The sequence below is a fragment of the Lithobates pipiens genome, unplaced genomic scaffold (assembly GCF_037356315.1).
Source record: "Lithobates pipiens isolate NorthernLeopardFrog02 unplaced genomic scaffold, aLitPip1_a1.2 Scaffold_16, whole genome shotgun sequence".
Taxonomy (NCBI): domain Eukaryota; kingdom Metazoa; phylum Chordata; class Amphibia; order Anura; family Ranidae; genus Lithobates; species Lithobates pipiens.
The window spans coordinates 309,584,261-309,714,961 of NW_027507748.1; the positions used below are offsets into that span (position 1 = coordinate 309,584,261).

At 46.9% G+C, this 130,701-nt stretch overlaps 1 protein-coding gene across 2 annotated transcripts; it reads right to left on the minus strand.

Annotated features, from left to right (window-relative positions):
• Positions 1-16,148: 16,148 nt before the first annotated feature.
• Positions 16,149-92,485, minus strand: LOC143982688 (uncharacterized). Of its 2 annotated transcripts, none has more exons than XM_077481611.1 (4): positions 91,963-92,485; positions 44,874-45,420; positions 24,819-24,986; positions 16,149-23,443 (listed from the first exon to the last, which is right to left on the minus strand). In XM_077481611.1, exons 2-4 carry the CDS (start codon positions 45,409-45,411, stop codon positions 23,235-23,237), a joined length of 915 nt encoding a protein of 304 aa, XP_077337737.1. In that variant the 5' UTR covers positions 45,412-45,420; positions 91,963-92,485; the 3' UTR covers positions 16,149-23,234. The 2 variants fall into 2 exon arrangements, with proteins under 2 accessions (XP_077337737.1, XP_077337736.1); XM_077481610.1 differs by having other exon boundaries at positions 16,149-23,446; positions 91,963-92,475.
• Between the last annotated feature and the right edge of the window lie 38,216 nt (positions 92,486-130,701).

The following is a 130,701-nucleotide window of genomic DNA, read 5'->3' on the forward strand; positions in this document are numbered from 1 at the left end:
CTATGAAACAATAGCAGAACTAAGAGATATAGAGAGGACTATGTAATGGGAGAGACAGGACATTAACCACCTAAGACAACTATATGAGGGCAATATTATGAAAACATTCTTAGACTTAAAACGGGAATTTAATATACCAAACAACTCATTCTATAAATACCTCCAAATTCAGATGCAGTTCAGGTCCTAAACACTAGAATGGACCCAGATACCCACTCTCGCTAAAATAATGAATTTAGATACATCCAAAGGATTAATTTCTGAACTATATGCTAGATTGGAAGCTAGAACAATAAATCGAGCGGCACCTTCCAAGAGTAGAGAAGGATGGGAGAGAGATGTGGGACCACGGAGGAGTGGGATAGGATCTTGAGACGAGGAACTCTGGTCTCAATTTCCCCCTCACAAAAGATATCTCCTCTGTTCCTAATACATAGAGTATATTATACCCCAAAAAAATGTTTAAACTTGGTTGGAGACAAAATGAAAAGTGCCCCCAGATGCAGCTCATCAGGAGACCTTATCCACATGGTATGGAAATGCCCGAAGCTATTTAGATACTGGGTAGAGCTAAATAAAACCTTCAAGACTGCAATAGAACCAGTGGCCAAGACCTGCTTATTGGGGGATATGGAGGGGGGGGGGGGGGTAGAGTCTCAAAAGACACCACTGAAGTAGTGTTAAGATGCCTATTTCAGGCGAGAAAATTAATCGCACAACAATGCAAGCATACACTGTAGAGAACTGGGTTGAGAATATCAACTTAATAGCTGGGAACGAGAGAGTGATATTTACAGTATTAGGCAAGGTAATTATAGGATAAGATGGGGTATCCCCTATAGGGGGAGAATGGTGATTGTATCGAGATTTCTCCTGCCCTCCTCCTGCCCCCTCTTTTGAGCATTCTGGACGCCCTTTGCTCCCATTCCTCCCAACCTCTTGGAGTAGGTTTGTCCATTTATTTACTTTTCTGGATGACTTTACAATCAATAAAATCTATATATAGCTAAGTGTGGTGTGCGGGTAGGGGGGGGTGGTTGCGAGCTGGGAGGGAGGGAGTGGGAAAATAAAGCAGTAATAGCACTATGTATTGTAAGACATCACGCAATATTTTATAATGTTGTATAAAAACAACACTTCCACAGTACCACTCAGGAGGAGGTCTTACTGGCTATAAATCCTCACACTGCATCCAGCAGCTCAGTTTTTTTCTGCCTAGTGTAGGAGAAGGACCTGGCTCCCGGGGAGACCATTGGTCCTGAGAATTCTTTTTTCTGCATTTTTGATTCCTGTGATCTACAATCAACAGCCGGGCTGGGTGACAGGCCGGATAATATAGATCCTGGTAGTCTTCCCAGCCTGGTCATCGAGCATGAGCAGGCCCTAGCTATGCGCTAGGTTGGCCACAACTTGCCACGTTTGCTCTGGGTGTTGGGTGTCCGCTCATCCTCTTCCCTATTTCTGGGCCACGGTGGGGTGTTTGTGCTGTGTTTGACATGTGGGGAGGCCGCCGTGTGCTCCGCAGCCATTTTTCTGTAGCCACAGGCAGTTTTTGCCTTTTAGCCATTTTCTAGAGGTTCGGCGGCCATTTTCTCAGCACCCTCAGACTTTTTTGCTGCGGCGGCCAGCAGCCATTTTCTAGTAGCATCAGGTAGTTTTGCCTCTAGCGCTGGGTGCTTGTTTCCTTCTAGAACAGCGCACTTTTCACACAGACACCTCATGGATGACACAGGGGAGAGCGGACAGCTGCAGCACGGAGCAGTATCTGGGTCAGGGTGGTGAGTCCCGTGGGGGGCCCCTCCAGCTAGGAGTTTGGACATTTTGTGGGACTTGCCTTAGGTCCCTAAGTAGTGACAGGCGAGTGTGGGTCAGCATGGCATCGGAAGCTGGCGCTTTTTCCCCAGACATTTCTGTTATTGCAACTGGTTCCCCTGCATCTGTGGTGCCTATGGACGCTCTGTTGGCAGTCCTGGAGGCCTTTGTTGCTAGGGTGGCAGCGGCATGCGGGCGCAAGGGGGTTAAAAAACACCCCCCCCCCACCATCTTCTGAAAAAAGCTCTGATTTAAACTCTGACTCTGGTGACAGATGGCCCCTGTTCTGATATATCAGAGGATGACTCCATGTCCGGGTCAGCACAGGAAAAGACTCCTCCGATTGTTGACCCCCCGGTATCCAGGTTAAATAAGGTAACCACGATTCCAGTGGAAGGGACTCTGCCAACAGAAAGGCAGAGGCAGTTGCCCGGTCCATGTTTACGGTGGTGAGGTCAGCATTGCGGCCTGTGTTAGCCACAGCTCTGGTGTCACAGATGCTTACTGAATGGGCTAAATTGTTGCACTGTGAGTTGGAGAAGCAACAGGCTTCCCCGCTCTGCGTGGAACTGGCAGACCAGTTGATGCAGGGCCTTAAGTATGTCTGTGATGTGGCCTTAGATACGCCCCCCTTGCTCTCTAGAGCCTCAGTAGCAGCAATAGTGATACGTCACCTGATTTGGCTGAAATGCTGGTCTGCAGACCAGGCATCTAAGAAAGCACTGGCGGACTTGCCCTTCCAGAGAGAGAGGCTATTTGGAGCCTCACTGGACGACATTATTAAGAATGTCACTTTGGTACGTTGCTCTTACAGTCCAGAAAAGGCAAGGAGCCATGCCGTAGGCAAAGGCCCTCCTTTTCCACCCAGAAGCGGATTTTCTGTCCGCCCGGTTCGGCAGGTAAGCGTTCCCAGTCCGACAAGGTGCCTGCTGAGGGACAAAAGTGTCCCCGGTTTCGCAAGCCAAACAAGCCTGCGAGCAAATCTGTTACCACATGAAGGTTTGCCCCGCCCGACTCTCAGATGGGAGTTTGCAGCTCGGTGGACCTCCCTACTTTCCGACCAGTGGGTCTGCGAAAAGGGTTTCATCAGGATAGAATATAGAGTTTCTTTCTTGTCCGCCAAACCAATATTTTCACTCCAACCATCATCTTCTTCCGGCTCGTCAGGAAGCCCTGTTCGGGGCAGTACAGGAACTGCTGTTGCGCGGTGTGATAGTACCCTGTACCAAAGCTGGGAAGGTTTCAGGGATTCTACTCCAATCTGTTTGTAGTCCCAAAGAAGGAAGGGGTCCGTCCGGTCCTGGACCTGAAGGCCCTCATCCTGACACAATAACAACCATGGTGCTGGGATGATTGAAGTGCTAACACCAGGTGTTTGAAATAGCTTTATCTGCTGATTGCTAAACTTCCTAGAATACACATATTTCTATTGTTGTGTAGGATCTGTCCCTCCATCCCTCTCTCTCTCTCCCTCCGTCCCTCGTTCATCTCAGACAGTAACCACACCACCTTAGAGCAACACCCACTATTTCGCTGAAACCACGCCCATTTTTGCCAAGTGGGAGGGGTCAAAAAGGAAGGGAGGGGTCTGGCGCCCCCCATCCTAAAACTTCACCAGCCGCCACTGATTGACACTCTCTCAGAAAGTAGTCTTTCTAGTGGCTATTACATCTGCCAGGAGGGTTTCTGAGTTGGCGGCCTTGTCTTGCAAGTCTCCACAAGGATAAAGCGGTGCTGCGTCTGCAGCCTTCGTTTCTGCCAAAGGTTGTTTCGGCCTTTCATCTAAATGAGGTCATTGTGCTTCCGTCCTTATGTCCTTGGCCGTCACACGCCAAAGAGGTAGCTTTGCATTCCTTGGACGTTGTCCAGGCTCTGTGGGTGTATCTGTCTGCTACGGCTCCTTTTTGGAGGTCGGACTCGCTTTTTGTATCGGTGGCTGGTCCGACTGTTGGTCTCATCGGCCACCATTTCTCGGTGGATCAAACAATCTGTATCCGACAGATTGTGGTTCAGGCTTATACCATAAGGGGGCTGTAGTAGAATTTCATATTAACCAATATATATTTTATGTTATTCATATTATTATTCATATTATTATTATTTTTATTATTATATAGTAGTGGTCTTATCAGTATTATTATTTAACATGTAAAGCAACATTATTATTCTTAATATATAATATAATGTATACTGTGTTTTCCATAGATGTAGAAAGATTTCATTTTAAATGTTGAACTTTAGATGACTATACTTTCTATAAGATAGTTTACTGGGTGAAAGTTCATTAGGATAGATAATTTTTTTAGTTTTTAAGTAAGCGCTAATTAGAAAAGAAAAACACTTGACAGCATACTGTATAAATCAGACAGATAAAGATAAGAAAACAGGTGTTTAACCACTTAACAACTGCCCATAGCCGATTAACGGCTTCAGGGCGGTTGTTTAACTCTGAGAGGCCATTAATTAACGGCCTCCTAGAATTCTGCTCTCGCGCGCCCCCCGGGGCGCGCACACGAGAGCATCCGTGACCGCCGGGTCCAGTGGACCCGGCGCATCACGGATCACGGTAAACGGCAGCTCCTCGCGGCCGTTTACCACGTGATCGCTCTGTCAAATGACAGAGTGATCACGTGTAAACAAACCGGCGTCATGTTATGAAGCCGGTTCCTCCCTCCCCCTCTCTGTACCAATCGGTACAGCGGAGGGGAAAGAGATCGGCAGTGCCCACATCGCTGCTCACCGAATTTAACCCCTCAATACCCTGGCAATACTCTGTAATACCAGCTAATACTCTGCAATACCCCCCAATACTCGGCAATACCCCCCAATACTCTGCAATACCTGCCAATACTCTGCAATACTAGTCAATACTCTGCAATACCCGCCAATACTCTGCAATACTCTTTAGTGGTGGATGTCCACACACTGTTGTTTTTGTTTTGTTTTTTTGTGGGTAAAGTTTCACTAGTTCCCACTTGCCATGGTGGATGAAGTTTTTGTATGCTGTTTTTCCCACCCCTCGTTTGGCACTGCTTGGGGAACGTCCCAATGGCTAAGAGAGGAGCTGTGTCTGTCGGTGAATATAAGAGAAAATAGGATTTTTTGTACTCACCATAAAATCCCTTTCTCTGTAATTCACCGATCAACACAGCACCCACCCCTCCTTTTCTCTTGACGTTATACTGCTTGTTGACGTACTGATGACTGCATGGCAGGCTGGAGGGTTGCTACCTAAGGGACAGCCCCCTGGGCGGAACTGGAAAGTTCTGTGTGTTACATGACATGTAATGCCTAGTATTCTCCTAAATGTGGGCGTAACAACCAAATGGCTAAGAGAGGAGCTGTGTCGGTCTGGGAATTACAGAGAAAAGGGTTTTACAAAGGAGTACAAAAAATCCTATTTTTCTTGCTGTTTTCACCCCTTGTTTTTTTTACACTACTTGGGGACATCCCTAAGGTCAAGATGAAGATGCTGTGTCCCATCAGTGAACGAAGGAGAAAATAGGATTTTTGTATTCACCGTAAAATCCTTTTCCCTGAAGTTCATTGACGGACACAACACCCCTCCTATTTACGTTTGTACTGCTTTTGACAAATTGAGCTGCTACCTGGGGAGTACTGTGCAAGTGTTGCTGTTTTTAACACTTTCTGCCTAGTACTGCTTTAGACGAATTTAGCTGCTGGATGCAGTGCAAAGGGTTATAGCCAGTAGGACCGCCCCCTGGGCGGTACTGTGCAAGTGTTGCTGTTTTTAACGCTTTCTGCCTAGATTTTACAGTGAGTACAAAAATCCTATTTTTAACTCTTTTTTGCTATCTATGTAACAACAACACAACAATCAAAGTATTAAAATAAAAATATAACATTGCTCGCTGTTTTGCTATTTTCCCCAATTTGGTTATAGTTTGGTCCAATATTATACCTCATTTGGTCTGGGCCCATCATATCTCATGTTCATGCTTGGAGAGTTTTAGACAAACAGTGTGTACCCAGGTTTTCAAAATGTGTGTGTAAAATCGGGGATATTGTGATTTGTCACAGGAACTTGGAGAGTGATAATGGTATTTTGTTAAAACCTAACATAGTTCATGTAAATAACATTGTTATCTTTCACCTTGGCCTTCAATCTGGTGTCGAGTAGGTGCTGGCTGTGGTGGGGTGCTCATCAGTGATTCACTGACTTGCATGTGGCAGTTAGATCTTGCCAGCAATTAGCATTGCTTTACAATGGTTGTAAACCCTTACATATACCCAGTGAAGTGTCTGGCCTCACAAGTTGTACCTGTTTATCTACAGCTCTCACTTCTCTACAGCCATTCAAAATGCTGAACTTATAAAGCATGTCTGATCATTCAAGATCACTCAGTGAGGAGAGTGGATTGGAGGGAAGGGACACACTCTCCGTCAGGTGGACCACGGACAGGTGGATCATGAACAGATCCTCGGGTTGCCGACCCTGCTTTTCCCTGACAGCTTCAGAGCGTGCAGGTGCACACTAAACCAGAGCTGCGGGGCGGGGAAAGCCTCTGAAAAAGCTTGGAGGGTTTGAGCTTGTGACCGAACATGCCCGAGCTCGTCTACTGACTGCAGTGTGTGTCTGCATTCTAGCCCTCCCCCTCTGATCCATCCAAGGCACCTGCGGGTGAGATGTGAGAGAAGGGCCGGTGGGGATCAGAATATGCAGCTCTGTCATGACAGCTTCCCTGTGCCACTCTGCGTAAGTAAAGAACATTTGTACCTTTGTGACCCCCCCCCAATAGTATACCCTCCTAACCTCCCTGCACCATGCCCCCCTGACCCGCCCTGTACTCTGCCATCCTGTGCCCCTGCACTGTGCCCTTCTAGCCCCCTAATACCATACCCTCCCAAGTCCTGTGTACTAACCCCCCAGTGATAGGCCCTCCTGAACCCCCTATACTTTGCTTTCATGAGCCTCTAGTACCGTGCCCTCCTGATCCCTCAATACCATGCTGTACCACCTGACCTCCCTGCACCGTGCCTTCCTGACTATCCCCCGTGCCATACACTCCTGACCCAGAATCCTCTGCCCTACTAATACCTATACACTGCTCTTCATGCTGCTGACCTCTACATTTCTCTTCATACTATTGACCTCTGTAAACTGCCCTACCTACTATAGACCCCTGGACACTGCCCTACCAAATACTGACCTCTGTACACTGCCCCATATACTACTGACTTCTGTAAACTGCCCTTCATACTACTGATCTCTGTACACTGCCCTACCTACTACTGACCTGTGTACACTGCCCAACATCCTACTGAACTCTGTACACTACCCTTCATACTACTGACCTCTGTACACTGCCCTACCTATTACTGACTTTTGTACACTGGCCTACCTACTACTAACCTCTATACACTGCTCTAGCTACTACTGACCTTTGTACACTGCTCTTCATACTACTGACCTCTGTACACTGCTCTACTGCCCTCCTGACCCCCTACACCATACCCTCCTGACACTGTATCCTCTGCCCTACTGATCCCTATACACTGCTCATATTGCTGATCTCTGTACACTGCCCTTCATATTACTGACCTCTGTACACCGCCCTACATATTACTGACCTCTGTACACTGCCCTTCATATTACTGACCTCTGTACACTGCCCTTCATATTACTGACCTCTGTACTCTGCCCTACATATTACTGACCTCTACATATTGCCCTACCTACTACTGACCTCTATACACTGACCTCTGTACACTGCCCAACATACTGCTTACAGTGTCCATGAATCAGAGCAGATAGCCAGGCCTGAAACTAGTTGAAGAAATCAGCTTGTAGTACCAGAAGTTCTGCTTTGTGGGGGTAACCATTTATTCTCCAGACATGAAAAAAAATTGTGAATGAAAGTGATTGCCGAATTTCTGACTGGAGCTAAATTTTAACCACTTTAAGACCGGGCCTATGTTTCAGATTTGTTTACAAGTTAAAACTTTTTTTTTTTTTTTTTTTTACTAGAAAATTACTAGGAACTCCCAAACATATATATATATATATATATATATATATATATATATATATATATATATATATATATATATATATAATTTATTTATTTATTTATTTATTTTTTTCTAGAGAATAAAATGGTGGCCATTGCAATACTTTTTGTCACACCGTATTTGCGAAGCGGTTTTACAAATATATATAAAAAATACATATTTTTGAATAAAAAAATAAGACAACAGTAAAGTAATTTAAATATTTTTTTATATTGTGGGAGATGATGTTACGCTGAGTAAATTGATACCCTACATGTAAGGCTTCAAAGTTGTGCCCGCTTGTGGAATGGTGACAAACTTTTACCCTTAAAATTCTCCATATGCAATGTTTATAAAATTCTACAGGTTGCATATTTTGAGTTACAGAGGAGGTCTAGGGCTAAAATTATTGTTCTCGCTCTACCAATCGCAACGATACCTCACATGTGTGGTTTGAACACAGTTTCTATATGTGACCACTACTCACGTATGCTTTCACTTCTGCATACGAGCTTTGCGGGACGGGGTGCGTTTAAAATTATTTTTTTTCTTATTTATTTTACCTTTTATTTTTTATTTTTACACTTGTAATAGAAAAAAGAGCATGACAGGACCTCTTAAATATTCGATCTGGGGTCAAAAAGACCTCAGATCTCATAGCTGCACTAAAATGCAATAAAAAAAAAGTGGTTTGAAAAAAAAAAAATGTCCCTTTAAGAGCTATTGGTGGAAGTGATGTTTTGAAGTCGCTTCCTCCCTGCAATGGTACGGAGACGGGTGGATCGCACTGGAGGACGGCCCTATCCAGCCGCCAATAAAAGTGATCTCGTGGCGAATCCACCGCAGAGACCACTTTTATCTGAAAGCGGACCGCCCACTAAAGAAGAGAATACTGGGGTTATGGCAGCTAGCTTCTGCCATAGCAACGATATCCCTCTTTAGACATCCGGCAGGCGGTCCGTAAGTGGTTAAGGTAGACTAAGTTTATATTTCTACAGTGACATTAGTTTTATCAGATTTTTTTCTGTTCAGTTTTCTTTAGGTCATCTTTACTTTTCATTGGGGGCTTGCTAGTTTATTTCTTAAAAAAAAAAAAAAAAGAGGGGGAGGGGGGGTGCCGCCCATGGTGATATTAAAGAGATATACTTTGTTCATATTTCATGTCTGACATTTACAACTACTGGGTTATGCTTTCAATTCGATATTCGGGTCATTCTAATGCCTGTTTGAGATTGATGGTAGGGACAGGTTTCTTCGTCTATGTCAGGTTACTGTTTACATGTGCTCACAGTATAACTGGGACTGAGACTGGTTATTTGTTATTTCTCTTATATTCACCGACCGACACAGCTCCTCTCTGTAACAAAATGGGTTGTCAGCCCTATCACTGGAGATTACTAGGCAAAGTTGTAATACAACACTTCAGAACTTTTAGTTCCGCCCAGGGGGCGGTCCCCAAGCTACAACCTCCACAGCCTGCCCTAGCAGACTTATGCAGGCCATACACGGTCGAATTTCGAACGAATTTTCTTTTCAAAATCAGAAAATTCGTTTTTTTTGTGATCCGATGATGCCACCATTGATTTTCGAAATTCGACCGACCAAGCCTTCAATTTCACCTCATGTTGCTACAGAAAAGAATTTTCTTGGCTGGGAATCTTCTTTTCTCTCCGTACATTTTCTTTTATCTCCGTACATTTTCTTTTATCTCCGTACATTTTCTTACGTTTCTCGCACGATTCTCCCATCATTGATTAGAAAATCGTTCGTTTTTTCTAAAAATTTCCAACATGTCCGATTCCTCAAATTTTATTTCTGCACGAAAATCGGCTGTTGCTGCAGCCCACTAATGGTGCGAAATTCATACGAAAATTCTTAGATACGATTTTCGAAAGAAAATTCTTTCGAAATTCGAACCGTGTATGGCCGGCATTAGTTTTATTTTGCCTAGTGAAGGAGATGCACCTAGGAAACCTGCGGGCCCATAAGTCCGTGTTTTTTGATGCAAAAGCTTTTCTTTTTGTGCAAGGTGAATGATCCTGTGATCTTCTATCAACAGCTGGCTGGGTGACAAGCTGGTTCACTTATCCTTATAGTCTCCCCAGTCCGGCCATCGCTAGTGTGCAGGTCGCAGCTACGGCTCAACAGGCCACAACATACCTCAGCTCCAGAGGTGGTCGGTAAGCTTTTATGCTCCGGGGCATACATATGACCGAGCTACTGATGTCTGGCTCACAGTATGCTGAGGCCAACAGCCACCCTACACTGATCAGTGAGTGGGTCTGTAATGGAATGTCTCCCAGCTCTTCAGGACTGGTAAGTACAGCTCTCTCTGCTTCGGTGGAGCTGAGCAGCTGGTCATTCCCTGGGAGATCGATTCGGGGGCCACCTCACCTCCCTCTCCTCCCCTGTCCCTATCTTCCCTCTATTCCCCCTCCGGCCGGGTCACTGCATGTGTCTGCTGAGCAGTGTGTAAAACCTATGCAGGGTCTCTCTGTGGACTCTTACCTGTCATGGGGGGCTGAACGGTTAGCGGTGGTCCTGGATCCTGTGTGGGGGTCCCTGGAAGGTGCCTGTGAGGTTTTACTGTGTTGGGCCAGTGCTGTGACTCTGCAGGGGGTGTTTTATTTTCACCTTATGGTGATGTCTGGCGGCCATTTTGGGTATGGGCAGAGCAGGTTGTCTATGTGGGCTACAGCTGCCATTTTCTGTGAGTTTTCCTATTCAGGACACTGGCGGCCATTTCCCCGGAGGCCTGAGCACATTCGTTCAGTGTTCTCTAGCAGCAGCATGACATGTGCTTTCACCGCCTTGCTTCCTGTCTGTGTACAGGACGCCGGGTGGCCATTTTCCTAAAACCTGAGCACGCTGTACAGATTGTTTCAGCGCTCATTTCCATGGCTGTTTTTTGCCCCTCTGCGCTTGGGAACCCTGGGGGCTGCAGGCATCGCTTTGTATTCAGCACAGAACTCCTCAGAGTGGTGAGTCCGGCAGGTAGGAGCAGCAGGAGGGTGGGACTTTCACTGTCCTAAGTCCCCTTCAGATGGCAGACAGGGTAGGGTCAGCATGGCTTCAGAAACTGGTGTTTCTTCCCCGAAATCCAGGCAATTGCAACCGGGTCACCTGCGGACTGCGCAGTGCCCATGGACACCCTGACGGCGGTCCTCAATTCATTGTTGCTAGGATGGAGGCGGTGCGTGGGAGAAAGGTGCATTAAAGAGGCCCCTGCCCCCCACCCCCCCATCCTCTGGGGAGAGCTCTGATGCAGACTCGGGCCCTGCTGCGGCTGGTGACCCCTGCTCTGTCCTATCAGATAATGCTGACCAGAACCATTCGGACAGTGAGGATGAGTCCCCGTCCGGGTCCGTGCGCTTGTTGGAGCACTTATCACAGCTGTGCGAGATACCCTAAAGATTCAGGAGCCAGTGGATCCCTCTGCTGATATACCAGTCCCTTTTGGGTCCCACAAGCCAGCACATTCACCTAAGGTGTTCCCGTATCTGACTTATTTTGACAAGTTCATTTACAGGGAATGGGGTCGACCGCAACGGACCTTTTCGGTCCCCAAAAACATGGCGGTGCGTTACCCCTTTGAGGAAAGCCTTCTCAAAAAGTGGTTGGCTCCTCCGGTCGTGGACCCCCCAGTATCCAGGTTAAATAAGTAACCACGATCCCGGTAGAAGGGACTCCTGCATTTTAGGATCCCACGGACAGGAAGGCCAACAGTGGCTCGTTCCTTGTTTACGGTTGTGGGGTCCGCCATGCGACCAGTACGGGCATCCGCACTAGTGTCGCAAACACTGATTGAGTGGGCAAAACATTTGCATCATGAATTGGGAGAGCAACAGGCTACTCCCGTCTGTGTGGAACTAGCAGACCAACTAGTGCAAGGCCTTAAGTATGTCTGTGACGCATCCCTGGATACTCTCCCGTTGTTATCCAGGGCTTCAGTGTCAGCTGTGATGCTGAGGTGCCTAATCTGGTTAGAATGCTGGTCTCCCGACCAGGCATCCCAAAAATCCCTTCCTTGGCAACCGGCTCTTTGGAGCCACTTTGGATGACATTATTAAAAATGCCACTGGTGGTAAGGGTACACTACTCAGGAAGTCTAAGGAGCCACGGCGTAGGCAAGGGCCCTTTTTTTCCGCTCACAAATTGCTTTTTCGTCCGCCCAGAGCTTCGACAAAGCGTCCCCAGCCCGACAGGATGGCCACGGATGGACAAAAGCGTCCCTGGCACCGCAAGCCTGCGACAAAAAGTGCTACCGCATAAAGATTCGCCCCACCCTTGTTTTCGGGTGGGGGGCCGTCTTCGGGCGTTTGCAGCCCGGTGGTCCTCTCGACTGTCCAACCGATGGATTTGCGACCTGATTTCCTCCAGCTACAAGATAGAATTCCTCTCTTGGCCACAGAAAAGATTCTTCCCCTCCAGCATACCCGTTTCGCCGGGAGGCCCTCTTGGGGGCAGTAAGGGACCTGCTGAGTCGCGGGGTGGTTGTACCGGTTCCGGACTCGGAACGTTTCCAGGGATTCCACTCAAATATGTTTTTAGTTCCCAAAAAGGAAGGGGTACGTCCAATCTTGGACCTAAAAACCCTCAATCACTTTGGAAAAGTGCAGAGGTTCAGAATGCAATCAGTTCACTCTGTAGTCGCTGCACTCCATCAAGGGGACTTTCTGGCATCTTTAGACATCCAGGATGCATACTTGCACATACCCATATGCCTGAGGCATCAGAAGTTTCTGCGATTTGCAGTCGAGGAAGCCCACTATCAGTTTGTGGCTCTCCCTTTTGGCCTGACATCAGCCCCCCGAGTCCTTACCAAGGGTGGCTCCAGTTTTGACGTTGCTGCGGCAACATGCAATCGAGATCGTGAGATACCTAGACAATCTCCTCTGTAGATAAGAAGTCAGTGTTGGTGCTGACCCAGTGTCTGGAGTACCTAGGCTTGCTGCTGGACTCCTTGGAAGCGAGAGTGTTCTCCCTTCAGACAAACTGCAGACTCTCAGATCCGCAGGTACATTGCTGATTAACCGCCAGTGGTCGTCGCTTCGCTTTTGCATGCGAGTCCTAGGGCTCAAGGTGGCCTCCTTCGAGGCGGTACCATTTGCCTGGTTCCATACCAGAGTCCTGCAGTAGGAGATTTTGTCAAAATGGGACAAATCTCAGTTGTCCCTGGATCGCCAGATCCAGTTGAGCCAGTCAGTCAGAGACTCACTGATCTGGTGGTCGAGGTCCCCGGGGATTTAGTCAGGAAAATCTTTCCTACCTCTGAAGTGGTCATTGATCACAACGGACGCCAGCCTATCAGGCTGGGGTGGAGTGATGGAGCTTCAGTCGGCTAAGGGCCTCTGGTCGACGGAAGAATCCAGGTTGCCGATCAATCTGCTCGACTTGAGAGCGATCAGGCTATGCCTATCCACAAGATCAATGAGATTGAAAGGACGTCCTATCAGGATCCAATCAGACAACGCCACTGCGGTGGCATATGTTAATCACCAAGGGGGAACAAGAAGCTCAGCCGCTGCTCGGGAGGTCGCTCACATACTTCGGTGGGCAGAGCGACATGGACCAGCCCTGTCGGCCATTTACACTCCCAGAGTGGAAAACTGGCAGGCGGACTATCTGAGTCGCCAGATGCTGGACCCAGGTGAATGGGCATTGCATCCGGAGGTTTCAGGTCACTGTGCCTGAGATGAGGCACACCGGACGTGGATCTTTTGGCCTCCCATCTCAATCAGAAGGTGCCAAGATTCGTGTCCAGGACAAGAGATCTGTGGTCAGACGCGTCGGACGCGCTGGTGGCTCCGTGGGATCAGTACCAGCTGATCTACGCCTTTCCTCCATTAAAACTGTTGCCACGCCTGCTTCGCAGTGTGGAAGCCAAAGGGGTCCCAGTAATACTGGTTGCCCCTGATTGGCCTCAGCGTCCTTGGTACGCAGATCTGGTGCGTCTGGTGGCAGACGCTCCCTGGCGCCTGCCGTTGTGGGAGGACCTTCTGGTTTAAGATCCGATTCTCCATTCTGCTTTACCATCGCTGGTTTTAACGGCATGGCTATTGAGAGCCAGGTGTTGAGGAACCGGGGTTTGTCAGAATCGGGGATCCCAACCATGTTGAGAGCACAGAAATCTTCCTCAGAACATATACCATCGTACCTGGAAGGCCTATAGCTCCATGTGTGAGGAGAAAGGATGGCATCCGTGCTCCTTTTCCATATCCAGGATCCTGCTGTTTCTTCAGCAAGGAGTAGACCAGAAATTGGCATTGAGCACCATTAAAGGACAAATTTCAGCTTTGGCTGTCTTTTTTTCAGCGACCCCTGGCATCTCACTCGTTAGTGAGTACCTTTGTTGAGGGGGTTTGTCATGTAGTCCCTCTGGTGCGTCCGCCGCTAACTCCTTGGGATTTGAACCTGGTGTTATCGGCGCTTTAAAAATATCAGGGAGATTACCCTGTTGACTCTTTCCCAAAAAGTGGTCTTTCTTGTGGCCATTGCATCTGCCAGGAGGGTTTCGGAACTGGCGGCCTTGTCTTGCAAGTCGCCCTATCTGGTTATCCACGAGGATAAGGTGGTGTTGCGTTTGCGACCGTCCTTTCTACCAGAGGTAGTCTCGGCTTTTCATATCAATGAGGACATTGTATTGCCATCGCTGTGTCCTAAGCCGAAACATCCTAAGGAGGTGGCCCTTCACACTCTGGATGTGGTTCTGGCTCTTGGGGTGTATTTGTCTACCATGGCTCCCTTTCAGAAGTCAGACTCACTGTTTGTTTCCGGTGGCTGGTCCAAAGAAAGACATGGCGGTCTCGTCGGCCACCATTTCCAGGTGGATCAATCAGATTGCAGTACAAGCCTACGCCTTGAAGGGGCAGGTGCCCCCCTTTCCGGCCGCGGCCCACTCCACGAGGGCAATTGGAACGTCTTGGGTTTTCCAACACCAGGTGTCTGTCGTTCAGGTGTGTAAGGTGGCGACTTGGTCGTCTGTCCACACGTTTACCAAATTTTTACAGGGTAGACGTCAGTGCATCAGCTGATGCCTGTTTTGCAGCATGCCGTGTAGTTGCAATTAAAAATGCAAAATATAATTTTTCCTGGTTTTTCAAAAAAACACAGTACTGTTTTTTTGGGGTGATCACTCCTGTTGAGGATGCCTTTAATGCACTGTTGCGTTACTTCTGCAGTTTTGGTGCGGTTTTTGGGTAATCACTCCTGTTGAGGATACCCTGATTTTTGTGGTGGTTTTTCCACGCACTGTTCGGTGGGTAGAGTTTCACTAGTTCCCACTTGCCATGGAGGATGAAGTTTTATGCTGTTTTCCCACCCCTCGTTTGGCACTGCTTGGGGACGTCTCATTTTGTTACAGAGAGGAGCTGTGTCGGTCGGTGAATATAAGAGAAAATAGGATTTTTTGTACTCACTGTAAAATCCTTTTCTCTGTAATTCACTGACCGACACAGCACCCGCCCCTCCTTTTTCTCTTTACGTTATACTGCTTGTTGACGTACTGAGTCTGCTAGGGCAGGCTGTGGGGGTTGTAGCTTGGGGACCACCCCCTGGGCGGAACTAAAAGTTCTGAAGTGTTGTATTACAACTTTGCCTAGTAATCTCCAGTGATAGTGCTGACAACCCATTTTGTTATAGAGAGGAGCTGTGTCGGTCTGTGAATTACAGAGAAAAGGATTTTACGGTGAGTACAAAAAATCCTATTTTTTCTGTGACATTTTTATTCAAGGTATAGTTTTTAATTGGTTGTGACCTAGGCTATGCTTCTCAGCAATTAGGAGACACGAATTCTGATTTATAAAAATAAGGTAATGCATTTTGTCCTGATAAATAAGAGAGGAGCCATGTCCAAAGCACAATGACCCAAACTTACTAGGGGAGTATAGCATGTTTTTTTTTTCTTTTTTTGCAAAGTGAATTTTGACTTCGTGAATGAGGTAAAACAAAGTGTTTTTTGTGCATAATACTCCATGTGAAGAGAACATAAAAATAAATAAAAAACAGGAATTTTGCTTACAAATGACTGGGTGATTGAAGTCAGCAAAACTTTACCTCAATAAGAGAAAAGGGTCACTTTGAAATTGAACATGCCCTACTCGAATCAACCCCATTATGTCATGGCAATCAATGAGAATCAATGTTTCACTGATTTAACCATTGTAATCAGAAATATAATTAGTTGTCGAAGTTTTATTGCTCTATGCACTACCTTATTGAAAAGTCTGACTGCAAGCTGAAAGTGGATGGAAGCTATGCATATCATTAAATAGGATTTTAGAAACAGATCACATTTACAATTAATATGAAGGCTGACACATATGTTACAGGTGATAAGCTGTTTATTATAAGAAAAAAATGATATATACATTATGCATTTTGTTCAAAGAGCTACATGTGCTAAGAGAGAAGTTGTACAATTACTTTATAATACCAGTCCTAGTATTTATTGAAATGCAAGCATGTACAAAACAGTAGTATGAGACAATAGAAAATAATTAGTGGGAATGGTATACAAAAAAGAAACATGCGATATTGTTCATAGAAACATAAAGCCGGCCATGCACGGAGTCAATTTCTTTCCTGCAACCACAGGTTACAGGAAAGAAATTCACTTGATTCCCCCAAAAACATAGACTGTGTTGACAAGGGAATCCCTCTCACCAAGCAATTGTTTTCTCCTGGCGGTGGGGCGCATGTAAAATCCGTCAGGCTGGTTATACCCAAATTGATCGATTTGATCAAATTGGTACATTCAGCCTGTCCAAAGTTGCTTCGAATCATGGCCGGTTCCTTCTGAACCGGTGTTCTGCCGTATAGTGTCCGGCCATCAAATAGTGTCCGGCGCAGTACGGAGCAGACGAAACTTCGCAAAATCTCCAAAGCTGAACCGCACCTGAGCCGTGAGTGGAGGTGGTAGCCCCACCATCCAAGCGGACATAGGGTTGTGAATTTTAGAGGGCCCCTCGCGGGCGAACTTCGCTTGCCACGCTTCGGGCTCGGCCTCGCTGCGCTCGGCTCTTTTTTATTCCTACTCTATGTCCACTTGGATAGTGGGGATAGAACCTGGACTCACGGCGCAGGCGCCGTTCATCCTCGGCAGTTTTCGGAATCTGTGTTGCTGTGTACTGCGCATGCGCAGTACGCAGCGGACACTATCCGATGGAGGACGTTATTTGACAAGACACCGGCCAAAATTTGAACCGTCAATAGCCGGCCTAAGTAAAAGGTTTAAGTTACTTCGTTTACATGAAAGTGCTAATCAAAAATGTGAACCATATTGAGATTTTTGTTCATTAAAGTTATTTCAGCTTCCCATATTGTCCATTTGTAATTATTTTTGTGGCTGGACTCTCTATCTCTTTCAAAGTCTACAAGAGAAACTGGGTGTTTTGTCTCTCTTCTCTTTTGTGCATGTAAGCTCATTAAAGTGCATGGTTCATTAGTAAGATCAATAAAAGAGTAAAACAATCCACCAATCAGCATCATCCCTTCATTAAGAGGAAAAACACAAAGCCTTCTAAACCTAAAAAACAGAACTGCAAAGAACTTTTTTTTTTTTTTTTTAAATTCTGACAGCTAGCTTTTTATGACAAGAGATTTGGAATGTATCATTCGTCAAAAATGTTTCTTCCCTGCCTGTCAGCATTTTTTTTCCTAAGTGCCCACTAAGCCAAGCATGTGCAGCTCAGTGTACAGTCTCAGCACAATTTGTATGTGTGCATGCATGGGCAGTGCCGTAGTGTTTGGGGTGCATCTGGGGTGCTGCCTCGGGCCCAGACATTATTGTGTGGCCCAAAGCAGCTGACTCTTGTCAGAAGGTTCAGTGGCGGCACGGCGCACCTGTGTCCTTGGGGTGCAGACATTTATCAGAGACCGCGATAGATAGACAGAGACCGAGTGGCAGCTAGGCCTGGGAGTCCTGGAGGAAGAAGAGCTTCACAGCCTCCTTAACACCCAAAGAGGCACGCAGCAGCGTGGGCAGTTTCCCCCGGCACCTCCCAAAGCCTTGACTGTCTCTTCCAACTGCCTCTCCGCTCCAGCATAGCAGTGAGGCTCAGAGGACAAAGAGGGTGGGAGGCGCAGGCTGCCAAGGAATGTGCTAAGCACCCCCGGATCAAAAAGGGCACTGGTGTGGAAGGTACCATACACTGATACACAGTGACAGACCTACCTGCAGATAAGGACAGGGCTAGGAGTCTCTACTCAGCCTCTCTCTCAGTGCCCCTCTGACGCAGCCTCGCTATCACTCTCAGCGGTTCTCTCTCTCTCTCAGCTCTCCCCTATCTCAGCCCACCTCTCTCTCTCTCTCTCTTTCAGTCTCCCCATCTCTCTTACCCCTCTCTCTCTCTCTCTCACACACACACCCCCGTTCAATTTCAGCACCCTCTCTCTCACTCCCATCTCTCTTTCAGCCTCCTCTCAACCCCTCTCTTTCAGCCCCCTAATTCTCTCAGCCTCTTCTCTCTCTCAGCCCTCTCTCTCTCACCCCCCTCTCTCTCCCCTCCCCCCCTCAGTTATTTAACCACTTTGTGCTTTATTAGTGTAAGTGTTAATTAACCCCTTTAGGAAGGGGTTAAAAAACACTGTCAGTGGCCATTAATGCAGCACAGAGGGGTTAATTAACTCAGCCAATACCCACCAATTGGCATGGATTAAAGTAGAATTCCCAATTTAAACCTAACTAGCCTTAAAAATTCTCCCATCCCTCTCCTAACACCTATGTTGGCTAACCTGTGTAGAAAATAGGCATACACCTATTTTCAGGCTCCTCAAGTCCGGTCATGTTATCCCCTTTGTGAGCCAGTGAAGTATGCGGGGCAAAGAGAGAGCACCAATAACAGATAGTACATAGGAACCTATGAGTAATGTCACTGCTCCAGGCTTTACCACCCATTGTCAAGCGCTCTCTCTTCTCCCCTGCAGCCATCACTGACTAACACAGGGGATCATGTGGCCAGACCAGAGCGAGCTGAGAATAGGTAAGTCCTTGGGTTAGGGGGTGCAAATTACCTGCCTTGCCCTGGATGCTGACAACCCACACTGCGCCACTGTGCAGCGAGTTTAATCATCCCGGCTTCAGAAATCCAAGATGGCTGAAGACTTCAAATCTGGAAGAAGAGAAGACTGAGTGCAGATAGAAGTTCCAGCAACAGAGTTGGAGATTGTGGATGTCACATAACTGGAGAAGGGCACTTTGCAAGATAAATCTGCTGTAATATGCAAAAGTGCTGAGTATACTGGCACATTATAGCAAAAGCTCCTAAAGGCCAAAAAAGTGTAAGTTGTTAAAAAGGAACTTGTTGAAAAACAAAAGGTACAGGTACCAGCTACCATTTCCTTCTTGTCTTCTTCTAAGCGAGAATGATGCCTACTTAGGCAGCCGCCTCCCTGCCTGCAGCCTTCTGGGATATGTCATACGTCCCAGGAGGCTGCAGGACCAGAACCACAGCCCTGCCGTGCTTCACGCATGAGCAGTGGGGAGCCAGCTGTGAGACATTAAGAGGTCACAGCCAGCTCACAAATCCAAGATGGTGCCAATAAAGAGAGGAAGAAAAAAGTCCAGGAAAAAATTGACTGAGGGGCAGACAGCGATGGAGTGGAGTATCTGTTTCTTAAAAGTCAATAGCTACAATATTCATAACTACTGAATGTATTTTTTTTTTTAAGTGAAGCTCCTTTTTACCTTCATCTTTAAAATATGTGTGAATCCATCTGTATTGCAGCAGGTATACTGCAGCGCATGCATGTTATATACAACCACAGCTACTTTCAATGCTAAGAAATTGGTGTTAAAAATCTCTAAAAATCCATTTATCCAGCAGTCACATAATAAACTACTTTCCTCTGATCTGCAGGGCCACAGTTGTAGATGAGGTTGAAGCGGCAGTGGTTCATCAGTGCTAAAATTCTCAGGTTATTTGGCAGCAATTGCAGTACTAGTTAACATTTCTGCCAAAATTGTTAAAATGTTTTCTTTTTGGGGCAAACCGGGAGGTGTGGTTGCCTGTGATATCATAGGCCGGTGATGGCTAACCTTGGCACGTCAGATGTTTTGGAACTACATTTCCCATGATGCTCATGCATGCTGCAGTGCAATAGAGCATAATGGGAAATGTCGTTCCAAAACATCTGAGGTGCCAAGGTTTGCCATCACTGTCATAGCCTGACAACAGGAACATGTAGGCATGGCATCCTGTTGTCCCAATACAGGAGTACATACAGTGCCTTGAAAAAGTATTCACACCCCTTTAAATTTTCCACATTTTGTCATCCAAAAATGTAAATGTATTTTATTGGGATTTTATGTGATAGACCAAAACAAAGTGGCAAATAATTGTGAAGTGGAAGAAAAATGATAAATGGTCAATACTTTGTAGAACCACCTTTTGCTGCAATTACGGCTTCAGGTCTTTTTGGGGATGTCTACCAGCTTTGCACATCTAGACAGTGACATTTTTCCCCATTCTTCTTTGCAAAATAGCTCAAGCTCTGTCAGATTGGATGGAGAGCATCTGTGAACAGCAATTTTCAAGTCTTGCTACAGATTCTCAATTGGATTTAGGTCTGAACTTTCACTGAGCCATTCTAACACATGAATATGCTTTGATCTAAACCAGGCATGTCCAAAGTCCGGCCCGCGGGCCAATCGGTTTGTCACGGTTTTGAACGGCCCGCCGGGTTATTTGGACATATATATCTTTTGTGGCCTCCAACAGTCTCCCAGCGCCAGGGCCACAGTAGATATATGTCCAGATGCCTTGGAGGGGACAGGGAGGAGGCAGGACAAGGGCCGTGCACACAGGAGAATTTCCTGTTTACACAGCAGCCTCTGTAATAGAAAGTCCAGTCTCCAGCGCTGCCATTGGATGACTGATCTGTCCATGAAAGGAGTCAGGACTTTATATTAAAGAGGCCACAGAGAAAACAGGACTTTCTCCTGTAGCTAATCTTTTGGCGCTCGTCCTCATCCCGCCCCCTCCCTGTCCCCTCCGAGGTTGCAGATGGATGGGAATTAGTCAGGCTGCAGTAATTGCAATGATGGGGGTCTACATTCCTGGCAATGATGAGGGCTGCATTCCTGGCAATGATGGGGGGCTGCAGTCTTGGCAATGATGGTGAGCTGCATTCTTGGCAATGATGGTGAGCTGCATTCTTGGCAATGATGGGGGGCTGCATTCTTGGCAATGATGGGGAGCTGCATTCTTGGCAATGATGGAGGGGCTGCATTCCTGGCAATGATGGGTGGGCTGCATTCTTGGCAATGATGGGGAGCTGCATTCTTGGCAATGATGGGGGGCTGCATTCCTGGTAATGGTGGATGCTGCACTCATGGCAATGGCGGGGCTGCAGATGGGCACTGACCCTTATTTTGCTTCATAGTTTTTTTATGTAAAATGTAAGTTTTTTTCCTGAAACTTCCCTCTTAAAGTGAAGGTGCATGTTATATGCCAGTAAATAGGGTATATCCAAATAACATGCCCGTGCTCATCTCTTTAATCACACACAGCCACAAACGCAAGAGAATTCTTGTTAGGCTCTGTATTAGTGCTCGAACTAACACACAGACCGAATTTTAATGGTTCAAAAAATGTCAGGAAAATGGTCGGCCCTCACGCACATTCACTTCATCAAATCTGGCCCTCTTTGAAAAAAAGTTTGGACACCCCTAATCTAAACCATTCCATTGTAGCTTTGGCTGTATGTTTAGGGTCGTTGTCCTGCTGGAAGGTGAACCTCCGCCCCAGTTTAAAATCTTTTGCAGACTTTTGGTTGTAACATGACAAAATGTCAAGGGTTATAAATACTTTTTCAAGGCACTGTACGTGGGAATGACAAAGTTGCCATAACATTAAAAACTGTGTTGTGTTATCACCCTATTACAGGAAGACCACAGTTGGAGGAGAACCTGGCAGGATCATTGGGTGCTTATCAAAAAATTTCAAACAGCAATTTAAAAAAAAATTATTTAGAGAAGTTAATTGTTTGTGTTTCCATAGACTTTAATGAACATTCCAGCCTAAGCAATTAAAAATCATGCAGCTGGCTGGTTGAACTGCTTTTTTTGTCAGTGAAGGCTCATATCGGTAATACCTCTACAGCCCATATAAACTACTAAGTTATTAGATCTAAACAGCCTGTATTAAATAAATTGTGCAAAGGATGATTTGTTTTATAATATAACTTAAAGACACATTATTTTTGATTAAAAAAAACACTAGATATTGCTTGATTGTGTAATGCATATAATGGAAAGTAAGGCACTTGGTATATTCTGGTAATAAAGAAGGCACTTAATGTTTTCTCTGCAGAATTTATCAGTGTGTTGTTTTATATATGTGCAGTAACCGGTAACATCTCAGAGATCATTTCACTAGTCTGACTTCGCTAAACTGCTGAAAGATGAACTGTGGTTTATTTTTTATTGGGTAATACTCATAACCAATCTTTGTTATGTTATTAATGTTCCTTGTGGCCCCTTTCAGATGGGGCAAACTCTGTCCCATCATCAAAAGATATGCTCGCAGATTTCTTGGATATTGAAGCAGAGCGGGCACATCTGTGTCCACTCAGTTCCTGCAAAGTGTACACAGACAGAGGGGGATATTTACTAAAGGCAAATCCACTTTGCACTATAAGTGCAAAGTGCACTTGAAATTGCACTGACAGTGCACTTGGAAGTGCAGTCACTGTAGATCTGAGGGGGACATGCAATGAAAATAAAAAACAGCATTTTAGCTTGCACATGATTGGATAATGAAATCAGCGGAGCTTCCCCTCATTTCAGATCTACCCCTCAGATTTACAGCGATTGCACTTCCAAGTGCACTTTGCACTTGTAGTGCACAGTGGATTTGCCTTTTGTAAATAACCCTCACAGCCTGCTCTATTCAATGGGCAGCTGGGAGTAAACTGGCTCTGTTGTCTGTTTACACCTGACTATCCTCCGATAGGATCCACCTAGACTTCCGAAGAATGGACCTCGGTCAGATCGGACTCAGAGGTAGTCCATTTACACTCGTCTGTCCTTAGTGGTGAATTGACCATCCAATCAGGTCCACCTGAAAAACTGACAAGTGGACCTGATCAGACCCACCGTGTGAAAGGGGTCTATCTCGACTTATCAGTTTAGCTCCAAAACACTTCTGATGTGTACATCTGTATATGAAAAGATTAGTGATACATTTGTTGTAACTGTATAACTGTTCACAGATCACATATTCTCTGATAAAATACAGATTTACCAATTAAATTACGGTAGGTCTAGACTTTGCTTACCCATTGCTCTCAATGTGCTGGGCAACATTGTTTTATCTATGGTAAATACTTAATGAATCCAAGTAAAACTAAGATTAAAAAATAAACCAATATCTCAGATTGATAACTGAGCTTAATAAGGTATTCCAGCATCAGACATTTCTTCTTTGTGACGTGGGATCTATGTCCTTATCGCCAGGTAAGAACTCAAGTCTGAACTGTCCTGGTCTTGAGTTGATAGATGCAAAATCATTTTGAGATTCCTCTTCTTCTAAAACTGTCATGTTGGGATTATAAATTCGTGGTGCATCATATAACCCGCCAGAGATCACCAACGTGTCATCGGGTGGTGAATATCCATCTGCTGAAGAGAAAAGGAAAGTAAAGTAAAAACAACATGGCATATAATAAAATACTCTGCTTTGATTACATGGTTTTGAGCAACGTAGACAATCCCTTGCTGGATTCTTCATGCGACATCAGAAAATACATGAGTCTGAAGAATGTCCTCAGAAAGATTCATTAGGCTGGCAAAGGAACAATAAACCGGCATCCACCAATACCAGTTGAGTGTGCATATACTTTATAGTTAATACGTTTAAGAACATCAGTTTTAGTACAGAGTATTTAAGCTGTAGACCACACAATCAGCACAACATAAAGTACACCAAAAACAATGATGATGAAATTAACCACCTGAGCTCTGAACGTTTGTACTCTCTTCATGACCGGGCCAAAGTTTGCTTTTCAGCACTTTGCTCCTTTAACTGGCAATTGCATCATTATGCAACACTGTATGCAAATTAAATTTATATAATTTTGTTACACAAAGAAAACTTAAATTTGATGGTATTTGATCACCACTGGGTGTTTTTATTTTTTGCTACATAAATGAAAAAAGAAATCACTTTCTGTTATAAAACATATCCAATAAAATCACATTTCTTTGTAAATGTAGGCCAAAATATATGCTTCTACATGTCTTTGGTAAAACAAATCCCAATAAGTGAATATTAATTTGTTTGTGAAAAAGTTAAAGCATCTACAAACTATGGTATATAAATTTGAAAACTGATCAATACTGATGGCCTATCTCATTTCTCGAGGCTCTTAAAATGACCCCTTTTTAGAAAGTAGACAGTCTGAGGTATTTAGTAAGAGGTGAGTTTTTGAAGTTACAATTCTTTGTCATAATTTGTTGGAAAATTAAGAAAAATTTTTTTTCACATTTTCTTTTGCATACTATCACCAGTGCAGTACAGCATCATCATATAACTGGTGTGGAGGTGATCAGGGATACTGACTGGTGACAGTATGTTAATAAATACATTTGTTATTCAATTTTCAAACATTTTTTTACCTTTTATTTCCTTTTTTTTAATATACTCAGAGTAGTTTAGTGTCACATAGTAACACTGTAATACTCTGAGGTAGTGATTAGGTTGTTTTTTTTTTACACTTTGATCACTGTTACTATGATGATCATTGTAACAGCAAAGTTTTTAACTGTCATGAATGGGTTACATTCATAACAGCTGTGATTACTAGTGATCTGTAATTGGCTACAGCTAATAACATGGTACAGGGTGCTGTGATTGGCCCAGGTACTGTGTGATAGCTGTGGGCCAATCACAGCATCACTCAATGGGAAACACATTGATTCATAACAGCTTTGTTGACCTTGCGATTGCATAGAAAATTAGCTATTCACTGCATAAACACTGTATGAACATTACCTGGTTCATATGAAGTTTCACGGAGAGGATGATGAGAATATTGAGATGTACCCCTCAGGCATCTTTTGAAACCAATTGAAAGTATTACCAAAACAACTACAACTAAGATAACGCTGAAGATAGATGTCAAGATGATCTCAGAATAGTCCATACTGTGTTTTTCTCTACCTGTAAAAGACCAGAACAATATCAGAGGATTCATTCAGCACAACTGTGACTTGTATAAATGAATACCATTTCCAGTATTATGTGGATGCTGGAACTAAACCATTAAAGTGTAACTGAAGGCAAAACTTTTTATTCATTTTGGATAGATTAAGTTAGGGTTATAAACCCCATCAGGGTTTTTTTTTTTCTGCCATTTGTGTCTGATTGGGGAGATAACCCTTCACTTCCTGCCTCATAGCCAAAGCAGGAAGTGAGAGGAAATCCCTCCAAAGTGAGAGAATCCTGGTATGTCATCAGTATTACCAGCACTAGTGTCCCTATCGAAAGATTTCCCCTCTATTAGTGTTCTGGTGTCAAACCAAAAATTGGGATTTTGTTTTACTTTCAGTTTTGATGATAACGGTAAACAGAACAGAGTGAATCTTCCTAATGCCGCCTACACACGATCGGAATTCTCATCGGAAAAAAGCTCTGATGGTTTTCCCAACGGAATTCCGAGGGAATTCGGCTCAAGCTGTCTTGCCTACACACGGTCACATCAAATTCCAATCGTTTATAACACGGTGACGTACAACACGTACGACGGGACTAGAAAAGGGAAGTTCAATAGCCAGTAGTCAATAGCTTCTGTCTCGTAGTTTAATCTGAGCATGCGTGATTTATGGCGTGTCGGAATTGCATACACACGATCGGAATTACCGATAGAAAGTTTTTCCGTCAGGAAAATTGAGAACATGCTATCAATTTTTGCCTGGCGGAAATCGGACAGCTAAATTCCGATGGAGCATACACACGGTCGCATTTTCCGATGAAAAGCTCTCATCTGTCTTTTTCTGGCCAGAATTCCAATTGTGTGTACGCGGCATAACAGGGTCAAAGACAGCAATAAAAACTGACAGGTGTTCTAATTCCTCTCCACTCTGTCTAAAACTAAAAAACAAATAAATTACATTTAGTTACACTTTAAGTCTTCAGGGAAAGTGTAAGTCCAGTCAAAAATATCTTTGTGTTAGTTAGAGAATGGTTGAAAGCCCTTTCATTTCTTTTTTGCTGTCTGAGGCCCAGTTGGAAATAATATTCTTCACATCCTGTACAAGGTGGCACCAGTTCTTGGGACAGGTAAACCTTAAAAAACTTTTTTTTCTAGTGGAACTGACAAAAGCTATAGATCTTCCATCATGATCACATTGCTGTCTATATCCCTGATAGTGATTTCCATTCAAAATGTCACCTTGTTAAGCACTCTCCAAATGTTAAAAAAAAGGTTTTGACTACAAATATTTATCTCTGATAGTAGGGACTTTTATTTTTGTTTTTTGCTTTTCCTATTAAGTTCTTGCTTATTAGTTTGTTTGGAAAGGGATCTTACCTGTGCATGGAAATTATAGGTGGTTTCAAATAATGTACTTACATTGTTTCAGGAAGTTCATTTCAGTTACATTTGTAACTGAAAACTGTAAGCCTCCATATACAGACCCCTGTACCCCCAACTGATCCAGAGGAAGGCAAAAAACCCTATAAAGCATGTTCCAATTTGCTCCAGTGGGGAAAAAAATCCTTCCTGATCCTCCATAGGCAATCATTTACTGTATTTCCTGGATAAATAATCTCTGGTGTTATTACCTATAAATGTTATTATCCTGTTATATTTTGTGCATTTGGAAATGCATCCAGCTCTTTTTTTAACCACTTACGGATCGCCTGTCAACGTTATACGTCGGTACTTTGAAGAGGAGTATAGTTGTTATAGCAGCAGCTAGCTCCCATAACCCCGATATCCTCTTCTTCAGCGTGAGGTCCGCTTTCAGATAAAAGTGGTCTCTGTGGCGGATTCGCCGCAAGATCACTTTTATCGGCAACGGGAGAGGGGCTGCTCACCGGTGCCCTCCACCGCTTACGGTAGCCATTGATCAGGTGATCGGGTCCTGTGAAAAAAAAGAAACAAAAACTTGAATAAATCTGGAAACTTCAAGAGCAGCGATCAGATGGAAAAGATTAAATACTCTTAGCCCTTGTACACACGATCGGAGATTCCGACGGAATGTGTCCGATCTGAGTGTTTTGTCGGATATTCTGACTGTGTGTGGTCTGCATCGGACTGTTTCCGTCGGAATATCCATCGGACCAACTTGCCGGAAATATTTTCCGACAAAATGCTCCGATCGGACATACTCCGATCATGTGTAGAGAATATCGATCGGACAAAGTGCCACGCATGCTCAGATCAAATTCCTACATCAAAGCTATTGGCTACTAGCCTGAATGTAGTCCCATCGTAACGAAATTACGTCATCACGTTCTGAAAGATCGGATTTTCCGACAACTTTGTCCGACCGTGTGCATGCAACAGTTTCGGACAAGATCCGTCCGACAAAACTCGACGGACAAAATCCGACGGATTTGGTTGTCGGAATCTCCGACCGTGTGTACAAGGGCTTACCAGATAAGTTATGTATGGAGACGAGTGAGGAGAAGATGGCCCCCACCCATCTCCATACCATTGCAGGGCGGAAGCGACGTCAAAACGTCACTTCCGTCCATAACTCTTAAAGAGATTTTTTTTTTTCAAATGACATTTAATTATTTTTGTTATTGCATTTTAGTATAAATATGAGATCTGAGGTCTTCTTGACCCCACATCGAATCCTGTCATGCCTTTTTTCTATTACAAGGGATGTTTACATTCCTTGTAATAGGAATAAAAGTGACACAATTTTTTTTTTAAAAGAACGGTGTAAAAAAATTAAATAAATGGTAAAATATACGTTTTTTTTTTTTTTAAACGCACCCTGTCCCACCGAGCTCGCGTGCAGAAGCGAACGCATATTTGAACAATGCCCGCATATGAAAATGGTGTTCAAACCACACCTGTGCGGTATTGCCAGGATTGTTAGAGGGAGATCAATAATTCTAGCCCTAGAACTCCTCTGTAACTCAAAACATGCAAATTGTAGAATTTTTTAAACATTGCATATGGAGATTTTTAAGGGTAAAAGTTTGTCACCATTCCATGAGCGGATGCAATTTTGAAGTATGACATGTTGGGTATCAATTTACTCGGTGTAACATTATCTTTCACAATATAAAAAAAATGGGGCTAACTTTACTGTTTCTTATTTTTTTAAATGAATTACTTGTAAGACAGCTGCGCAAATACAGTGTGACAGAAACTGTTGCAAGGACCACCATTTTATTCTCTAGGGTGTTGGAAAATCAAAAATATATATAATGTTTGGGGGTTCTAAGTAATTTTCTAGAAAAAAAAAATGTGTTTAACTTGTAAACACCAAACCTCAGAAAGAGGCTCGGTCCTTAAGTGGTTAAATAATCTACTGAGCTGAATGGAGCTAGTTCTTCAGGAAGTATATTCCTAATTTTCACAGCTCTTACTGTAAATAAGCCTTTCTGTATGTGGAGGGTAAACCTCTTTCCTGGTGCCTCCATGGAAGCATACCTATGATAGAGCTCTGCCTTGGACTCTTCCCTCAGATCTAGTAAAGATCACAAACGTAAAGCCCAAGACACCCCCCAGCATTCTCCCTATTTCCTTATACCTTATGGTTGATGAATGGAAGATAGATGTCCATACTTCTGCTTTGGGCAACTTCACCTGGGTTCAACCTCTCCTAGGCACAGTTCCAGTCCTTGGGGTGCTAAATACTGATAAGGCTGGGAACCTCTTCTGTAGGTATTTTGGGGTTAGAACAAGTATTCTTACTTTGAGCAGTTGCTTCTTGCAGAGTTGTAATATGGCGTTTGTTTGATCTAGGTGAGGAGAGCAGTTTATAACTATAATTTTCTCTTTCTCTTTCCCTCCTTCGGTGCCTTATACTCGTTTCTTTCCCCTCTATTACTTTCTGTGTCTCCTAAGGCAGTGAGCGCATTCGATTTGCTGTATAGCAGGCTGGTTGCTGATGAGCCGCCGTGCTACGCAGTCTTACTGAAAGTGCAAGAGGTCTTCCAATAGAGGCAGATCCAGAAGATGGCATCATTCCTCTTCCTTCCCCGGTTGCAAAAGAGGTAAAAAATGCTGGTCCTGTGGTGCCACCCTTTTACCAGATAAGTTTTTTTGCAAGAATTGCTTCAAATACTACACACTAGACAGAGAATTAGAGTTAACAAGTTACATCCTTGCAAATTGCTAAGGATTCTTTCTTTGAATTACCAGCTACTCTGCTGTCACAGCCTTCAGTTCAGCCTATTCAGAATGACACTGACCTATTTCTACCAGGTTCATCCACTAGTGGCCTCCCTCTGCCGCTATCAGACCAAATGCCCAAAGAATTATCAGAATAATATGCATCTGCTTTTGGCTTTTGTTTGGTGCAACCTTACATCCCAGCGATAAATACCATTGGTTGGCAGGAGCCTGAGGAATCCCCAAAAAAGGCTAAGGTGCTTTTCTTTTTTGAATGGGGGAAATCAAGGAACCTTTAGAGAACAAATGGAAAAAAACAGAAAAGTGTAGCACCCCAATAGGCTACTAGTGTTAAATTTAGGGGAGAGCAACAATAATTTAATAGTGTCTGTTCTTGGTTCTGCTGGTGCAGGCTTGGTTACTTTCCCCTGCATCCCATCAAATTATGGGATATAGTAGGTGGAAGAAAACACAGACCCTGGCCTGCATATTAATGCCTCTTCAACCAATTCCTGGTCAGTGAAGTGAATGGCCAGCAGGGGGCTAAACAGGGTATAAATAGGCTGGGACTCAGAACAGAAGTCTCTTGTTCCTGGGGGAGTAAGACCCAGCCTGAGGACTGTGACATCCCTGGGAGTTTACTTGCAGCTGAAGGAATCCTTTTTTGGGGTCCCAATTTCTACTTTGGGGGACCTCTGGCCTAGCCTCCTTAATTTTCAGAGAGCTCATCTTAGGATCCAGGACACAGGTAATTCAAGCACAGAAACTGACTGATACTGCAGACAGCAACACAGTATTCGGGATACAATGAGTACCAGCCTTATAGATTTAGAGACCTTCTTTGGTCTTATTTGGGAGAGCTTTTTTCTCTGTACATTCGGGGCTATACTTCTGTTGAAGAGTCCCTGTTTAATACCAGTTTACGTTCACTTCAACCGCCGTATAGACAAATGACGACAGAGCAGGGCAGCTCTTGTTCTGGGACCATGTCATCATATGATGGCGCCCAGTGTAGCTGTGATCATGCACCTGCGGGGGAGCACCATGTCCCAGGGACTGCGGCTCTTTACCAATGTGATGGGCTGTGTCCAATCACAGCCGGTCACATGTAATCAAGGAGATGCAGTTTATGGGCTCTCCTCGCCTCACTGACAGAGTGTGAGGAAAGCCGATCAGTACCATCTCCTCATAGGGGAGTTGTGTATAGGTAGTCAGGGCACTGTTCATCAATGCCCTGATTACAATGCAGCCCGAAAAGTGCCACTCTGTGGCGATTAGTGACACCAGTCTGTGCCCCTCAGTAAGGCCAATCAGTGCTGCATATTGGTGCCTCCCCTTCAGTGCAGCCTCATCAGCATACATCAGTGAAAAAGAAAAATTACTTATTTGCTAAATTTTCAGACAGAACTAAGAAAAACGATTTTTTTTCAAAATCTTTGGTCTTATTTCATTTTTTAAGCAAAAAATAAAAAACCCAGTGGGAAAGCTCTATTTATGGGAACAAAATGAAAAAAGAAAATTTATTTAGGTACAGCGTTGCATGACAGTGAAATTGTCATTGAAAGTGCGACAGCACTAAAAACTGGCCTGGGCAGGAAGGGATTGAAAGTGCTGGTATTGAGGTGGTTAAAGGGGATGCCCTCACCCTGAAGGAATAGATCCGTTACAGCCTCCTCTACCAAATGTAAGGGCTTTTATTCCACCCTATTCTTGGTACAGAAGAAAATGGAGGCTGGAGACCAGTGAAAGTTAAAGTGATTCAATTGTTACATAGTAGGTGAGGTTGAGAAAAGACACAAGTACATCAAGTCCAACCTATGTGTGTGATTATATGTCAGTATTGCATTGTATACCCCTTTATGTTGCGGTCGTTCAGGTGCTTATCTAATAGTTTTTTGAAACCCCACTGAGACCGGCACCTGTGGAAGGGAATTCCACATCCTTGCCGCTCTTACAGTAAAGAACCCTCGATGCAGTTTAAGGTTAAACCTTTTTTCTTCTAATTTTAATGAGTGGCCACATGTCTTGTTAAACTCCCTTCTGCAAAAAAGTTTTATCCCTATTGTGGGGTCACCAGTACAGTATTTATACATTTAAATCATATCCCCTCTCAAGCGTCTCTTCTCCAGAGAGAACAAGTTCAGTGCTCGCAACCTTTCCTCATAACTAATATCCTCCAGGCCCTTTATTAGCTTAGTTGCCCTTGTTTGTACTCGCTCCATTTCCAGTGCATCCTTCCTGAGAACTGGTGCCCAGAATTGGACAGCATACTCTAGGTGCAGACGGATCAGAGTCTTGTAGAGCGGGAGAATTATTGTTTTATCTCTGGAATTGATCCCCTTTTTAATGCATGCCAATATTCTGTTTGCTTTGTTAGCAGCAGCTTGGCATTGCATGCCATTTCTGAGCCTATGATCTACTAAGACCCCCAGGTCCTTTTCCATCCTAGATTCCTTCAGAGGTTCTCCCCTCCAGTGTATAGATTGCATTCATATTTTTGCCACCCAAATGCATTATTTTACATGTTTCTACATTAAACCTCATTTGCCATGTAGTTGCCTACACCATTAATTTGTTCAGATCTTTTTACAAAGTTTCCACATCCTTCAGAGAAGTTATTGCCCTGCTTAGCTTAGTATCATCCACAAATACAGAGATTGAACTGTTTACCCCATTCTCCAGGTCAAAAGTTTCAAGATGGAGTTATTAGAGACCATCATTCAAGCTGTCCAACATGGACATTGGATGTTGTCAAAAGACCTCAAGGTTGCCTATCTGCATTTTCTCATTCTGCTGCCATTCCAGAGATATCTGGGATCCATAGTTAATCAACCTCATCTACAATTTTAATGTCTGCCTGTGCATCTCCCCGAGAGTTTTCACGAAAGTCCTCATCTCATTTTTGGCTCCCCTGACAGAGAGAGGTCAAACTGTATCATTACCTGGACAACATCCTACTAGCAGAGTCCAGAACAGCTTACAATACACAGGGAGATTCATATGACTAAATTAGGGTAGTTTATATAGTTAATCAGCCAAGAAAAAATATATTTGTTGCCAACACAGTGGAATATCTGGGGGTGATATTCAACACCTTGGAGGGATCAGTATCTCTGTGACACCAGAAAGTCTCAAGTATTTTACAGAGAATGTAAAGAGTGATGACTCACTTCCATCTAACAGTGTCACACTGTTTGGCTCTAAAAAACACCATGTCTGCTTGCATCCCCCTGGTGCCATGGACCTGGGCAAATGGAAAATCGTATTATACTTATCTTAATTTTCCTTTCCAGGTGCCTATCCATTGCAGCATACCATCCCACCCTCAGTATTCTATATTTACATAGAATGCTGAGGCTTTTCTTTTATGCTTTTCACTAGACTTGTCGAAGGAGTCTGAGGCAGAGCTCTATCATAGGTATGCTAAGATAGGCAACAGAAAAGAAAAATTCTGGTAAGCAATTTTTACGTTTTTCCTCCAGACATAAAGAGTGTCCCCTTGTACACCGCACAGCAATCAAAGCATATTTTATATTATAGACACAAAGAGGCTCAGGTTTTGTTTAACAATGCCCCTTAAGCCCTCCAACTATTACTAGTTTTGGCCACACCAACAGCTCTCCTTGGGGTGTAGAAAGGTACCCAAGGTTTTTACAATCCTAGCATTGTCCCTGTCTAGTAGCATGTCTAGTATTAAAAAAGGCTTTTTTATTTTTTGTTCATTTCCAACATGGTATTTAGTTGGTTGCTAGGATTCGTCTGTGGCAAAACAAATTTCAGGCCAGAGACATTTGGCAACATGTTAAAGGCCTATGAGAGCCCTTAAGGTCATACAAATATTGCACAATGGGAATGCCCTGAAAGTGTAGCATGGAAAGGACATTGGTCAATACTCAGGGTGCTGAGGACAGGCCAAATGGTAGGGCCACAAACTTAAAGTGCTGGTGGTCCACAAGAAAAAGATAGCACCATGTGCTGGAAAGATGGGGACATGCAAGTATGCATCTTTGATGTCCACAGAGGCTATAAAGTTTCCCTGATGGAGTGAAAACATTTAGGGCCTTCAGACATGTGGCTGATACCCCCTTTTAGCTTGGGAAAAGTGAAAAGGTTAGAGTACCTGAAAGTTCTCTGCCAAAGAAACTATGGCAATGAATTGTTGATCCTAAAGATCTGCAATAGCTACATGTAGATCTTCTATTCTGTGTGGAGACAGGTTGAAAGATCTGAAGCAAGGAGAGGGCAACAAGTGGAACTGTAGCTTGTAACCTTTAGCCAGGCATCTAAAATCTTTTCTGAATAGGTGTCCACAAAGGCTAACAGAATTGCCCCCACTTTGGAAAGTTGAGGTGTCCCTTCATGCTGAAGAGGACTTGTATGTAGGCTTAGTTGATTTAGAGTTTCAAGATTTATGGTTAAACTGGGCCTCTGGCTTGGGTCCGGCTTTAGAGGTTGAAACCTGGGAGTAACAAAAATAACTTTATGGGCTCAGGAAAGAGAGGGGGCAGTGGTATAGCATGCGTTGTCAGCACCTGGGGCAAGACAAGTAATTTGCGCCGCTAACCTGCGGACTTTTAGCACTCCCTGAGTCCCTTCAAATACAATAGTACTGACCTACCTGATTCCTATAATGACCATTACACACTACACTGACCACTATACTATACTGTCCACTACACTGACCACTATACTGTCCACTACACTACACTGACCACTATACTATACTGTCCACTACACTGACTACTAAACTACACTGACCACTACACTATACTGTCCACTACACTACACTGACCACTATACTATACTGTCCACTACACTATACTGTCCACTACACTACACTGACCACTATACTATACTGTCCACTACACTATACTGTCCACTACACTGACCACTATATTATACTGTCCACTACACTGAGAACTAAACTGACCAGTGTACTATACTGTCCACTAAACTACACTAACCACTATACTATACTGTCCACTACACTGACCACTATACTATACTGTCCACTACACTATACTGAAAACTACACTGTCCACTACACTACACTAACAGCTATATTGTCCACTATACAGTCCACTACACAGACCACTATACTGACTACTACACTGAGAAATACCCTGTCCACTACACTACACTGACTACTATACTGTCCACTACACTATACTGACCACTACACTACACTGACCACTATACTGTCCACTACACTGACCACTACACTGAGAAATACTGTCCAATACACTAACCACTACACTACACTGAGAACTACAATACACTGACCACTATAGTGTTCACTACACTGACCACCATACAACACTACACTGACCACTACACTACACTGACCACCATACTACATAACTACACTACCTTCTCTTTCTCTCCTCCCCCCCCTCCCGGCCAGTAACACGACTCTCACTCACCTTCTTGTCTGACTCTGGCTGGCCTGCATGATGCATCAATCTGGAGGATAGGAGAAGACAGTGGCGGCTCACAGCTTCTCTCCTCCGCGCTCTAGCTGGCATGTTCAGTATCAAGCGCAGCGCACTGTGATTGGGCGTATTGGGGGTCATTTGCAGAGGCGGGACTTCAGGAGGGATCACAGACAGACCAGCCCTATGCCTCACATGACCCCCATATGCCCAATCACAGGGCACCGGACACTGAACATGGCGGCTGGAGCGCAGGAACACAGGAATTTAAAATTAGGTGAAGGCAGCCAGTGACACATACTGGCGCCCCCCTAAATCTCTCGCCCGGGGCCAAGGCACCCCCCACGCTATGCCAATGGAGGGGGGTGAGTTATCACAGCTTAAATCTTAGGCCTCTTTAGCTGGAATAGATAAGTACCCTTACCTCCAATGACGTCCAAGTCAGCGCCGAAGAAACATTGTCTCTCAAAAGGCATATGCAGCAGCCACTACATCTCAACTCCACAGCTTAACATTTCAACCAAAGAGATCTCTGCATGTTCATTTCTAAAGCCGCGTACACACGGGCGGACTGTCTGGCCAACTTAGTCCGTCAGACAATCCGACGGACAGTCCGTCATACTTTCGAATGAACGGACTTGACCACACACACCACTTTTTGAGCGGACTAATACGGCGTACTAAGTCCGCCATACTATCCGCCCTACTTTTGAAATGAACGGACTCGCCCACACACGCTGAGGAAAGTCCGCTCATTCCGAGCGGATCTCCAGGTAGGCGGGGCCCGCGAAGGAGACGTCGCTGACCCCGCCGCCTGGTATGGACTTAAAGGGGAACCCCAACGCCGAAAAAAATCGGCGTGGGGGTCCCCCCCAAGTCCACAACAGACCCTTGTCCGAGCACACTACCCGGCCGGCCAGGAAAGGGGGGCGAGCGAGCGCCCCCCTCCTAAACCGTACCAGGCCGCGTGCCCTCAACATGGGGGGGTGCCTTGGGGAAGGGGGGGCCGCGCGCCCCCCCCCACCCCAAAGCACCTTGTCCCCATGTTGATGAGGACAAGGGCCTCTTCCCGACAACCCTGGCCGTTGGTTGTCGGGGTCTGCGGGCGGGGGGCTTATCGGAATCCGGGAGCCCCCTTTAATAAGGGGGCCCCCGGATACCGGCCCCCCACCCTATGTGAATGAGTATGGGGTACAATGTACCCCTACCCATTCACCTGTAAAATAAAAGTACCAAAAAAAAACACAACACACGAGATAAAATACTTTATTGCACAGCTCCGGGGGTCTTCCGTCTTCGGGGGTCTTCCGTCTTCGGGGGTCTTCTCGCCGGACTCCTCCGCTATCTTCTTGTAGCTCTTTTGCTAGCGGAGGAGTCCGGCTTTCTTCTTCGCCGCCGGCCTCTTCTCCCGACTTCGGGGGTCTTGTCCCCCTCTTCGGTTCTTCTGCCGGGCCACCGCGCCTTCTTATAGCTCTTTTACAGGCGGTGGACCGGTCTTCTGTCGCCGTCGCCGTCACCGCCGCCGCCTTCCGTTCTTCTTCTCCAGGAGATGTTGCCTCGACGATCTCTCCGGCCGGAATGCCAGGGATGCACTGCGCGGCCACTTATATAGGGACAAGGGGCGGTGTCACATGGCTTTATGTCACATGGGTTGGTCACATGGGTTGATGTCACATGGGGACTATGACATCGTAAGGGGGCGGGGTCACCATGTGACACCAACCCATGTGACATAAAGCCATGTGACACCGCCCCATTGTCCCTATATAAGTGGCCGCGCAGTGCGTCCCTGGCATTACGGCCGGAGAGATCGTCGAGGCAACATCTCCTGGAGAAGAAGAAGAACGGAAGGCGGTGGCGGCAGAAGAACCGAAGAGGGGGACAAGACCCCCGAAGTCGGGAGAAGAGGCCGGCGGCGAGGAAGAAAGCCGGACTCCTCCGCTAGCAAAAGAGCTACAAGAAGATAGCGGAGGAGTCCGGCGAGAACACCCCCGAAGACGGAAGACCCCCGGAGCTGTGCAATAAAGTATTTTATCTCGTGTGTTGTGTTTTTTTTTGTACTTTTATTTTACAGGTGAATGGGTAGGGGTACATTGTACCCCATACTCATTCACATAGGTTGGGGGGCCGATATCCGGGGGCCCCCTTATTAAAGGGGGCTCCCGGATTCCGATAAGCCCCCCGCCCGCACACCCCGACAACCAACGGCCAGGGTTGTCGGGAAGAGGCCCTTGTCCTCATCAACATGGGGACAAGGTCCTTTGGGGTGGGGGGGCCGCGCGGCCCCCCTTCCCCAAGGCACCCCCCCATGTTGAGGGCACGTGGCCTGGTACGGTTTAGGAGGGGGGGGGGCGCTCGCTCGCCCCCCTTTCCTGGCCGGCCGGGTAGCGTGCTCGGACAAGGGTCTGTTGTGGACTTGGGGGGGACCCCCACACCGATTTTTTTCGGCGTTGGGGTTCCCCTTTAAGTCCATACCAGGCGGCGGGGCCAGCGACGTCTCCTTCGCGGGCCCCGCCTACCTGGATACCCGCTCGAAATGAGCGGACTTTTCTCCGGGCGGGAAAAGTCCGCTCATTTCAAAAATACGGCGGACTGGCATACACACGGGCGGATTGTCCGCCGAAATGCGAGTACGACGGACAGTATTTCGAACATTCTGAAATACTTAGTCCGCCGTACTGCACGCTGAAAAAGTCCGCTGAAGCCCACACACGAGCGGACTGTCCGCTGAAATGTGTTTCGGCGGACTAAGTAGGCCATACAGTCCGCCCGTGTGTACGCGGCATAAGAGACTCATATGGGAAATGAGATAGGAGATATCCACCAACCTTTCCACACAATATTTTGGCACTGTCGGCATGAACTCTAATGCCGCATACACACGACCGGACTTTCTGTCAGAATAAAGTTTGATGGTCTTTCCGACTGAACAGACTTGCCTACACACGGCCACACTAAAGCCCGTTCGTTTCGAACGCGATGACGTACGACGGGACTAGAAAAGGAAATTCAATAGCCAGTAGCCAATAGAGGCCCTCCAGCTGTTGCAGAACTACAAGTCCCATCATGCCTCTGGAAGAAATTGTAACTGCCAGCTTTGCAATGCCTTATGGGAAATGTAGTTCCACAACAGCTGGAGGGCCCCAGGTTTCCTACCCCTGCTCTACAAGGATCATCAGATGGGACACTGACAAATGGGGATGGCCCAATTCTTAATAAAAGACCTCAAAGGGTACTGCACTGTGAAAGCAAGTGCAAACAATTTTCAGGAGTTTTTCAGTCATTATATGGGATGCCTGGGCGTAGCAGTTGCATAAGCTGGATTTTGTATTCCCAGGTCCTCTAAGGGATCCTAAACATGTTACAACACTAGTAGAGGCTACAGGCTGCTCTCCCCAGCTTGAAAGTGGTATGCACTGCATCAATAAGAGCTGAAACAATTTCTCTAATCCTGGGAGTTATGGCATCTACCTGCGACACCTCAGGAATAACATCATTCAGCAAGGTTTTTTGAGACTCTTCTTCGGATAGAGTTACTGCTGCCAAAGTTTTAGAGCCCACTAAGACTGCAGGCAGTTCTCTGCGGGGGAAGATTTTGAGGTATGCTTATAGCCTCTGCAGTCAGACTCACCAAGAAAATTTGCAATTTGGCAAATCAAAACATGCATAACTACCATAATACTCCCTGGGTTACTTTGTTACATAGTCAGGTTGAAAAAAGATACAAGTCTAGCTAGTCAGCAGGGGTAGGCAACCTTTTGAGCACCCATCATCTCCTGCATTTGCTGCATCCATATGCTGGCATAAACTCCAAGGCCACTAGACACATGCGCTCATGCACATCTCACTCCCATCTTGCGTTCCTTACCCTCCTCCTTCTCCTAGTCTCAGGTGACATTTCTCCTAATCCTGGGCCGCCATTCTCAAACTGCAAGCCACATCTCCAATACCCCTCCCCCTCTGGCAACCACCGCAATCCACTTAATTTAGTTTCTATCCCCCTGCTTCCTCAAAGCAGCCCACCTATCTCATGCGCCCTTTGGAATGCCCGCTCCATCTGTAACAAGCTAACATCTGTACATGACCTCTTCATCTCTCATGGCTTTAACATACTCGCCATAACTGAAACCTGGCTTCAAAATTTGGACTCGGCTTCTCCTGCTGCCCTCTCCCATGGTGGTCTCCATTGGACTCACTCCCCCAGACCCAATGGACAGAAAGGAGGTGGAGTTGGATTCCTTCTATCCCCACAATACACCTTCCAAGTCCTTCCCATCCCTCCCTCTCTTTCCCTCTCTTCTTTCGAGATGCACTGTATTAGTCTGTTTTCTCCTATTTCTCTGAGAATTGCAGTAATTTATCGGCCTCCTGGACCGGTGTTGCGCTTTCTTGATGACTTTGCTGCCTGGCTACCCTACTTTCTCTCCTCTGAAATACCCACCATCATTCTTGGTTACTTTAACATTCCAGTCAATGTTAACAACCCAACTACAGCTATTTCTCGACTTAACCTCATCTTTTGACCTAACCCAATGGACACATACTTCCACTCACTCCAATGGTAATACCCTTGACCTTGTATTCTCCCATCTCTGCAACCCTAGCAACCTCACAAACACCCCCTTTCCTCTCTCTGATCACAACCTCATTAGGTTCACTGTATCCTTGGCTCCAACCACCCATCCTTCCAAGCAGCAAACTATCACTTGTAGAAATCTTTGCCACCTTAAGCCTTCTCTTCTCTATTCTGCTACTGACCACCTATATGAAATAATCTCTCCCCTGTCCTGTCCTGACCTATCACGTCTCAAACCTTGCCATCTCTGTCTACAACAGTTCACTCTCTTCATCACTAGATGCACTTGCTCCTCTAACCACACGCAGAATCAGGCCCCGACCATTACAACCCTGGCAAACTGACAACACTAGAAATCTCAAGAGATATTGCTGTGCTCTTGAACGGCTGTGGCGTAAAACCAAATGCCTCCAAGACTTCACCATATATATAAATCTGCCCTTCTAAAATACAATTCCTGCCTCCATGCTGCCAAACAAGCTTACTTTGTATCTCTTATTAATACTTTGTCATCCAATCCAATCCAATACTCTGCTTCGTCCCCCACCCCCTCTACCCACTAACTCACTCACTGCCCAAGAGATTGCCAGTCACTTCAAAGACAAGATTGATGCAATTCGTGATGACACCTCTGCTGTGCGTACATCTTCCCCACCCAACATACCTGGCCTAATAGCACATTCAACACTCTCCTCTTTTGAATTGGCTACTACTGAAGGGGTTGCAAAACTTTTCTCAGATGCTCACCTAACCAATTGTCCCTTGGACCCTGTTCCCTCACAACTATTAAGGTCACCCTCTAATTCTATCCTATGCTCCCTCACTCACATCTTCAATCTCTCCCTCTCAAGTGGCACCTTCCCCTTCCCTCTAAAACATGCGCAGATCACCCCCATACTTAAAAAACCCTCACTGGACCCCACCAACCTGAACAACTTAAGACCTATCTCATTGCTCCCATTCACCTCTAAACTTCTAGAACGCTTAGTCTACAACGGACTTAGCTCCTACCTCAGTGAAAATAACCTTCTTGACCCATTACAGTCTGGCTTTCGCTCGTAGCACTCCACGGAAACTGCCTTACTAAAACTCACTAACGATCTACTAACTGCTAAAACCAACAGCCAGTACTCCATACTCCTACTACTTGACCTCTCTGCTGCCTTTGGTACTGTTGACCACCCGCTCCTCCTCAATAAACTACATTGCCTTGGCCTCCGAGATTCTGCACTTTCCTGGTTCTCTGCCTATCTATCACAGCGCTCCTTCAGTGTCACCTACAACTCTGTATCCTCCTCTCCATTGCCTCTTTCTGTGAAGGTCCCCCAAGGCTCTGTTCTTGGACCCCTTCTCTTCTCTATTTACACCTCCTCCCTTGGTCACTTGATAACTGCCCACGGCTTCCAATACCACTTATACGCCGATGACACCGAAATCTATCTGTCTACTCCTCACCTCATTCCTTCAGTCTCCTCTCGCATTACTAACTTGCTAACTGACATATTAGCATGGATGTCGCACCATTTCCTTAAACTAAACATCTCTAAAACTGAGCTATTAATATTCCCCCCTGCACATGCCCCCCTCCATGACTTTTCCATCAAAATCAACAATGCAACCATCAGGCCCTCCCCTCATGCCAGGGTACTAGGTGTAACCCTAGATTCTGACTTGTCATTTCAGCCCCAAGTCCAATCATTGTCAAAAGTTTGTAGATTTCACCTCCGTAACATCTCTAAAATTCGCCCCTTTTTAACAAATGAAACCACCAAGCTCCTCATTCACTCCCTTGTTATATCTCGCCTTGACTATTGCAACTCCCTTCTCATTGGCCTGCCTCTCCACAGGCTATCTCCTCTTCAGTCTATCATGAATGCTGCTGCCAGACTTATCCACCTTACCAACCGCTCACTGTCTGCCAACCCTCTCCTCCAATCCCTACACTGGCTCCCAATCACCCAACGAATTCAATTCAAAATACTCACCACAACATACAAAGCCATTCACAACTCTGCCCCGAGCTACATCACCAATCTTGTCTCCAAATATCACCCAAATCGTCCCCTCCATTCTTCTCAAGACCTCCTACTCTCAAGCTCTCTAGTCTCCTCCTCCCATACTCGTCTCCAGGATTTCTCCAGAGCCTCTCCAATCCTTTGGAACTCGCTACCTCCACTGGTCCGGCTATCCCCTACTCTCGCTACCTTCAGGCGATCCCTGAAAACTCATCTATTCAGGGAAGCCTATCACTTCTCAAACTAATCTCCTACCACTTCCATCAGCTCATTCCCGACAGGTACAACCTTTTGTACCACCTGCCCCACCCTATTAGATTGTAAACTCTTCTGAGCAGGGCCCTCTTAATCCTCTTGTATTTTATTGTATTGTCTCCTTTTTATATTGTAAAGCGCTGCGTAATTGCTGGCGCTATATAAATCTTGAATAATAATAATAATTTTAAGCACCCTCACACCTCTGATCAGCCCCAATTGCTGCACCTTCACACCTCTCGTCAGCCCCAATTCCTGCACCTTCACACCTCTGATTAGCCCCAATTACTGCACCTTTACACCTCTAATCAGCCCCAATTACTGCACCTTCACACCTCTGATCAGCCGCAATTCCTGCACCTTCACACCTCTGATTAGACCCAATTCCTGCACCTTTACACCTCCAATCAGCCCCAATTGCTGCACCTTCACACCTCTGAATAGCCCCAATACCTGCACCTTCACGCCTCTGATCAGCCCCAATTGCTGCACCTTCACACCTCTGATTAGCCCCAATTCCTGCACCTTTACATCAATGAATAGTCCCAATTCCTGCACCTTCACACCTCTGATCAGCCCCAATTGCTGCACCTTCACACCTTTGATCAGCCACAATTCCTGCACCTTCACACCTCTGATTGGCCCCAATTCCTGCACCTTTACATCTCTGAATAGCCCCAATTCCTGCACCTTCACACCTCTGATCAGCCACAATTCCTACACTTTCACACCTCTGATTAGATCCAATTCCTGCACCTTCACATCTCTGATTAGACCCAATTCCTGTACCTTCAAACCTCTGATAAGCCCCAAATCCTGCACCTTCACACCTCTGATCAGCCCCAATTCCTTCACCTACACACCTATGAATAGACCCAGTTCCTGCACTTTCACACCTCTGATTAGACCCAATTCCTGCACCTTCACATCTCTGATTATACCCAATTCCTGCACCTTCAAACCTCTGATAAGACCCAAATCCTGCACCTTCACACCTCTGATCAGCCCTAATTCCTTCACCTACACACCTATGAATAGACCCAGTTCCTGCACTTTCACACCTCTGATTAGACCCAATTCCTGCACCTTCACATCTCTGATTAGACCCAATTCCTGCACCTTCAAACCTCTGATAAGACCCAAATCCTGCACCTTCACACCTCTGATCAGCCCCAATTCCTTCACCTACACACCTCTGAATAGACCCAATTCCTGCACTTTCACACCTCTGATTAGACCCAATTCCTGCACCTTCACATCTCTGATTAGACCCAATTCCTGCACCTTCCCACCTCTGATTAGACCCAAATCCTGCACCTTCACACCTCTGATCAGCCCCAATTCCTGCACCTACACACCTCTGAATAGACCCAGTTTCTGCACTTTCACACCTCTGATTGGCCCCAATTCCTGTACCTTCACAACTCTGATCAGCCCCAATTCATGCATGTTCACACCTCTAATTTGACCCAATTCCTGCACCTTCGCACCTTTGATCAGCTCCAATTCCTGCACCTTCACACCTCAGATCAGCCCCAATTTATGCACCTTCACACCTTAAATCAGCCCCAACCCCCCTGCTCATCTGTCCCACCCCTGTAACCTCCTGTACATCTGCCCCGCCACTGTACCACCCCGCTCTTCTGTCCCACCACTTTAACCCCCTGCTCATCTGCCCCACCAATGTACCCCCTTTCTCCTCATCTGCCCCACCACTGTAACCCCTTTATCATCTGCCTCACCACTGTAACCCCCTGTACATCTGCCCCACCACTGTAACCCCCTGCACATCTGCCCCACCACTGTAACCCCCAGCGCATCTGTCCCACCACTGTAACCTCCTGTACATCTGCCCCACCACTGTAAACCCCTGCACATCTGCCCCACCATTGTACTACCCTGCACATCTGCCCCACCATTGTACCCCCCTGCGCATCTGCAAGAAAAGTGGGGGAAAAAGTCCCTGACCCTTTAAAATGCAGCACAATGCAGTTTTGCGCACCTGAAAACACAATGCATCCTTTCAGTCTGCTGCAAACAGAGTGTGCCAGCTTGTATTTAAACTGGCTGCTCTGTATTTAGCTTCTCACAGGCTGCGCAAGGAGCCCTGTATCTCCAGAACCATAGATGATAGGAGCCACACCAGTGATGGGGTAGGACTTCAGCTACTTAACCCCCACATTTAGGGTCTCTGTGACCCCTGGTCGCTGAGCTACGGCCCTCGAAGTCGATCTTTTTTTGGGGGGGAGGGGTCATTTTTTTAAGGTTTTTTTTTTTTTGAGGCTCTGCCTCCCCTGACTGCACGTCCCTGAAACAGTGAACATTCAGAATATCTAGTTCTCGCCTGTGTATTTCACATTTTTGGTGTTTTCCAACAGTATAGACGGTTTATCACAAATATCAACTGCCATTTAAAGACTGTTTGATCAATTCTAATATTGGTTTACCTAATCAACACCATATAACACTGCACGTTTAACCACATGCCGACCAGCCGCCATAGTTTTACTGCGGCAGAATGGCACGGCTGGGCGTAACAATGTTATGTAACGTCACTTCGCCATGTGGCCACAAGGGGGCGCATGCGCACACACCCCCCCGGTCACCCCCTGAGCCGGCCGAGTGCCCGACGGTCTCGATCACCGCTGGGCTACCGCGATTGCCAATGAGACATGGAGAACTCGGAACTGTATGTGTAAACACACAGTTTCCGAATCTCTGAGGGGAGAAGTGACAGATCATGAGTTCATACAGAATATGAACAGTGATCTGTTATCTTCCTTGCACAGTCCCCATCCCCCTTCAGTTAGAACACAAACTAGGACACACTTAACCCCTTCACTGCCCCCTAGTGTTAACCCCATTCACTGCCAGTGAAATTTTTACAGTAATCAATGCATTTTTAATAGCACTGATCACTGTATTAATGCCAATGGTCCCAAAAAGGTGTCAAAAATGTTGTCCGACGTGTCTGCCATAATGTCGCAGTCACGATAAAAATCACAGATTGCCTCCATTACTAGTAAAAAATAATAATAATAAAAATGCTAAACATCTATCCCCTATTTTGTAGACGCTATAACTTTTGCGCAAACCAATCAATATATGCTTATTGTGATTTTTTTTTTACCAAAATTATGTAGAAGAATACATATCAGCCTAAATTAAGGAAAAAAAATGTTTTTGTTATATATTTTCGGGGGATATTTATTATAGCAAAAATAAAATAAAAAACTGCAGAGGTGATCAAATACCACCAAAAGAACGCTCTGTTTGTGGGAAAAAAAAGCACGTCAATTTTGTTTGGGTGCTACGTCGCACAACCGCGCAATTGTCAGTTAAAGCAACGCAGTGCCGAATCGCAAAAAGTGCTCTGGTCAGGAAGGGGATAGAATCTTCCGGAGCTGAAACGGTTAATTGTCCCACTCTCTAAATATGATAAAAGTGATGTGATAGAAATAACATGCCTACCTGACAATGCTGTCGTGGCAGTACCATTGGGAGCTGTTTCAGTTACATTGTCCTGAGACGTTGGTTTTGTCTGGGTTGGAAGCGATGTTGATATGACCCGTGTTACACCAGATGTTGTTGTGCTATATGTTTGATTGTTAGTGCTGGAAGAAGGTCCAGGTAGAGGTGCAGTGCTAGAAGAAGATAAAGATGATGTTGCAGTGGTTTTTAAAGTTGAAGGCCCAGATACATTCACTGTACTCTGAGTGGTGGCAGCAGCTGTGGATGTAGAAATCTGTGGCAGCGTTGAAGCATTCAGTGTTGTGGTACTTGTGTTGCTGAAACTTGTATTGGTTACATCCAAGTCAGTAGACAGAGTTCTTTCTGCACTATGAGTAAAAGTGCTAACTAATGAATTCTCTGTATTTAACAAAGTCGCAGAATGGTTCCAAGTTTGTGTCGAGTCAGTTGGTATTGAGTTAGCATTACAAACCAGGAAGAAGCAAACAGTGATACCCACAATTGCACACATTGTTCTTGCGGCCATTATATCCAGCATATTATTACCCTTGAAAACAAAAATAAAAACACATTTTAGTGAAGATTACTTGCTTTGATGGCATAATACAATTATAGAGTAATCTATTGTACAGTTTTCTTTATCTATTCTAGGGTTGCCACCTGTCCGGTTTTGACCCGGACAGTACGGGTTTAGGAGGCTGTGCCCGGGTTTCCCTCTGCCTCACACCCGGACAGCTGACAGGGGTACCATGGGGCCTCCTTTTACGAGCCCCAGCACACAGGGGGACCTGGACAGCAGGGGCATCGGAGCGGCGGGCGGGGGGAGCAATTACAGAGCAATCAAAACATATGGGAGAGAGAGGCGACAGACAGCTGCTGGTGCGGAAGGTTTTAATAAAATAAATGCTTAAAAGCAAACAATCCACTCACACTCCATGTCAGAGCTGTATATGTCAGTCTGTGAAGTTGGACGTCCCATCCCCCCCTCCGATCTGCTCTTATCACTGAATCGCTGGAGGAAGCCGAGGATACAGAGCTGCGGGGAGACTGCAGTGAGCTGCCAGCCTGGGATGCTGTGACCAATCGGAGCATTCCAGAGGCTTAACCACGCCTCCATCATCAGAGGCTGACAGTTCACATGAGTTTCCCGATTCAGTGATAAGAGCAGCGTGGAGCGGAGGGGAGGATGGGACAGCCAACTTCACAGACTGACATATACAGCTCTGACATGCAGAGTGAGTGGATTGCTTTTAAGCATTTATTTTATTAAAAACTTCTGCACCAGCAGCTGCCTGTCGCCTCTCTCTCCCTTATGTTTTGACCCTTCTGTGTTTGCCACCCCCTCTGTAACTGCCCCCCCTCCTCTGTAATTTCCCCTCTCCTCTGTATTTGCACCCCTTTCATCTGTAATTGTCCCTCATTTCTCTGTAATTGCACCCCTCCTCTGTATTTGCACGGGCCCCTCCTGTCACACCGCACCCCCTCCTGTCACTCTGCACCCCCTCCTGTCACACTCTGCACCCCCTCCTGTCACACTCTGCACCCCATCCTGTCACATCGCACCCCCTCCTGTCACACTCTGCACCACCTCCTGTCACACTCTGCACCACCTCCTGTCACACTCTGCACCACCTCCTGTCACACTCTGCACCCCCTCCTGTCACACTCTGCACCCCCTCCTGTCACACTCTGCACCACCTCCTGTCACACTCTGCACCACCTCCTGTCACACTCTGCACCACCTCCTGTCACACCGCATCCCCTCCTGTCACACCGCAGCACCACCTCCTGTCACACCGCAGCACCACCTCCTGTCACACCGCACCCCCTCTTGTCACACCGCACCGCACTGCCCTACTGACACCATTTACTGCTCTACTGACACTGTCAACTGCTCTACTGACACAATTTACTACCCTACTGACACAATTTAGTGCCCTACTGACACTGTCCACTGCCCTACTGACACTGTCCACTGCCCTACTGACACCATTTACTGCTTTACTGACACTGTCCACTGCCCTACTGACACCATTTACTGCTCTACTGACACTGTCCACTGCTCTACTGACACCATTTACTGCCCTACTGACACCATGTACTGCCCTACTGACACTGTCCACTGCCCTACTGATACCATTTACTGCTCTACTGACACTGTCCACTGCCCTACTGACACCATTTACTGCCCTACTGACACCATTTACTGCTCTACTGACACTGTACACTGCCCTACTGACACTGTCCACTGCTCTACTGACACCATTTACTGCTCTACTGACACTGTCCACTGCCCTACTGACACCATTTACTGCCCTACTGACACCATTTACTGCCCTACTGACACCATGTACTGCCCTACTGACACTGTCCACTGCCCTACTGATACCATTTACTGCTCTACTGACACTGTCCACTGCCCTACTGACACCATTTACTGCCCTACTGACACAATTTACTGCTCTACTGACACTGTACACTGCCCTACTGACACTGTCCACTGCTCTACTGACACCATTTACTGCCCTACTGACACCATTTACTGCCATACTGACACCATTTACTGCTCTACTGACACTGTCCACTGATCTACTGACACAATTTACTACCCTACTGACATAATTTACTGCTCTACTGACACTGTCCACTGATCTACTGACACCATTTACTGCCCTAATGACACCATGTACTGCCCTACTGACACTGTCCACTGCCCTACTGACACTGTCCACTGCCCTACTGACACTGTCCACTGCCCTACTGACACTGTACACTGTCCTACTGACACCATTTACTGCTCTACTGACACCATTTACTGCCCTACTGACACTGTCCACTGCCCTGCAGTGTCCAATTTTAAGGTAGGCTATTGTCACTGACATTTCTTTTATTAATCGAATCATATTTTATGGGTACACTAAATGCTTTTGTTTTATTTAATCATGCCCATTTAAGTCCCTCCACTGTTAATGCAATTTGGCTATAGCAACTGTTCTGTGTAGCACACTTCATTACTACTCTTTTTGGGTAACCCAAGGTATTTTACAATCCTATAGCGTGTACTACAAAAAAATTGCCGTGCGCCGTGAAAATGTTCGGGTTTGGCTTGAAGAAAAGGTGGCAACCCTAATTATGGCAGTGGTGGTCGACTTCTTGATATAAGGGGTCTCAAGTTCTATAATTACCAAAGGGCTATACATAATATTCAGTGTAATGCTACAGAAAGGTGTTAGATACTGCAGATTTGCAACAGGAGGTGGTCCAAGGCCTAATGCACAAGGGCATAATAAATTGTTGCTTTTACAGACATCCATCATATTTTGTATGCCTCTAAACAAAGTTCAATGCTAGTCTATATACCCATGCACGTTAGTTTAGATCCACATTTGAAGAGCAGCATTTAGAGGCATATAAAAATACCCCAAAGCTGCATTCAGAGAATGCAGAGCTTATGAGCATAATTTGCACGTGACGCACCTAAACATGCTTAACAGTAACTAAACACAAATTTGTGCATGTAGATTTATCCCAGTGGCTAAAATAAATGAGTATTCTGGCAAATTGAATGGGTTTCCGCTCATATGCTTCTAAACGCTATATGCACATAAAAGTGCATAATTACACACCAAAACAAGCACTTGATTTTTCTGCCATCTCCTGGCAGAAGGAGCCAACATAGATAGAGGGTTTTTTTGCATTACTTCCTTACCGATTGTCAGCAGGCTCTAGAACGTAATCCAAATGCAGATCAGGCTTCCGAGGCAGAAGTTATTTAGAATCTTTTCTAAATCTACCCTTAGGGCTTGTTTACACTTGCTTCAAAACATGGCATCGGACACCCTTTTTTAAAGCACTCTGAATGCCAGTCAAAGCTCCTGTCACTAAATAAAAATATTTATCTTACAGTATGGTTCACACATTGGGGGTTGTTTACGAAAGGCAAATCCACGTTGCACTGCAAGTGCTCTTGGAAGTGCAGTCACGCTAAATCTAAGGGGTAGATCTGAAATGAGTGGAAGCTCTGCTGATTTTATCATCCAATCATGTGCAAGCTAAAATGCTTTTTTTTATTTTCCTTGCATGTCCCCCTCAGATCTGCAGTGACTGCACTTCCAGTGCAAAGTGGATTTTCCTTTAGTAAATAACCCCTATTGTGTTTGCTTTGCTTTGAAAATGATACCCCATGTAGCTTTAGTGGTTCTTCAAAGCGTCTTCAAACCCTCCATGGACATCTATGACAAAGCTCACTTGAAGCCCTGTAGCTTTTGAGAGGCTTTAATTCAGCTTTAGCTTTGATTTGTTTTGAAAGTATTGCAGGTATGAGGTATCAACACACACAGGGCATCTGCTAAGCTTCATTAAAGATTCAAAAAAGCATCATCAAAGCACCAACGAAGCATTGCAGAAGCATCAAAAACACGTAAAAAAGGCATGGTGAAGCCGTAGGCACTTAAATATGTATTGAAGTTGAAGCAAGTGTAAATGAGACCTTAGTCAGGACCATATATTTTAAGCATGCTAGGTCTATGCATAAAATAGTCTCTGGTCTACTGACTACCTATGGTATTCCTCTACTCCAAGATAACACCATTATCCTAGAAAGACATTGCTTCTCCTCCATAGATAACGTATGGTGAGTGATCATTGCCACTCTAGGTCAGGTAATGCATTAGAGGCAGCATCAATTTTTTCTGGTGATCATTGTTCTCTGGACAGAAAGTGAAGTCAGTTTTCAGCTGATTTTTCTTTACTTTTGGGGAAATTTCCACTCACTTTACATATCTCAAACAGGATGTAAGGGTATATCTCCTAAATTGGAGCACACAGCAAAAATGCTGGAATAATCAAAATGTTATATGTCAATATTAATTGGATCCTGCCTAAATTGGCCCTAGTATGTATATGTATGAAAGTGAGTTCTGGACCTTATATTGTAAGGTTCTTGAGGGTAGGGACTGATGTGAATGTGTGTGTATATATATATATATATATATATATATATATATATACGCACACTTCAGGACCGCCTCCTGTATATATACGTCAGCACTTTGAAGAGGGATATCTCGGTAACGACAGCAGCTGCTGCCACAGCCAAGATATCCATCTTTACAGGAGGCGGTTGTGTTTACGATAATGGTGGTCTCCGCGGCGGATTCACCGTGAGATCACCGTTATTGGTGGCGGGAGAGGTGCCACCCCCTGTCGCTCTCCTGCGCCCTCTGCCGCTTACCGGAGCTGTCGGTAGTGACGGAGGCGATCGGGACCTGTCATGCCCTGGGTATGGAGATGAGTGAGGCTAAGATGGCCCCCACCCGTCTCCATATCATAGGAGGGCAGAAGCAATGTCAAAACGTCACTTCTGCTCATACCTCTTAAAGGAACATTTTTCTGTTGTCATTTTTTCAAATGACAATTTTTTTTATTGTATTTTTTTGCATTTTAGTCCAAATATGAGATCTGAGGACTTTTTGACCCCAGATCTCATATTTAAGAGGACCTGCCATGCTTTTTTCAATTACAAGGGATGTTTACATTCATTCAAAAGTGAAAATAAATAAAATAAAGTAAAATAAATAAGAAAAAATATATTTTTTTAAAGTGCCCTGTCCCAACAAGCTCGCGCGCAGAAGCAAACACATATGTGAGTAGCGCCCGCATATGAAAACGGTGGTCAAACCACACATGTGAGGTATTGCCCGATTGCAAGAGCGAGAGCAATAATTCGAGCTCTAGACCTCCTCTGTAACACAAAACATGGAACCTGTAGAATTTTTTAAAAGTCGCCTATGGAGATTTTTGAGGGTAAATGTTTGACACCATTCCACGAGCAGGCGCAATTTTAAAGTATAACATGTTGGGTATCAATTTACTCGGCGTAACATTATCTTTCACAATATAAAAATAAAATAGACTAAATTTGCACAAATATGGTGTGAAAAATGGAAAATTGTATACTCCCCTTTCCGTAATTTTCCTTTCCTGACGCATCTTCATGGCAGCACACACTGGGTTGTGACTCCGCCCCCACAACCTGACAGGATTGGATTAACTATAAATTTGAAGGGGAGACACCCTGCTGGAAAGGGGAGTATACAATTTTCCATTTTCCTGACGCCTTCATGGCAGCACACACTGGGAAATAACTCGCCAGTTGGGTGGGTGCAAGTAAAATAATATTTATTCCTTATAATGCTGAAGAATTGGCTCTAATGACGGATCTGCCGAAGTCGGCCATGGATAAATGAGCAGAATCCACCTTGTAGTGGGAAATAAAGGGATTCCTGGAGGACCACGTTGCTGCCCTGCATATTGTCTCTGGTGAGACCCTGCAATACGCTGCCCAAGAGGTAGCCACTGCCCTAGTTGAATGAGCCCTGATGTCTTCAAGAATCGCCGTATGCTGGGTGGAGTAAGCTTTTTTAATGGTTCTGACTAACCAGGATGCAATAGTGCATGAGGAGGCGGCTTGCCCACGCCTGGTTCCATGGGGAATGATCAAAAGAGAGTTAGTTTTCCTAAAAGAGGTGGTAGCAGTTAAGTAGTTCATGATGGTTGTTTTGACATCTAGTGAATGAGGATTACCCTGATCGTCCGTGAAGGATGGAAGGATGATGGTTGTAATGGAAGGAAGTTGCCACTTTGGGTATGAAGTGTTCGGAAGGTCTGAGGACTACTTTGTCAGGAAAGAGAACTAACTTAATGCTTGGATCTCTGACACTCTCCTAGCTGATGTAATCACAATGAGAAAAGACAGTTCTAAAGTCAAGTCCCATAAAGAGATAGTTTCAAATGGAACAAACGGAGGAGAAGCGAAAGCATGGAGAACTATTGAAAGATCCCATAATGGAAAGACTGGCCTCCTGGGGGCTTTAATGTTTAGATAGGCTCTGTAAATTGGATTACCAATGGGTGGAATGCCCACTTAGTATCTGTTTTAGCTGACAGAGCTGATACCTGAACCTTTAGGGTTCTTAAGCTTAGACCCTTGTTGACCCCTGACTGGAGGAATTCCAGGACCTGAGAGGGTTGCGGAGAAAGGGAATTCCATCCTTTCCGTTGTGCCATGAAGCAGAATCTTCCCCAAACCTTTGAATAGATGGTATTGGTAGTGGCTTTCCTGGCTTGCATCAGGGTTGACTTCATGAGAACAGCCTTGCGCTCTTAGTCTAGCCCTCTCAATCTCCAGGCCATCAGGTGCAATTTCTCTGATGCAGGATGTAAAAATTGACCTTGAGACAGAAGATCCGGAGTTATTGGGAGAGGAACTGGAGGTTGAAGGCTGAGCTGTAAGAGTCGTGAACCACGGCCTCCTCGGCCACAGTGGAATAATCGTAAATACCGTCACCGAGGATCTCCTAAGCCTGGATAGGAACCTCACAATTAACGGAGTTGGAGGGAATATATACCCCAACTTGAAGTTCCATGGGTGAACTAGACAGTCCACTCCCTCCACCCATGGGAATGAACCTCTTGACAGGAATCTGTGGCACTTGGTATTCGTCGGAGTGGCTGCTAAATCTACTTCCGGCGTTCCCCAGATTTCCGTAAGGAGGGAGAAAGTCCGAGGGTTCAACCACCACTCGTTGTTGGATATCGTTTCTTGACTCAGGCAGTCGGGTAGTATGTTCTGTGCCGCTGGTTCATACACTGCTTTTAAACTTGTTAGATGTATCTGAGCCCATTCCAAGATGGGCCGAACTTCTTCCATCAAGGTGGCACTCCTGGTACCCCCTTGCTTCTGAACATAAGACACTGCTACTTGGTTGTCCATTCGAATGAGCACATTCTTGTCCGTCAGAAATGGTGCAAATGCCCTTAAGGCATAAACGGCTTACCTGAGCTCTAAAATGTTCGAGACCAAACCTTGAGCCTGAATATGCCACTGGCCCTGGGCTGCCTGGTCTTGATAGTGGGCCCCCCAACCGCTCTGGCAGGCATCGGAAGTGACTACTTCCGGGTCTGGAGGGACTATCGGTTTGTATTTCCTGAGATTGCTCGGGCGCGTCCACCACCATATCGATTGCTTCACCGATCTGGAGATGAAGATGGGCTGACGCATTGAGACTCCATCCCACTGCCTGAAGAATGAGTTCTGTAAGGTTCTCATGTGTCACTGTGCCCATCGCACCATGGGTATGGTTGCGGACATGGACCCTAGTACACTCAGACAGGCTCTGGCTGGTAAGTGATTCCTTGATAGCAGCTTCTGCATTTTCTGTATCAGAGGCCGGATCTTCTCTTGTGGGAGCTGTATCTTGTTTGTTTTGGTGTTTAGATCTGCCCCTAAAAATATCATATTTTGTGTGGGTTGCAGACAGCTCTTTTCCCAATTGATTATCCACCCACTTCTGGAGGGTTGTAAGGAGGATCTCTCGGTGATGAATCAACGTCTCTTGATCCTTTGCTGTCAGGTGAGGATAAAAAAGAGAATGCAGCAGGGTGTCTCCCCTTCAAATTTATAGTTAATCCAATCCTGTCAGGTTGTGGGGGCGGAGTCACAACCCAGTGTGTGCTGCCATGAAGGCGTCAGGAAATAAGTATTGCAATGACCGCTATTTTATTCTCTAGGGTGTTAGAAAAAAAACAATATATAATGTTTGGGGGTTCTAAGTAATTTTGTAGCAAAAAAAACAGTTTTAAACATGTAAACACCTAAATTACAAACGAGGCTGGTCCTTAAGTGGATATATATATATATATATATATATATGTAAAGCGCTGCGTAAATTGACGGCGCCATACAAGTACCTGAAATAATAATAATATAAGATATGTAGGCTAAAAGACTGAATTAAATGTTTCATGTGTCATAAAAATTATACAGATATGGCAATACCTAACATCTTATTAAGATATAAGTATATAGGCATTGTAAATTATTTTTGATAACATCACATTAAAAAAAATACTGTAGCACCACTGAGTGCCACAAGATGGCCTCAGAGAGTTATCTAAAATGTTTAGGGCAGCACTAATACACTATCGGGCTTATATACAAAAGGCAAATCAACTTTGCACTGCAAGTGCATTTGAACGTAAAGTCGCTGTAGATCTGAGGGCGATATGCAAGGAAAATAAAAAACAGCATTTTAGCTTGCACATGATTGGATGATAAAATCAGCAGAGCTTCCACTCATTTCAGATCTACCCCTTAGAATTAGAGAGACTGCACCTCCAAGTGCACTTTCAAGTGCACTTGCAGTGCAAAGTGGATTTGCCTTTCGTAAATAGCCCCCTATATTACTAAAAGTATTGGGATACCTGCCTTTAACTGCACATGAACTAGTCCGTAGGGTTCAATATTGAGTTGGCCCACCCTTTGCAGCTATAACAGCCTCAATTCTTCTGGGAAGGCTGTCTACAAGGTTTATAAGTGTGTCTGTAGGAATGTTTGACCATTCTTCCAGAACAACATTTGTGAGGTCAGGCACTGATGTTGGACGAGAAGGCCTGGCCTGCAGTCTCCACTCTAATTCATCCCAAAGGTGTTCAAAGGCCATTCAAGTTCCTCCCCGCCAAACTTGCTCATCCATGTCTTTATGGACCTTGCTTTGTGTGTTGGTCCAAATGATTTGGTGCATTCTCCCTTACCCCTCTCCCTATCTCTTGGCCCCCCCCCTCGCTATCCACTGAAGAGGGGGGATAAGGATTTGTGCCAGGATGAGGGGGTTGGATTTGTGCTAGAAGTGGGGAGAGGATATATGCTGAGAGGGGAAGGATTTGTGCTAGAAGGGGTTTTTTGCTTGTAAAGGGAGAAGAGAATTTAGCTGGGAGGAGGTATCTGGGGGGGGGAGGGATTTGTGGTGCTAGTATGGGGGGGATTCTTACTAGGGGGGTTTGGACAGAGGAACAGAGGAATTGGTGGGAGGAGGATTTGTATTGGAATAGGGGTTGTGCTGGAAGGGAGGATTGGGGGGGGGGGGGGTGAAAGGATTTTTTTCCCGGGAAGGGAAGAGGATTTGTGTTTGGAGGGGGCTGGGGATTTGTGCTGGAAGGGGGGATTGTACTGGGAGGGTAGAGAAGGATTTGTGCTGAGGAAGGGGGATTGTCTGGGTTTTTTGGAGGGGCAGGAGTGGGAATTTTTGCTAAAAGGGTAAAATGGGGGAGGATACTGCTTTGCTCTTTCCTGACCCCTACAATGTGTGTTATACAACCCTGACTCCGGCACTCTTTTTGCTTTGTGCTCCTGATTCCAACTATGCATTACACGCTCCTGTCCCATGCATTCTGTGCATTACACAGCCCTGCCCCTTATATTCTGTGCATTACACACTCCTGTCCCCTACATTCTGTGCAGAACACTCCTGACCCCTGCATTCTGTGTATAATATTCCTGTCCCCTGCATTCTGTGCATTATGTACTCCTCGATCCCTGCATTCTGAGCATAACTCTCCCGTCACCTGCATTCTGTGCATTACTGACCCTTGCTATCTGTATGTCATGTGCTTTTAAGCCGACTGTAGCTCTCTGTGTGTTACATACTGCTGATCCTTGAACACACATGCATTACACACCCTGGACTCCTGCACTCTGTGTTAGGTATCCTAAATCTGACAATGACTGCAGTGCTCTGTGTGTTACGCAATCCTGACACTTGCACCCTGTGCATTGCACATCATTGACCCCTGCACTCTGCCTTACAGACTCCAACACTATATACTCTTTATTGTACATTATATACTTCTCACAAAAGTGTTTATTGTCTCAACAGTTACTGTTTGCTAAGCAATCCTTGACTATTTTAATGAAGTTCTTCTTTATGGTAGGCTCAGAGAAAGTGTTATCTCTCTGTATATTTTCAGTTTGTGCAAAATCATATGTAAAAGAAGCCTTTTTTTATGTGCCTGTGGTTGTGGCACAGCAAACAAAGAATATTTTAAGGGTAAAAGGAAGCCCAAATTTTGTTTAACCATGCCCCTTAGAGCCGGTTCACACAGGGGCGACTCAGATCCGACTTCAGGTCGCCCCTAGTCGCCTTAAGTTGCGCTATATTAAAAAAATCAAAGTAAGTGAATGAGAGCCGTCTTAATGCACACTACTGAAGTCGCTCCGACTTCAGAAAAGGTTCCTGTACTACTTCATGCTGGGGCTGTGACATCATAATGGGCAGGGACATCATCCGGTGATGGCCCTATATAAGTCGCCGCGCGCTGCGTGTCCTGTCATAGTGACCGGAGACAGCAACGAGGCAACATCTCCAGAAGAGAAGAACAGTGGCAGCGGCGACAGAAGACCGGGCAACCGCTTGTAAAAGAGCTAGAAGAAGGCGCGGTGGCCGGCAAGAAGAACCGAAGAGGGGGACAAGACCCCCGAAGTCAGAAGAAGAGGGCGGCGGCAAAGAAGAAAGCCGGGCTCCTCCGCTAGCAAAAGAGCTAGCAGAAGATAGCAGAGGAGTCTGGCGAGAAGACCCCCGAAGATGCAAGAAAACCCCCGGAGCTGTGCAATAAACTATTTTAACCCTTGTGTGTTGTGTTTTGTTTTACATTTTTTTCACAGGTGAATGGGTAGGGGTACATTGTACCCCATTCTCATTCACATAGGGTGGGGGGCCGGTATCCGGGGGCCCCCTTATTAAAGGGGGCTCACGGATTCCGATAAGCCCCCCGCCCGCAGACCCCGACAACCAACGGCCAGGGTTGTCGGGAAGAGGCCCTTGTCCTCATCAACTTGGGGACAAGGTGCTTTGGGGTGGGGGGGGCGCGCGGCCTGGTACGGCTCAGGAGGGGGGTGCGCTCGCTCGTCCCCACCCCCTTTCCTGGCCGGCCGGGTAGCGTGCTCGGATAAGGGTCTGGTATGGATCTGGGGGGGGACTCCCACGCCAGTTTTTTTTTTAAATAAATTTGGCGTGGAGTTCCCTCTTGAGAGCTGATAATTCTGTGAGAGTCGCCTCCGCATAGACGGAGATCCGACTTGGAGGCGACCTCCATTGAAATCAATGGGTACCAATCGCCTAGAAGTCAGATTGAAGTAGTACAGGAAACTTTTCTGAAGTCGGAGCGACTTCAGTAGTGTGCATTAAGACGGCTCTCATTCACTTACATTGATTTTTTAATGTAGCGCGACTTAAGACGACTAGGGGCGACCTGAAGTCGGATCTGAGTCGCCCCTGTGTGAACCGGCTCTTACAGTTTGGCCACACTCACTTTTTGCCACGGCACATGTAGCACGCCCTGGGTCACTGCCTCCCTGAAGTGTCCCTCATTCTCAAGTTCTAAAGTTGGGAGGTATGTATTATGCAACAGGTTGCAGGCTCTCCTGTGCATTACTACTTTCCAGGAATGTCAGTATGTTCTATGTTGGAAGATGAGAGGAGGGTGGTTTGTATGTGAGAGTCTGTGGAACGGTATTAAGTGTATTGCTGGAGTTTGAGCTTTGCAGTGTGGAATTGTGTGAGTTTGTGTGTGCCCCATTTTGTCTAATGCTCTATACTTTGCATCCCACTATCTCATAGGTCTTCCACTGCTGGTGATGCAATCAAGACAGGTCTGCTCCCACCAGTGGCTGCATTATCGTATCTAAGATCCCTTTCACACTGGAGGCGTTTTTCAGGCGCTACAGCGCTAAAAATAGCACTTGCACAGCACCTTTCACACTAGGGCATTGCGCTGGCAGGGCGTCACAAAAAGTTCTGCCAGCAGCTTCTTTGCAGCGGTGGAGGAGCGGTGAATACACCACTCCTTCACCGCTCCTGCCCATTTAAAACAATGGGGCAACGCCGCCATACTGTTGGCAAAGTTGGCAGATTTAACCATTGTTCGGCCGTTAGCGGGGGTTAAAACGCCCTGCTAATAGCCGAATAGCGATGCTAAAACGATGGTAAAGCGGCGCTAAAAATAGAGCCGCTTTACCGCCTCAGTGTGTGCGGCTCAGACCCCTTTCACACTACATCGCCCATAGCGTGGGCAGTAAAACGCCGCTATTTTTAGCACCATTTTACCGCCGGATTTGCGAGAAAGGGTTAAAACCTCCGGCAATAGGACGCAATAGCAGCGTTTTTCCGGTGGTATTACAGCGCTGCCCCATTGATTTCAATTTTTAGGGCGGATTGCAGGCGTTATTTCTAACGCTATAGCGCCTGCAAAACGCCCTGGTGTGAAAGGGGTCTCAGTGTGAAAGGGGTCTTTATCTATCACTACAATGACATTGGTCATTGTTCAGAATCTCCCACCAACGGTCATACTGACTGGTATCACTGAATGGACCAGAGAGGATTCCCCTAGGTGGACTTTTTAGGGTATCACTGAATATACCGTGTTACAACTTGCCATACCTAATAATATCTCACAACCATCACTGTATATAATTTATCATCAAGCAGCAGAAGTCTTTCTGTTTGGCCACAGAAGATCCAGCACCATTTATCCAAGGGACATTTATAGGATCTCTGCATGTTCCTTTGAGACGGTTTTTTGTGAAGCCCACCAAAAACATGCAAATTATATAGAGGCGCCCAATAAGAATTATTTTCTATCCATTTATTGCAGGGTTTTTTTTTCATGAACTTCTAAGAACATCATACCAGGTTATTCTGAACTTCTTTAGGCCATCATGGGATGCATTTTGATTATCTCTTGCTTTCAGTGCTGCTTCTTCCTTATCCAGGCCTGTTTACAAGTAAAAATCTGTATGTTTTGCTAGAAAACTACTTAAAACACCCAAACATTATATATATATATATTAGCAGTGGTCCTAGTGAATAAAATGGTGGGTTTTACAATATTTATTTGTATTTGCACAGCAGTTTTTCTATTGCAAATTTTGGGGAAAAAAATAAACTTCAATGAATTTTGCAAATTTTGTTAATGCACACAAACACAATATAATAACCGTTTTTTTTGGTAAAATATAAAAGATGGTGTTATGCCAAGTAAACAGATACCTAACCTGTCATGCTTTAAAATTGCACGTGCTTATGGAATGGCGACAATTTAGAAATAAGCCTCGTACACACGATCGGATTTTCAGCAGACAAAACCTTGGACCTTTTGTCCGACTGGCTCTGGCCAGGAACTTGTCTTGCATACAAATGGCAAGAAATTGTCAGTCAATGAACATAATAACGTACTACAGGGTTTTTCAGCTCTTTAGCGCCACCCTTTGGGCTCCTTCTGCTAATTTCGTGTTAGTAGAAGTTTGGTGAGTGTTGAATCGCGCTTTTCATTTTGCGCTTGTCAGTTAGTTTCTGAACGGCCGTTCATCAACCAGCCATGTTGCAGAATTGGAGGAGAAAATGTTATTTATTATTATTATTTATTATTTATTATTGACCTTGGAGTTTTGACCCAAGTCCAGTCCAGGAACAGAAGGAGGAGGACCAAAAATGTGTTGCTTTATTAATCATGACAAATTATGTCATATGCCTTTGCTGCGGGAGCTTCAGGAAAATAATCCAGATGAATTTCGGCATTATCTCTAGATGATGGACCCTTGCTTTCACCAACTCTTGGCATTGTTGACCCCCTATATTAACCACTTGCCGACCGCCTCACGCCGATGTACGTCGGCAGAATGGCACAGGCAGGCATAATCACATACATGTACGTGATTTGCCTCCCGCGGGTCGGGGGCCCGATCGGGCCCCCGCCCGGTGCCTGCGGCGGTCGGTTTTCGTTCGGGAGCGATCCCGGACGAGGGGACGGCCATTCATTCATGGCCACCCCCTCGCGATCGCTCCCGACGAATGGAAATCCCCGGTGACATCACTTCCTCTCCTGTAATGTAAACACAGGAGAGGAAGTGATGTATTCTCTCCTCCGTGTCGGTATTTTTCGTTCCGACACGGAGGAGAGCGGATCAGTGAGTTGCACCAACACATCCCACACACAGTAGAACATGCCAGGCACACTCACACCCCCCCTTTACCCCCCGATCACCCCCCCAATTACCCCTGCCCCCCAGTCACAGTGACACCAATGTCATTTTTTTTTTTTTTTTTTTTTTTTTGCATTGGTGTCATTTGTGACTGTAATAACTGTTAGGGCAGTTAGGGTTAGCCCCCTTTAGTTCTAATGTACCCCCCTAACCCCCCCAATAAAGGTTTAACCCCGTGATCACCCCCCGTCGCCAGTGTCACTAAGGCTGGGTTCACATTGCAGCGGTTTATGAGAACGAATGTGATTCGCACCGCACTGCAGTGCAAATCACATCCGATCTCTGTGCGATTCGAGTTCAGCCATTCGCCGCACCCGCCGCACCCGCCACACCCGCCGCACCCGCCGCAAATTCGCACGGGACCCTTTTTTTGGCCCGCAGCAGAATCGGATCGCATGGGTGTTCACACCATGCGATCCGAGTTTGCAGATCGCACTGCGATATGCGAACTGATCTGGGGGTGTCAGTAACATTTCACTGACACTCCCAGCAGTTCGCATAGGGCAGTGTGAACTGCCGCCGGGAGGCATGCGATGCGGGAACCCGCCGCGGATTCGCGGCGTTTCCGCATCGCTCCAGTGTGAACCCAGCCTAATAAGCGATCATTTTTCTGATCGCCGTATTAGTGTCACAGGTGACGCTAGTTAGGCAGGTAGGTATTTAGGTTCGCCGCAGCTTTTTATAGCGCTAGGGACCCCCATATACTACCGCATAAAGCCCCCTGATTGCCCCCTAGTTAACCCTTTCACCAGTGATCACCATATAACTGTTACAGGTGACGCTGGTTGGTTAGTTATTTTTTTATAGTTTCAGGGCACCCGCCATTTATTACCTAATAAAGGTTTAACCCCCTGATCACCCGGCAGGTGTCATTTGTGACTAATAACTGTTAGGGCAGTTAGGGTTAGCCCCCTTTAGTTCTAAGGTACCCCCCTAACCCCCCCAATAAAGGTTTAACCCCGTGATCACCCCCCGTCGCCAGTGTCACTAAGGCTGGGTTCACATTGCAGCGGTTTATGAGAACGGATGTGATTCGCACCGCACTGCAGTGCAAATCACATCCGATCTCTGTGCGATTCGAGTTCAGCTATACAGATAGTATGGCTGAATTCGTGTCGCACCCGCCGCACCCGCCGCAAACTCGCACGGGACCCTTTTTTTGGTCCGCAGCAGAATCGGATCGCATGGGTGTTCACACCATGCGATCCAAGTTTGCAGATCGCACTGCGATATGCGAACTGATCTGGGGGTGTCATTAACATTTCACTGACACTCCCAGCAGTTCGCATAGGGCAGTGTGAACTGCCGCCGGGAGGCATGCGATGCGGGAACCCGCCGCGCATTCGTGGCGTTCCCGCATCGCTCCAGTGTGAACCCAGCCTAATAAGCGATCGTTTTTCTGATCGCTGTATTAGTGTCACAGGTGACGCTAGTTAGGCAGGTAGGTATTTAGGTTCGCCGCAGCTTTTTATAGCGCCAGGGACCCCCATATACTACCGCATAAAGCCCCCTGATTGCCCCCTAGTTAACCCTTTCACCAGTGATCACCATATAACTGTTACAGGTGACGCTGGTTGGTTAGTTATTTTTTTATAGTTTCAGGGCACCCGCCATTTATTACCTAGTCTCACTAGTGTACCCCTAAATTTAGGGGTGTCTACTTTCTAAAATGGGGTCATTTGGGGGGGGGGGTTTGTGCCATCTTGGCATTTTATGGCCTTCAAAACTGTAACGCCCTTAGAAAGCCTGAAGGCGGTGCTTGGTTTTTGGGGCCCCGTACGCGGCTAGGCTCCCAAAAAGTCCCACATATGTGGTATCCCCGTACTCAGGAGAAGCAGCAGAATTTATTTTGGGGTGTCATTTCACATATGCCCATGGCATGCGTGAGCAATATATCATTTAGTGACAACTTTGTGAAAAAAAAAAAAAGTTTGTAATTTTCCCGCAACTTGTGGCAAAATATAAAATATTCCATGGACTCAACATGCCTCTCAGCAAATAGCTTGGGGTGTCTACTTTCTAAAATGGGGTCATTTGTGGGGGTTTTGTGCCATCTTGGCATTTTATGGCCTTCAAAACTGTAATAGGTAGTGAGAAGTGAACTCAAAAAATTACGCCCTTAGAAAGCCTGAAGGCGGTGCTTGGTTTTCGGGGCCCCGTACGCGGCTAGGCTCCCAAAAAGTCCCACATATGTGGTATCCCCGTACTCAGGAGAAGCAGCAGAATTTATTTTGGGGTGTCATTTCACATATGCCCATGGCATGCATGAGCAATATATCATTTAGTGACAACTTTGTGAAAAAAAAAAAAAAAAAAAAAAAGTTTGTAATTTTCCCGCAACTTGTGGCAAAATATAAAATATTCCATGGACTCAACATGCCTCTCAGCAAATAGCTTGGGGTGTCTACTTTCTAAAATGGGGTCATTTGTGGGGGTTTTGTGCCATCTTGGCATTTTATGGCCTTCAAAACTGTAATAGGTAGTGAGAAGTGAACTCAAAAAATTACGCCCTTAGAAAGCCTGAAGGCGGTGCTTGGTTTTCGGGGCCCCGTACGCGGCTAGGCTCCCAAAAAGTCCCACATATGTGGTATCCCCGTACTCAGGAGAAGCAGCAGAATTTATTTTGGGGTGTCATTTCACATATGCCCATGGCATGCATGAGCAATATATCATTTAGTGACAACTTTGTGAAAAAAAAAAAAAAAAAAAAAAAGTTTGTAATTTTCCCGCAACTTGTGGCAAAATATAAAATATTCCATGGACTCAACATGCCTCTCAGCAAATAGCTTGGGGTGTCTACTTTCTAAAATGGGGTCATTTGTGGGGGTTTTGTGCCATCTTGGCATTTTATGGCCTTCAAAACTGTAATAGGTAGTGAGGCGTGAAATCAAAAATTTACGCCCTTAGAAAGCCTGAAGGCGGTGCTTGGTTTTCGGGGCCCTGTACGCGGCTAGGCTCCCAAAAAGTCCCACATATGTGGTATCCCCGTACTCAGGAGAAGCAGCAGAATTTATTTTGGGGTGTCATTTCACATACGCCCATAGCATGTGTGAGCAATATATCATTTAGTGACAACTTTGTGTAAAAAAAAAAAAAAAATTTTTTTTTTGTCATTATTCAATCGCTTGAGGCAAAAAAATAAAATATTCAATGGGCTCAACATGCCTCTTATCAATTTCCTTAGGGGGTCTACTTTCCAAAATGGGGTCATTTGGGGGGGTTTTGTACTGCCCTGTCATTTTAGCACCTCAAGAAATGAGATAGGCAGTCGTAAACTAAAAGCTGCGTAAATTCCAGAAAACGTACCTTAGTTTGTAGATGTGACAACTTTTGCGCAAACCAATAAATATACAATTATTGACTTTTTTTTTACCAAAGACATGTGGCTGAATACATTTTGGCCTAAATGTATGACTAAAATTGAGTTTATTGGATTTTTCTAATAACAAAAAGTAGAAAATATCATTTTTTTTCAAAATTTGCGGTCTTTTTACGTTTATATCGCAAAAAATAAAAATCGCAGAGGCAATCAAATACCATCAAAAGAAAGCTCTATTTGTGGGAAGAAAAGGACGCAAATTTTGTTTGGGTACAACATTGCATGACCGCGCAATTACCAGTTAAAGCAGCGCAGTGCCAAATTGTAAAAAGACCTCTGGTCATTTACCAGCAAAATGGTCCGGTCTGAAAGTGGTTAAGAAGCAGGACACATGCATGAGGCTTTTATTTAATTTTTTTGTTGAATAATGATTTGATTTGGTATATTTTCTACATTTTTGGATGTATAAAATGCACTTTTTGGTTAAGTTCTATTGGCAGATAGCATGTCTAATTTTATTTAGTTTCTTTTTTTAATGCACAATAAAAAAATTGTGTAGAATAATACTTGGCTATGTGTTTTACTTCAAATAACAGTTTGGGAGTAGGCAGTTACATTTAAAAAAATACAATGTAAAATTAACAAGGGACACCAACATACCGTATATACTCGAGTATAAGCCGAGATTTTCAGCCTCTTTTTTGAGGCTGAAAGTGCCCCCCTCGGCTTATACTCGAGTCATCGCTGTCTGCCCGCTCGATCAGCGTGTCGAGCAGACAGACAGCGGCCATTCTATGATTCAAAAGCCGCGCCTCCGGCTCCGCCTTCGCCTGTGATAGGCGGAACACTGAATTTCCCAGCAGCCTGTGTTCCGCCTATCACGGGCGTCGTCTCATCCTCGTACTACGGACGAGGATGATACGACGTCCGTGATAGGCGGAACACAGGCTGCTGGGAAATTCAGTGTTCCGCCTATCACAGGCGAAGGAGGAGGCGCGGCTTTTGAATTTTACAATGGCCGCCGACGAAGAGGGCACGGGACGGAGGCAAGGCAAGGCACGGCACGGGACAGGACGGGACGGGACGGGACGGGACGAAGGCAAGGCACGACACGGGACGGAGGCTCGGGACAAAGGCTCGGGACACAGGTAGGCTGGACACACACACACACACACACACACACACACACACACACACACACGGATGGAGACACACACACACGGATGGATGGATGGATGGAGACACACACACACACAGGGATGGATGGATACACACACACACAGGGATGGATGGATGGATGGAGACACACACACACAGGGATGGATGGATGGATGGATGGAGACACACACACACAGGGATGGATGGATGGAGACACACACACACAGGGATGGATGGATGGATGGACACACACACACACAGGGATGGATGGACGGACACACAGGGATGGACGGACACACAGGGATGGACGGACACACAGGGATGGACGGACACACACACAGGGATGGACAGGCATGTCTCACCCTCGGCTTATACACGAGTCAATAAGTTTGCCAGTTTTTTTGGGGGTAAATTGGGGGCCTCGGCTTATATTCGGGTCGGCCTATACTCGAGTATATACGGTAGTTGTATCTTTGATCTTAAAAACTATGGGATAATGGTGTTGTGGTTACTTGCACCAAAAAAAAAATAACAAGCATAATAATATTATTCTTGATATCACTAGAAAAAAAAGGCTTTGAAAATGTGTTTGCAATAACTCCATCATTATTACCAGCAAAGCAGCTTCATTATTATCCCATTAAAGAAGAAGAGAATGTGCGCTGCATTTTGAGATTTCATAATTTGCCACGACACGAATGTTAATTCTCCAATACGAACCCTAGTTTACAAGACCGACCACCTCTGGCTCGTCCTTGCTTCGGGACATGCATGTTTGTACTTTGGAATTTTGTCCGATGGACTTGTGTATACACGCTCAGAAAAACCGACAACACACATTTATCAATGGAAAATTTTAAAGCCTGCAATCCAACATTTGTCTGTGGAAAATCTGACAATTGTTCGATGGAGCGAACAAACGGTCGGATTTTCCGCCAACAGCCTGTCATCACTTAATTCCCATCGGAAAATCCGATCGTGTGTACAAGGCTTTAGAGAGGGGGTCTGGTGCTCCAATTATCGCTCTCTGACATTTGTGGCAATACCTCACGTTTGATGTGATCACTGTTTACGTATGCGTATGAGACCGAAGCAGGAATTTAACTTTGTGCACGAGTATGGGGGACAGGGGTGCTTTAACCACATGCCGACCGGGGCATAGCCGAAAAACGGCTACAGCGCGGTCGGCTTATTCTGGGAGGGCGTCCATGTACATCCTCTCAGAATCTTGCGCCCCCCCCACTCCCTGGGGCACGCACATGGCAATATCCGTGACCTCACGGATCATGGTAAATAGGCCACTAACAGCAGCCGTTGGTCAAATGATGGAGCGATCACTTCTAAACAAACCGGCGTCACGCCCGGTTCATCTCTCCCATCCCCGTACCTATTGGTACAGTGTGAGGGGAGAGATCAAGTGCTGCAGCTCTGTGGGCTGGATGTGTAGTGCCCATAGCACTGCTCTGTGCCCATTCCAGGCATCATTCATTCCATCCATGCTCAGAAGTACTCACCCATCCATCCCATCCATACTCAGAAGTACTCATCCATCCATCCGTCCCATCCATACTCAGAAGTACTCATCCACCCATCCCATCCATACTCATCCATGCTCAGAAGTACTCATCCATCCATCCCTTCCATGCGCAGAAGTACTCATCCATCCATTCCATCCATACTCATCCAAGCTCAGATGTACTCATCCATCCATACTCATCCATGCTCAGAAGTACTCATCCATCCATGCTCAGAAATACTCATCCATCCCATCAATACTTAGAAGTACTTACCTATCCATCCTATCCATACTCAGAAGTACTCATCCATCCATCCATACTCAGAAGTACTCATCCATCCATGCTCAGAAATACTCATCCATCCCATTCATACTCTGAGGTACTTATCCATCCATCCCATCCATACTCATCCATGCTCAGCAATACTCATCCATCCATCCATACTCAGCCATCCATATTCAACGATACTTATCCATCCATCCATACTCAGCAATACTCATGCATCCATCCATACTCGGCAATACTCATCCATGCTCAGCAATACTCATCCATCCATCCATATTCAGCCATCCATCCATACTCAGCAATACTCATCCATCCATACTCAGCAATACTAATCCATGCTCAGCAATACTCATCCATGCATCCAACCATACTCAGAAATATTCATCCATGCTCAGCAATACTTATCCATCCATCCATGCTCAGCCATCTATACTCAGCAATACTCATTAATCCGTCCATACTCAGCCATACCCACCCAGCCATACTCAGTCATACCCAACTCAGCCATACCCAGCCATCCCATCCATACTCAGCCATACCCATTCATCCCCATCCATGGCTTATCAATGCCACATCAGTTCACATCCATGCCACTACAGTGCCTCAAAGTGTAATAGGTAGTCAAATTAGATTTGACATTTATGCCCCTAGAACACCTGATGGTGCTCCCTGCATGTTGGTCCTCTGTACGTGGCCACCCTGTGTAAAAGTCTCATTGCCATACCCAGGAGTAGGGATGAGCCGAACACCCCCCGGTTCGGTTCGCACCAGAACTTGCGAACGACCCCCGCGTTCGGTATGAACGTTAGAACCCCATTGAAGTCTATGGGACTCGAACGTTCGAATTGGAAAGTGCTAATTTTAACGGCTAATATGCAAGATAGTGTCCTAAAAAGGGTTTGGGGACCTGCCTCCTGTCTCAGGGGACATGGGTCACTGCAAAAAAAAGTTTTAAAAACTGCCGTTTTGGCAGGAGCACTGATTTTAATGACGATTAAAGTGAAAAAAAAAAGTGAAATATTCCTTTAAATATGGTGCCTGGGGGGTGTCTGTAGTATGCCTGTGAAGTGCCACGTGTTTCCCGTGTTTAGAACAGTCCCTGCACAAAATGACATTAAACGTAAATAACACCATTTAAAACTGCTTGCGATTTTAATGTTATATCTGGTTCCTGCAATATGGTTGAAAATCATTGAGAAACATGGCATGGGTAGCCCTCCCTGCCCATTACCAGCCTATTTGGGTCTTGTACGCATATTAAGGGGAACCCCGTACCCATATTAAAAAAAGGAAATGCGTGTGGCCCCCAGGCCCTATATACTCAGAACAGCAGTATACAGGCGGTGCAAACAAGACAGGGACTGTGTAGGTTTGTTGTGTTAAGTTGAATCTGTTTGTCATTTTCAACCGGTACATTTTTAAAGTGTAGCTCCAGTCAAAAAAACTATCTTTAAGCTTTTTGGAAAACATAGGGAAGGGTTATCACCCCTGTATAATTTGTTTTGTCGTCCATCTTTTTTCATCTCACTTGCTGCTGTCTCCTTGCGTTTGCAAGTAGGAGATGTTTGTAAGTTGGATGTTTGAAAGTAGGGGCCTGCCCTATATTATAGCGGTATGTACTGGGTACAGAGCACGCAGACAGCACGCACTATCTCCTAACACTACTGACTGCAAGCTCTATTATTAACCACTTGTTAGCCCAATGTTTGCATAAAGTGAAAGATGAAGTTATGCTGAGTAAATAGATATCAAACATGTCACTCTTCAAAATTGCACATGCCCGTGGAATGGCGCCAAACGTCGCTACTAAAATCCCCATAGGCGACACTTTAATTTTTTTTTTTTTACTGGTTACATGTTTTGAGTTGCAGAGGAGGTCTAGGACTAGAATTATTGCTCTCGCTCTAACATTCTCGGCGATACCTCACATGTGTGGCACATGCGAGCACATGGGGACATGGGCGCTTTAATTTTAATTTTATTTTTTTATTGTTCATTTTACTTTATTTATTTTAGTTTGACATTTTTTCCCCCAAAAATATATTTTTGATCACTTTTATTCCTATTACAAGAATTGTAAACATCCCTTGTAATAGGAATATGGGGTGACAGGTCCTCTTTACAGTGAAATCTGGGGGGTCAATATGACCCCACATCTCACCTCTAGGCTGGGAAGCCTAAAATAAAAAAAAGATTCTGGCTTTGATCGTACTGGCGAGTTGGTAGAAGCACCGGAGGGCGGTGAGGGGTGGGGGGCGTCTATGGCTGGGTATTTCAGGGTATCACCGAGTATGGCTGGGTATCTCTGAGTATGGCTGGGTATGGCAATTTATGGCAGGGTATTACAGAGTATTGGCGGGGTATTGGCGGGGTACTACAGAGTAATAGCAGGGTACTGCAGAGTATTGGGGGGTACTACAGAGTAATGGCAGGGTACTGCAGAGTATTGGGGGTACTGCAGAGTAATGGGGGTTACTGCAGAGTAATGGGGGGTACTGCAGAGTAATGGCAGGGTACTGCACTGCAGAGTAATGGCAGGGTACTGCAGAGTATTGGGGGTACTGCAGAGTAATGGCGGGTACTGCAGAGTAATGGCGGGTACTGCAGAGTATTGGGGGGTACTGCAGAGTAATGGGGGTTACTGCAGAGTAATGGGGGGTACTGCAGAGTAATGGCAGGGTACTGCAGAGTATGCACTGGTATTGCAGAGTATTGGCAGGGAATTGAGGGGTTAAATTCGGTGAGCAGCGATGTGGGCACTGCAGATGCAGCCCACATCGCTGCTGACACCGATCTCTTTCCCCTCCGCTGTACCGATCGGTACAGAGAGGGGAGGGAGGAACAGGCGTCATAACATGACGCCGGTTTGTTTCCAAGTGATCACTCCGTCATTTAACGGAGCAATCACGTGGTAAACGGCCGCTATGAGCGGCCGTTTACCGTGATCCGTGATGCGACCCGGCGGTCACGGATGCTCTCGAGTGCGCACACCTCGGGGCACGCGAGAGCAGAATTCTGGGAGGCCGTTAATTAACGGCCTCTGAGAGTTAAACAACCCCCCTGAAGCCGTTAATCGGCAATGGGCAGTTGTTAAGTGGTTAAAGCTAGATCACTAGCTATATAGGTGAGGTGAATATAGTGGTGTATACTGCAGTCAGGGCACAGACAACAACCACTACACAGCAGCAAGATAGGAAATCAGCCAAAAACGATTGGTGTGTACTGTGTTGAAGGTACACAGAACACCCACTGCTTCAGATGCTAAGTAACACACTACACGAGGCCGCCTCAAAGGCGGCCTTATATAGTGTGGGGCGTGCACTACACAGCCTGAGCTATGATTGGCCACAGGCAGGATGCCTGTGGCCAATCATGGCTCTCCTCGCTGCCGGCGCTGCGATTGGCCAAGCATGCGGGGTCACAGTGCATGCTTGGCCAATCATCGGGCAGCAATGCACTGCGCCAACGCAGTGCATTATGGTCCGCGCGCGCGTCACTCGAATTTTGACGCGAACGGCCAAAACGTTCGGAATTCGCCGAACGCACGAACAGCCAATGTTCGAGTCGAACGTACGTTCGACTCGAACACGAAGCTCATCCCTACCCAGGAGGCATAGAAGAATCTATTTTGGGGTGTAATTTTTGATATGTACATGTTATGTGTTAGAAATATTGTATAAATGGACAACTTTGTGTAAAACAAAATGAGTTTTCATTTTCTTTACACATTTTCCAAAACCTTGTAGAAAAAAATTACATGTTCAAAAGACCGATATGCCTCATAGATTATACGTTGGGTTCTTTTCTTTCTAAAATGGGGGCATTTCCATTGTCCTGGTGATCCAGGACCTTCAAAAGTGTAAGAGGTAGTCAAGAAATTAGATCCGTAATTTATGCTCCTAGAACGCCTGAAGGTGCTCCCTCAATGTTGGGCTTCTGTTTGTGGCCACGCTGTGTAAAAGTCTCACACATGTGGTATCGCCATTCTCAGAAGGAGTAGTAAAATGTGTTTTGGAGTGTACTGTATATGGTATGCATATGCTGTGTGTGAGAAATAACCTGATAATATGACATTTTTGTGAAGAAAAAGAAAAAAAATCTTCATATTGCAAAGAATTGTGGGAAAAAATGACAACTTCAAAAAACTCACCATGCCTCTTTCTAAATACCTTGGGGTGTCTACATGCCAAAATTGGGTCATTTAGGGGGTATTTGTACTGTCCTGGCTTGTTAGGGTCTCAAGAAATGAGCTTGGCCGTCAGTACTTCAGGTGTGATCAATATTCAGTGATTGGCACCATAGCTTGTGGACTCTATAAATTTCACACAGACCAAATAATATACACAGATTTGGATTATTTTTACCAAAAATATGTAGCAGTATAAAATTTGGCCCAAATTTATGAAGAAAAATTCTTAGTTTGCTAAATTTTATAACAGAAACAAATAAAAATGTATTTTTTTTTACAGAATTTTGTCTTTTTTCATTTATAGCGCAAAAAATAAAAAAACCAGCAGTTATTAAATGCCACCAAAAGAAAGCTCTATTTGTGTGAAAAAAAGGAAACATTTCATATGGGTACAGTGTTGCACGACTGAGTAATTGTTATTCAAAGTGTGAGAACGCTGAAAGCTGAAAATTGGTCTGGTTAGGAAGGGGGTTTAAGTGCCCAGTTGTCAAGTGGTTAAAAAAATATTACTTTATAAATTGTTTTTTTTTTGCACAGTTTCTTTAACCACTTGCCACCCGCCCACCGCCAAATGACAGCGGAGAGGTGCGGCTCTCGTTCTGGGTGGACATCATATGATGGCGCCCAGAACGGCCATGATCGCACGACCGTGGGGGGCGCGCATTGCAGTGATCTCAGTGGTGCAGTGTTTCAGTCTGACACACCGATACACCAATCTTGGTAAAGAGCCTCTGACGGAGGCTCTTTACAATGTGATCAGCCGCGTCCAATCACAATGTAAACAGGAAGAGCCGGTGATCGGCTTTTCCTCACTCGCATCTGACACGAGTATAGGAGAAATGATCGGCTGCTCTCCTGACAGGGGGGTCTGTGCTGATTGTTTATCAGCGCAGCCCCCCCCTTGGATGCCCACCCAGGATGCCGCCAGGACCACCAGGGACGGCAACTACACTGGACCATCAGGTATGCCACCCTAGACCACCAGAGAAATACCAATCAGTGCCCAGGCAGCTGCCAATGAGTGCCCATCCCCAATGCCTGCCAGTGCCATCAGTGATGCCTATCAGTGCCACCCATCAGTGCTGCCTACCAGTGCCCATTAATGTCACGTATCAGTGCCCAGCAGTGTCCATCAGTGCTGCCTATCAGTGCCCAGCAGTGCAACCCTTAAGTACCCATCAGTGCAGCCTTTCAGTGCCCAGCAGTGTCGCTTATCAGTGCCCACCAGTGCCACCCATGAGTGTCCATCAGTGCCGCCTATCAATGGCTATCAGTGCTGCATATCAATAAGTGGGTGCAGAGTGCAGGGAGGGGGTGAGGGGTGGGTGGGTGCAGAGTGCAGGGAGGGCGTGAGTGCAGTGAGGGGTGGGTGCAGAGTGCAGGGGGATGAGGGGTGGGTGCAGAGTGCAGGGGGGTGAGGGGTGGGTTCAGAGTGCAGGGAGGGGTGGGTGCAGAAGGTGAGGTGGGTGCAGGGGGGTGAGGGGTGGGTGCAGAGTGCAGAGAGGGGGTGAGGGGTGGGTGCAGAGTTTGTGGGGGTGAGGGGTGGGTGGGTGCAGAGTGCAGGGAGGGGGTGAGTGCAGTGAGGGGTGGGTGCAGAGTGCAGGGAGGGGGTGAGAAGTGGGTGCAGAGTGCAGGGAGGGGGTGAGGGGTGGGTGGGTGCAGAGTGCAGGGAGGGGGTGAGTGCAGTGAGGGATGGGTGCCGAGTGCAGGGGGATGAGGGGTGGGTGCAGAGTGCAGGTGGTGAGGTGGGTGCAGAGTGCAGGGGGGTGAGGGGTGGGTTCAGAGTGCAGGAGGTGAGGTGGGTGCAGGTGGGTGAGGGGTGGGTGCAGAGTGCAGGGAGGGGGTGATGGGTGGGGGCAGAGTGCAGGGGGGTGAGGGGGTGGGTGCAGAGTGCAGGTGGTGAGGGGTGGGTGCAGAGTGCAGGGAGGGAGTGAGGGGTGGGTGCAGATGCAGGTGGTGAGGGGTGGGTGCAGAGGGCAGGTGGTGAGGGCTGGGTGCAGAGTGCAGGGGGGTGAGGGATGGGTGCAGAGTGCAGGGAGGGGGTGAGGGGTGGGTGCAGAGTGCAGATGGGTGCAGAGTGCAGGGAGGGGGTGAGGGGTGGGTGCAGAGTACAGGGAGGGGGTGAGGGGTGGGTGTAGAGTGCAGGGAGGGGGTGAGGGGTGGGTGTAGAGTGCAGGGAAGGGGTGAGGGGTGGGTGTAGAGTGCAGGTAGGGGGTGAGGCAGGGCCATCTTTAATACTGATTGGACCCTGGGCAAACAAACATTTTAATGCCCCCCCCCCCCCCCCCCCCGCTAGACTCAAAATGAGTTTTCTGCAGCAGATCACGTAGCGATTGTGATTGGCTGATAGAGGTTACAGCACATCATTTCCGCTTGCTGATATGTTGCTAGAGGTTACAAAACATTACTGATCATTTATTGGTGGTTGTTAGAGGTTACTGCACATCATAACCTCTGCATCAAATTGCGGGTGTGGCTAAACTGCACTAGCATTGGGGGGTGCACTATGTACAGAGTGCATAGTTGAAAGGTGTGCTACATACACACAGGGTTGAAGGGTGCACTATGTACAGAATGCAGCATTCAGGGGTATGCTAAGTACAGAGTGCAATGATGCGCTATTTACAGAGTGCAGGGTTGGGGGGGTGCTAGGTGCAGAGTGCAAGGTTGAGGGGTGCGCTATGTGCAGAGTGCAGGGTTCATAGGTGCTCTAAATACTCAGTGCAGGGACAGGGGTAAGCTATGTACAGAGTGCAGGGTTAAGGAGTGCACTAGGAGCAGGGGGTGAGGTGGGAACAGAGTGCAGGTGCTGAGGAGTGGGTGGAGAGTGCAGGGAGGGGCTGAGGTGGGTGCAGAGTGCAGGTGGTGAGGGGTGGGTGCATAGTGTAGGGGGTGAGGTGGGTGCAGAGTGCAGGTGCTGAGGGGTGGGTGCAGAGTGCAGGGAGGGGGTGAGAAGTGGGTGCAGAGTGCAGGGAGGGGGTGAGGGGTGGGTGGGTGCAGAGTGCAGGGAGGGGGTGAGTGCAGTGAGGGGTGGGTGCCGAGTGCAGGGGGATGAGGGGTGGGTGCAGAGTGCAGGTGGTGAGGTGGGTGCAGAGTGCAGGGGGTGAGGGGTGGGTTCAGAGTGCAGGAGGTGAGGTGGGTGCAGGTGGGTGAGGGGTGGGTGCAGAGTGCAGGGAGGGGGGGATGGGTGGGGGCAGAGTGCAGGGGGGTGAGGGGGTGGGTGCAGAGTGCAGGTGGTGAGGGGTGGGTGCAGAGTGCAGGGAGGGAGTGAGGGGTGGGTGCAGATGCAGGTGGTGAGGGGTGGGTGCAGAGGGCAGGTGGTGAGGGCTGGGTGCAGAGTGCAGGGGGGTGAGGGATGGGTGCAGAGTGCAGGGAGGGGGTGAGGGGTGGGTGCAGAGTGCAGATGGGTGCAGAGTGCAGGGAGGGGGTGAGGGGTGGGTGCAGAGTACAGGGAGGGGGTGAGGGGTGGGTGTAGAGTGCAGGGAGGGGGTGAGGGGTGGGTGTAGAGTGCAGGGAAGGGTGTAGAGTGCAGGTAGGGGGTGAGGCAGGGCCATCTTTAATACTGATTGGACCCTGGGCAAACAAACATTTTAATGCCCCCCCCCCCCCCCCCCGCTAGACTCAAAATGAGTTTTCTGCAGCAGATCACGTAGCGATTGTGATTGGCTGATAGAGGTTACAGCACATCATTTCCGCTTGCTGATATGTTGCTAGAGGTTACAAAACATTACTGATCATTTATTGGTGGTTGTTAGAGGTTACTGCACATCATAACCTCTGCATCAAATTGCGGGTGTGGCTAAACTGCACTAGCATTGGGGGGTGCACTATGTACAGAGTGCATAGTTGAAAGGTGTGCTACATACACACAGGGTTGAAGGGTGCACTATGTACAGAATGCAGCATTCAGGGGTATGCTAAGTACAGAGTGCAATGATGCGCTATTTACAGAGTGCAGGGTTGGGGGGGTGCTAGGTGCAGAGTGCAAGGTTGAGGGGTGCGCTATGTGCAGAGTGCAGGGTTCATAGGTGCTCTAAATACTCAGTGCAGGGACAGGGGTAAGCTATGTACAGAGTGCAGGGTTAAGGAGTGCACTAGGAGCAGGGGGTGAGGTGGGAACAGAGTGCAGGTGCTGAGGAGTGGGTGGAGAGTGCAGGGAGGGGCTGAGGTGGGTGCAGAGTGCAGGTGGTGAGGGGTGGGTGCATAGTGTAGGGGGTGAGGTGGGTGCAGAGTGCAGGTGCTGAGGGGTGGGTGCAGAGTGCAGGGAGGGGTTGAGGTGGGTGCAGAGTGCAGGTGGTGAGGGGTGGGTGCAGCGTGCAGGGGGTGAGGTGGGTGCAGAGTGCAGGGGGGTGAGGGGTGGGTGCAGAGTGCAGGTGGTGAGGTGGGTGCAGAGAGGGGGTGAGGGGTGGGTGCAGAGTGCTGGGAGGGGGTGAGGGGTGGGTGCAGAGTACAGGGAGGGGGTGAGGGTGGGTGTAGAGTGCAGGTGGTGAGGTGGGTGCAGAATGCAGGGAGGGGGTGAGGGGTGGTTGAAGAGTGCAGGGGGGTGATGGGTGGGTGCAGAGTGCAGGGAGGGGGTGAGGGGTGGGTGCAGAGTGCAGGTGGTGATGTGGGTGCAGAGTGCAGGGGGGTGAGGGGTGGGTGCACAGTGCAGGGAGGGAGGTGCAGAGAGGGGGTGAGGGGTGGGTGCAGAGTGCTGGGAGGGGGTGAGGGGTGGGTGCAGAGTACAGGGAGGGGGTGAGGGTGGGTGTAGAGTGCAGGGAGGGGGTGAGGGGTGGGTGCAGGGAGGGGGGGAGGGGTGGGTGCAGAGTGCAGGGAGGGGTGAGGGGTGGGTGCAGAGTGCAGGTGGTGAGGTGGGTGCAGAATGCAGGGAGGGGGTGAGGGGTTGTTGAAGAGTGCAGGTGGTGAGGTGGGTGCAGAGTGCAGGCGGTGAGGAGTGGGTGCAGAGTGCAGGTGGTGAGGTGGGTGCAGAGTGCAGGGGGGTGAGGGGTGGGTGTAGAGTGCAGGGAGGGGGTGAGGGGTGGGTGCAGAGTGCAGGAAGGGGGTGAGGTGGGTGCAGAGTGCAGGGAGGGGGTGAGGGGTGGGTGTAGAGTGCAGGTGGTGATGTGGGTGCAGAGTGCAGGGAGGGGGTGAGGGGTGGGTGCAGAATGCAGGTGGTGAGGTGGGTGTAAAGTGCAGGGAGGGGGTGAGGGGTGGGTACAGAGTGCAGGTGGTGAGGTGAGTGCAGAGTGCAGGGGGTGAGGGGTGGGTGCAGAGTGCAGGGAGGGGGTGAGGTGTGGGTGTAGAGTGCAGGTGGTGAGGTGAGTGCAGGGAGGGGGTGTGGGGTGGGTGCAGAGTGCAGGTGGTGAGGTGGGTGCAAAGTGCAGGAGGGTGAGAGGTGGGTGCAGAGTGCAGGGAGGGGGTGAGGGGTGGGTGTAGAGTGCAGGTGGTGAGGTGGGTGCAGAGTGCAGGGAGGGGGTGAGGGGTGGGTGCAGAGTGCAGGTGGTGAGGTGAGTGTAGAGTGCAGGGGGGTGAGGGGTGGGTGCAGAGTGCAGAGAGGGGGTGAGGGGTGGGTGCAGAGTGCAGGGAGGGGGTGAGGGGTGGGTGTAGAGTGCAGGGAGGGGGTGAGGGGTGGGTGCAGAGTGCAGGTGGGGAGGTGGGTGTAGAGTGCAGGGAGAGGGTGAGGGGTGGGTGCAGTGTGCAGGGAAGGGGTGAGGGTGGGTGCAGTGTGCAGGTGGGGCATAGTTGCCAACATTGTAAAAAAAAAATGTGGGACAGTTTTTTGGCAGCTGGGCGGAGTCGTGGTATAATTAGGGGGTGGGGCATGCGTTTATAGGTGTGGCATAGGAAAAGGTAAAAAAATGTGCGTGGTTTGCGTAAAATAGTGGGCGTGGCTTACATGGGGCGTGGCTCAAAGGGTTGTGGTTAGAGTCTGAGATGAATGCGGGATGGAGAGGGAAAGGAGGGGGGTGGAGAGAGGGAAGGGGGGGAGAGGGAAAGGAGGGACAGCAGCCCCCCGATCCTACACCACAATAGCAATATGTGTATTCCAGAGTTTGACAATCAGCAGATAAAGATACTCCAAATACCTGGTGTTAGCGCTTCAATCATCCCGGCGCCATGATTGTTATGGTGTCAGGATGATTGAAGCGCATTATTTCTATTATTACATTGTAATATAAAATGAAATCATTCAACTCACCATAATGCCGAATCAGTGGGAGCCCTGAGCGCGTCACTAGCCACGTTGCCTGCCACCATATGCCATCAGGTGTCCCAAGCGGAGTCTGTCCTCACATCAGGTGCCCCATCAGTGGTACGTTCCTCACATCTGTGTCCATCAGCGGAGCCCCTCCTTACATCTGGTACCCCTCTGACATCCACAGACCGGCCCCCACATACTCCACAGACCGGCCCCCACGTCCACAGACTGGCCCCCACATTCACAGACTGGCCCCCAACATACCACTGGCCCCCACATTCACAGACTGGCCCCCACGTTCACAGACTGGTCCCCACGTCCACAGACTGGCCCCCACGTCCACAGACTGGCCCCTGACATACGACTGGCCCCCGACATACGACTGGCCCCCACGTTCACAGACTGGCCCCCACGTTCACAGACTGGCCCCCAACATACCACTGGCCCCCACATTCACAGACTGGCCCCAACATACGACTGGCCCCCACATTCACAGACTGGCCCCTGACATACGACTGGCCCCCGCGTTCACAGACTGGCCCCCACGTCCACGCGTCCACAGACTGGCCCCCACGTTCACAGACTGGCCCCCCACACCACATACCATGACTGTCACTGGCCCCCACATTCACATACCATGACAGTCTGTCACTGGCCCCCGACATCCGACATCCCCATTGTAGACTGACTGGCCCTCGACCCGACATCCACATTGTAGACTGACTGGCCCCCAACAATACATGATGCCGCCGTTGCCGCGTGCAGATGACTGTGGCGCCGCCCACCGCCCTTTCCACTCTGACTGACACAAACAGTAACACACTAGCAGCGGGGGTGGGCGGTGCCACAGGTGTAGACCAACTTCTGGTCTTCTTAAAAATGGCAGCCGGCGGAGACAAAAAAACGTGAAATTCAATTTCCGGGGACAAACCGAATTTCGCGGGACATTTCCCGGGACAAAATTAATTCGAGACAAATGTCCTAATGGCGGGAATATCCCGCGAAATTCGGGACAGTTGGCAACTATGATGGGCAAGTGGGTGGAGAGTGCAGGGGGTGAGGGGTGGGTGCAGAGTGCAGGGAGGGGGTGAGGGGTGGGTGTAGAGTGCAGGGAGGGGGTGAGGGTGGGGGCAGAGTGCAGGTGGTGAGGTGGGTGCAGGGAGGGGGTGAGGGTGGATGTAGAGTGCAGGGAAGGGGGTGAGGGGTGGGTGTAGAGTGCAGGGAAGGGGGTGAGAGGTGGGTGCAGAGTGCAGGGAAGGGGGTGAGAGGTGGGTGCAGAGTGCAGGGAGGGGGTGAGGGTGAGTGCAGGTGGTGAGGTGGGTGCAGAGTGCAGGGAAGGGGTGAGGTGGGTGCAGAGTGCCGGGAGGGGGTGAGGGGTGTAGAGTGCAGGTGGTGAGGTGGGTGCAAAGTGCACGGAGGGGGTGAGGGGTGGGTGTAGAGTGCAGGGAGGGGGTGAGGGGTGGGTACAGAGTGCAGGTGGTGAGGTGGGTGCAGAGTGCAGGGAGGGGGTGAGGGGTGGGTGTAGAGTGCAGGTGGTGAGGTGGGTGCAGAGTGCAGGGAGTGGGTGGGTGCAGAGTGCAGGTGGTGAGGTGGGTGTAGAGTGCAGGGAGGGGGTGAGGGGTGGGTGCAGAGTCCAGTTAGTGAGGTGGATGCAGAGTGCAGGGGGGTGAGGGTGGGTGCAGAGTGCAGAGAGGGGGTGAGGGGTGGGTGCAGAGTGCAGGGAGGGGGGGAGGTGTGGGTGTAGAGTGCAGGGAGGGGGTGAGGGGTGGGTGCAGAGTGCAGGTGGTGAGGTGGGTGCAGAGTGCAGGGGGGGGAGGGGTGGCTGCAGAGTGCAGGGAGGGGGTAAGGGGTGGGTGCACAGTGCAGGGAGGGGGTGAGGGGGGGATTTAGAGTGCAGGGAGGGGGTGAGGGGTGGTTGCAGAGTGCAGGTGGTGAGGTGGGTGCAGAGTGCAGGGAGGGGGTGAGGGGTGGGTGTAGAGTGCAGGGAGGGGGTGAAGGGTGGGTGCAGAGTGCAGGGAGGGGGTGAGGGGTGGGTGCAGAGTGCGGGTGGTGAGGTGGGTGCAAAGTGCAGGGGGGTGAGGGGTGGCTGCAGAGTGCAGGGAGGGGGTGAGGGGTGGGTGCAGAGTGCAGGGAGGGGGTGAGGTGGGTGCAGAGTGCAGGGAGGGGGTGAGGGGTGGGTGCAGAGTGCAGGTGGTGAGGTGGGTGCAGAGTGCAGGGGGTGATGAGTGGGTGCAGAGTGCAGGTGGTGAGGTGGGTGCAGAGTGCAGGGGGGTGAGGGGTGGGTGCAGAGTGCAGGGAGGGGGTGAGGGGTGGGTGTAGAGTGCAGGGAGGGGGTGAGGGGTGGGTGCAGAGTGCAGGGAGGGGGTGAGGGGTGGGTGCAGTGTGCAGGTGGGGAGGTGGGTGCAGAGTGCTGGGGGTGAGGGGTGGGTGCAGAGTGCAGGGAGAGGGTGAGGGTGGGTGCAGAGTGCAGGTGGTGAGGAGGGGGCGAGGTGGGTGCAGAGTGCAGGGAGGGGGTGAGGGGTGGGTGCAGAGTGCAGGGAGGGGGTGAGGTGGGTGCAGAGTGCAGGTGGTGAGGTGGGTGCAGAGTGCAGGGAGCGGGTGAGGGGTGGGTGCAGAATGCAGGTGGTGAAGTGGGTGTAGAGTGCAGGGAGGGGGTGAGGGGTGGGTACAGAGTGCAGGTGGTGAGGTGGGTGCAGAGTGCAGGGGGGTGAGGGGTGGGTGCAAAGTGCAGGGAGGGGGTGAGGGGTGGGTGTAGAGTGCAGGTGGTGAGGTGGGTGCAGAGTGCAGGGAGGGGGTGAGGGGTGGGTGCAGAGTGCAGGTGGTGAGGTGGGTGCAGAGTGCAGGGGGGTGAGGGGTGGGTGTAGAGTGCAGGTGGTGAGGTGGGTGCAGAGTGCAGGGAGGGGGTGAGGGGTGGGTGTAGAGTGCAGGGAGGGGGTGAGGGGTGGTTGCAGAGTGCAGGTGGTGAGGTGGGTGTAGAGTGCAGGGAGGGGGTGAGGGGTGGGTGTAGAGTGCAGGGAGGGGGTGGGGGGTGGGTGTAGAGTGCAGTTGGTGAGGTGGGTGCAGAGTGCAGGGAGGGGGTGAGGGGTGGGTGCAGAGTGCGGGTGGTGAGCTGGGTGCAAAGTGCAGGGGGGTGAGGGGTGGCTGCAGAGTGCAGGGAGGGGGTGAGGGGTGGGTGCAGAGTGCAGGGAGGGGGTGAGGGGTGGGTGTAGAGTGCAGGTGGTGAGGTGGGTGTAGAGTGCAGGGAGGGGGTGAGGGGTGGGTGCAGAGTGCAGGTGGTGAGGTGGGTGCAGAGTGCATGGGGGTGAGGGGTGGGTGCAGAGTGCAGGGAGGGGGTGAGGGGTGGGTGTAGAGTGCAGGTGGTAAGGTGGGTCCAGAGTGCAGGGAGGGGGTGAGGGGTGGGTGCAGAGTGCAGGTGGTGAGGTGGGTGTAGAGTGTAGGGAGGGGGTGAGAGGTGGGTGTAGAGTGCAGGGAGGGGGTGAGGGGTGGTTGCAGAGTGCAGGTGGTGAGGTGGGTGCAGAGTGCAGGGAGGGGGTGAGGGGGGAGTGCAGGTGGTGAGGTGGGTGCAGAGTGCAGGGAGGGGGGTGAGGTGGGTGCAGAGTGCAGGGAGGGGGTGAGGGGTGGGTGCAGAGTGCAGGTGGTGAGGTGGGTGCAGAGTGCAGGTGGTGAGGTGGGTGCAGAGTGCAGGGAGGGGGTGAGGGGTGGTTGCAGAGTGCAGGGAGGGGGTGAGGGGTGGTTGCAGAGTGCAGGGAGGGGGTGAGGGGTGGGTGTAGAGTGCAGGGAGGGGGTGAGGGCTGGGTGCAGAGTGCAGGTGGTGAGGTGGGTGTAGAGTGCAGGGAGGTGGTGAGGGGTGGGTGCAGAGTGTAGGGATGCATGGCTCTCCTCCCCTCCAGATTTCAGTACAGAACTCCACACTCCACTCTCCCCCCAAGTACAAGGTAAAACTTTCCTCCCTCAAAGCTCCCCCCTCCCCCTACCTTTCCAGTACAGAGTTTTCCTCTGTCCCAAATGCTACTCACAGCATGTTGTCCAGTCCCCCGATGTCCGTGCAGCATGCCAGTTTGAGGTAGCTTCCCCTGTGCAGATTCCCCGCCCCCTTCCTCCTCTGCTCTCATAGAGCGTGTGTGTATCAGACATTCCTCAGAGCGGCCGCCGGGAGAGGGCACTGTCCCTTGGAAGTACAGAAGCAGCGCTTCTGTTTTTCCAAGTGACATTAGTAAGTAGCCAACATGCAACCAGCACCTGAGGTGGCGGGCAGTGCGGGGCTCAAAAGGTGGGCAGCGCAGGGCCCCCATCAATGACAGGGCCCTGGGCAGCTGCCCCTTTTGCCCCTCGTTAAAGACGGCCCTGGTTAGGTGGTAACTAGCCTGGCTAATTTATAGCTTGATCAAATGGTTTTCCCCTAAGCTTGAGTGGAGCCGTGCTTCTCTCTTTTATCAATAGATGGCACTGTTACCTTTGGCATTAGTATTATAGATTACAGTTTTAGGTTATTGAATAGTGAATGTGCTTTCTCAGCCAATCAGCAGGAGTTTCTTTGGCTGCTGAGGCTGCTGAGATAATCTATTTAGTTGTAGAGAGACAGGTGATTGGGGTTCTTTCCACCCAGGCTGTGGCCTGGGTGTGTGGAGCAGCAGCAGAGGTGTAGGCCTGATGCCTGAGTCCTAGTCACATTTAAAGGAGCTCAGCCCGAGGGGAGCCAGATTGTTGACAGGAGGCATAGGAGAAGAAGTTCCCAGAGGGTCAACCACTCTTGTTACTGGAGGCAGGTGTCAAAGGGATGGAGTTTTAAAGGAGTACCAGAGCAGACTCTTCATCAGCCATGGACTGTGAAGTGCTGGGAAAGCTTCAGGAGAGAACTCATCCAAGACGTACAGCGGGTAGCTGTGAGTAAAGCCTGAAGAGAAGTACAGCGGGTAGCTGTGAGTAAAGCTTGAGGGATTTAGGAGGTAGCTGTGAGTCCGAAGAACCCAGCGGGTAGTGGTGGTGAAGCTTGAAGAATACAGCGGGTAGCTGTGAGTGAAGCTTGAGAAGTCCAGCAGATAGCTGGGAGCTAAGCTTGAGGATCTACAGTGGGATACTGTGAGTGAAGTTTCTGCCATAGGAGACAGCAGTTGCTACAAGATACAGATTTCTGCATTCAGCTCAAAGGCCCTTTTTCTGTATTGCTGTCTGCCTAGTTCTATTTTTTGTCTGCCAAGTTGCTATTTCATTTACCTAAGGGTGTCCCGTGCCCTAACCCTCTCTCCCCTGTTCATGGTAAGAGAAAAAAAACTCTTTGTTCATTTTTAAAAGTGACTGGCACCCATCTTTCTACCTTGCACAAAACCCAGCATAACTAGTAAACTGCACCCTGAGAAGGAATGTCAGCCCTCCCTGACTCTGGGGGTCACCGCGAGGCCTCTGGAGGTCAGGAAGACCGCTACACTTACTGCCCTCAATCCATCCTTTGCTCACTTCCTCCATAACACATACACATACAAATTAGGAATTCCACACGCACAAAATGACCACAATCAATAACCTGCACCGACTCCAAAAATAACCCCATTCACGAATGGGCACATTTGCCAGTTTCTAAATAATACCAACGTTTGGGTATGTAACAGCCCTGGATATAAAACAAAATAGCTTGCGCAAATGGCTGAATATAGTAATGTCTTTTGTTCCTGCTCAGCATTTCAGATTAGTGATAGGAAAGATATCTAAATATTAGGCAGTACTTTAAGAAGTAGGTGGTTTACGTGGCAAAATGCTATACTGTCCTCGTGACAGTTATTTGTTTTTGTTGGCTCCTCATAAAAATCTATGGGAGCTAAGCCAAATATATAAGCTATGACAAGTTCTTTGTTTTTAGTTATGTTACTTCCTAGTCAACTAGTTTCTGTTTATTATTGGTCTATATGCCTAATACTCAGTGTTACTATTTATTCTAGCTGCCCTGTTACTCAATTCCCATCTACTGCTCTAAAAGGATTCGATTTCAGCAAATAGTAGATTTCTAGAGATGTATTTAATTGTATCCTGTGATGAAAATACAAGAAATCTATTTTCATGTTTTCAACTCAAAGCAATTGAATTATACGTACAATCCATTTTAATCGTTAATTGGTACCTTACACATCTCATCTGTAGCAACAGTGGAATAACAATAACGATTTATTGCAGTAGACGGTGTTGCGTCAGAGAATTACACAGCCTGATGCTTATAAAAAACCTTGTAATAGCCTCCCCAGAGTACACTACTTGATATCGAAACATAGCAGTAACAGATATTTCCATTTCAGAACTAATACTTAGAATAATAACTGCTTGTCTAATAAGCAGTATTATACTGTATTACATTGAAATACTTACAGTAAGATAAACTGTTGTAAGCAAGGCATATCGATGTACAGACAACCTTATGGTAAGGTGGCCTTTGACCAAGATTTGCTCTGTTCATTCTACTTGTAACCAGCTTGAATCTATCTTCAAGTAAAGTAACCTTTTACATAGAAAGTTTTAAGGGCAGTAAGGTGATTTTTACAAAGTGAAGAACTGGGGGGATCCCTATGTAGAATTTTAAGGTATCACTAAAAGTATGCCTACTGCTTCTGTTACATGACAGTTTACAAATTTTTTCCAAGTATGGATATTTCTACAAAGTTACATGGTTCAGCTTGGACCAATGTATAACTATAGTATGCATATACCATACCTTTGGAATCCCTCTTTTAGCTGGAAATCATTGTAGTGGACACCACCATTACAGTGATCTCTACCAATTTCCAGGTCCCACACTGAGTGGCTTCCCTGCTGTGTTACAAACACAGGATGTTGACTGCTTGGAATGAACTCCATTCAGAGGTCGCTTTGCATATTCTCAATGAATGCACAGGGTTATCCGATTGGATGAGGTGGAAAGGTGGGGAATTGATGTCATGCTCACTACATTGTCCAATCAGAGAATGCTTTGCATTCATTGAAAAAATGCAAAGCAATCTCTGAATGGCACTCTTGCGAGGCGGCTAACCTCCGGTGTTTACAATGCAGAAAGGAAACCGCTTGGCACGGGTCCTAAAAGCTAGTGGAGACCTACCACAGTGGTTTCCAGCTTTCAGGAGGATCCTACAGGTATGGTATTTTTATAGTACATTGGTCCATACCTGGAATTCTTCGTACCTATGCATTTTTAGTGCATTTTTTCAGTTTGCAGAAATGCCCTCCTATGGTACACGTTCACATTTATGCAATTTGCAGCCGGTGCGTTTTCGGAACAGGTCGGGGACTTCTTTCCCCATGTTTTGCATGTAATAGACTTTAATGGAATCGAAACAAGAAACGCAAGTGTTGTGATGCGATTTTTTATGTGTTTTGCGGGTTTTTATTTTTCAGTTTAAATACTGTATGTAACTGGTTGCTAAGTCGCAGGCCAGGAAGCTGGCCACCACGTCCTGACAGCTGATTGTAAAAAATAAACAATTGATAGGCAAAAAAAAAAAAAAAAAAGATTGTGAAAAAATACGATGTGGGCCCCCTCAGTCTATACCAGTCCCTTCGGGTCTAGTATGGATTCAGAAGGGACCCCCTCCAAACCACAATTTAAAAAAATGGCATGGCCCCCCCCCCAAAATCGATACCAGACCCTTATCCAAGCATGTAGCCTGGCAGTTCAGGAAAGGGAGGGGATGAGCGAGTGCGCCCCCCCCCCCAAACCATAGCAGGCTGCATGCCATCAACATGGGGGGATGGGTGCTTTCAGGCGGGGGGGCTCTGCCCCCACCCCAAAGCACCTTGCCCCTATGTTGATGGGGACAAGGGTCTTATCCCCCCAACCCTGGCCATTGGTTGTGGGCTCTGCAGGCGGGGGGCTTATCAGGATCTGGAAGCCCACTTTAAGAAAAAAAAGCATCCATCCCCCCATTGCTTTAAATTGATGGCGTATCAAACACAGGGTGGTACTGTGGATACAAAACATAGTACAACATGCCACGTCCCAATATTTGAAATTACTAAATAGAATATTTATTATAAATAAATTCTGTTATAAATTATTTTAAAGATCCACCCCCCCCATGTTCAGGGCACGTGGCCAGGTATGGTTCAGGAGGGGGTGGGCCTCGCTTAATTTAATTTATTGCACAGCTCCGGTGGTCTTCCATCTTGGGGGTCTTCTCGCTGGACTCCTCCGCTATATTCTGCTCTTTTGCTAGCTCTTTTACTAGCGGAGGAGCCCAGCTTTCTTCTTCGTCGCTGTCCGGGGGTCTTCTTCCGACTTCCGCGGTCTTGTCCCCCTCTTCGGTTCTTCTTGGCGAGCCTCCGCTATGTTCCTATAGCTCTTTTACTAGCGGTTGCCTGGTCTTCTGTCGCCGCCATCGTCTTCTCTTCTTCTTCCTTGAGATGTTGACTCGACGCTCTCTCTGGCTGCAATGACAGGGACGTGTCGTGCACGTGACTTATATAGGCACAAGGGGAGAGGTCACCGGGTGATGTCACATGGTGACCCCGCCCCCTTATGTTATCACAGTCCCAGCATCCTTCGGGACTGTGACATCATAAGGGGTGGGGACATCAGCCGGTGACCCCGCCCCTTGTCCCTATATAAGTCACCGCACAACACGTCCCTGTCATTGCAGCCTGAGAGAGCGTCGAGTCGACATCTCAAGGAAGAAAAGAAGACGATGATGGCGGCGACAGCAGACCGGGCCACCGCTAGTAAAAGAGCTATAGGAAGATAGCGGAGGCCCGGCAAGAAGAACCGAAGAGGGGGACAAGACCCCCGAAGTCGGAAGAAAAGGCAGCAGTGACAGAAGACCGGGCCACCGCTAGTAAAAGAGCTATAGGAAGATAGCGGAGGCCCGGCAAGAAGAACCAAAGAGGGGGACAAGACCCCCAAAGTTGGAAGAAGAGGCAGCGGCGACAGAAGACCAGGCCACCACTAGTAAAAGAGCTATAGGAAGATAGCGGAGGCCTGGCAAGAAGAACCGAAGATGGGAATAAGACCCCCGAACTCGTAAGAAGACCCCTTGACGTCAACGAAGAAGAAAGCCGGGCTCTTCCACTAGTAAAAGAGCAGAAGATAGCGGAGGAGTACGGCGAGAAGACCCCCCAAGACGGAAGACCACCAGAGCTGTGCAATAAATTATTTTAAAAACGTGTAGTGTTTTTTTCTTAATGCTTTTTTTCACCAGGTGAATGGGTAGGGGTACATGACACCCCCATTTTGAGGGCACGCGGCCTAGTATGGCTCAGGAGGGGGGGGGGGGGGGGGGCGCTCGCTCGTCCCCACCCCCTTTCCTGACTGGCCGGGCTGTGAGCTCGGATAAGGGTCTGATATGGACCTTGGGGGGGGACCTCCACGCCGTTTTTTAAGCATAGGGCTTCCCCTTTAAGTCAATACCAGGTGACGGGGCCAGCGAGGTGTCAATCTCGCTGCCGAAGGCGGCAACATTGACTTCCTTTCGCTTGTTCCGTCTACCTGGAGCCGCGTTCAAAGTGAACGGACCTTCCTCCATGTGTGGGCAAGTCCGTTCATTTCAAAAGTCCAGTCAGAAAAGTCCGGTCGTGTGTGGGCAGGTCCGCCGGATAGTCCGATCGTGTGTACACGGAGTAAACAGCATCGCACAGGCCAAGGAACACACCAGACAGGTCAGGGATAAAGTTGTGGAGAAATTTCAAGCAGGATTAGGTTATTAAAAAAAAAAAAAAAAAAACAAGCTTTGAACATCTCACAGAGCACTGTTCAATCCATCATCCAAAAATGGAAAGACTATGGCACAACTGCAAACCTACCAAGACATGGCCGTCCACCTAAACTGACAGGTTGGGCAAGGAGAGCATTAATCAGAGACGAGCCAAGAGATCCATGGTGACTGGTGGAGGAGCTGCAGAGAGCCACAGCTTGGGTGGGAGAATCTGTCCGCAGGAAAACTATTAGTCCTGTTTGCAGTTTGTGCAAAGCCATGTGGGGGACACAACCAACAGGTAGAACAAGGTGCTCTGGTCAGATGAGACCATATATAAACATTTTGGCCTAAAATCAATACACTATGTGTGGTGGTAAACTAACACTGCACATCACCCTGAACACACCATGCCCACTGTTAAACATGTAGTGGCAGCATCATGTGGGGATGCTTTTCTTCAGCAGGGACATGGAAGCTGGTCACTCACTCCTCCCCACCCCCTTTCCTGACCGGCCGGGCTGCGTGCTCAGATAAGGGTCTGATATGGACCCTGGGGGGAACCCCCACGCCATTTTTTTGGCGTAGGGCTTCCCCTTTAAGTCCATACCAGGTGACGGAGCCAGCAAGGTGTCAATCTCGCTGATGGAGGCGGCGACATTGACTTCCTGCGCTAGTCCCATCTACCTGAAGCCACGTTCAAAATGAATGGACTCTTCTCCGTGTGAGCAAGTCCGTTTATTTCAAAAGTCCGGCGGACTAGCACACAGACGACCGGATTGTCCACCAGACTGCCGAGTCTGGCGGACAATTTTGAGTCAAAACTTCCGACGGACGTTTGGGGGAAAAAAGTCCGCAGGAGCCACACACAGGTGGATTGTCCGGCGGACTCTGGACCGCCGGAACAAGTCTGCCGGATAGTCCGATCGTGTGTACGCGGCATAGGAGTACCTGGACTTTCCACCTAAACCCTCTGATCTTATACTGAGACTGTTGTTTAACTAGGTTCTTTGCAAACAAAAACCCCTTTAAGCAGATCTGTCATCAGTTTCTATAGTTTTTTGGGCATCTACCACGGGAAACCCCTAGTCGCATACGAGGAGCAAAAGGTAACGGTAAGCCCAATAAAACCAGCCGCTCCTTTGGGGGTCAGTGTTACACGGGTTTTAGATATACTTTGGTTACGGTAAATGCTAAATTCAAGGCTCCATAACAAACTAATGTATCTACTTGTTTTTGGGAGCATAGAATGACAGAAGGGTGAAAGAAGTTGGTCATCAAAATGGTCCAAATCCATTGAAAATTAATAATCAAATGTGTGTTCACTTCTGTTTAATAGTCTGCAACACAACTCATTCCCTAATGGCGTGTTCAGTCACATGTTTATCTATCATGAGTCTGGCTTTGATAGCTCATGGCTTAATTATTTACAGCTACAGGTAAACATGTTCCAGAACTGTCAGGTACAGAAATGTATTAGATCATCTAAACGAGGGGTTATACAGCATGTTCCTGCCTATATAATATCTGTAATTTAGGTGTATGCGCCTTTACATGCACAGCTTTATTCTAAATTGCTTTCAACAAAGCACTGCATTTAAAGGGCCACAAGTAAGCTAAATATTGTGTTTGGGTTAAATGTATTTGATTAATCCATGTTCCGTATATGAATTATTATTGTTATTATTTTTTTATTCACATTTCTTTACATGGAGACTAAACTGTCCAGCGAATGTGTCAGTGAAAGTGGTTGGGACAATTTTAACACTTTCGGATATAATTGAGAAGCTAAAGCAACATTTTTTCATAGAAAAGGAGTGTTAAACCATGGCAATAATAGGTGAACATTGGAAGACCCCTGGCAATGTTATAGTTTGTACCAAATGTGGCCTTCATATAAAAGCAGAAATAAATATACATGAAGGTATGTAAAGTGAAAAAAATAATAATATACTAATACAATTATTAAACAAGTATCCCCAAGAAGATAGTAGGTGGCCATTTTATAACCTGTTATTTACAATTAACACTGAATCAGTAAAGTGACAATGCTAATTAATTTTCTAATTAATAGTCCGAAGGTGAACAAGTGACCCCGAAAGGTAAAAAGTTGAACTTGGAAATAGGGATGCCACTTACATGTGTGAGGTAAGGGACAAGACTTAAGATCATTACAAATTGTGTGATAAGTAATGCCCTGTACACAGGATAGGATTTTTCGACAACAAAATCCATGGATTTTGGCTCAAACTTGTCTTGCATACACACGGTCACACAAAGTTGGTCGGAAATTCCAAACGCCAAGAATGTTCCCCTTTACATCATAGTCCACAGAGTTCCCCTTTACATCAGAGTCCACAGAGTTCCCCCTTTACATCATAGTCCACAGAGTTCCCCCTTTACATAATAGTCCACAGAGTTCCCCCTTTACATCATAGTCCACAGAGTTCCCCCTTTACATCATAGTCCACAGAGTTCCCCCTTTACATCATAGTCCACAGAGTTTCCCTTTTACATCTGAACTCGCAGAGTTTTCTTTCAGAAGGGGTGAAACAGTCCAGTCTGAAAAATTTGTGTCTGGGTCTCAGACAGTCTGAAACCTGGACGCATGATTCTAAACCCGAACTGTCTGGGTGAATCCCAAACAGGTGGCTACCCTACCCCCTCCCCAGAAAATATCAAAACAATATGTTCACATAAAATACATTAAAATCATTATTAGCTGTAATAGTAGACACAAACAACATATCTTACACAATTCCTGCTAAATCTAAAAGATAAAATGGTATTGAGTTAATAAATAAAGCTCTGTGTGTAAATAAGGTCTCATTCACATGAGTGATGTGGCCTGTACAGTGTGAATCAGTGTTTGTTTGTTTGTTTTTATGTGGCTGGAGAATTTTTTTAACTTTAAGTTTAATTTGCCTTTTTGCAATCAATTGTTGACTTGACTGGATGTTAGTCCTGATTATATTTCCTAGATTTGCCAACCTCCCTATGAACTCACTCAACCCACTCCACAATTAAAATCTTATTAAAAGCTCCCCACCAGCAGAACACAATAGTGCTGTGGTAGAGGTTCCCCTATCAACGCTGACTGTGTTGATGGGGTAACCACTTGCCGACCAGTCATTATACTGCGGCAAGTTACTGCGCCGTAGCTGTACGTTTGTTCATGCAATAGATACAGTAGGCGTGCGCACTGCGCCAGAGCCGATGCACGTGACCGGTGGTTGCGATGTCCACCGGCCACCCGCAATCACTCTAGTCTACTCCTAGTGTTCCTAGTGATTAGGAGCAGCGATCTCTCTGTACTGACAGTCAATCCCCTCCCCCCACAGTTAGAAACACCTCCCAGGGAACACATTTAATCTCTTGATCACCACTAGAGTTAACCCTCTTCCCTGCCAGTGTCATTTATACTTAATCAGTGCATTTTTATAGCACTGATCGCTGTATAACTGTCACTAGTCCCAAAAAGTGTCAAAAGTGTCTGTCCCTTGCAATGTCACAGTCCCGCTAAAAATCGCTAATCACTGCCATTACTAGTAAAAAAATAATAATAATAATAAAAATGCCATAAATCTATCCCCTATTTTGTAGAAGCTATAACTTTTGCACAAACCAATCAATATATGCTTATTGTGATTTTTTACCAAAAATATGTAGAACAACACATATTAGCCTAAACTGAGGAAAAATAATTTTTTTTTTTTTTTGGGTGGGATATTATAGCAAATATTTTTAAAATTTGTCACTGTTTTTTGGTTTATAGCACAAAAAATAAAAAACAGGGAGGTGATCAAATACCACCAAAAGAATGCTCTATTTGTGGGGGAAAAAGGACATACATTTTTATTTGGGTACAACGTTGCACGACCAAGCAAACTGTCAGTTAAAGCGACACAGTGCCATATCGCAAAAAATGGCCTGGTCATTAAGGGGGTAAATCCTTCTTAACCCCTTCACGCGAACAGTACGCAAATTTGCGTTCATGGCTTGAAGGGCTTATACACAGTTTTTTAGAGCGGGCGGTTGGCTCTTTAGTGATAACCGACGCGGCTAAAAGCCACTCAACTGTTATCCTAAAGGAACGGGAAGGGATGTTCCCCCCTCCCGCCACCTTCCGCCGCTCTTCCTGGGCCTCTCATCTCACCAGGAGATCAGAGCCACCAGCCGGCGCATCTGCTGGATAGGCTGAGACCTGAACAAACCTAGATTCGGCTCTGATTGGGTCTCTGATGTAAAATCCCAGAAGCAACGTTACAACGTCACTTCCAGTTTAGTTGGTTATCAATGGCACTGATTTAAAAAATTTTTACAGTGTTCAGAATTGCCAATTTTGGCCATCTGAATACTTTTAAGTGCAAAAGGAGAGCTTTGGGGTCTTTTAGACCCATGATCCATCCATAAAGAGTACCCGTCACCACCTATTATGTCACAAGGGATGTTTACATTCCTTGTGACCGCAATAAAAGTGATCAGAATTTTTTTAAAGGGACAATGTAAAAAATATATATATATATATATATATATATATATATATAATTATAAATAGGAAAAAAAATGTAAAGCGCCCCCTGTCTCTGCATGCTTGTGCAACAAAGAAAACGCATACCTAAGTTGCGCCCGCAAATGTAAATGGTGTTCAAATCACACATGTAAGGTATTGCCGAGATCGTCAGAGTGAGAACAATAATTTTAGCAAAAGACCTCCTTTGTAACTCTAACCTGGTAACCGTTACATTTTTTTTAAGTGTCGCTTGTGGAGATTTTTAGGTACCGTAGTTTGTCGCCATTCCACAAGTGTGCGCAGTTTCAAAGCATGACATGTTAGGTATTTATTTACTTGGCGTAACATCATCTTTCACATTATACAACAAAAATTGGGCTAACTTTACTGTTTAGTTTTTCTTTTTATTCCTGAAAGTGTATTTTTTCCCCAAAAAATTGCATTTGAAAGACTGCTGCGCAAATACCGTGTGACATAAAATATTCCAACAATCGCCATTTTATTCTCTAGGGCTTTGCTAAAAAAAAATATATATATATATATATATATATATATATATATATATATAAAATTTTTGAGGGTTCTAAGTAATTTTCTAGCAAAAAATACAGATTTTAATTTTTAACACAGGTGTGAAAGGGTTAAGTGGGTACTCAAGCAATTTACTTTCCTTCAAGCTGTGTTTGAAGGAAAGAAAATGGCATAATCTATGGCCTGCTTAATGCCATATGTTAAGTCTGATATGATTTAATTACCTGCTTTTCAGACCGTATTATAGATGATTTAGGCAGTCCATACAGTATGCTTTTTTTTCCCTTCAATCATGAAACAAAATTGCTGAATGCCCCATCTACCTCTACAGTCTGTGGGGTGTTTATCTCCTGAAGTGCTATTGTGGTCTGATGGTGGGGAACCTTCCATGTTTGTGGCTATAGCTTCCAGCAGTGATTGGGTGAAAAAAAGGCAGACTGACTGTACAGAAGTCGATTGAGTCGATTCAGTACAACCAGCCTGCCCATACACAGATCGCTGCTGAACCAGTCAAATTTGATCCATCTATGGCCGACTTTAAAAAGAAAGTATGTGGAAGGAAGGGTCTGTAGTAACAGGTTTCCATTGTCCTTAGATCTCTGGCAAGACCCATATACTACTGGACGCACAACCTGATTACTATAATCACACACACAGTCGCGTTAAGCTAAACTAATACTCTATAAACAGGACAAATTATTCTTAGTATTTGGAAACGTTGATCTGTGATTTACTGCGATAGCAAGAGCAAATAAATAAGTAAATAAGGTAATACAATTGATATGTGAATACGTGAATACTCTAATTTGTACAAATGGAAACTGTCTTTTAAATAACCTATAGTAAGTTATGAATACCTTACCTGTAAGAACTCCAAAAGGATATATATTTCACAGGCACAGCTTGTGTCTGAAAAGACTGGAAGTTTATTGCTTTGTAACGCAGTTAAAATACCTCTCACTTCCGGGTGTGACACCGATTCTACAGTTCTTTTCACACTCGAGACTGCTGATCTGTGTACAGCTAAAGATCCCAGCTATGCGTTTCTTCATTTGTGCGCTTTAACGTAAAAAAGTTTGAAGACATCCCAAATAAAAAGCTGTTGGCATATTGTACCTGCAGGCAGCTGTTCTGGGTCACAACAGGTTTTGCGTTTGTCAGAAGCCTTTGTAATAATCTCCCCGGAGGGCTGAATGAGCCATGGTAATATCTCTATGGAAACGACTGAAAGTTTAACCAGTGTTTAGAGATTACAGAGGGCGCTTTGACAATAGGCCTTGGGCACACCTGTCTGTAAAAGTGACCTGCCTGCCTGACTAGACAAAATGCCTTTTTTCCCTAATAAAGTGGCTGACTTACGTACTAATGGGAGTTAACCGTCTTCTGGGGTTTGAAGTAAAATCTTCAGTTTGGAAAGTCTATACCAATGTGCCTAGAATACTTTATACTTTGCAATTATAGAATTAATTTGCATACCAGCTGAACCTGTTTTGCATGGCTTTTATATGGCACATAAAAATTGATGATGCAGTACAGTAAAAAAAAAAAAAGGTTGGTGCTTTTCCTGTACTACAGGAAAGGATTCAAATCGGTTGACTAAGATCTATAATGGTCATACATGCTTACATTTTTTTTTCCAATCTATGTGCAATTCGGTTGAAATGATCAAATCTGCAAACAATCAAATAGCCATAATTTTCCTTCTGTTTAACCACTTGCCACCATCCGCCATCATTATACTGATTCTCATACTCATTCCTGCAAATTGCCGTAAGTGTACGTCAGCTCGGAAACTCGCTTTTGTAGGCACGCGTGCAAACCCATTGGCCAGTGGGCAAGGCAGTCAACGGGTCCGGCATACTCTATGTCCCCCGGCCACCCATGTTCGTTTCCTGCAGTGACAGAACGGGGATCTCCCTGTGTCCACAAGGCAAATCTCAGTTCTCACAGGGGAGATCACACAGATCCTGTTTTTCTGCTAAGCAGAAGGTGTGTCCAAGATGGCGCAGGGAGCAGACGTGTTCTAGTACTTTATGGTTGGGCTTATTTGCCCATTTGCTTTACCTATTTTATTCATCATTTTGGAATGTTTGCCTGAAGGCCGTATCCACATGAGTGAGCCTGAATTCCCTGGTCATCCTGTAAAGCCTGTTTGACCCATCAGGTGCACACCTGTATGAGTCTATCCTTTCTAGTAAGCGACTGGTGCTTTTGGTGGTGGATCTTCTATGTTACCTCTGTCACATTTTGGATGTTCACTTGGGATTTCTGTGACTGTTACCTATTTATGTTTTGAACTTCACCCTTTTGCAATATATTTTGGACTTGTCTGTGTCCCCTTTTTTTGTTTACACCTTGGACATTAATTTCTCACGGAACACGTGTCAATATTTATATTTTTTCATATGTCAATTTTATTTTTGATATTAATCATTATTTGTTTAGAGCTGCACATTTTCCTTATATATTTCTATCTCCCAGTGTGATTCGTATTGGTGCTCCAGATTACCTGCTCTCCTGAATCACCTAGAGCTCCATCCACAGCAGTCAGCTGTAGGGTCCATAGGGTGCATCTGTCACCTGGACTCAGGTGACCTGACAGTTTGATCAGCCATAGACCCGGCTGACGTGCCGCTGCCCGCAGATGATCCATTGCAGGGCATAGTCCGCAGATTTGAGACCCAGGAATAAAATCAGACTCAGGTGCTGCAATTGCTTCACGATTTAGATTCCCGCTTTGAGCAGTTCCAGGCCTCCTCGGGAACATAGTGCAAAAAACGAAAAAAGAAACTGCGCTACAGTGTAAATAGTGAATAATCTTTGTGAAAGATTTGATTAGGTGAAAGCTGCAGTTCTAATCTGTATCAAAACTAAAAACTAAAATGAAATTGTGAAAAGTAAGAACCGCTCCTTGGGAACCCCGAGTCAGCAACCTCAATTACAATCGTCAGCTGTACCTATTCCGGTCCCAGTCACAGCTGCACATTCACTGCAACTGCCAGCTCATCCCGTTTCTCTGGGGACTCCAAGCCCTGCACCATTCATATTGAACTCCAGCTTCAAAACTTACCGTCTGATCAGGCAAAGGTAGCCTATATTATTTCCCTGCTCTCTGGTGAAGTTTTAGCCTGGGTTGCCCCCCTGTGGGAGAAGAATGATCCTGTGGTTTCCAGCCTGTCTGACTTCTTGAAGCTCTTTCGAAACATCTTCGAGGAACCGGATCGGGTTTCTTCAGTGGCCAGTGCCCTTTTACATCTTCGCCAAGAATCTTCTTCAGTGGAACAATATATTCGTCTCTTTCGTATCCTCAGAGCTGAGTTGAGTTGAAACAATGAGGCAGTTGTGCCAACTGTCGGGCAGCCCATAAATTGAACCCCTTTTTCGGGCTGCCCATTAAAGTCCGTTACGGGCACCAGTGCTCGTAAAAAATATGGCCGCAAGTTGACCATCAACTGCACATGGGTCGTTCCAAAGCTGGCCAGGCTTGGGAAAGCTAGTACGCGATCGGCCGGGCGGCCCGTGCGCAGTACCATAGTTGAGCCGCATGGTGCCATTTTTAAATAGACGATCAAAAGAGACCACGGCGACCAGCGGCAGCAACTCCTGTAGTGCACTCCAGAATGCAGATACGTATAAAAAAAACAAAGTAAGAGAGCTGAACCGCATGCAGGAAGTGATTATAAAAGATTGCTGTAGACTAAAGTTCTGCTTTAAATAGAAGCCTGATTGAACTTCAGGTCAGTGGTAGCAGATTGGTTTGCATTTCATGTATCTGGGTGGGTCTTCTGTCAGATTAGATTATAGCTTAGATTATACAGTTTCCAGTTATATCCTTCCTTATCCTACCCAAGGCCTCAACCCCCATTGTATTTGGCCTTACTTGCTTATAGCTCCACTCTCCACATGTGGACTGGGTTTCTGGGCATATCCTGACTTGGGGTCCCTCATGTGTTTCGTACTTCTTTCTCAAGGTGGCCCCCAAGGAGAGACTTCTGGTTGCTACCACATCTGTATCTTCTGCTCTTCCCGCTGCATACAGCAATTTCTGGGATGTGTTCTGAAAGAAATCAGCTGAGGTGCTTCCTTCTCACAGGTCCTTTGATTGTGCTATTGACTTTGTTCCTAGAAGAAATCTGCCCAGGGGTCGTACGTACCCTCTGTCCATCTCAGAGACCCAGGCCATATCAGAGTATGTTGCAGAGAATCTAGAGAGGTTTCATCCAGAAATCCTCATCGCCTGCAGGAGCAGGGTTCTTTTTCGTTGCCAAAAAGGATGCTACCTTGAGACCCTGCATCAACTATCGAGGTTTAAATGCAGTGACTATCAAAAATTGATACCCATTACCCTTAATATCTGAGCTATTCAACAGGTTGAAAGGTGCCTCCATTTTTACCAAGTTGGATCTCAGAGGTGCATACAATCTGATTTGGATACAGGAAGGTGACCATTGAAAAACCTTATTTAACAGTAGAGATGGGCATTACGAATACTTGGTTATGCCTTTTGGTTTGTATAATGCCCCAGCTGTGTTTCAAAACTTTGTCAATGAAATCTTCTGGGATCTGCTGTATCAGTTTGTTGTCATCTATCTGGATGACATTCTCATCTTTTCGGGAAAATCTGATTGTCCACAGAAACCATGTACGCACTGTACTTCAGCGCCTTAGAAAGAATAATCTGTATGCCAAACTGGAGAAATGTTCTTTTGAATGTTCTGAGGTCCTGTTGCTGGGATGCCTTGTCTCGAGTTTGGGTCTTCGTTTGCAACCTGGAAAGGTCTTAGCCATTACCAACTGTCCTCCTCCTGCTAGCCTCAAGCCCACACAGCTCTTTCTTGGGTTCACAAATTATTATAGGCAGTTCATTAGGAATTACTCTTCCATTGCTTCCATTGTTTATCGCCTTGACAAAGAAGGTTGCGAATGCCAAGGACTGGCCTCCTGAAGCTGTCTCTGCAGTTCACAACTTGAAACAGGACTTTGTTTCTGGACCTCTCTTGAGGAGACCTAATCCTGGGGATCCATTTTTTATTAAAGTTGATGCTTCTTCAATGGGGGTGGGAGCTGTACTTCTTCAATCCTTTGAGAAGAGCCATCAACCATGCATGTTCTTCTCCAAAAAAAGTTCTCAGGCAGAGAGAACTTATGCTATTGGTGATTGGGAACTTCTTGCAATTAAATTGGCGTTAGGGGAATGGTGTCATCTTTTGGAGGTTCCCTTCCCTTTACTGATCATAAGAATCTACAGTACTTACAGAATGCTAAACATCTAAATCCCAGACAGGTCAGGTGGAGTCTTTTCTTTTCCCATTTTAATTTCACCATTTTAATTTCACGATCACGTACAAACCTGGTCCATGCAACGGACGGGCTGATGCACTCTCTAGGTCATTTGACACTTTGGACGAGGGGTTCACCCTTGAATCTGTGTCAGTCATTCCCACTTCATGCATTGTTGCCCATTCTACCATGCTGGAGTCAAAGATTCCTCCTGGCAAGACCTTCGTCCCCACTGAAGTAAGAGCTAAGATTCTCCATATGGGAGATGATTCCAAGGTGACAGGTCAAGCTGGGTTCCTAAGATGCTTTCTGGTTGTCCCTACTACTGGTGGCCTAATCTCTGCTCAGATGTGAAAGACTACGTTAAGACTTGTCATGTCTGGGGGCGTGCCCTGATGTGTGCTCCAGTGGACGTGTATCTGGGTATCCTGAACAGAATCCTTTGAGATCTGTGCATCTGCCTTGCTAAATCAAGTTGATACCCTGCCAGCCCGTTCCTCTGTGTCCCCTGCCTTGTCCTGGGCCAGAATTGTGGAGTCTCTCTGCCCGGGGTCATCTACACAATAGAGCTTCCACGCACCTGCGGCCGCCAACATCTTATCAACCTGTGCCACTCTGGGGAGAACCAATCCCAGCCTGACTGGAGGTAAGGGACTGCCCTTCGTCCACATCTGCCTGCCCATCCACCTGCCTGACGCAGTCAAGAGGCCCATTCGGCTACTGGGAACGTCCGTGGCGGCAGCGGCCTAGTGCGACCTGGTGCGGCCTAGTGAGGCCTGGAAAGCACTTGTGTTTCCTGAGCCGCTATCCCGCCGAGGGGCGCAATGGCCAGCCTGCCCGAACTCAAGTGTGCGGATTATCTGTCTCCTCCCGCCCTGCCACCACTCCACATCCCTGCCAAGGCCTGGTGTGCTGCCCAGCAGAGACTGCTTACCTGAGCTGGCTATAAACTCCTGGGGCCTGGTGTCTCCTTTCCTCTGCCACCCTTCTGCCTCATTCATACTGCTCTGGGCCCTCTCCACCCTGGTTCTCCAAACGTCATATCCTCACCACCTTGTCACTGCCTGTGTGTCTGCTGTGAAGTGAGGTCGCTGCTGACAAACACTAACGGCCTGTCCAGCATGCACTCTCCTGGGGCTCAGCACCTGCTGCCAGCTTGGTTGCCTTCTAACTGCCTCCTGTATGCTCACCTGGGCACAGACAAATATCCCATATAGAGGGCTCCCGTGGTGAACTATCAGATGTCCTCCTCCTCCAAAAATGGTAAGGGGTCCTCCAAAGCCGCGAGGACTAACACACCGCTCTGGCTACCACTACCATCTTCCTCGCGAACAGACCCTATACCGGTAGGGCAGCTTCGGGCCTTGCTGGCCGACTTGGAAATGGACCCTGGTGAGGCTCCAATTGCACAGTGGTCTGCCCCACTGCCTCAAGACGGTACGGCCATGATCCTTGCTGCGATCGAGCAAAGTAGGACCTCGCTGCTGGTGCGCATTGACCACCTCACTGAAGAGTGTAATCTCATATGGAATTTAACAAAATAAGGGGGAGAATGACTGAAACCGAGTCAAGAGTATCGGCCACCGAAGATCTTACGTCCACCAATGCCGCCTCCATTGCTGAGCTGCAGCGCACAGTACAGTCCCTTGTTGCAAAATCAGACGACGCCCGAAAACAGGCTGAGACGCAATAATAAAAAGAGTCCTGGGTCTGCCTGGGGGAGAACAAGGGGACCACCCTGCTGTATTCGCGGAGGAGTTCTTTAAATACCTACTGGGCTTCACGGACGTTCCCCCTACCTACATGGTTGAGAGGGCCCACCCGGTGCCCATTTGCTGTGCCATCCCAGGGAATCTTCCCAGGTCTTTTTTGGTCCGCTTCCTTAACTATCGGGATAGGGACAGGATTCTCTCGGAAAGCCCACAAACATCACGCACTCAAACATTGCAATTCTTCTATTCTTTTCCCTGATTTTTTGGCTTATCTGCAGAGAAAGAGAAAAACCTTCAATGATGTCCACAGATGACTCATGATTAAGAACATTAAATATGGCATTCTTGACGGCCCTCCAAGGAAAATTTCCGTTCCGGTGGCAATCGTGTTCAGTTAAATACCTAGGGACTGCAATCCCTAGGGACCCACAGGACATCTACTCCTTGAACTTTAGCCCGCTGTTGACTAACATTAGGCGCTCTCTCGAATCATGGCACAAATTGAAACTTACCTGGTGGGGGAGGATGAACGCCATTAAAATGGATATATTACCCAAAATGTTATATTTGTTTCAAACGCTACCCATACTTCTCCCCAGGGTTTTCTTCCTCTCCCTCCGCTCTTCGATAATTAAATTTATATGGCTAAACCACCCTCCCAGACTAAAACATAAAGTCCTCTGTGCCCCCAAACTTAGAGGTGGTACTGGCCTACCCGACTTTCAATTGTATCACACGGCGTCCATATTATCCAGACTCCTGGAGTGGTTCCCGAGACCCCTATCTAAACCCTCAGTAGCTATTGAACAAGACATGGCCCCAATCGACCTTAGAGCCCTCTTATGGGGACACCACGTTAAATTTTGCTCGCTTCGACGGATTTCTCCACTAACGGTGGCGGTTCTGACCAAATGGTATGAAGTGTCTTGTAAACTTGGCCTGTCTATGGACCCCAGTCCTCTCTCCCCCCTCTTTGATAATGCACACCTACCCACTTTCCTCTCAGCAACACATGTTGGGGCATTCCGTAGAGAGGACTGGCCCACGGCTAATCAATTCGTTCACCCTTCCACAGGACAATTAAGAGAACCGTCAACACCGTTACCCTCGTTTAGCTTGGACTGGCTTTCCAGGTGATCCCCAAACCAATTTTGTAAATCGTTACCTATCTCCGTTAATATCCATAGGCCGCTCACCCTGTTTGAGGAAATTTGCACCCTCCCGCACACTCCTAAACATACTCTATCTGTTCTTTATAAAGAGATCCAATCCTTCACCTACACCTCTCTTTCACTATACACTAACAAGTGGTCCAGTGACGTTGATGCAGAGATTACCCCAACACAATGGCATACAGCCTTTATACTTACCCACCAATCCTCCAGATCAGGATTCACTCAGGAGAAGAATTACAAACTGATGTCGCGGTGGTACAGAGTTCCAGTCTCGGTGCACAAGATGTTCCCCGGATCAATGGATGTGTGCTGGAGGTGCCACGGAGCAAAAGGAACATTTCTTCACATATGGTGGGAATGTGCTATGGTCCGTCCTTTCTGGGATAAGGTCTTTGAAACGTATAATGCTATGTATCAAACTGCCATGTCCCCTTCGCCCTTGGTCGCTCTCCTGTCCATCATACCGGGCTCCATTAAGTCGCACAAAAATTGCCTCCTTAGATTCCTTCTTTCCGCTGCCTGCCATAACATCACCCTTTACTGGAAAAAAGATCGTACCCCGTCTGTGATTGGCTGGGTCGACATCCTTAATGATATGATGGTCATGGAGGAACTACAGGCAAAGGTGGATGACAGGTATGACAAGTTCGTCACACTGTGGTCCATATGGCGCCATCACTCAGTCTCGGTAAGCTTCCTAGGTGGTCTACGCTCATGAGGTGAATCGAGCTGAAATGTTTATTTTGAATACTATCTAGAGGGCTACACGGCTCAGACGTCGGCTCTCTTGGTTGCCCATACATACCCACTTTTACTGGCTTTTTCTCCCCATCTTTGAGACAACCTATGCTAGCTGTTAGAGCACTGCCCTGAGATTGTTTCCGGGGGTTGACACAGATTATTGCAGTTATGCCGCAAGATGTATGATATCTGTTATGTAGTTTTTTCTTTTTCACTGTCACAAGGTATTGGGCCCTAAGTTCACTGATAATGTTCCCATCAGTAATTGCATATGCCACAGGGATACGGGGCCCACACCTTGTTTCTTTGTTCTCAAGCACTCACCATCTCTAGGGTTCCTGTCTACCTTTGCTTTTCCCCTTCCCCTTTTCCACCCCCCTCCTCCCAGCCCTCCCTGATAACCTATCTCTCCCTCTATATGTGTTTAAAAATGGATGTTAATAAGTTATGTTACACATGAGGTCCTGTATACTTATGTACCTTGGTATTGTGTATTTTTGTAATTTTGTATTGCTGAACTTTCATTTATCCTGGAAATAAAAATATGTTCAACCTTAAATATGGCATTCTCTACCCAAGCCGCTTAACAGTTCAACATGAAGGATTGACCCGCTTCTTTGACAACCCAGCAGATGCTGACAACTGGCTGACCAGCTTGCGTTAAAAGTTTCTTCTCATTAATTCATCTGATGCATGGATCTTCCACATCCTTGTTTGCTCTATCCTACTAAACTCGCTGTAATTGCTGGAGTTACCTCAAATGTACCTCTAGACATGACCCCCCACCAGGGTTTTTTTTCTGTTCCCCCTTTTTTTTCTCTAAGGCGTGGGCCTGGTGCTATCCATCTCTCTGGAGAAACTCCAGTACCCGGAGGAACTATACAACTGCTCCAGATCGTCTGGTTCCCCTTGCTTTGTTGGGATACATATCCCCTAACCCTCACCTACTGTTATAGGTTGAACACAAGCTGGGGTTATCCCAGGAACTTTGAGCCTCCAGTAGGAGACATCTCCTATCAAGTTTAAGGTAAGAAACTGCCTTGGCGACAGTTAGGGTTATGCCAGGCGGTAGGGTGTTACTTTTAGTTGGTTACCACATCTGCTCGGGTTGCACACCATCTCTCTTGCTGGACTACGAGATATGAGATATGAGTGTGGCCTCACAACAAAACAAAAAATAAGGATTTATACCTAATGTACCATCATCCAAATTAAATGGAATAGAAATTGGAGAATTTGGTCCCCAACCAGAACCTACAAAAAAGTTGGTTCTGGTTGGGGACCAGATTCTTGATGGACTATGTTGTCCTTATTTTGTTCTTTCCTTCTGTTCACCTCTTTCTTCTTCATTGCATCATCTGGACTGCCTCTGCAACTGACCTATGGAAAGGACACTAATGGGTATGGTTTTTTTTATGTTCCTACTGTCATTAAGCTTCTCTATTCTAAATGGGTATAGATTTGAAGTTGATATCTTGAAATATTAGAGGACTGAATGACAGGGTGAAAAGATTGTTTCTGCAGTCTCATAAACCTCACATTTTGTTTCTTCAAGAAACTCACCTACTGGGCACCATAATCCTAATGCTCAAGCGGGCATGGGTAAAACAAAGGTTTCATGCCACCTACTCCTTCTATGCGAGGGGCGTAACTGTTCTCCTGAGCAAGTCACTCCCTTGCTCAGTAGAACAGATTTTCATTGATCCGGGGGGAAGATACCTCATCTTAATTCTTGAAATGTATGCCCAACGCTGGGCGATAATCAATGTGTATATCCCTCCTCCATTTGACTCCTCCATCCTGTACACCATTCTTACAAAAATAGCCCCCCTACAGGTCCGCAATATAATAATTGGAGGGGACTTCAACACCATCCTAGATCATACCAAGGACAATACTGTCCCCCTTAGATCTGCCCCCCCTGATTTGACCCTTTGGGCCGAAACATTTGGTCTCCAAGAGGTTTAGCGGGGGAAACACCCAGAGGAAAGGACTTATTCACATATCTCAGCATCGCATAGATCAGGGTCTTGCATATTGTTTGGGTCTGCTTCTGCTTGGTCTCAGGTTGGAGTGGTCTCTTATCTCCTGGAAGGTCTTTCAGACCAATCAGACCACCGCTAGGCTTGACTCTTGGTACCTCCCGTGAGCCGGGATGCTGGAGGCTAGTGTCCCATTGATAGATAATCCTCAAATCTGGGATTAGTAGAGCACAAGCTCTCAGAATACTGGATGCTTAATGAGGGGTCATCTTCCCTTGATGTGGTCTGGGAGGTGGGTAAGGCTCATGCCCGAGGGGAGTATCTCTCCTCTATTAAGGCAGTGAGATCCGGCTTTGCGATACAGACCACACAATTGGAACAGCATGAAAGGACGGCACTGGAACTACCGGGAGTTCAACACCCAAAAATTATTCTACTCTAGCTTAAGCGAGAGATTTGAAGCTCCACTACACCTTGCTGGTGCAATCTGACACACGGAAGTTTACAGCCAAGCTATTTGAATCAGCGGACAAAAATGGCAAACTACTGGCCAACCTGCTGGCAGAACCCACACTCCAAACAGTGATGCCTAGAATAGACTTGCACTGGCTGCCAAGTTACAGACCCCAAAGGTATACTAAGGGAATTTCATCTCTTTTTATAAAAAAAACTGATAATAAACTGTATGATGATCCATTCTCTAACACGGTTGATGCCATGTTGGAGGAATAAGGGGGATTCACCTTACCTCTCCTTTCCAAGGGGGACAGGGATGCGCTAGATAAGCCCTTAACACGACAAGAGATAGAAGACGTAATTTACTCCTTGACCAACAACAAATCCCCGGGCCCCGATGGTTTACCTGGGGAATGGCACAAAACACATGCTGCTTACTGGTCCCCAAACTAACTCAGTTGTTTGCAGCTTGCTTGGAATCCGAGAGGTTGCCAGATAGTATGTATCAGGCACACATAGTGCTACTTCCCAAACCAGGGAAGGACCCCACTTGCTGCTCATCCTATAGACCCATTTTATTGCTGAATTACGACCTCAAGATACTAACCAAAGTGCTATCCAATAGACTCATGAAGGTCCTACCATCCCTTGTCAACATAGACCAGACTGGATTCATGCCTATCAAGCCCACGGACATAAACCTTAGATGAGTCTTTACGCATCTCCAGCTCCCATCTGAGGAGAATTCCTCCCGGGTCCTGGTATCCCTTGACATCGAAAAAGGCTTTTAATACAGTTAGATGGTCCTATATGATGCAGGTTCTGGAAGGCTTTGGCTTTGGCCCAATTTTTCAGAAATGGATCGGCTTATTATACAAGACTGTCACGTACCTGGTGGAGATCGAGCTGGAGAGAGGGCTTCTCTTGCACTTCCTGTCCGACTCCCCTGATAGTGGTGACAAGGAGTGAAGGACACAGAGTGGCACGAAGGCTGATGTAGTGGACGGTGCTGGCTGGACCTTGACAGGAACCAGGTGGCTGTAGAGCGCTGGGCAGACTCTAAGGATCGGTGCTCTGTATCGCTGGATCAGCAGATGGAGGCGTAGCGGGACGTAAGCCAGGAGGTCATCAATAGCCAGACAGAGCAGGTACCAAGACAAAAGGCAGAGACGGGACACAGGCCGAGTTCGGTACACAGACGGGAAACAAGGTACAAAAGCATCAGGCAATAGCAGAGTCAAACACAAGCCGGTATCAAGTAGGCAGGCGGAGGTCAAGGAGAATGTTCAGGTGAAGCAGGGTCAAGATACTGGAAACAGGAACAGATCAGGTTAACAAGCACTAGCTGAAAGACCACTCAGCAAGGTTTATGTGCTCAGTTTAAATAGCTACTTGGTGCCCATACGTGCACGTGTGTGCGCATTGGCGTGCACCAGTGTACGTGCGCGCACATTGGCGCGCACCTGTGTGTGCATTAGCGCACACTTGTGTGCGCGCATTGGCACATGCCTGTGCGCGTCCGCGCACCTGTGTGCGCACGCGCCAATGCAAGTCCTTCTTTGCACTGTACTTATGCGCAGGCATGCGTCTGTTAGCCGGACTTCTCTTACATTGCCCCCCCCCCTCAATGGGCAACCTCTGGATGCCCATCTGTAACCTCTTCTCGGGGTGAGCTTTGAAAAATGCCTGTATCAGTTTCTTGGCATGAAGGTTGGTCTCTGGTTCCCAAGAGTTGTCTTCAGGGCTGTAGCCCTTCCACTTAATTAAGAACTGGATCACGTTCCTTCTCGTCCTACAGTCCACAATTGTTTTGACCTCGTATTCCTCGTTGCCATCGATAATAGTAGGTGCGGGTGGACCTGACTCACGGCCAGGAAAAGGGTCTTCCCTTGCGGCCTTTAGTAGGGAGACGTGGAAGACGGGATGAATCCTGTAAGTCTCTGGGAGCAAGAGTTCATAGGCAGCCGGATTAATCTGCCTCTTGATAGGAAAAGGGCCGATGTATGTAGGCTCGAGTTTCTTTGATGGACATGACAGTCTTAAGTTGGCTGTGAATAGCCAGACCTTGTTTCCTACTTGGAGTGTCTTTGTTTCCTGTCAAAAAACTTCTTATTGTCCAGTTGTGCTTTGGCAATGGCCTCCTGCAATACTTTGTTGTTAGACTGAAGCATACTTATTCTGTCCTGGACTGCAGGAACCGAGGAGTCAGGCACGATTTCGGGCAGGAAATCGGGAAAATACCCATAATTTGCAAAAAACGGGGCTTGCCCCATGGCCGAGTGAACGGCATCATTGTAGGCAAATTCTGCCAGGGGTAAAAGAGATGCCCAGTCATCCTGGGCAAAGGATGAGAAACAGCGAAGGTACTGTTCCAACGTCTGGTTTATGCGCTCGGTCTGGCCATTCGTCTGGGGGTGATAGGCTGATGAGAAGCAGGCCTTGATTTTTAACATCTTGCACAGGTCTCTCCAGAACTACGATTTAAACTGTAACCCCCGGTCTGAGGTGATACTGCTGGGTACACAATGGAGTCTCATTACTTCCTTGATGAAAGCACAAGCGGTCTCTGTGGAGGATGGTGTTCCTAACATGGGGATGAAATGAGCCATTTTAGTTAGTCTGTCCACAATCACAAAGAATGGGCAATGGCCTTAACAGGCCCCAGGCTTTGGTTTTATCAGTCTTGCTTCTGTTGCAGACCCCACAGGTACTGACATAATCCTTACCATCAGATCTTAGAGTAGGCTACCAGAAGGTTCGCTGTACAAGCTCCACAGTCTTGGTTACCCCAAAATGTTGCGCCAAGGGGTGGTCATGGCACAGGCTGAGGATCTTGGTGCATAAACTTGTGGGTAGAAATACCTTTTGGTTATGTAAGAATAACCCCTCCTGTTCCTGGAAATGGATACCCGGTGGTAGGACATCCCTTGTGGATGCATGCTTAAGTTGGGTGATAAGGTCTGCTTGTAGCAACAGAAAACTTTGGGCTGGTAGGATGGTGTCTGTCTGGTGATGTCCTTCCTCTTCTGGGTAAATGCGTGATAACGCATTGGGCAAGCCATTTTTGGAACCCGGTTTGAAGATAATATGGAAGGAGAAATTGGAAAAGAACAGTGCCCACCTGGCTTGACATGGCCTCAGTCATCTGGCAGTTCTAAGATATTCGAGATTTTTGTAGTCAGTAAAAATCAAAATGGGGTGTGCCGCTCCTTCCAGTAGGTAACGCCACTCTTCTAGGGCTGTCTTTATGGCTAGTAATTCTCGGTCACCCACATCGTAATTCTTCTCCGCGGGACTGAGTCTCCTTGAGAAGAAGGCGATGGGATGCAAGAGGGACTTTGTTCCTTGATGCTGAGACAGGATCGCTCCGATGGCATTTTCTGAAGCGTCGAGGACATAAGGTGATGCCAAGTCTGGGTGCTGCAGAATAGGTGCTGAGGTGAACAGAGTCTTTAACTGGTCAAAGGCTGCTTGTGCTGCAGGTGTCCATGAAAAACGGGTGTTCTGTCCTGTAAGCTGGGTAATAGGAGTAATGATAGCAGAGAAATTTTTAATAAATTTGCAATAGAAATTGGCAAATCCTATTAATCTCTGGGTGCTCTTTCAGTCTGTAGGAGTGGGCCATTCAAGGATGGATTTAACTTTTTGGGGATCCATGGAGATGCCTGTGGTGGAAATAATAAGCCCTAGGAACTGGATTGTCTCTTTTTCAAATTCGCATTTTTCAGGTCTTGCAAATAGTCCATGATCCTTTAGTCGGTCGAGAACCTTCTTCACATGTTCACGGTGTTCAGAAAGGGAATTGGGGAAAATCAGAATGTCATCTAAATAGACAATCAGAAACAGATCAAGAAAATCTCTAAAAATGTCATTAACAAAGTGCTGAAATGTTGCAGGAGCATTACACAACCCGAAAGGCATGACGAGGTACTCATAGTGTCCAAATCTAGTGCGGAAAGCGGTCTTCCATTCGTCCCCTTTGCGGATTCGAACTAAGTTATAAGCACCCCGTAAGTCAAGTTTTGTGAAAAGTGTGGACGTCTTGAAGCGTTGGAACAGTTTCAGAACCAGAGGCAAAGGATATCTGTTTTTGATGGTGATCTTATTTAATTCCCTGTAGTCAACACAGGGGCACAAGGTATGATCCTTCTTTTCTACAAAAAATATTCCAGCACCCGCGGGGGATGTGGAGGGCTGGATAGAACCCTTCTCCGAGTTTTCATCGATATACTGATGTAGTACTTTGAGTTCTAGTTCAGAAAGAGGAAAGATGCGCCCGTAAGGGATTTCTGCACCTGGCAACAGTTCAATCGGGCAGTCATACGGGCGATGAGGTGGTAGGATGTCGGCTTTCTGTTTATAAAAGACTTCCAGATATTCATGATAGGCGGCTGGTATAAGCTGTGACACAGGAGAGTCAGTATGTACCCCAAGAAGGGGTGCAGGTTTAATAGGAGTGGGGGGAAGGCAGGAATGCTGGCAGTAGACGGATGAGAAGGTCAGTTCTCCCAATTCCCAATTTATCTGCGGGTTGTGGGCTTGCAACCAGGAGATGCCCAGGATAATGGGAAATAGAGGGGATGGAATAATGTCCATGCGCAGGTATTCCCGATGACCAGTATCTGTTACAGCTAGTAGTGGGTAAGTCTCATGTGTAATAGGCCCAGACCTGAGACGGGATCCATCAGCCAGATGGATGGACAACAGACGTGTCTTTGCTTGCAAAGGGATTTGATGAGGTAGGGCAAAGTCTTTGTCTGTACAGCAGCTGCAAGCTCCGGAGTCGACTATGGCTGACACTTGGATGACTTTTCCGGGAATCTAAAGTGACAGGGACAAGGTGATATGTGCAGCTCTACTCCCTATGGAACAGTTGGCCAGGTAGGTAGAGGGTATGGTCATGGTTCTGGCAGGTCTCACAGGGCAATTTTGAAGATAATGTCCCGATGCCCCACAGTATAAGCATAAATCCTCTCCTCGTTGTTGCAACTTTTCCTCACTAGAGAGTGGAGAACGTAAAAGTCCGAGTTGCATGGGACGTGCCTGCAGATTCTTCGGCGAAAAGGAGATGCCGGCCTTCTCTGCTTTCTTCTCTCTGAACCTCCGATCAAGCTGGATGGCAAGATTAATAAGGTTTTCAAGGGAACTGGGGACCCCCACACGAGCAAGCTCATCCTTAAGATCCTCGGATAGGCCAAGGTAAAACTGATGCCGTAAGGCTGAATCATTCCAGCCTGTATCAGAGGCCCACAGGCGGAATTCAGCCGGGTTGACTCTGCAGTGGTTGTGCGCTTGTGGGTCATCGTAAAGCTGAGCCATAGCTTTGAAGAATGACGACAAAGGGAGTCCAAGATTGCACTAATCTGTTCCCGAAGCTGATAAGCCTAAGACTGTGAGTCTCCGAGAAGTAGGGATATGACAAACCCCACCTTGGTGGTCTTTAGTGAGAAGGTTCTCGGCTGTAGAGCGAAGTAAAGCTCACAAGAGTTCTTAAATGTACGGAATTTGTGCCGGTCGCTTGTGAATCGCACTGGTACAGGAACTTGAGGTTCAGGTGGAGGCATAGTTTCTATGGGTATGAAAAAAGTCTGTTCAGATGAAGAGCAGCCAGGTGCGGTAGCAGGTGCAGAAGTTGCCGAAGTAGGAACCATGGGTTGCATACGATCCTCTAGTTGCTGGTAACTCTTTTTTTCAGGGTACAGACTGCCTGGGTGAAAGACGTAAGTTGCGAGCAGAGGGATTCCAGGGGTGAAGCCTCTCTCTCAATCTCCGACATCTGGCTGAGTGCTACTGTCACGTACCTGGTGGAGATCGAGCTGGAGAGAGGGCTTCTCTTGCACCTGCTGTCCGACACCCCTGATAGTGGTGACAGGGAGTGAAGGACACAGAGTGGCCGATGTAGTGGACAGTGCTGTCCGGACCTTGACAGGAACCAGGTGGCTATAGAGCGCTGGGCAGACTCCAAGGATCGGAGCTCCGTATCGCTGGATCAGCAGATGGAGGCGTAGCCGGGACGTAAGCCAGGAGGTCATCAACAGCCAGACAGAGCAGGTACCGAGATGAAAGGCAGAGACGGGACACAGGCCGGGTTCGGTACACAGACAGGCAGCAAGGTACAATTGTGCGCGCATTGGCGCGCGCTTTGGCACGCGCCTGTGCTTGTCCGCGCACCTGGTGCACACACGCCAATGCAAGTCCTTCTTTACACTGTACTTATGCGTCTGTTAGCCGAACTTCCCTTACAAAGACTCCCACAGCCCAAATCAAACTAAATGGTAGACTTTCGCCATCTTTTCCAATTAGGAGGGGGACAAGACAGGGTTGTCCTCTTTCCCCTGCGCTGTTTGCCCTGGCGATTGAGCCTTTAGCTGAGGCCTTACGGAGATTGAGCGAGGTGTCTGGAATCCAGGTTGGTTCGGTGGTCGAGAAATTAACATTGTACATTAACATTGATGATTTAATCCTCTTTCTCCGGGAGCCTGGTCCCTCACTTTCCCGGGGCACTTTGGCTTCTGGACCGCTTTGCTACTCTCTCTGGCCTCCAAACCAACTGGAGCAAATCACTTATTCTACCCATAGATCCCGGGGCAAAGAGGCTGAGTGGCCCTGCTTCATCTCTACAATGGGCAAGCACCATTAAATATCTCTTCCAATACCCAGGACTTTAGCAATCTTAACTTATTGTCAGTGATGCTTTGGTGTAAACTGAAACTGAAGGCCTGGTTGAACCTCCCATTATCACTGATAGGGAAAATTAACTTAATAAAAATTAAACTACTCCAGGTCTTGCTGTATATTTTAAGACACTCCCCAGTCTGGATACCTGAGACCCTTTTCCGACAATTGGATTCCACAGTGGCCTCCTTATGGCAATCACACCCGGCTAGATTCAGTGAGAAAATATTGTGTAGGCCCTGAACACAGGGGGGACTTGCCTGCCCAGACTTTCACACCTACTATTTAGCGGCAATGCTCACTCATGCACATAACTGGCTGGTCTCGGATAACACAAATGCGTCAGTCATCCTAGAGGCAGCACAACTGGGATCCTTTGAGGTCGTTATATACCAAGCCTTGTCGCCCAGCTGCTGGAGATTCTCTGGTACTCCTGCAGACTTCATGCATATATTCTGGGATTGCCCACAAATTCAGGACTATTGGCGGGAGGTAACTCAATTTATTCATAGTTAACCCCGAGAAACCACAAGAAACAATATCTCATATCAAGATCCTACCATGTGTTGCCTGAGCAGTGATTGTGTGGTGTTTAGTAAAGAATGTGTAGCTTTTAGATAAACTGTTAGTAGTACTATGTTATGCACATGACTATGTGCACCGGTTGGCCGGGGTATGCCCAAATGGCCCTGTTTTGTACTGCCAAAGTAAAAAACTTTCAATAAAGAGAAATAAAAAAAAAAAGAAAAGGCTTGTCATGTCTGTGCTCAGTTTAAATGCTCCATACAAGCCACTGCTGGTCTTCTCATGCCCTTTCCCATTTTTAAGGAGCCCTGGTCTCACATTGCCATGGATTTTATCACCGATCTCCCACTGTCTGAGAATAATATGGTCATTTGGGTGGTAATCGATCAGTTCTCAAAGATGGCTCATTTTGTTCCTATTCCTGGTCTCCCTTCAACCCTGCTTTGGTTCCCATTTTCGTTTGAGAAATCTTCCGCCTCCATGGGGTTCCTTCTCATATTATTTCGGACAGGGGCGTTCAATTTACTTGTCATTTTTTGACATTTTTGCAAATCCCTCAATATTATTTTGGATTTTTCCTCTTCTTACCACCCTCAATCCAATGGACAGACTGACAGTGTTAATCAGGAGTTAGAGGTCTTTCTCCGCACCTTAGTCTCTGCTCATCATGAGTATTGGTCCTCTCTACTTCCGTGGGCAGAATTCTCTCACAACAATCATGTAAGTATCAGTTCTCAGAAGTTACCAGTTTCACAGTTTATGGAAAACACCCTCAACTTCCTCTTCCCATGACCTGTTCTCCAGACATTTCAGCTTTGGCTACGGCTCAGGAGTCTTTCAATTCCATTTGGGGTGACGTTCATGATTCCCTCTGGGCAGCTGCTGTAAAATTCAAAGGCTTTGCCAACTGTCGCAGGTGTAAACTGCCTTCTCTACAGCCAGGGAACAAAGTGTGGCTCTCCACCGGGAACATTTAGCCTTGAGTTCCTTCTCTGAAGTTTTCCCCAAGATTCATTGGTCCGTACACTATAACCTCTAAACTGAATCTGGTTTGTTTCAAACTTCAGATTCCTAAAAGCCTCAAAATCTCTAACTCCTTCCATGTTGCCCTTCTGAAGTTTTTAGTCCTCAATAAGTTTTGTCACCCTCTCCCTATCGCGGCCCCGGTTTCTGAGGACAATCAGGAGTACGACGTTAGTCAAATTATGGATTCCTGGCTCTGTAGAGGCATTTTTCAGTACCTTGTGCATTGGAAAGGGTTTGATCCTGAGGAGAGGTCTTGGATCACTGCATCTGAGGTCTTTGCACCTCATCTGTTTAGGAGGTTTCATCTGAGGTTTCCCTCTAAGCCTGGGCCCAGGCGGGGGAGGGGGAGGCCTCGTAATAGGGGGAGGGTACTGTCATGGATCTGCAGTAATGTTTGTCTGTCAGCTTACTTCTTCATGTGTTCAGCTTAAGAGACTAGCTGCCCTTCACCTGGCTGCTTAAGTAAACTCTCCTCAAAGCATGGCTCCACCCCAGACCCTAACAGGGAACACTATTTTAACCTGTGCACAGCAAGCCAGCCCTGCTGATCAATATTGTGTGTTTGGCTACCATGTGCTCCTTGCTGTGTGTTCTACATCTGATTCTAGTTACCGATCTTGGCTTGTTCTTGACTGTCCTTGTCTGCTTCATATCCTGACCTTGGCATGTTCCTTGACTATCCTTACCTGCTTGTTGCCCCAACCTTTGGCTATCTCCTGACTATCCCTTGTTGTCGCAGTCTGCTGCTTCCTCTCTACCTTCCTGTAGTGAGCGTGAGCTGGGGGGCCCTGGGGGTCGCGACCTGGAGCCAGACTGCAGCTAAATCCACCCCCTCCACTAGGGGCCTCTAGTGAACACCTGCTGGCTCTTAGATTCTGTGCCCTGGGAAATCTCATGCTCTATCTCCCAGTGTGATCCATGTTGGTGTTCCAGATTACCTTCTCTCCTGAATCCCCCAGAGCTCCATTCACAGCAGTCAGCCGTAGGGTCCACTACCTTGCGGTACAGTCCTGACCTCATCGGGGTGCATCTGTCTCCTGGACTCAGGTTACCTGACATGGCCCCTTATTGAGATGCTCTGCTGACTCCTGGGCCTGTGTCCATTTTGGAGGTTGTTTATCCTCCTTTTTTTCATCACCCCATCTGGGCTTATGAAGATAAAGTGTTCTAGTCTACCAAGTCCTGTTGGGCCCAATGACTGTTTGTCCAACTTCAGTTGCTCCTTAGATCATGAGCTATACCTCCTACCTTCTAGTTTGTCACAGGAATGTTCTATTAACTGTTCAAGTTTTGTACACCCAGCTTGCTGTGTGACCCGCACATCATTTATTCTCAGAATGACCCTACGCAACATGGGTTACCAAACGTATGTACTGCGTGCCTCTTGCACATGTTGCCTCTACTACATTGTGGTCTGCCATGTTTTGCTTGGGAAAATATGCCGCAACCCAGTTTTGGGGTGGAGGGTGCTTTTTTTTTTTGATTGCTCACTCTATATGTGCATATGTGACACAATTGGTTGCTCTGTTCTTGCTCTCAATACCTATGAGCGAGTCGGTATGTGGCCTCCTGCAGAACTCTGCAGGTCCATCTGGGTTAGTGCTGTTTTTTGAGTCTCCTTTTATGATGTTGGTCTTGTTGACTTGATGGCCTCGCTCACTGTGGTTTCCTAGAATGTTAGGAGCCTAAACTCTCCCATAAAGCGGTCCCTGGTGTTTCAGTTCATAAAGAACAATGTGAGCATTTTGGTACACAAGTCCTTACCTTTTAGACTCTTACACCTTGCTTTAGACCCAGTTGGACAATATGTTGTAATACATGCCATGGTAGAATGTTTGTAACTTGTGCTGGTGGGTTTACACATACCTCCTCCTGCTTCTTTTAGATGGCTCCATAAGATGACTACCCTCATTGCCAATTACTTCACAGATATTTTGCTCTTTATGGGGGATTTTAATATGCCCCCAAACCTTGAGCTTGATCGATTCACATCCAGCTCAGCTCCTCTGACCTCTCTGCGTGGGCAGAGGCCTATGGGTTTACCAACGTGTGGCATTGGAGACATCCTCTAGATAGATCTTTCACGTGTCATTCTGCCACCTATAAAACCCTCTCCTGCATTGATCTTGTGCATGCAGGCAGTCCCCTCCTACCTAAGGTTCAACAGATCTCTATACTGCCGAGTGGTGCAGAGTCCATCCAACTGATGCTCGCAGTGTCCTTTCTTCCTTCTGAAGCACCGAGGCAACACATCTTTTCCTGGCAGCCTGCTGTCATTGCTGGAGCCTTAGCAATAGCTAACCTACTTGTGAGTGTTTGTAGAAACTCTTCAAAGGAGCCCTTTCTTTCCGGCGCATCTTCCTCTGAAAAGACAACGAGCCACTACCTTTTTCTCACAAGGTAGCAACTTGCATAAGCTTTCCTTCAGCATTACACTGGCCCAAAAGAATCTTCACAAAGTGTCCTTAAAGAAGTATCTTTGCAAAGTGTCTCTTTATATGCATTACTTTAGCAACTGAGATGGCTCATGGCCTAAAAGATCTTTACAAAGTGTCTCTGTGAACTAGGGATTTACCCCCTCCATGTAGCAGCTCCTGGCTTTAATAGGAGAAGTCCTCTGTGGCAGAAGTTCTTTTATCCCAGGTGGGGAAACAATGGTAGTTTCAGTAGTCCCCCCCCCCTTCCGGTTGCAAGAATAGAGGGGAAGGGAGGATTAAGGAAAAGGGCCTTTAACCCTAGTAACAACAAACCAACAATGGCAATTCTTCAGGCTCAACAGCCCCTTGATAATGTCAGTTCTTGAACCTGCCCAAGACTTGGCATACCTCAATAGTAGTAGTCCGGATGAGGGATTTGCACAATCTTGTCTTCAGGACTCATGATACTAAGGGTCCAAGCTTGGCCTGTCTTATCTGGGCGGACCGCCCAGATTCCAGTTCTCTTTGATGGAGAGGAAGGTGTCCCATAACTGATGCCTGGAAGAATTCTGGTGCGGCTTGGGGACATAAAGAAAGTACCAGACTGCTTCATCACACCATTCTTACCTCTTACTTTTCATTTCCTCCATTATCTTCCTTTGGAGCATATAGGTAATCGTATCCGTACTTCATGGCCACCTTCCTCTTGATGAATATTTGGAAACAAGAGAGCCTAGGAAGTTTCTGCCTGTCTACTCTCCCAGGTGGGGCATACGGATTCTCCACTTTAGAGATCAGTTTAGAATAAGAGTCATTCTGCGGTCAGACCTGAGCATAGGTGCAGGGTGGGGATAGATCTGGGACGCTTGTGGCATAGGCCTCGCAGAACCCCAGATTCCTCGCACACCTCATGCAAATGACTACTGCTTCTGTTTCTTCACTGAGAGCACTGGGACTTGGAGAGCTCTTATTCATCAGTCTCCCAATCTCACTCAGTCTCCACCTCAGATCCCCAATCATGGATTCCTTCTTCCAAGGATGCAAATCGGTACTCAAATCAGGTTGAGCCCACATCGATGATCCCTAGTTCCTCCTCACTTGACGAACTGCAGGACCCCAGCCTCTGGATCCATCAAAGCCCCTCTGCCTCTTTCCTGCTGCTATGACTGCATTCAATGCACCCTGTGGCCGCTGCTCATCCCTCACAAAGTGTGTGCATTGCACCTCAGAGATGTGGGTCTCCCTGATTTGGCAGATTGTTGTACTGGTATGCACCACTGGTCCCGGCCCCAGTGGTGTTCTCCTCTTCTAAAAGGGATAGCTACTGTGTGTCAGCAGTTCAGAAGTGGTTCCTGCCTCCCAGTTTACATATAATCTTCTGGGCTGGCAATCACTCTGCTCCAATCTCAACAACATGTAACCGCAGTGCCCACACTGGCCCCATGCTCACAGCCGCATGAATCCCCTCTGCTTCACAACACCAGACTTCCTTTGGTCATCAATTGGACTCCTGTGTCCAACAGGGTCGGATTTTGAATTTCAGTCCGCTCCGCAGGTTCTCACATGTGATAGCCTCCACGCTCCAGCTCACTCCGGCACCCGCCATCTTGCTATTCCTCACACATGTCTCCTCTGCTGCTAAACCCAATGGTGGAAGTGATATCATGGCTCCTTTCCCTCTCCTCCTCGCCCTGCTGTACTAGTGAGCAGTGCTTGCCAGCACAGCCGCCCACTGTGTTTCTTCTCCTTCCTTCATGGAAGAGGATTGTGGGACATGTAGTCCTGAGGAATGGAGGCCCCATTGTAACCCGGAAACTGCAGCCCACACAGCATGCCCAGCTGAATGGGAGAGGGAGAGCCAGGAGCCCGGGAAATCTTTCAGGGAAGTGCACTCCAGGGAGAGGACAGTGCTGAGAGGACACCATCAGAGAGAGAAACACACTGCCATGTGCCACCAGAGGGAAATCCACACAGCCTAGCGCCATCCCTGGTGAAGAAAGGAACAGAGTCATTGCCAGAATCTAGCTCTGAGAGCTACCCAGTGGAGTCGCCACGGGCAACCCAGAGTGAGCCGACTCCTGATCAGAAGAACCATTGTTGCTGTGTCGCTGGGTCAGATGAGAGCGCCAGTTGGCCATTATCTACCGCCATCCATAGGAAATGCAGTCTTTGACCATCGACGGTAATATGTCTGCAGTCTGTAACCACCTCCTGCAGTATGAAATTATTAGAATATTATCGGGTTAATTGGCGCTACCTAGAAAACAGGTCTCCATTACAAAAGGGTCTTATGGAGAATAAATGAATGGGGAGCCAGGACACGGTCTTTGCAAAAAGCCCAGTATTCCCTCTCAACCTACTTCTAATGACACTGTATATTGGCAAACCCAGAATCACATAAAGAGCTAGGACACCAAGAAAAGCCCCAGCTCCGCCCAAAGAAAGGTTTAAATCAAACAATAAATGTAATAAATCTGTGGGCCACCATAGAAAAAAGGGTCCCAAAACATAAATTGCTAATGACGGGGATTACTAATCAAACTCATTATAAATTAATACTACAAAACAGCAGAAAATCAGGAACTAATGATGTTAGAACAAGCCAGGATACTTCCCTAAAGAATATCTATTCAAACACACATTCTCAAGTATGTTAAAAATACAGGCCAAAAGACCATATGTACCAGACTACATGTACAACCTGATGAAATTAAAGATCAAATCGCCTGAGATGCAACAAAATACATTCAGTGACAGGCCTATTAGCAACAGTAATGAAGAACCCTTTATCAGTATAAAGTGAAAAAGATATATATATATATATTTAAAGTACCGTGCACTAATGAACAACCTGGGGCCACATAGGTGTACCCACCAGTGTGTAATGCCATACCTCCTGCAGTATGCCCGGAGTCTCTGACCATCGCCTGTAGTATGCCTGTAGTCTCTGACCAGCTCCTGTAGTAGGCCTGCAGTCTCTGACAGTCTCCTGTACTATGTCTGTAGTCTCTGACCAGCTCCTGTAGTATGCCTGCAGTCTCTGACCAGCTCCTGTAGAATGCCCGCAGTCTCTGATGGTCTCCTGTACTACATCTGTAGTCTCTGACCATCTCCTGTACTATGCCTGTAGTCTCTGACCCTGTCCTGTAGTATGTCTGCAGTCTCTGTCAATCTCCTGTAGTATGTCTGCAGTCTAACCATCTCCTGTACAATGTCTGCAGTCCCTGACCGTCTCCTGTAGTATGTCTGCAGTCTAACCATCTCCTGTACAATGTCTGCAGTCTCTGGCCATCTCCTGTACTATGCTTGCAGTCTCTGACCGTCTCTTGTATCATATCTGCAGTCTTTGACCATCTCCTGTACTATGTCTGCAGTCTCTGACCATCTCTTGTATCATGTCTGCAGTCTCTGACCATCTCCTGTAGTATGTCTGCCATCTCTGACCATCTCCTGTATCATGTCTGCAGTCTCTGACCATCTTTTGTATCATGTCTGCAGTCTCTGACCATTTTTTGTATCATGTCGGCAGTCTCTGACCATCTCCTGTACTATGCCTGCAGTCTCTGACCATCTCTTGTACTATGTCTGCAGTCTCTGACCTTCTCCCGTACTATGTCTGCAGTCTGTGATCATCTCCTGTACTATGCCTGCAGTCTCTGACCATCTCTTGTACTATGTCTGCAGTCTCTGACCTTCTCCTGTACTATGTCTGCAGTCTTTGACCATCTCCTGTACTATGCCTGCAGTCTCCGACCCTCTCATGTATCATATCTGCAGTATCTGACCCTCTCCATTAGTATGTCTGCAGTCTCTGACCGTCTCTTGTACTATGTCTGAAATCTCTGACCATTTCTTGTATCATGTCTGCAGTCTCTGACTATCTCCTGTAGTATGCCTGCAGTCTCTGACCATCTCCTGTAGTATGTCTGCAGTCTCTGTCCATCTCCTTTATCATATCTGCAGTCTTTGACCATCTCCTGTACTATGTCTGCAGTCTCTGACCATCTCTTGTATCATGTCTGCAGTCTCTGACCATCTCCTGTATTATGTCTGCAGTCTCTGACCATCTCCTGTATCATATCTGCAGTCTTTGACCATCTCCTGTACTTTGTCTGCAGTCTCTGACCATCTCTTGTATCATGTCTGCAGCCTCTGACCATCTCCTGTAGTATGTCTGCCATCTCTGACCATCTCCTGTATCATGTGTGCAGTCTCTGACCATCTCTTGTATTAGGTCTCTAGTCTCTGACCATCTGTAGTATGTCCATAGTCTCTGACCATCTCTTGTAGTATGTCTGCAGTCTCTGACAGTCTCCTGTACTATGTCTGTAGTCTCTGACCAGCTCCTGTAGTATGCCTGCAGTCTCTGACCAGCTCCTGTAGTATGCCCGCAGTCTCTGACCAGCTCCTGTAGAATGCCCGCAGTCTCTGATGGTCTCCTGTACTACATCTGTAGTCTCTGACCGTCTCCTGTACTATGCCTGTAGTCTCTGACCCTGTCCTGTAGTATGTCTGCAGTCTAACCATCTCCTGTACAATGTCTGCAGTCCCTGGCCGTCTCCTGTACTATGCCCGCAGTCTCTGACTATCTTTTATACTATGTCTGCAGTCTCTGACCCTCTCATGTATCATATCTGCAGTATCTGACCCTCTCCTGTAGCATATCTGCAGTCTCTGACCGTCTCCTGTACTATGTCTGAAATCTCTGACTATTTCTTGTATCATGTTTGCAGTCTCTGACCATCTCCTGTAGTATGTCTGCAGTCTCTGGCCATCTCCTGTATCATGTCTGCAGTCTCTGGCCATCTCCTGTATCATGTCTCCTGTATTTTTTCTGCAATCACTGACCCTCTCCTGTAGTATGTCTACAGTCTCTGACCATCTCATGTACTATGTATGCAAAAGGACATTATTAAGGAGGCCATGATGGTCTCTGCCAGCTTGGGACTTAGTGGACAGATGTATGAGAAAGGAATGCTGATAAATGAGATCTGGAAGGTCTTTCACCCAATAGTTTATTGTGCTCATTAACACACCTTTGTCTCCTAGCAAAGCATTGGGGGATGTGTTTATACTTATGTGTATTGTAGTTGTGAGTAAGGCCCCTTTCACACGGGCAGACCGTTGAGGTCCGCCTGTCAGTTTTTTAGGCGAACCTGAATGGATGCTCCATACAGGTCTATGGAGCGACGGGTGTCAGCGGTGACATGCCTGCTGACATCCGACCCGCTCCGATCCGCTAAAGTGTGACAGATGGAAACCCTACTTTTCCATCCATCTGGGAGATTGGATCAGATGAAAATGGACTCTACCGTCTGTCTTCATCCGATCCCCCATAGAGGAGACAGTCTACAGAGACGGACCTGTCATCTGCCTGCTGAGGAGCGATCCCCTGCTGAGCAAAGCTGAGTCAGTACACGGACACATCCATGTGAAAAGGCCCTTAGGAGATGGCCAGTCTACTCTGAAAAGTCATATCTCTGAGTCACCAAGTCTGGGTAAATGATTAGATAACTAGCTCATGTTAATTAGGTTTTTGGTTACATTTTGTATTGTCATCATGCTGTATATATTTGTGTGCCATCTAAAATAAAACAGTCCATGTTCTGCAACCAAACAAGCTGAACAATACAAACTGTAATCATAAACCTAATTAACAGGCTTGGGCAGCAGCGCAGGAGTAAGAGACAGAGAGGAGGAGAACACATGGCAGGCACGAGGCTGGTGGTGGGTTTCCAGCTGAAGAAAAAAAAACCTGCCAAAGCTAGTTTGCTCACCCTTGGAATGGTGTCACCCCTGTAGCGAGTGGCCCCCGGTTGGCTGCAGACCGCACCCCCCCACCTCCCCTAGCAACGCCACTGCTTGCCAAGCTGACGAGAGGGTTTCCCCTTACATCTCCTATCCTGTTTCTCCTGGAGGTGATGACAGGATATAACAGGGCATGAAGTGGCAAAGGTGCCTCGTAGGAGATCTTGGCCTGAAGAACCTTGGAGCAGGTACTGAGCAGCTGGCTTATGCAAATACACAGCAACAGGTGCGGAAACACAGGCAGCGAGCAGAATGACCAGTAGGCCAATGTAGGCTATTTGGCAGATGTGGAGGCACTGTAGCAGGATCAGCAGGCAGCAAGCAGGTGGATGCAGGATCTCGGGTGGTTAGGCAGGCAAGGGTCAGTATCAGCCGGGCAGCAGAGGTGCAGAATCCGGAACCAAAGCAGAGTCAGGGACAGACCAGGCTCGATATCGGGTGAGCTGACAAGGTACCAAAACAGCATACAGGCGGCAGGGTCAGGTCACAAGCCAGAAACAGCAATGAGGTATCAAGAACAAGCAATGTCAAGACAAGCCGGGAAGTACAGGATCAGGTCACAAATGGTATAAGCAGACGACCACTCAGCAATCCTTTGGTCTCTGGAGCCACTTTAAATAGGCAAGTGAGCGGCAAGTATTCACACACAGTCACGCTAACGCACACGTGTGCGAGTTGTGGCATGTCTAGTTATCACTCGAGAATTATTATGAGCATGTGTGCGAGTTAGGGAACACCTAGTTGTCACTTGAGTATTATTATGAGCATGTGCACATCTTCGCACATGACAGTGCATACAATTTTCCTGACAACAGCTCATAAGGCTTAAGGGCATTAACCAAGCCTGTGATTTCAAATATTTGTGCTTTTTTCCTTGTCACCCTTAAAATTTCACTAAAAAGACCCTTTCCCTGCTGTATGTTTTTTTTTTTTTTGTGTTTGTTAAACATCCTATATTAGAGTGCCTAGCTCTATGTGCTCGTTGTTAACAATTGATGGCTTATTAGCATCAAAAATGGCCATTATTTAACAGCAGGATTCAAGGCCAGATTAAGAACATCATGGGCTTGGTGCTGAGGATTTTGGTAGGGCTTTTTATATTAAATAAATGTGTAAACTATTTTTTGCTATAACAAATTAAATTAAATAGAGAAAGGGAGGATGGGGGATGAGAGAGAGGTGGGGGTAAAGGAGGGGGGAGTGAGAGGATGTGCATGAGTGACAGCAACATAGCCTGGCCAAGGCAAGTGACCAAAGGCACAGAACCTCAAAGGAAGACTGGGTGAAGATGGAAGTGCCTGGAACCCGCCTGATTTATCACCGAGTAGTGCTGAAGGGCTCAGTCTGACAGGTAAGTGTACCGTAATGTGCTAATATGCTGTGCATACTAGTACATTAAGCCATAACCTACCTCAGGGCCTCTAAAAAGTAGTAATGTTACTACCGCTTTAATATCACAGGAGCCCCCTACTGACCCTGTGGCCCTTGGGCAGTGACCAGGTGCATAGTTGCCAACATTTAAAAAATATTTTCAGGGACACTTTTTTTTACTGATGGTATATTTAGAGTAGCTGACATCCCCTCTGTTCCTTCATACATCACACTAGTAATCACAAAATTAAATGAGTACTAATAATGGGCAGAACAAATCTGAGGACTGAGAAGATTTCCTTTAGTTGAACTAACCAAAGTGTGCCCATTCTACAGCTGGTAACATTGAGGATATTCAATATAATAAAAAAAACTGTTTTTGTGGGTAAGAGGCATAGGGGAGAGGTATGGATGGTATAACAGTGGGCACTATGTAGAGGACATGAGTGTGCAGGGTATAACAGTGGGCAGTATGCACAGCAGAGGGGTGTGTAGGGTATGCCAGTGGGCAGTATGTAGAGGAGAGGAGTGTGGAGGGTATGGCAGTGGGCACTATGTACAGGAGAGGAGTGTGGGGGGTATTACAGTGGGCAATATGTACATGAGAGGAGTGTGGAGGGTATGCCAGTTGGCAGTATGTACAGGAGTAATGTGGAGGGTATGGTGGAGGCAGTATGTACAGGAGAGGAGTGTTGAGGGTATTATGGGGGCAGTATGTACAGGAGAGGAGTGTGGAGGGTATGACAGTGGGCAGTATGTACAGGAGAGGAGTGTGGAGGGTATGACAGTGAGCAATATGTATTGGAGAGGAGTGTGCAGGGTAAGACAGTAGGCAGTATGTACAGGAGAAGAGTGTCGAGGGTATAACAGTGGACAGTATATACAGGAGAGGAGTGTGGAGGGTATGACAGTTAGCAATATGTACAGGAGACAAATGTGGCAGGTATGACAGCGGGCACTATGTACAGGCGAGGATTGTGGGGGGGTATAACAGGGGGCACTATGTACAGGAGAGGAGTGTGGAGGGTATGACAGTGAGCAGTATGTACAGGAGAGGAGTGTGGAGGGTAAGACAGTGGGCACTATGTACAGGAGAGAAGTGTATGACAGTGGGCAGTATGTACAGGAGAGGATTGTGGGGGGTATGACAAAGGGCACTATGTATAGGAGAGGAGTGTGGAGGGTATGATAGCAAGCACTATGTACAGATGTGGAGGATGAAGGAATCTGGGAAGGGAAAATATAAAGGATTGTGGAAGGATGTTTAGGGACTGCGTAGTGGTTAAGCGGGCCATACATGGATTGAAATTAAGCAGAGACCAGCCATGTATGGGCTAGCTGGTTGTACACAAGTCAATCTATTAATCAACTTGAGTACAACCAGCCTGTCAGGTTTTTCCCAAAATAATAATTGCTGCCAGCTATAGTTAGCAACACTGATCATTGTATTCTGTGGGTAGGGAAGGCTCACCACTGGCTGAACACAATAACACTGCGGGAGTGATTTCCCCATCCACAGGTCAGCAGGTGAGAGGGTGTGTGAGGAGAGGCTGGGGAGAGAGGTCTGTCAGCAGGTGGGTGTGAGGTGGTCATGGAGGGATATCAGTTAGCGGGTGGGGGGAGTAAATGGGAGGTGGCTGGGGAGTGACCTGGTTGGTGGGGAGTGTGAAATGGATGATGTGTTTCAAGTTTCTTTCACATTTGCGGTAATGCTTACTGCCCTCTGAAAAGTGATCTGTGGTGGATTGCTTTTCGAGTGATATAGCAGAAGCTGACAGGCATTCATGAGGTGCTACTGCCACTCCTTGTTTTTTACATTGCTGAATGGTAGTTTTACATTGTTGGACTAGGCTGCTACTGCAAGTGAGTTTGGCCTGCAGTTGTAGAGTGGCCCCATTGAAATCAATTGGCAATTTTTTAAGGCGGTGCTGCCTGGCTAACTCTGCAGGCTCCAAGCTATCCAATGAGCTCAGTGCCTCTGACAAGAAGTGAGGAGAGGCACTGTGAGCTCATCCTCTCAGTCTGCTGCAAACAGAGCTTGTATTTAGCTTCTGACAAGCTGCGCAAGGAGACCCGTATTTCCAGAACCATAGATGATAGGGGACCCAAATTTTGACCAGTGGTGGGGTAGGTCTTCAGCTACCCATGTGACCCATGGTCGCCGAGCCACGACCCTCAAAGTTTTTTTTTTTTTTGGGCAAATGGGCCTATCTTAAGGAAAGGGGCCTGGAGCTGCAACCCGGACCTGGCAGGATTTATCCCCTACATACATTAATAAGATTGTAAGGGTTTCATTGTTCTTGTTCATGAGGTTTGAATTAAACACAGATTAATTTCATCTTACTACAGATCACATTTTACCTCATCTCATCTCACACTTTTGTAAACCAGACACTTACAATAAGCGTACTTTTAGTAATTCCTTCTTTTGTTTAATTTGGAAGTCAGAAACCTTCCTCTTTTCTTCCTTTCTTTACTTCCCTGGAAACTTGCATTGTTCACATGAAGAGAATATATGTAAAATGCAATGAGAATATGGGAAGTCAGACGTCCCACAGACAAAGCTGCTTTTCCTGACGTCAGCTTCTGCAGTAATGTTTACAAAGTGTTGGAACTCCTTACTCTGGCCTGGTGTCTTCTGCAAACAGGCATTGGCCAAGTGTTATCTCACTGTGCGCTACAGCTACCCTCACCGGTGCCTATGTTGAAACTTTATCTTTGGTTGTTTGACTACTTATTATGGAAATGTATGCCCCCTTTTTTTTCCCCCCCTTTTTTTTTTTCTTTCTCTTTTTCTTTTTTCTTTTTTGTGTGTGTCCTCCTGGCCGGCGGAGGGGACCAAATAACCAACAAGCTCACTCTGCTCTGTGAGCGCAGTCCTATAGTGTCACATAATACAGCGAAGTTTCGCCCGAAGTTTCACTATGTGCCTCTCGGATTGGAACAACCGGCATAACATGTTGCTTTTTTCTTCTCCTGTCTATATGGGTGATTCCCAGTCGCGGGGTTGTTCCTGTCCGAGTTGGACATTGTTTATGCCCTGTTGGCGGTTTGGGGTCAATGCCCGCACTAATTGGGGTCAGTGCAGGGCGGGGAGGGGGGGTGTATGGTTTTTCTGGGGTACACAGGTTTTTGTTGTTTTTCTTTTTGAGTTTTCTTATTACTGTTTTCTATGGTACAATGTATGTCTGGTTGGAGGGGTGGGGCCTCCCTTTATTCGGGGTGGGCAGGCAGTGGCTGCTCTGTTTTTGTGGGTTGATCTGTCTCCTGGAGTCTCACCATTGATTGATAAACACCCATGGCCACACTGAAATTCCTTACCTGGAACGTGAGGGGATTGGGGGACCCTATTAAGCGGTCAGCAGTTTTTGGGCAGCTCAAAAAAATGAAGGCAGACGTGGTGGCCTTAGTGGAAACACATGCTGAGGGTCCTATGCTCAGGGCGCTTCGGCGTCCTTGGATAGGCTGGGGGTATCACTCAGTTCATACTACCCATTCCAGGGGTGTCTCCCTCCTGATAGCTAAACACACACATTTTGAACTCCAGGATTCGGTCATCGACCCCTTGGGTAGATTTGTATTTCTTAAGGCCAAACTGCATGGTGATATGTTTCTTATAATGGCTTTTTATGTGCCCCCACCATTCCAGTTTGGAGTGCTGTCTGAGGGATTTAACTATATGGCCCTTCATCCCGCTGCCTCCGTGGTGTGGCTGGGTGACTTTAATAATGTGTTAGACAGGTCCCTAGATAGGATGGCGTGCCCCACTCGGGCTACCCCGGGCCCCTCCCTGACCAGGTTTGCCAGACTTCTCCGCGATTTCCACTTGATGGACTCATGGCGCACTAGGCATCCAACTCAACGCGTTTTCACATGTTTCTCTGCTACTCATCACTCTATGTCCCGTATAGACCTCATACTCTTCTCCGCTTCTCTCCTCCATAGACTTGATGATGTGGGCCTATACCCCAGATCGCTCTCTGACCACTGTCCCTACTGGATGACGCTCTCCCTACGGCACACTCATCCCCTAACGTCTTGGCGCCTTAATCCTTTTTGGTTAACTCTCCTCCCTGACGATGGGGACCTTGAATCGGGGTGGCAGGCTTTTTTTGGGACTAACGAGGGTTCGGCCAGACCGTATGTAGTTTGGGAAGCTTTTAAACTTCATGCTAGAATGACCTTACAGACCCAAATTAACCGGGTAAAGCGAGCGTCTGCTGCTAAGGTAGCTGAGGCGACACATACTCTACAGACGCTGGAACAGGATTTTGTACGCGACCCCTCGGCAGAAAAGGCAGATAGTATTAGACTTTGTTCCAGAACACTTGACCTATTGCTTTATGAAAAGTCCAAACAGAAATTGTTTTTTCTCAGACAGAGGTCGTTTGAGCATGGTGAGCGAGCGGGGAAACTATTGGCTTATCTAGTTCATGGTGAAGAGAGACCTCCTGTGGTGATCTCCCTCCGCTCGCCGCAGGGTGTACTTGAGACGGATCCAATACGGGTCACGCAGATGTTTCGTGACTTCTTCACCTCTCTGTACACCTCTACTGCCTCGGCTGACCCCTCCCTGATGGAATCTTTTCTAAATGGATTGCAGTTTCCCCAATTGACCGAGGCGCAGGTCTCTGAGCTGGAGGCACCCCTGACTCGGGATGAAATAGTCTCAGCAATTGCTACATTCCCACCATCCAAGGCCCCGGGCTCAGATGGCTTGCCGATAGAATTTTACTCTACTTTCATAGACTTACTGGCCCCTAGGCTTCTAGCAATTTACGAGTCCATATTTCAGAACGCCGAACTCCCACCATCCATGACAGAAGCGACTATTGTGTTAATCCCTAAACCTGGAAAGGACCCGCACCTCCCGGAATCTTATCGCCCTATCTCCCTCTTGCAGGTTGATGTTAAGATACTTGCTAAGATTCTTGCCAACCGGCTCAATAACGTAATCCTCTCGCTGATCCATATGGATCAAGCGGGATTCATGCCCGGTAGAAACACGTCGTTTAACCTCCGTAGATTGTTTATTAATCTCCAGACTCCCCATGATGACCCTGGTTCCAGGATAATAGTCGCCTTGGACACCGCCAAGGCTTTTGATTCTGTTGAGTGGAGATACCTATGGAATTGCCTGGCTCGGTTTGGTATAGGGCCTAAGTTTATTAGGTGGATCCAACTACTTTATCAAAACCCGGTGGCCAAGGTTTTGGCGAATGGCTGGCCCTCGGAGCGGTTTTCTCTGTCTAGAGGGACTAGGCAGGGGTGTCCTCTGTCGCCCTTGCTGTATGCTTTGGCGGCGGAGCCACTCGCTATCGCAATTCGTGAACACGTAGGCATTGTGGGTTTGGGTAGGGGTGGAATAGTGGAGAAGATTAGCACTTATGCGGATGATACCCTATTGTACCTGAATGATTCGACTCAATCACTCCCCCTTGCTTTGACACTGATAGAAGACTTCGGTAAGTTTTCCGGTCTTAAAATTAACTGGGACAAGTCACAGATTTTGCCCCTGGACAGTTTCCCGCCCCCTAGGGACAGTGCTCTGCTCCCTTTGCAGAGGGTAGACACGGTTAAATATCTTGGCGTCCTGACTTCCAGATCCCCGTCTGACTACATTAAACTTAATATAACTCCTTTGATTGACCTGATTAAACAAAAAACGCAGCTTTGGGCGCGCCTTCCCCTGGGGGTTATGGGGCGTACAAATCTGATCAAGATGATTCTCCTTCCTAAAATTTTATATGTGCTTTGGCACTCCCCCGTCTACCTGGTTCTTAAACATTTTAAGGTGATAGAGGCCCTCTTAAAACCCTTTGTGTGGGGTAACAGTAGACACAAACTAGCATGGCAAAAATTATATCTACCCACTGACCTAGCAGGATTGGCAATGCCGGACTTTAATGTCTATTATATAGCTTCTCAGTTGTCGCAAATGTTCCATGTTGATAAAACGGATAAAGACAGGTTTTTGCGCTTTTTGTGCCTGTCCTGGATCGGGCCTACCTTAGACCCGATGGTGGCGATAGTTGGGGGGCCGGAGAGGGGAGGAGGGAGGGGGTCTGCCACATCTCTTCTTTACCATTACAGGAGGGTGTGGCGCATTGCCTCTCTTAAGCTGAGCCTCCCACCCCTGCATGAGTACACCCCCATTTGGTATAATTGGTGCCTCCCAGAATTCAGACGGATTGTGGATAGCGGATCATGGTGCGGGAAGGGCATATTTTACATGTCTCACATACTTACTAATGGCAAGCTGAAATCCTTCTCCGCTTTACAGGCAGAATATGGGCTCCCGAACCACTTTTATTATAGATATCTGCAGATTCAGCACGCCTACCGTGCCCAATTCCCTACAGGTGACCCATCTGTACCCCCCAATCCACTGATGGCGGCAGTTAAAAACCCAGATCCCAAAAAATTTATTTCACAGTTTTATGCTATGTTATCACTCCCTTCCATGACTGTAGCTGCCTTCTCTCTTAAAAATAGGTGGGTGGGGGAACTGGGGCCTATTACTGATGATGAATGGAGTGATGCGCTGGATACTTGTAAATTAGCATCGCCCAGACTCTCTGACCGGTTAACTCAAATTTTTATTACGCACAAAGCGTATCTCACGCCGCTCACGGTCTCCAGGTACAGGCGCGAGTGCCCTGGCACCTGCCCTATGTGTGCACGTGCGTCTGGTACCTTTTTTCATCTTCTCTGGGAGTGTCCTAAGATTCAGGCGTACTGGTCCCAGGTGGTGAGGTTTCTACATGATACGATGGGTTCCCCAGCCGTACTTCAGCCAAAGCTGTGCCTGTTGGGTATTTTCCCGGACACGGCTTTGAACAAATACACTAAAATATTTTTACATGAAACCCTATTTTCTGCTCGAAAAATGATTGCTAGAGTCTGGATGAGACCTGACCCTCCAACGATTTCCCAATGGCTTGGTGACATCAACGGTGTCTTGCCTTTTAAGAAGCTTATATACCTGCACAGGGGATGCCCTTTCAAATATGAGAAGATCTGGGACAGGTGGTTTAAAAACCCTGCTACATGTATAACTTAATCTGCCCCCTGCGGAGCACTGTTAGCTACTGCAGATAGGATTTAGTAGGAGAGCTGGGTATGGGCGAATGGGGACGGGAAGGGGAGGGGTGGGTGTATTTCTAGGGGAGATGATCTGAATCCGGTAACCATTTTATACCATGTACTGACTTGTAGACCTATGTGAAACGTGTACATTCATTGTATGTGACGATTGCATCTGTGAATATCATGTGATTTGATGGAGACCGTATTGGTCCTTTTTTTTTGTATGTACCATACCTTGTTTATTTTTTCAATAAAAAGAACTCATGTTTAAAAAAAATGTTTACAAAGTGTGAGCAAGAGTAATGGCCAGTACACACAATCAGAATATACTAACACAGATCGTACAGCTTTTTTTTCGCAATAGTCGCAAGTAGAACTTGAATAGGTTACTAAAGTCCTGAAAATTCTTGTACGACAGAAAAAAAACGGAAGTGATGTAATGTATTTGAATTGTATTTTTGGACAACAACTATACTAACTAAACAAAAAACGTATGATTTGGTATTGTACAACAAAAATTTTTGTGCTTGTCCAATCAAAAAATATCGGATGAATTGTCATGATCGGCTCTCGAAAGCTCTGTACTAACAATCCGAGTGGTATTTTTTGTACAATATTCGGATCGTGTGTACGGTCCATAACTTTAGCACTATTCCATATAATCCAAGTTTGCTCATAGTTGTGTTGGGCTGGTGCAGTATATCTATTTGAATGACACTATATTACGGCTATAAATCATGAGATATATGAGATTAGATATATTATGGGTGATTTAAAACTAAAGAGCAATAGGAAATTAGTATTACATAATTGCTTGTTATACTTTTAGTGTACAGTGCCATCTGTAGGTTACCTTGTAGAATACTACAACGCTTATATAGCAAAGGTAATACTTTATTCATGCAATCTAGGCATTCTAATGACTTATCATTTTTATGTTATATGATTTTTACTAAAAAAAAAATCTTATTACTGTGTTCAAAAGATATATAATAGATATAGATACAAAATAATAAATTGGTATGTATTTGTTTACTGGCCCGTTATATCAGAAATTCTCTAGTCGTGAGGTATCCCTGCCAGAGTACATGCTGATGTCGATGGGTGTTGATATTCTGTGTTTGACAAGCTTTTGAAATGCACACCAATTGCAGGTCCCTTGTCGGCTGCTGTCATCTTCTCCCTAGCTAAGTCTGGGTGCCAGGTATTCAACCTTTTGAATAGTCAGTGGTGAGATGATGTTACTGTGCGCATGTGCACAGGAGTCAGTCATTCAGGTGTTCTATCAGATAGTGCCCGCTATCAAGAAGTGCCCGGGACGGACGGTTCATGCGCAGAACAACAGCTGATTTTACGGTCAGCTGTTGTGATGGCGAGACAGTGCCTGTGCACAATAGCTGACGGAAGAAATTTTTGTGTCAGATTGTGCCCCGCGCTGGCGAGGCGTGTTCATGTCGGTTAGAGACAGATTTGTACATGATGGGGTGGATTATTAAATTATGGTAACCTTGTAGAATACTACGGATTATTAAAGTGGTTTTAAACCCTTACAAACCACTTTGACCTACAGATAAGCCTAGATTAAGGCTTACCTGTAGGTCCAAGAAATATCTCCTAACCCAGTGATCGCGGCATTTTCAACGACGGAGCTGCCGCGCGTCTCGGCTCCCGTGTGCATGCGCGGGAGTGACGTCATCGCGGCTTCGCCGAATGACAGTGGCGGAGCTGCGAGACCCCACGAGAAGATGGATGCACCGGAATAAGGAGGACAGCGGTGACTTCGCTGGCTCCTGTGTCAGGTAAGTGACACATAATGGACTACTATGCGATGCATAGTAGTCCATTATGCTTTGTCTTTGCAGGGAATGAAAGAGGAAGTAAACTCATCAGGGTTTACTTCCTCTTTAAATGATGATGTTGTGCTGCTCCCTATGGCACATGTGAGTGACATCCGCTGTTCATCCCGGGCACTTCTCGATAGCGGGCGCTATCCAATAAAACACCGGCACAGTGGGAATGCTTGCTAAGCTGTGCATTAGCAGCTCAGTGTGCATTCAATAGAAGACTACAAGCAGGCAGGCAAGTGTTTGTTATTACAGTTTTGCATGTCTCTTCTGCAAAAAAGATCTGCCTGCTCATGGTTTAATAATTAAGTTTAGTTCCACTTTTAAAGCAGCCTTTTATTGTCAAACTCTGCTTTTGCTATTCAAACGTATTGCATTTGAATAGCAAATGGAGTGTTTAAAAAGAATGCACGTCAGCAGTCAATATAATGTGACTTCTATACTAAACTGACAGTTTAACCGCTTGCCGACCAGCCGCCACAGTTGTACTGTGGCAGAATGGCACGGGCAGGCGAATCTCCGTCATGTTACGTCGCTCCTTCTGGTGGCTACTAGGGGCGTGCCCGCAGCTTGCCCCCAGTGCCGATGCGAGACCGATGGGCTCCCCTGATTGCTCGTAACATGGCGAGAACTGGGATCTCTGTGTGTAAACAAAGTATAAACAGCGATCTGTCATCTCCCCTAGTCAGTCCCCTCCCCCTTCAGTTAGAACACAGTGAGGGAACACAGTTAACCCCTTGATCGGCCCCAGTGTTAACCCCTTCACTGCCAGTTACATTTTTACAGTAATCAATGCATTTTTATAGCACTGATCGCTGTATTAATGCCAATGGTCCCAAAAATGTGTCAAAATTGTCAGATGTGTGCCCTATAATGTCGCAGTCATGATCAAAATCGCAGATCACCGCCATTACTAGTAAAAAAAAAATAATAATAAAAATGCTATAAATCTATACCCTATTTTGTAGGCGCTATAACTTTTGCGCAAACTGAGCAATATACACTTATTGTGATTTTTTATTACCAAAAATATGTAGAAGAATACATATTGGCTTAAATTGAGAAGAAATTAGCTTTAAAAAAAAAAATTATATTTATTATAGCAAAAAGTAAAAAATTTGTTTTTTCTAAATTGTCACTCTTTTTTTTGTTTATAGCGCAAAAAATCAAAACTGCACAGGCGATCAAATACCACCAAAAGAAAGCTTTATTTGTGGGGAAAAAAAAGAACATCAATTTTGTTTGAGTACAGCGTTGCATGACCGTGCAATTGTCAGTTAAATCGATGCAGTGCCGAATCGCAAAAAGTGCTCTGGTCAGGAAGGGGGTAAAATCTTCCCGGGCTGAAGCGGTTAAATAAAAGCTGTGCTTGCAATAATGAAAGTAAATAGTTAGGTCTCCTGCTGCAATGAAGAAGTTATGTGAACTATAACTTGAGGTCTGAAGTAACTTAAAGACGTGCTCAACTCAAACATTCAATCCCGTGAAGAAGAAGCTCTA

What these genes read in the sequence shown, in the direction of transcription:
- LOC143982688 (XM_077481610.1), bottom strand. Translation starts at nt 45,411, where the DNA reads ATGCTGGATATAATGGCCGCAAGAACAATGTGTGCAATTGTGGGTATC. An exon ending in TGCCACGACAGCATTGTCAG is followed by an intron (nt 24,987 to 44,873) that starts GTAGGCATGTTA and finishes GGTCTTTTACAG; the next exon opens with GTAGAGAAAAACACAGTATG. An exon ending in TGAAACTTCATATGAACCAG is followed by an intron (nt 23,447 to 24,818) that starts GTAATGTTCATA and finishes TTTTCTCTTCAG; the next exon opens with CAGATGGATATTCACCACCC.